The sequence below is a fragment of the Salvelinus namaycush genome, chromosome 41 (genome assembly GCF_016432855.1).
Source record: "Salvelinus namaycush isolate Seneca chromosome 41, SaNama_1.0, whole genome shotgun sequence".
Taxonomy (NCBI): Eukaryota; Metazoa; Chordata; class Actinopteri; order Salmoniformes; family Salmonidae; genus Salvelinus; species Salvelinus namaycush.
In genome coordinates, this window is record NC_052347.1 from 8,680,971 (window position 1) to 8,825,149 (window position 144,179).

Genomic DNA, 144,179 nt, shown 5'->3' on the forward strand with positions numbered 1-144,179 from the left:
GTATGCAACCAATAAACTTTGATTTGTTTTCAGTGAGAGGTTACTTTGACAGTATTAATATGTTCTGATTTATCACAACTTCCTGCGGGTCACTTCCTCTTGTTCCTCTTTGTTGTGCTGCAGAGAGCCAGCAGCTGCAACTTCATAAAAGTAATGAGAAAATGCCTCTTACTGACAAATGTATTGAAGTACCAATTTACTTGGCCAAGCCTGCTGTAGGTTATGTTTAAGATGCAAATGTGTGAGGGGGAGTTAGTGTTTACGACTAGGTCATTAACAAGGAGCACATTGAGCATTTGAATGTTGAGTGTCTCTGTTTATGGAGGCTGGATGACAAACTGAACATCTTCTTACAGTCAACGTCCTCCACCTCTGACAGAGAGCTCGATCTTCCCATGACAACATCAACATAATCTGGCTCAGACTGGTTTCAGGTAACAGCATTTAGTGACCTAGTATAGTCCTGTGGGCAGATAGAAACAGGTGGCAGTTATATATACACAAGCCTAAGATCAATGCCAAGCGTCAGCTGGAGTGGTGTTAAGCTCCCGCCATTGAACTCTGGAGCAGTGGAAACTCGTTCTCTGGAGTGATGAATCACACTTCCCCATCTGGGTTTGGCGGATGCCAAGAGAACGCTACCTGCCCAAATGCATAGTACCAACTGTCAAGTTTGGTGGAGGAGGAAATATGGTCTGGGGCTGTTTTCATTGTTCGGCCTATGCCCCTTAGTTCCAGTGAAGGGAAATGCACAAAATTTTTATCATGTAGTGTATATAATCCACATAATCAACAAACATAAAAGCAGTTGGTTTCAGTTGCCCTGTGACCTAACATAGGTTAACAACAAAAAATGTTGGTTGCAGATAGAATATACTAAATGCTAACAGCATAGGCTAACAATAGAGCAGTAAAACATCAAAAGTAAGGTTCAAACAGATCATCTGATAAATAAGTAGACTATGAAAGAAATCAAATACGCAGTGAACAAAATGTATATATATATGTATAAAATAAGCAAATAAGAACCCACTTTTGGTCAAAAACCAAGAAATGTCTTCAGGTGAATTGTTTGGTGTGTGCATGGTGTGTTGCCCATCTCGGATACCTTATGCCCGCCTGACCTGCCAGCTGATTTGGCGGCCATCTTGCATAGGCCCCCAGCCACTTTGATAGTTGAATTGATTTTATATTGGATAATTAACAACATTGAGTCCCAGATCTGTTTCTGCTGTCTTACCAGTTCCTATTCTCATTGTCACGATTTTAGCAAACAGTGATCTTATGATGGTGTGTTCTCTATCTCCTTTGGTGTATTCATAGTACTGAACCACATTTAGAAACACACAAAGTGCAGAATTCAATAACCGAACAGCTCCAGGTAATGGGAAATGGAATCACTTTATTCGGGGTTCCTGTGCCTCCAAAGATTTAACAATCTAGCCCAGGGGTTTTAGACATCCGGGGTCCAATCCAGCCCGTGGGTGGTTTGAGTAAAAATATAAATATTTGGGGATTTTTTTGTTGTTGTTGAGTGGTGGGACAAACTACTAATATACCAAATGGAAACAGTGTAGTAATGATAATGGACCTACATTCATACAGTTTCTTGACTGTTTCCAGCTCGCTAATAATCACCTAAATGAAAGCTAGACAGTCGGGGAGCATCGGAAATTCTAAAAATATGGATAGAGGAATTTTTGGGCAGATTTTGACAGCGAGGAAATATAACCAATTTTCAGTGCGGACATTCAAACCTCGTTGAAGACTGAATACGGCCCCTGGGGCATGAGTTTGACACCGCTACTCTAACCAGTGTGTAATTCTGCTGCTCATATTTAGGGGGAATTCTCCAATTACAGTAGTCATGGGGGAATGGGAAAGACAGAAGTAAAAATATGATTTAGTAACACCTTTATTCGTTTGACACGTAATAATAAAGCAACCGAGACAAGGAATTACAAATACATTAGCTCATTCTCCTAAGCCCTGAGAAATATTAGCACAGTCAGAGAATATTCATTTATAAATAAATAATGGTGGAGGAGTTTATGAGGAGGGCATCTGGCTTCATATTTGTATTAGCTGCTGCACTCCTACAACAATGTATCATGATAAAAAGGATTCATGGAGGCAATACGGCACAGCAGTTATTCTAAAATATGGTTTTCCATTCCTCTGGAACAACAATGGAGAAGGAGGGTAGAGGTATGAGCCTTGAGACCACGACCAGAGAACTTAGAAATGACATCATTCATTAGGCAATGGTTGATCAAATCAATGGCTGCTTCTTTCTATTCATTTTTCATTAGCCTCAATCCATATTTGCAGTGCAGTGATAGTGGTTGTCAAGGTACATACTGTAGATAAGGATTGTTCTCTTGCTCTACCCTTGCCTTGCATACTAACCTTTCAGTGAAACACTACTATTTTGGTATGTGCTAAATGTTGATTTGTTTACAAGGCAATATTAATGCATCAAGACAGTGCATTTGTTGTGAATCTCAAAGACAGACTTGTCTGCAAATTCACAAAGAAAAAACATCCTCATACAGGTAATATAATGGGCAAAAAAAGCCTCAAACGATGTGACAGAGTGGGAAAGTTGCCAAGCCAACAGCCACATTGGGTGTGCTGTTACGTTATTGTCAGAACATAAACTCTGTTGTCATAAACAAATCTCACACGGAGGCGCTGACCTCGCCTCGTCTGATTGGCAGATCCAGGTAATTATTATCGCCGTGAGTGAGAGCATCTCACACGGCTGTCAAAGCCGTTGAAACCTGATGTCTGAGCAATTGAAAACCTACTGAGCATCCCATCTGTGGAGATCTGCATCCGCTGAGCTGTGTTATTGAGGGTTATCATACCTGGTTGATCACTCAGCAGCACAGGCAGCATGCTCACTACCAACACAGCAGGAAGAGAAACATGGAACATCAATCCCACGTTGTGTGTACCCAGCAGCAGAATCAATACAATATACTCACTGTGTATGACTGTCTAAGTTGGTGGTGGTAGTGAACACCAGAAAGAACATCTGAAGTGCTATCTACCGCACCACTTGGTTGCTCCACTAGACTGGGGAGGCCTGGTAGGTATCCGGACAGATCTCCCTGATTGATCACCATACAGCAGACCTGTGTGCAGGAGAGTAGGTGAGGTGAGCCTTAGTAATACACTGACAAAATACAAACCTGGTCTCAAAACATTTTGTGTTATTCTGTACGTAAATCCAAGACCCTCCATATAGTTTGATATGTTACATTTCGTATAGTATCTATTCATTTGTGGATGTCCATCATCCATTTCGTATGATATGTTACACATTTGCAAAATGTACAATATGTTGTGAATTTGCAAAACACCATAGCAGCACCCACCTGTAGCACGCGCTCCAGCAGGTATATCTCTCTGGTCACCCCCAAAACCAATTCTTCCTTTGGCCGCCTCTCCTTCCAGTTCTCTGCTGCCAATGACTGGAACGAACTACAAAAATCTATGAAACTGGAAACACTTATCTCCCTCACTAGCTTTAAGCACCAGCTGTCAGAGCAGCTCACAGATTACTGCACCTGTACATAGCCCATCTATAATTTAGCCCAAACAACTACCTCTCCCCCTACTGTATTTATTTATTTTGCTCCTTTGCACCCCATTTCTATCTCTACTTTGCACATTCTTCCACTGCAAATCTACCATTTCAGTGTTTTACTTGCTATATTGTATTCACTTCGCCACCGTGGCCTTTTTTTTGCCTTTACCTCCCTTATCTCACCTCATTTGCTCACATTGTATATAGACTTATTTTTCTACTGTATTATTGACTGTATGTTTGTTTTACTCCATGTGTAACTCTGTGTTGTTGTATGTGTCGAACTGCTTTGCTTTATCTTGGCCAGGTCGCAATTGTAAATGAGAACTTGTTCTCAACTTGCCTACCTGGTTAAATAAATACAAAATTAAAAACGTATGATATGTTACGAATTCTAATTTGTTGTGGCTAACATTAGCTAGCTGGCTAACATTAGCTAGGCTAGGGGTTAGAGTTAAGGTTAGGTGTTAGGTTAAAGGGTAAACTTTTATACAGGAATATCTATCCTGATTGTCTAGTCACTTTTACCCCTACCCACATGTACATATTACCTAAACTATCTTGTACCCTTGCACATTGACTCGGTACCGGTACCCCTTGTTATTTATTGAGTTACTATTTTTTATTTGTATTTGTTAATTTTCTTACTTTTTAACTTGGCATTGTTGGGAAAGGGCTCATAAGTAAGCATTTCCTGGTAGACTAGTCTACATCTGTTGTATTCGACGCATGTGACAAATAACATTTGAATAGATTTTTTACACATAATTAATGCATACACACGGTTCATTACATTTGAATATATAAGATATGTACTGGCTGAAATGTAACCGTACTCTTTGAGAAATGTAAATTGAAGTGACATTTGGGATTATTGCAAATTACTCCAAAGATCATTCTATAATTATGGGGAACCGATTGTGTGTGAACAGATTATTTTCTTTGGCGAGCGTGTTATCTCAAAGAAAACAAACCTCTTGAAAGTAGAACACCGTGGCATTGCTATTTGGCCTGTTCATGTGCCAGAAAATCTATATTAAAATCAGTCCCTGGTTTGGATGGTAAAGATAGCAATCAGTAACAAACAGTCTGTCTATGTCTCTACGCTGGGTTAATCTTTGTGTATTTGTTTCTTCAGATAACACCAGAAAGACTTGTGAAGGAAATTGTACCAGGGCATTATCAAAATGATAATGTTACATGTTGTTTTTGCTAGTGTGGTAGCTATTTTTCAGGTGGTATACAGCTTCTGAGACTAGACGTAGACGTAACATGGTAAACGAGAATCACACTAGACACTCAAATTAGTATGATATGTTACGTTTGTTATAGTTACATAAGACAGAAGGTTACTTATGGCAAAAACAAAAGGAGGGTGGTTGGGTGGGCGTATAACGCGAACGTCTAGCAACCCAAAGGTTGCATGTTCAAATTGCAACATGGACAACTTGAGCTAATTTGAAACTTTGCAATTAGTTACTACTTTTTAGATACTTTGCAGGTACTTAGCATGTTAGCTAACCCTTCTCCTAACCAAAACCGTAACACTTTAACCTAATCATAACCTTAACCCTAAATGTAATCCCTAGCCTAGCTAATGTTAGCCAACTGGCTAAAGTTGGCATTAGTCACCTAGCTAATGTTAGCCACAAAAAATTGGAATTCGTAACGTACAATAATTGCATTTCGTAACATATAATAATTGTAATTCGCAACATATCATATTAATTGTAATTTGTGACATATCATACGAAATAGATGATGGACATCTACAAATGAATTCATACCATAAGTAACATATCATCCTAATTTGAGAATCCCGGATTTTCGTTTACTCTGTTACGTCTACCCGAGTCCAGGTTGGAGGTTTAGATGAGGGCCTCACCATGCTGAGTGCCATTCAGTGGTCATGATTAGGGATATCATATGGCCTTCAGCCAGGGGTTCCAGACCACCACCTGGAATAGTTTCCCACCACACACACACACACTCACACACAAGCAAGGAGTATGTCAGCCATCAATCTGGGAGCTGTCAGCTGTAACCCGTCACAGAGAAACAGTCCCTCTCTCCATGGTGACGTTTTCAATGGCCAGTGTCTATAGCTATCTTGCTCTGAAAGTCAGCCTGTGAAGGGCTGATTGACTAGTGTTGGGGAAGAGAGGCTAACAAACAAGTAGTGTGAGAAAGTACGAGAGGAGACAGAGAGAATATCCTGACATTGATGTGACAGATTGATGTGGACTAACTCGCAATGACAAGCACTGTTATGGATAGTGGATGAAGGCGGAAACAAAAAGACTCCTTAGAGAGAAATTACCAGTGTTCAAGACCGAAGAAAAAATGGATTGTACCCAGGGTGGCACATGCTTCCTAAAATCATACATTTTTATTCAAAACTACATTCCCTACAATAGATCATCTCTATAGATAATCTGCTTTTACAATGTTTTACTGTACTTCAGACCAGCTATGAGCAAGACACTTGGGAATCCAATAAAATTGTGACATGATTGCTACTATTTCTCAGAGTTGTGTGCTGCCCCCCCCCTCGACCACCCTACATCACAGAAGATGAGCCAGTAGTGTAGGAGAAAATGTTTATTTTTTATTTCTAACTTGGCTTACCTCTGGGCCCTTAGTAACTGTGCGCCCAGTGCGGTGGCCGTCTTTAATAATCTGTAGCTACAGACAGGTTCATGTTGCTGACCTTTAGCTGAGCTGCCACATGCATATTAAGCCCAGGTTCCTGCACTCCTTCACTACTGCCTCTCTGTCTACGTCTTCCCAGAGCTCTTACCGTGAATTCCAACCTGCTACTCCAGCCCTCAAGAATCAATTACTATCGATTTTCTTACAAAGTTCCCCGCACTCTCTAGGGCAGAGTCAAAATACGGGACAAAGGAGATAAAACCGCATGTGAATTACTAAAGTAACTCACCCTTTACTGTGGGAGACTGATATTATTGAGTGCGAAGAGGAGTACGTCGGTTCTACTCTGCTTCAAAGAGAGAATGTGAGTAAATGGCATCCTCTGCTAAGTGTGGGGACATTTTAAATGGCTTGTCTTCTGGAGCTCTGCCAAGCCAGAAATCCCTTTTTATGGCATGATATGACATGGCGTACAGAAATGCAGGGAGATACGCCTGTGCAAAGACAACCAGGAAGGGCTCTTCTTATCCTCATCTCGCTTCACTCTGGCATGGTTTTGGCAACCCACACGTTGTTTATTTCAAAATGCTAATGAAACTAGTGTGCCATTTCTCTTCCAGCAATCTCAGCTAGAGGGCAACAAGCACCCTGGGGAGGGCCTCCATTGATCAATATTCAACTCATTTTTCTGAGTTTCAACGTTCGTCCGCCCTTGGATAAAAAACCCAGCACGACAGATTTTTTTTTCTTCAACACAGTGATTCGATTACTGGGCTTTTATTTCGATGGGTCTGGCACTGGTGGGAGTGGGACTCATTCACAGCACATATTGTTCAAACAACATTTCCATTCACACTTCTATTTTTCTCCCCTGGCGTCACCGTTAAAGAACATCCATCCTGATTCTCTCTCATGCCTACAGCTGGAATCTCAGACACTGACATCAGTTTAAATGCATCCTCACAACCTGGACTGGCTGACAATGGAAGTGCTGGTGGATGTGTTGTGGGGGGAAATTGTGTAATATCTCTACAGGTACTCCCAGTACATGAAAGGGACGTGGTTTTGTGTTCCAGGGGCATGTAGAGCTGCCAGACAGAGGAAAGGAACACCGCGGGGTGGTGGGAGGAGGTTGACAGATCATCTGGCCTGCTAGGCTCAGCCCTAATGGTCTGCAGATTACTTCAACAGAAGCTCTGGCCATGGACTGACATCATTAACTACAGGTTTATACTGGCTGAAAGGTAGAGAGGGCTGGCATCTGACTGCCCTGTAGGGAGAAGTCTCAGTGAGCAGAGCTGGTAAGAAAAGAAGAAGGGGGCCAGCCTACATAACTCCAAAGTTTGAGTTAGCGAGGTAACTTTGGTCAACTCTGATAACCTGTCATATGAAAGTGGCTCACCTTTTAGCCAGACATTTCTATGGCAACGCATGCTTCAGAACTAACCTTCTCCAGGGCAGGCTAACTCACTTACCCTGAATGAGATGACTGAGCCGCATGTTGTGCACCAATAAAACCAGATTCCCTCACTCACCATCTCATTCATTTGAGAAAGATGACCGGTTAAATATTATTATTAATTAAAAGTGTTTTGTAAAAATAAAAATAAATCATTAAAATACCTATCACATTACACATTGAGTGTACATTTTAAAGATCATGCACAGTAAAACTTTTCTAGGACAAAAATTATTGGTCACACTTTATTTGGATAGTTCAGATTTTCCATCTGTACGTGCTCTACAGATGACCATAATATCAACAAATTATCTGTTGATAAGCAACTGCTTGCTAAGGTTACAGTTAGGGTTATAAGGATTTGTGTAAGGGTTAAGGTTAGGGTAATAGTTAAGGTTAGGGTTAGTAGATACTTCGTTGAAATGTTACTGGACTATCCAAATAGGAGCGGGAATTTTTTTTATCGTGTGCATTGATTAGCACGCCAAAGCACATCAAAGACAGCATTAACAATACGTAAATAAAATAAACTTCTAGCCTATTTCACATCATAGCCTGCTGAATTTGCAAGATACTGTAACTTATCTTTCATGTTGATTTCGACAAAAATGGTTTGATGGTTTCAGTGTTGTCTCAATAAACAGTTTGGTCTTTGACCAGCCACTTGAGACATGCACGCGCAGTTACACGCCTGCTAGAGTTAGCCGCAGGCAGACGAGCAATATTCACCGTCATAGTACGAATGAAGCCCGAGCTGGAATGTGAAGCTAACTGAAGCTGACTAGCTTTATAAAAGCCTGAGTAGATCTAGTTTCATTCGTAGTATACCCCTCGGGCGTTTAAATTTGTTGGATGACGTGAAAATAGGTCTTTAGCCACGCCAACGATATGGGTTTTGCATCTAAAGAAAGATGCATATGCAGAAAAGAACCCCATAACTACTGTAAAATATGGTGGTGGATCTTTGATGTTATGAGGCTATTTTGTTTCCACTGGTCCTGGGGGTCTTGTTAAGGTCAACGGCATCATGAACTTCACCCAGTACCAAGACATTTTAGCCAAAAACCTGGTTGCCTCTGCCATGAGGCTGAGACTTGGCCGCAAGTGGATCTTCCAGCAAGACAATAACCCCAAGCACATATCAAAATCCACAAATTAATGGTTAATTATTAACCACAAAATCAACATTTTGCAATGGCCATCTCTCCGGACTTGAACCCCATTGAAAACCTGTGGTTTGAATTGAAGAGCGCGAACGAAGGATATGGAAAGATTCTGTATGGAGGAACGGTCTACGATCCCTCCCAATGTGTTTCCAATCTCAAAACATGTTTCAAAAAGGCTCAGTGCCATTATCCTTGGAAGGTGAGGTATTGAAAGGTATGGAAAATAGGGGTGCTAATAATTTTGACCATCTTTTTGAGAAAAAAATATATAATTTGTTAACCTGTAACTGTAATAACTGTTATTGACTGTATGTTTGTTTATTCCATGTGTAACTCTGTGTTGTTGTATGTGTCGAATTGCTATGCTTTATCTTGGCCAGGTCGCAGTTGCAAATGAGAACTTGTTCTCAACTAGCCTACCTGGTTAACTAAAGGTGAAATAATTTTTTTTTTTTTTTATCATAATCACTTTCTCTGAACAATTGTATTAATATATAAGTCAATTTCAAAACATTTTGAGCATATAATATAGTTCAGTATGTATTATTTTATAGTATTTTTTGCTCATCTTAATCAAGGGTGCCAATAATTTAGGACCTGACTGGAGATTAACACACACACACACACACACACACACACACACAGTGTAACAATGAACAGAAGAGATGAAGTCATCAAATTATGAACTTCTGAAATCTATTTCAGTAAAAAAGGTGTTTAACTAAGATGCCAAACATTCTCTGAGGAGAGAATATCTGTTAGAAAACATCCTCCCAAGACTCAATAAACATGTAATCGTTCTGCTAAAACACACGTGTTAATGTGTGATGAGATGAAAGCGGTACATTTTTCTGCAATGTGCAAATTGAGAAGACATGCAAAAAACACATTTACAAGCCCCTCAAGCCCTGACACTTCCCTATTCGCTGCTTGCGATAATAAACTTCAGAAATAGCTGCTCCAGACTTGGAACATAGCACCATCTTGTATCTGTAAGAGCATGAGGCATTGACTTGTGATCTCTCACACTCACCACATCCATACACCACCACCACCAACATAATCTTTAATGGAAGGGGGGAGGATGGGAGATATGTATAAAAAAAAAAACATCAAATGCTGTTCATGCTGGCAATGTTGACTGTTGGGTTCTGAGTAACAAAATGCATAGGCTCTGGATTGCTGCAGGAGTGTGGACAATCCTGCCGATCTGGTTGGAAATGTAACTCCTTGCCTGATGTTTGCAGTACTGTAAATTATAATATTTAGCAGTCAGCACCCTGCTAAAGGCTCAGGGTTTTCTGACTTAATGGAATCGCACTTTCAAATTAATTGCAGTACATGCATTTGATTTGTCCTAATGCAATGTAAGGCGGGGTCAGGGGTGGAGGAATGAACCAGTTATACCCTCACAATGAGAAAAAAAACAATTATGTAAATAATCCCACAATTAAGTAGTAGGCTAATTACATGACAGTCAGTAGAATTATATCAAATAAATTTGACTCGTTTTTGGATACTCAGTTGGACAACTGATGTCAAATCAACTGGCTTTACTGTGCAAAGCAAAAACATTCACAGGAGACAAGCTCCCTCTAGTGGGTCAGTGGACAACATTATTTCATAATACTGGCGATATGTAAAAGATTTGTATTAAAAGCGACCATGTACAATACAACATATTGCTTTACATATTTTTTTAATTACATTTTACATGTTGTTCTTGCATTGGTAAACCAACATAATGTCTCTCTTTCAAAGAAATGCATTCTTTATAAAATAAAAAACATGAGAAAAAAAATGCATATTAAAAGTGCATATACGTCATAAACAAAACATACAAATAAATTAACATAAAAGGTTTGATGCAGTCTCATGCACTTTCCCAAACTTATTTCATCATCAAATATTTCCCTGGACTCGTTTTGAACTACTTCCAGAAGACTCCTACTGTACAGATAACCACTAAGATAGCGTTATTGTAGTATTGTAGAAACGTGGGCTGCTGCCTGGTACTATTAGGTAGTCAGTATCTACAGTCCAGTGTGTCAATCAAGGAGAGAAGAATTAATCAAATTCCATATGACTGATTAATGACGTGGTCTTTATACTATCTAATTAGCTACCACTATGTCAGATGTCCTAGACCAGGGCTCTCCAACCCTGTTCCTGGAGAGCTACCATCTTGTAGGTTTTCCCTCCAACCCTCATCTAGCACACCTGATTCTAATAATTAGCTGGTTGATAAGCTGAATCGGGTTGCAACTGGGGTTGAAGCAGAAACCTACATGGAGGTTAGCTCTCCAGGAACAGGGTTGGAGAGCCCTGCCCTAGACACATATTTACTCTAGTAGTCTATGCCACAACAGGTGTCTTTATGGCAACTACAACAAGACCAAAAGTGTTCTTTAAAAAAATGGAAAACACTCCCATTGCTTAATAATGACATTCATCCATTAACTGACATGCCTTTCATACCTAAATCTAACAGTCAACCAGTTCATAGAAAAGTGAAATGAGAGCAGAGAGCACAGGCAACATGAGATGACTGAGCTAAAGATGGAGTCAGTCTGTAGTTTCTGTAGTGTTAATAATAAAGTCCTTGCTGGTGAACAAGAGGGCAAGGAGAAGACTGATAACCTGCTCTTTAAAAAGAGAGCACCCTTTGAACACGTACTCCAGCATAGTGAAAAACATATATTGACACAATGAACATGAATGTAAAAAAAAAAAAAGGTAGAGAAAACAATCTTAAAACAATCATAAGACTAAATCCATTTAGTGTAAACTTAAGTTAGAAAACAACAAGACAAATACAAAATGTTCAGCATCTTAAAGATTTTGGGTTACATCCGTTTCGCAATGTGGTAACATTCTCGCATGTAAAAAAAATAAAAAATAAAAAAATTTTTTTTTTAAAAAGTGTAATGAAACCCTAAAACATACATGTGCAATTAAAGCAATGGAAGTCACTAACCATGCTCTCCATTGCTGGCATTTGGAAGATAGGATATATTGTACATTTACTCTCTGGTTCACATAGCAACAATCTATTGCATAGTTAAGGACATGCATGCATTAGAGTTATCATGCAATACTGCTTTCCACAGTGTTGAAATGGTTGTTTCCATCGATTGACAACACAGTGGCACAACCATATACTTAAAAGCCAAAAAGGATAATATTGTTGCAGGCAGCTGATTTCTCTGTGAAAGCTGATTTCACTAATAAAATATATATTCAAAGATGAGGATGGGCCATAAAATAAAGCTTTTCATCACCTAAACGTTGAGAATATTTTTTATGGCCATTTTGTGAAAGATGTGAGAGATGTGGTTAAATGTATTCGTAACATGGCAACAGGGGAATGTAACCAAACAGGTTTGGAACCCGGGTCATCAGTGAGACTCAAGATAATGATAAACTAGAGATTAGGCCAAGACATTAAATCTGGAAGTCAACACAAGCCTTCAGAAGGGTAAACTACAACGCAGGATCATGGAGTTAGCCAGCTAACTTGCAGAAATATTCCGATATCTTTCTACAAAATAAAAAGTTACGTTTGAAATGGGTACGCTCTAGTTGATTTAATTAACCATAAAATCAATAGTTATTTCTGGTTGCTTATCAAAGTTAGCTGGCTAACTCATTGATTCTGCTTTGTAGTATACCCATCAGGTCAAGGCAAAGTAATTCAGTGAACTAGCGCTGCTATTCGTTCAAAAGCCCACCATTTCAACAGTGTTTGTAGCAGCAGCTCACTTAATGACAGCGTAGCCATGGGCAACAATAACAAGTAACAGGTTGTCAACTGTTGCTGAACCCTTACAGAATCATTAATATGTTAATAGTTCATATGTAACAGTGGGGGTTTCACTTTCAGACAGACTGTAGCTATAGGCAGCAAAATGTCTGCAGTGGGGTTTAATATTAAACTTGGTGCAGTAGATTAGCAATATCAAATCTCAAGACCCTGGAGAAACTGGGTCTCTTACATTGTCAGCAAGCGAAATATGAAATATGACAAAATATGTTAAATGCCATTTCAGTAGAAGGGTATCTGAAGATTTCAATATGTTACAACCAGACCAGCAAAAATGTTTACCCTGGTATTTTGAATCATAATTAAAGTTATCATATAAGGTAAGGCTGATGAACAGTCTTGAGAACGATTGCATGCACAGTTGAGAACTATTGCACTGAAAGGCTTGGGCATGGTAGATTACCAAATGGGTTACAGCAAGACACAGGGAGAGTTCAGTAACAGGTCAAAGCTACAGCTAGAAAAGCTTTGCAGATATGGGGCTGGCACCAGATCTGACTTAAATGACTCTTCAAACTATCATTCAACTAAGGAGAACATCCCTTGCAGGGCCTGACAGTTGTACAGTTATGTAGGTATGCTTCAAGTAAACAGCAAAGAATAGCAAAACGTTCAGTGCAGTGTGCGTTATTTAGATTGAATTGACTTAATCCGAAGAACGGACAAAGGCAAATATGCACAAATGTTCAACTTAAATGAGCGGTTATGGATTTTATCAGTACTATACAGCAGCCTCTGGCTGCTTTTCCATACATGGCAGAAATGTTAATCTCTCATGAGGTACCACAGGTTGAGAGGTGCTACCAGGACTGGTAACACATAGATCAGGGGTAGGCAACTAGATTCAGCCGGGGATGGTTGGGGGGGGGGGGGGGGGGGACATAATTAGAATAATTTGTACACTGCAAATTGACCACAACTAAGCCCAAAAAACAGATTGTATTTGAGAACAATCATTTCATATCTTGACTACATTGAGACACGATCAAGTCTCTTTTTATTTTTTTGTCAAGAAAATACTTCCTAAACTAAACACTTTTTTTTGACCAAAAACTTAATTCCCAAAATATATACATATATTTGTTTATACTAAAAACCTTGGGTAGTCCCACAACCCCCCCCAAAAAAAATCACTTCCTGTCCGGTTTCGCGCCACAGGACGCCTGTTGCCGACCCCTGACATAGATAGTTTTTTTATATTTCAGAACCTCAGCATTTTAAATATTTCAAACAGTGCCAGTATTGCCCTTTGAACAGCACCAGGTGTAGAAAATGAGTAATATTTTAGACTACTCCACAAACTATCTTAAGACTAGTGTACACTTACAGCCTTAAATGTCAAGTCCTAGACCCGCTACTTTAGTTTCACGTGACCGTTTTAAACCAAGTAAAAGTAATACATAAAAAATTGACAGTAATAGACTTTTTGTTTACTAAGTTACTGTATAGCGTTGTTCTGGAGAAAAATATTCCATACTGTATTTATAAAGTGCTATCTTAAAACATTCCTATTCAGTTTTGCGTACAGTAGTAGACCAATAACATACTTTGCCAAAGGCAATGATTTGGTTCCATGACAGGATAGAAAGGCGCTTTTGATCATTTACATCTTGCTTATGAAAAGAAAAATACAAGTACATATATATATTATATACTCTCTCAATCTATATATATTTATATCTTAGGCACATGGAAAAAAAATTGCTGCGTACATAAAACAATGAGACTGCTATCGATATATGATGTCATTGAGGCTTCTGTGTTGGGCGTGCAGAAGATTGCATGCTGGCAGAAAGCTTTCTGGAGGACGCCTGCTTCTCAAGAGGCTTTTTGCCATTGGGGGGAGAATTAAGACTGGATTCAGAAGTGGAAGACTTGGATTTGCCTATAACAGGTAACAGAGAGTGTCTGACTGGGGTGGAGGGCTTGGAGGACTCCTTTACCTCAGTGACAACCTCATTCACATGATGCTCTGAGGCATTGGCCGACCCATCCCCCTCCTGAACGCTCAGCCTGGCTGTCCTCTCAGAGGCCTTCTTGGCCAGGATACTGGTTTTACCCAGATCAGCCGACCGGCGGGACTCTCTCTGGCGCAGGGCGTTCTTGAAGAACGACAGGCCCTTGTCCTCTGACTTGCTGCTGTGCCTAGGGTCCCTGTAGGAAACGCTGGGGGAGCGCAGGCTGGTGACAGAGGAGCTGCTGATGGAACTCCGCAAAAACCTCCTCTCTGGACGGACCCCCTCCGCAGCAGTCTTGGTGGGGGTCCTGGCTGCAGCGTTGCTGCCCCAGCGTGGTCTATCAACCAGAGGGCTTACCAACCCCGAGTCCCGACTGCAGCTCCTCTCCAGCAGCTTCTTCCGACCAGAGATTGTCTTCTCAAGGCCAGAGGAACTCTTCTTTACAGTGGGGGAGGGGGAAGCGGAGGACTGCGGCGTGGAGATGCGCTGCTTGCGCTGGGGGGTTCCAGCTGCCGAGTCAGGACCCTTGGAAGACAAAGACTCTTTCTTTTTGGACGGGGTCCTGGTGGGCGTAGCGGTGCCGCTGCTGGTGGTCTTGTCTTTAGAGTTGGTCACCTTGGGGCCCTTCACCACAGGGCTGGAAGACATTTGGGATGTAGAGGATTTGGGGGTGGAGGACGAACACTGGCGCTTCTTGGAGTTTTTCTCTGGCTCAGACTTCATGGAACTCTTTTTGGACGCAGCGCTCTCTAACTTCGGGGCAGATCCGGCGGTGCTGCTCTTGCGTTTCTGCTCTTTCGACAGGGGGGCTTGTGCATTTTGGTCCAGGGCTGTTATCTGGTTGTTGTTGTCCGTCAGGTCACTCTTGGAGCTCTTCTTATCGGCCGGCGTGGGGGCCCTGCAGTAGACTTCGTCTAGGATCCTCCTGCCATGGTCCTGGTCGGTGCTGTTCCCCTCCATCATGGCCAAGGGGGCCCTGCCACCAGGGTAGCGCTCGTGCCGGCTGTAGCTACCGAAGCAAGACGTGGATACCTTGTCATCACAGGCCTCTCCCCTCTCTCCTATCCTCTCCAAAGGGGGAGAGGAACGTGAGTCCAGGGAGAAGCGTGAGGGGGAGTTAGACCTCATATGGAGCTTGGCAGACAGGGACCAGGAGGGCTTCATGCTGTTATCACTGAAGGCCAGAGGACTGGCAATGGATGACCTGGAAGACAAGCTCTGACGCTGGATGCTCCGAACAAAGGGACGGGTCGAAAATCCACCTAAATAGATACAAATAAACGAGTTTACACTAATGCACTAGACTCAATGAAAGGATCATTTAATGCCCCTTTTTCTCAACTGGGCATAGTAACAGATCCTGTAAGGTTAGAAATAATTAGCTTAAGGAGGGAGAGAGGAGGGCAAAAGAGCTGAAGATGGAGAAAGAAGACAGAGAAACTCAGTGTATCTCACCGTCATCTTCGCTGCGGTCCCCTGTGGTGAACTCCACCGACTCGCCCAGGGAGGCCAGAGAGGTGCGTCTGGAGGAGGCCCCGGAAGCCAGGCTGGCCGGCCTGCTGCCTTGGAGACGGTTCACCCAGTGGTCACACAGAGATGAGCTGGTGGAGCCTGGCACAGATAGACACGACAATCTACCCCTCAGGTCTCTCAAAGATAACCAAGATGTTGATGCTACTGTCCAACTAAGAGTGTTAAGTGACAGTTTTAATGTCACTTAATGGCATTTCTCCTGTAGAACCACGTAATACACCATCTTAACGAAACATTAGTGTCAGGAAAATCCCACACTCCAAGTCACCACTGACCTGCTACGGAGCTATTGGCGGACCAGGAGGGGATCGTGTTCCTCCTCTGGTAGAACAAGATGTAGGCCGTCTGCTGACACACATCATCATCAGCGACGGGCTGGACCTCACTGTCGTCAAAGCAGTACCACTGGCCGTCAACAGAGTTCTTACAGTAAGCTGGGAGGTTCGAAGAACAAGAGATTTAGGGTGATGATGAAGAAACTGTTAGAATGTAGTGTTATTTTCCTATCCATCTACCTCCAGTCGGTGACTACTACCTCCTTACTGCTAAACCACCGGTCTTACCTGTGTAGTGGCCTCCATGCATGTTTCCGTGGTGATTGCAGACGGCGTACAGGTCGTACAGGTAGTCGTCAGGGTTACGCCCCAGGCCGTAGGGTCGTCTCCATGGTGACCAGTGAGAGGGCAGGCTCCAGCTGCTCTGGGACCTCTTCACCATGTGAGGAGCCATGTCCATGCCAAGCAGAGGGAACCGCACCATGTTCTGCATCTTCACCCTCCTGTCAGCCTCCTACAGGACACAGCAGTAAACACAGTATCCAGTCAACTGAACTGGCGCTACACCCGCCTCTTAGACAGTGACTGAACATGGACAAGACAGAACAAGCAACACTGACTGAAGGCAAACCAAGAATAGGAACCAGTCGGGCCGCCCAAAGAATGAGAAACTACCGTTACTAAAACAAGACAGGAATTATTGGACACAATTCTCAGTGGGGGAATTGGAGGGGGTGCTGAATGCTATGTTGCTGCTGCAGTACCTGTCTGAACCTCTTGAGGTGCAGAATGAGCACATCAGGCAGGGTCCAAAGGCTGAGCTTGATGTGGCCTTGCTGCAGCTGCTTGCAGTGGGGGCAGCGCCAGGCATCATCCGGGGCCAGCTGGAACAGAGACAGCCCACCCATGCGCGCACACACACACACACACACACACACACACACACACACACACACACACACATCAAGGAAAAGCTCCCCACCTCAGTGCTTTTAAATCAGTCTAACTCACAGAGGGAGTTCCGGACTACTCTACTCCATGTTTTCACAGCACCCTCATTTCTGTGACCAGTGCCAGTTCTTAAACTGACCACCTCCAGCCTCTGCTAACCACAGTCTATATTCAGAATCTATCTGGTGTCCTTCCAGACAGAGAGAAGCCATTATAAAAATGCTGTATTTCAAAGCTAGCATTAGGGGCAGAATATCCAGCACCCTCAGCATTTCAACCAAATGAAAGGCTATTGGATATTCAGCTGTGGAATAATAAACAAACCCTCTGGTAAGAAGAGAATGTTCCTTTTTCCAAGTCACTTTTCTTGTTTAAATACATACAACAGCATACAAATGCATCGACAGACATTGTGTGTGGCCTTGTGATACCAACACAATGTGTGTGCATGTGGCCTTGTGGTTTCAGCACAATGTGTGTGTGTGTGTGTGGTCTTGTGGTACCAGCACAATGTGTGTGTGTGTGTGTGTGTGTGTGTGTGTGTGTGTGTGTGTGTGTGTGTGTGTACGTGTGGTCTTATGGTACCAGCACAATGTGTGTGTGTGTGTGTGTGTGTGTGTGTGTGTGTACGTGTGTGGTCTTGTGATACCAACACAATGTGTGTGTGTGTGGTCTTGTGATACCAACACAATGCGTGTGTGGCCTTGTGGTACCAACAATGTGTGTGCGCTCCAGTGTTACCTGCTCCTCTTTGGTGTAGAGCTGGAGGCACTGAGCGAGGGTGCAGGCCTGGGGCTGATGGTGTTGCTCTCTGTGCAGATATACACTCTCAGCATCAGGGATGTACTCTTCCTCAGTGAGCCCAAACAGACTGCATGGAAGGGGAATCACAGTCAGCCAATCAATCACTCAACACACTGCCTCCTATCCTAACAAGCAATACTAAATCTGACACTTCCCAATAAGTGGGTATTGCTTAGGTAGTTTAATACTTAAGGATTTCATTCCTTTATGTTATCCTGTCTCCAAATGTCTAAAGGCACCCGCATGCTTCCCAGCCGACACAGTTCCTAAGAGTTTGTGCATATATTATGATGGCATTATGTGACGTTTCTGTTCGTTTTGGAGTTCGGTAAGGGTTTTTTCGGCTGTTCGGGCACATTAGCCGAACTGAGCCGAAGTCGGTAGGCGAAGTCTACATCCCTTCGCCGGTGATTGGTCAGCAGTAGGGATTCTTCAATAGAGCCTTTGTCATTCAACGAGAGACGGCTTGTTTTCATGCACATTTTTTTATTCAGAAATAAATACTGCACCAGACATCTTAGTTAAATGTAAAATTGCGCGACTATGAACTCCTCTGCAAAAAGGTCAAAATTAATGACAGATTTCTTGAGTTATCTTCGATTCATTCTGACTATTTTGTGGAAGTTTATACTAGCTACGGCGTCTCAAAATGGACAAACAGTACTATTGCCGTTTTTTCATATTTATCAAGCCAAGTTATTTTAAGAGAGTATGCAAGCACACTCGTTCGGTTTGCCAAGCTGAGTTCGGGAAGGCGCCCGCCGAACTGAGCATGCAGACTTTTGCATTAAAAAAGCAAAAACAAACATCAAAGTGCCTCGTCTGCTATACTCTCTCGCCCCTGTCTTTAAACAAACAATCTATTTTATTGAATATTTGGTAGCTTTAAGTGATGGGCATTTGAAATTATTTCCCTATTCGAAAATCCGGATAGTCAAAATGCATACATTTTAAAGAAAAACGTAACATGCAACAATTTCAAAGATTTTACAACATTATAGTTCATATAAGGAAATCAGTCCATTTAAATAAATTCATTAGGCCCTAATCTATAATTTCACATGACTGGGCAGGGGCACAGCCAAGGGTGGACCTAGGAGGGCATAGACCCACCCACTTGGGAGCCAGGCCCAGCCAATCAGAATGAGTTTGTCCCCGACAAAAGGGCTTTACTAAAGACAAATATTCCTTAGTTTCATCAGCTGTCCAGGTGGCTGGTCTCAGATGATCCAGCAGGTGAAAAAGCCGTATGTGGAGGTCCCGGGCTGGCATGGTTACACGTGGTCTATTGTTGTGAGGCCAGTTGGTCATACTGCCAAATTCTCTAAAACAACGATGGATGCGGCTTATAGCGGAGAAATTAACATTAAACTCTCTGGTAACAGCTCTGGGGGACATTCCTGCAGTCAGTATGCCAATTGCACACTCCCTCAAAACTTGAGACATCTGTGGCGTTGTCTTGTGTGACAAAACTGCAAAGTTTAGAGTGGTCTTTTATTTTCCCCGGCACAAGGTGCACCTGTGTAATGATCACACTGTGCACAACATTTGAGAGAAATAAGCTTTTTGTGCATATAGAACATTTCTGGGATCTTTCATTTGAGCTCATTAAACATGGGACCAACAATTTACATATATTTTTCCCCCAAAAGTTATGAGGTCCAAAATGTACCGCTTTGTAGGAATGACCCAGCTAATTTAGTTAGCCAGCTAGCGAGACTAATTATGCCAGCAGTGCCCCCCAAGTCCTTGTCTACAACAACTCCATTCAAATTAAACAACAGCCTACCTGTTGGTTGATCATTGTAGCCTACTTACAATTAGCTAACTTAATTTCCTTAAATTGTAATTCCATTTTGCATTGATTAGAAATCTCCAACTTCACTTGGTACACATGGAGCCTTTGATGGTAGTGCGGCTTTGATTGACCGACAATAACAAGCTACACTCGTGAAAAGTTTGTAGGCACCGGTACGCCTTTTTTTAAATGGAGCGCACTCATAAAAACTCATTAAAAACTGTTGTTTTATTAAAATGTCTAATGTCATGGTCTATGCTTGTATGTAGCAATGTCACAGATAGATAGGCTATGCCTATTTTAATGAAAAGGCTGTCTGAAATGTAATTATCTATCTATGTATGTATATATTAAAAAAAAAAAATTAAATGAATACCCTCGCAAGTAATCGAATACTAACATCCGTTTGGATATTCTAATAACCGTCCCCATCCCTAGTGGCTTTATGGGGATAATTTATGGTCCTGTATTTCCCTGCAGGATAAATCTCACCACAAACGGACAGAAACATGGCGTTTATCAAAGAGATGCAGAGCACCAGCAATATTGTTATGCAGCGTTCACTCACTAATCCTTGGTCTCTTTGTCCCACTCCACCACTATCTTGACGTGCGGCGGTCCCCCTTGGCCACAGGACTTGTACGCTCTGCCAAGGAAAGATTATGTTGAGGAAAAACGAGAATAAGCCAGTTTCACAACTTAAAACACATATCAAACAACAAGCTGTATTCCTCTTATCTTCAAAACACTAGAAATCTAAGTGAATTGGATTTACATTACCAGTGTGGCTGTCTTTTTGCCTGCTGTACACATATCTATCCAGCTTTTTAGTGTGTGTACTGTGTGACAAACTCCCATTCTATTCAACAAACTTCCATTCTATTCAATTGAATCAGAGTGTGAAGCAGTGTGTGAAGAAACAGATACCAAAACATGTAAAGGCACGCCATTTAACTGTTCTGGTGACATCAGAGCATCTGATCTGGCATTCAAGTGTGATTAGAGGATTACAAGGAGGCAGTGAACTGTAAACAACATTGTGAATTGGTATGAGGAGGTGGTGTTTCAGTAGGAAGAAAACATTTTGAAAAAAGGGGAGATACTACCTGAACACAAATTATAATTTTCTGGTGAGAAACATTTTGCTATGTGCCCTACTGAACATGACCCTGGTTGAGCGCTACAGTTGAATGATAATATAAAATATGCCATTTAGCAGACACTTTTATCCAAATCGACTTAACGTCATGCGTGCACACATTTTTTTACATACAGATGTGCTTTCTCATTTTGATCACTCTGTTGTCGCAGAGAATTTTCATGCACAACAGGAAATGCAAACTTATTGCATTCGAGGTTTAATGAAAAATGTATCAATCCCTACAAAAATGTTCATTAATTAAAATCCACATAATATAGAAAGTGGTCAAATGAAGATATCACATCTGTATTGGTGGTCCCGGGAATCGAACACACTATCCTGGAGTTGCAAGCGCCATGCTCCACCAACTGAGCTACAGAGGACCAGGAATAACAAGGAGACTGACCTTTCCACTGTTGGGTGACAGAGAGGCTGCTCCTCTTGGGGTAGGAGGTACGTGATGCCAACCACACCAACCACTCGTAGGCTGAAGGGCCCCACCTGCAGATAATACCAGGACTTTAGTTACTCACTATCCCTATTCCCACCACCTGACTGCTACGTATAGACATGTTGCCACGGCTGTGCTTTTCAAACCAGACCAACAGCATTCTATCCAATGAGGCAACTTAAACGTTGAACATGCCATTAAATGGGAATCAACTGTTAATTTATTTAGAGTCTAAGACATTGAAGGATAGGGGGTGCTAAGCCAACATACTGACTCAACTCCAGCCACTTTAATAATGGGAATTGATGGAAATGTATGTAAAAATGTATCACTAGCCACTTTAAAACAATGCCACTTAATATAATGTTTACATACCCTACATTACTCATCTCATATGTATATACTGTACTCTATATCATCTACTGCATCTTGACATCTTTATGTAATACATGTATCACTAGCCACTTTAAACTATGCCACTTTATGTTTATATACCCTACATTACTCATCTCATATGTATATACTGTACTCTATACCATCTACTGCATCTTGCCTATGCCGTTCTGTACCATCACTCATTCATATATCTTTATGTACATATTCTTTATCCCTTTACACTTGTGTGTATAAGGTAGTAGTTGTGGAATTGTTAGGTTAGATTACTTGTTGGTTATTACTGCATTGTCGGAACTAGAAGCACAAGCATTTCGCTACACTCGCATTAACATCTGCTAACCATGTGTATGTGACAAATAAAATTTGATTTGATATGGAATTGTTTTAAGATGGTCATACTATGGATCATTTAGCTACTTGATTTTTAATTTTAGGATCCTTAGGTACAAAAAATATATTTGATAAAATATTGATTTTGGCCTTTACTACTAAAGCCATAGAAATACATTGAATAACACATTCAAGAATGGCAAAAAGGACAGTCAAAAAATAAATCAGAAGAAACAAGGTTTTGAAGTGTCTGTTCTAAATCTAGGACTTAAAAAAAAACAGGAAATATACACTACCGTTCAAAAGTTTGGGGTCACTTAGAAATGTCCTTGTTTTTGAAAGAAAACCACATTTTTGGTCCATTACAATAACATCAAATTGATCAGAAATACTGTGTAGACATTGTTAATGTTGTAAATGACTATTGTAGCTGGAAACGGCATATTTTTTTATGGAATATCTACATAGGCCCATTATCAGCAACCATCACTCCTGTGTTCCAATGGTACGTTGTGTTAGCTAAGATAGGAAAAAAGTGTTATGGACAGACAAATCTACGTTTGAGGTCTTCGGATCACAAAGAACATTCGTGACACGCAGAAAAGATGCTGGAGGAGTGCTTGACGCCATCTGTCAAGCATGGTGGAGGCAACGTGATGGTCTGGGGGTGATTTGGTGATGGTAAAGTGGGAGATTTGTACAGGGTAAAAGGGATCTTGAAGAAGGAAGGCTATCACTCCATTTAGCAACGCCATGCCATACCCTGTGGACGGCACTTAATTGGAGCCAATTTCCTCCTACAACAGGACAATGACCCAAAGCACAGCTCCAAACTATGCTAGAACTACGCACAATTGGCCTAGCGTCGTCTGGGTTAGGGAGGGTTTGGCCGGTAGGGATATCCTTGTCTCATCGCGCACTAGCGACTCCTGTGGCGGGCCGGGCGCAGTGAGACACTTGTGGGGGTCATAGAGCAAAACGGAGTTTGTGGGAGTCTTAACTTTGCATAGAGTGGTCATAATAGTTTCTAGGTCAAACTGTTCAGATGCTACTGACGTTTTCGTGAGAAGAACGATTTTTGCGATGTCTCATGGTCTGACAAACACCGCTCTGGCTCTGCCGCCTTTAACCACAGATGCGGAAGTGCGACACTGGAGGATGCAGTGGATTGAGAGGCATCCAATGCAAAAAAACATCTCTCGCTTAAACTGACGGATTTTTATGGATTGTTTTGTTATTTATCGACTCTAGGGGGTTAAATGCAGCAAACGACAGTGCCTACTAGTGAAAGCCTGCACAGGTTGTAATTCAGACTCTTTTGCCATATCATAATTTTTTTAGTTGACCTGCATTCTGTGGGGTTGTGTTTCCATTCACTATCCTCCACCCACCTGAATGTAAACTCCTGGCCTGAGCAGGTGATGCATCTTCTCCAGGATCTCCTTCTGCAGGATATCCCAGGTCACAGTGCGATCCATGTACAGTACAAATGGAAGACCAAACCTGGAATAGCGGGAATGATATTCTCCTGTTAACAGACTCCAAGTATACCTTAATATAACAAATATCACATGACCTGCATGGTGTAACGGTTTCAGAGGACAGTGGAAAACACTGGGCTGTAGTACCCATAGAAATGCAACATTGCAGTCATTATTATTAATATTACATCTCTATAGTACCTCCTCCCTTGGTGACCGGTGCAGGCTCGGTTACAGATCAGCAGGACCATCTTGTCGGCCCCTGTGTTCTTATTGGCCGACGGAGTGGCAGGATTCACAGCTCCTTGCATGAAAGACGAAGTCCTGCTCATCTCACTCCCAAACTTTAAGTTGTTCTGGTTCAGGTTGGCAAGGAGACTCCCTGGATTTCAAATCCCAATCGGTCATTGATACTCAGTCAATACTTCAATATACATTTTACAAAATGCATGACAAGTACACTACCAAAAAAACGTTACTTGAGAAATGCCCAAAACGTATTGAATAATGTGATATCAACAGTAGATGAATAGTGAAGAGGTACCTCTCTTGGTTCGAATGTTCTCTAGTCTGAAGGTCTCAGGCGTCTCAAAGGCAAAAATGGAATCACTCTCCTGAATGATATCGAGATCGTCGTCGTCATCACAGAAAGAGCGGTGGAAACCATCGTAGTACATCTCCGTCAAAACAAACTGAATCAGAGGCAAGCGGAGAAGGCCAAAACAAATCAATATGCTGCTGCCATTTAGTCAACACTGAAACCTTTTATTCAGATACGATGGTGAAACAGATTAGAGTTAGGCCATGCCCATTTCAGTGAATGAATTGCAGAACATAAATAAACGACATCAACATTCTCTACAGTGTATAGGCCTACCTCTTCTGCAAATACAGAACAATGGTAAATATGGAAGGCTACACACTATGACTGAAAACCCCCTCCCTTTCTCCTGGAGTTCTTCTCCTATCCCTCAATCTTGACAACTTTTCTTATTCAGACCAGGATTTCACACACAATAGTGTTCTGCTTAATGTAATCCAATGACAGCACTGTATGAACGTTTCAGCCACATCAAACCCAAGGCATCAGTTCTGTTGTTCTTGGATACAATGGGCTGTTCCAGTGATCCCTTCATCCTGATTAAAGAGGCTATGATGCACTAGCCTAATACTACTTACGACAACACTGTAAAGCAGCTATTAATACTGAAATGGGCACACCTGTTGGTACAATCAGTCTAGTACCCAGGGATGAATCATTAAAGGAAAAAGTAGGGTAGTCCTTTACTGTTCTTTTCAGATAACATTCCTTTGAAATCCTTAGTAGCTAGGTAGCACCAGAACATAAAGCAATCAAGTTAACTTCTGTGTGTATGTAACCTAGTAAGACAGAGCTGAGGCTGCTAGGGATAAGAGAGCAGGAAGGGAGCAGCACCTGGTCCAGGGGGATCTTGGTCTCACGTGACACAGCATCTCGGAGTCTGGACACGGTGCTGTTCAGGGGCACGGCCACTCCGATCCTCATACAGTGAGAGTACTTCCCCTGGTAGACCACTGTCACATACAGAGGCCTGGGAAGAGAGAGGAAACATGGGAATGACAGGGATCAAATATTGGCACCATATAAGGAATTACAAAACACCAGATAAAAACCACTGACAAAGGCCAGGAAATAACAGAACGGACAAACTCAACTTTCGGCAAATTAAACACAATTATGTCCAATAATCAACCTCCTAGGAGAGTACACGTTTCCACCTCCTCTAATGCTGCTGCTACAACACTGTCTGGAGACTGCTAATTTGTAATCTGTGAGAGCACTGAGCAGGATTCCTCTGGTGAATGTGTGGATCAGTGCTACTCTAAGCTGACACTAAGAACTCAGCCAGCAGGCACAGCAACGCAGCTCTTTCAGGAGTTCAGTTTGAGATGCCCCACATTCTGGAGAACACTCATTTTTAAGATGGTTGCCATTTCTGAGTTTCTCTGTCATTTGAACTTCAGTTATGCGGGATCTGTCTTCACATCAGCTCAACTATAGCCAGAAACAGTGGCATAACAGGCTTAGCAGAACATTTTTATTCAGAGAAATGAACTAGATGCTTCAGACTAGTGATAACTGATAACCCAAAGTTGAGTAACAGGATTGTGTTTCTGGGAGGAGATGGAAGAAGTAGTAGTGAAGGCAGAGCGGTGAGCCACTGAGCCTTGGGCTGGAGGACCATTATTCTGTCATCAATCAGATGACAGCTGGAGGACTAATGGGACATCATTTGCCACTGCGTATCTCCTAATTTCACCTCATTCTTCCCATCTTTAATAATGCATGGACAGCAATGAATTTAGTGGCTTAAAAAATAATCTGCATCGAACAGGCGCTCTCTCCTTGATGTGACAGTACAACGCCATTGTAAAAATAGCATCACTGTATCATGAGGACAAAAAAGGCCATGTATGTCCCAGGTACCTCCGTTTTGGAGCATTATGAATCCTCATCTGAGTGAGCATAAAGGTGGTTTTGACTGCTGGGCACAAATAATGAAACTCAAAATACTTAAAACTATGACAGAGAAGAATCCAACATATTTCTAAAAAGTCATAGGCCTAAATCTTCATGTCAGATTTAAAAGTAAGTCCATTTCCCTTTTTTACTTTAGCCATTTAGTGTTTTCTGGGCATGTAGCCCTTAAATTGACTTTAGAAATAGAATAGTCCCATAATTACTGGCTTGGTTTGGTCTGCAGATATATGCCATTTTGGAGATTTTGGCCCCAAACGACATTCCTTCTTATTTACTTTGCTTCCGCATCCCTGGGAAATTGAAATGAACCACAGTCTCAAGATGTACATTTCAACCCTTTTCAACAGTCTTGTTCCTCCCATCAGACCCAATGATGGAACACAGCAGAGGTGTGTACTCACCTTGTGTGAGGTAAGAGGATGGGCAGGGAGATGCAAAGGAAAGGATCAAAGGTGTTGCTCTGTTTTTGGCAATGCGGGCAGGTGAGCGACGACCTGTTGGTAAGAAAGGGAACTAACTGTCTCAGAAGTCGTCATGAGGAATAAACAGAATGGAGAACATAAAACTCCTCAGGGGTAAGCATCAAATAAGACCTACCTGTACTGGGCCTGAAATAGCTCTTGCACAAATGAACCGGTTGAGAGCGGAAGAGAAGGCCCCTCCAGGCCCCCATCATCCTCTTCCACTGGTGGCTAATAGGACAAAAGAGTGGATGAGCTCTTACTGCATATTAGACAATTTAGGATATTGAGGCTGTATTCTATTCACTAGGTAAATGAGCATCCAAAGCAGTCTGAAAGACATCGAAAGGATAAGAGACCAAAATACAAACAAAACTGCCTGTGACGCTGCAGTTCCTCTGACTTATCCTCAAGGAACTATGAGCGTTTGACAAGGCAGACTAATCAACAATGCTCTGTGGGGTCTATTCAGGTCACGTCTCTCACTCTGCATGTCTAAAGTCTTCTTCACGCTTTGGTTCAGCTGGCGCCTAAAGGCGATCCGAACGAATGTGCTCGCATACTCCCTTAAAAGACCTTTGCTTGAAAAACGAGAAAGTGACAATAGTACCGTTTGTCCATCTTAAGACACCATAGCAAGTATAAACTTCCTCAACATAGTCAGAATTCATCTAAGATCACTCAAGAAATCTGTCATTAATTTTTACGTTTTTGCAGAGGAGATCTAAGTCGCACAATTTTACTTTAAGTGAACAAAATTTGGATGAAGACGATTTGTGATGACAAACTCTACATTGAATAATCCCTACTGTTGACCAATCACCAACAAAGGAGCGTAGACTTCGGCTACACATTTTGGCTTTCCTCGAGATATGTCAGCACGAACAGCTGAAAAATCATTGCCTAAGAACAAAACAAAGAAAATATCACCATAATATATGCACGAACTGTTCCAAACTGTTTCAGATGGGAAGCAATCCAGGAAGGGGACACAGAACACCATCACTTCCTGTTCATTCTCCCACAGGAGATGAATCCGTCAGCACACCGTAAAGTAGGGAAGTGAGCTCTCTCTCCTAATTTGTTTGTTCCAGTGCTCTGGAAGATTGATGCCTGATAAGGGGCTCTGCGTTCAGAAATGGGTTAGGTCGGTAAATCTGCCCTGTAGGATGCCAGGCCCTTACCCTCGCTCAAATGTTATTCCGTTTGGAATGTCTGAATGAGTCTTCAAAGGACATCACAATTAGCCAGCCACCTCCTGTCACCTCATCCACTCAGACTGCTGACTCACCTCAGGTACAGCTCCATTCACTGCTAGCTCGAGGTCACATCACTAACTGTCTCGTTGTGCTAACCTAGCCACTACCACCGTTCCTGAAGTTGCATTAGTAGGCCCTAACTCTATGATGCGCAAACAAAAGTTTACCTTAATGGAAGGCCTGTTATTGGGATGGTTGTTGAGGTCTTCATGTACCCTGTCCAGAAGCCAGAGCAGAAACTCCTGGGCGTCATGCTGAGCATTGCCTTTATACTGCAAAGCGCTCTTTGAGACGGCATTCTGCAACAAACAGCACAAGCAATACTGCTTGAAAATTCTGGTGATAGCCTAGTCTCAGAAGTATGATGTAGCCTAAATGTATTTGACCATTTCAAAGATGTGTAGTATAGGCCGATTCAGCGGACCAAATGCAGTCCTGTGAGAGAAGCAGTCTTGCTTTATGATACATTGTACCAACTTACTTTGAACTCCCTGCTGTGCTGTGGGGTGTATTCAAATGTCCACAGGGCCCGGACCAGTCCAGACAGCTGCTCTGTCACCTCACCTCTGTCATGAGGGCCCTTCCTCCCCAAATGCACACCGTTTGTCTTCGGTTTCTCCTTCTCCTCATCCGTTTCCTCGACTCCCCGGTATTGTTCCAGTGCCAAATACTCAGCAAAGAGTTCAGTGTTACTCAGGCACTGGAGGATGGCATTCATGAAACAAGTGTTACCATGGTTTTTGAGACCAGACACTCCAGGGACCTTCTCTCCGAGGAAACGGTCACTATCATCCAAAGCTGGTGAATTTTTGCCTCCAGTTTTGAATAATGTGAAACCCCCATCGTCTTTGTCACCTTCAATAGCATGCCCATCTGATCCAAAATGGGACAAGGTTGACAGGGTCCTGAGGACTCTGCCCATAAAACTACCCACAGAGCGCACAGAGCCTCGTCTGAAGAGTTTCTTGCTGAAGCTACCAGATTTCTTCTCTTTAGTCATGGCTTTACTAGACATGATTGCCTGACTTGTTGGGCACCCCCTCATGCAATAAATGTCCAAATACAATATTTCCTGTGAGGAATGAGCTGAGCTAGCAAGCAAACTAACTTTCAGCTGTCTCGTGCTACATCTTAATTGGGAAGTCAAGTCACATCTCAACCCATCAACTAGCTAGTAAGCTACCGTTAGCTTGCTGGGATATATTTCCCATACTAGGGGTAACGTTATAGTATTGACTACCATTAAATACGAGTCAACACATTTTCAAAGACAAGTGTTATGTTGATCTAATTGGATAGCTAACCTTAGCGTGTCAGCTAACACAAGAACAGCAACTATCCATAGCTAGCTAGTTAGCTAAATTGGCTCGCTAGCTTGTAAACTATCCATTAATCAATTTTAAGTGATTCGATTTAGTAAAATACACAAATTACAATAAGCTGTCGGAATGTATTTGTATATGCTAAACAAGTCAGCTTATTCGCTGACGTTCATGCAAATCGTTTCTTGTAGCTAGCTGATTGTTTTTATAGTTAGCATTTGCACATTAGCTGCTAGCCACTGCATAAATGAGTCCCTTGCGCAGAAGTGTCCTTCCATCCCATCCGAAAATAAAAATGTAGTTACCAAGCAGAGACGTTTAATTCCGTGTCCTTGGTTAATTTGAGTGGGACTGTAAAATGTCCTATGCTTTCCAAGCTGAAGTGTTTTCCGAAATCCGATTTCCCATTGCAACAGAGTCAGTTTTTCACACTTTCAGCTACAAAAATACGGACACTGCAGGACAGCAGAGAAACAGCTGACGTAACAGAGTCAACGCCAAAATACAACTGGGGGAGAGAGATGGGTTCCACTGTGCCTTTTTTCCATAAATCAAACGTTTTGTATCAAAGTCTCAAAATGTGTACTATTGAATAATAAAGTAAATGTTTTTTTGTTTTTTTAATGTAGGCCTATCCATAATCATGCAGTTGACAATTAAGGAAATACTTCCTGATCTATGGACAGTCCAAAAAATATTGATTGTAAGACTGACATAAATAATTGCTTTTTGGGTGGGGGGGTTGCAAGTATGAGGGGGTTGGGTCTCCTATAGTACAGGGTGGGGCCCTATGATAATGGGGTTAATGAAATCTGAGAGGTGGTATGTTTCAGTTCCCACTGAGATCCAGTCTGACATCAAGTTGGTCTACTGGTATTTTATTGCACCACAACATACAAAATGCACAACAAATAGGATGGTGGAATCAATCTGTGACTGCCACGTCTTGGCTGAATGGCCTCACCATATAGCCTACATCATACAGTGATGGATTTAGCTTTATTGAATTTTATGTAACCTATCACATACACATATTAGCCTATCAAAATGCAACATTTAGCTCCATGATCTACTAAAATGCAAAACACAGAGACATAGTAAAACAATATATATTTTAGATTGATGTTAGAGGAAAGAGAATCAGTCTGATGAGGGAATCAGCAGTCAAGGTCACCAGCATAAAACCAATTGTAATTTGAGTCTTCATTGTGCCCGCCTCATACTCCTTACCCACCAATCAGCATGTCTTATGTCATACAACACAGAACGAAATTAGCCTAATGCAATTTGTCCTTTATATTCTCTTAAATCGAGATGGGAGGGAGAGTCACAGCGAGCTTTGTAATATATAGCCTACTTTCAGACATCAGACACAATGTCAAACATTAAATTATGTAGGCCTAATGGTTCATGCATTTCCCTTATTGTTTTACACTGAACGTAGTACGGGTTTGACACCTACAAATGATGCCGACCTAAAGATGCAAGGATGTGGTGAGTAAACGTGTGTTTTTAATTATAGTCCCATGAGTCACTTTCCTCATCAATATCTTTCTTGGACCTTTAGTTATTATTTTGCTGTAGCTATAGCTATTGGGTTGGTGGAACTTAGAAGTAAGGTAAAAGTAGGTAACCTAGATAAAGATCCTAGAGGTACAGATTAATCCATATGCTGCCTCCACATGCCCAGATCATTTAGTTCCCATATGCTCGGGTATGGCTTAATTTCCTGTTCTTTTAAGCTGACCTCAGCACACACAGTGACTAGATACTGTGCATCCCAGCAGCACCTCTCATCATTAGGATATCTATCCAATTACATCTCTCCCAAGTAGCTCAGACTAGAGTGCAAACCATAGACCTTACATAAAAGAAGGGTGTGTAGACCATGCATTTTACTGGGAAACATTGTATGATGATATCATTACATTGATTTCCTTCATTCTATCGTATCCTGGTGTTCAGTGCCTCTGTATTGTAGTACACAGTACATGTTAGAGCAAACTATTTAATGCAACATTTAATGCCAAGAAATAAGCTGCTATTTTCTACAAAATGATATAAGATTCAGCCTTGTGACTATTGCCCTCTGCTGTTTGGAGAAAGGAAGTCAGTCACCAAGTAAGATTTAGAAAATAATGAACTATTTCCACTGCAGTGTAGACTACATTTCTTGGAAATTAGCACCCCCACACCCACAGCACATAATGAGAAAAATCTCCATAGATTTGAGCGGCGAAGATTAATTTAGCTACAGACAAAACTAATATGACCTACAGTGTGGTTTAATAGAATGGTTTGATTCATTTGATCATTGACGGCAAAATGCATGCCTGTGCACACACTCGCACCAATAGGCTTACTTTTAGGCCTAGATCCATTGTTAAACATGTAGGCCCACACTGCTAAATACTCCCATTATTGCTAGCAAGTGCCCCAGTTATCTGTGATTGAAATGAAGTAAAATGCTCAAAATGTAAGACAAAACATCCACAGGAAAATAATCCACTGGGCACGGATGTCAATTCAAAGTCTATTCCACGTTGGTTCCATGTATTTCATTGAAATTATGTGGAAACAACATTGATTCCGTCAGTGTGTGCCCAGTGGGTATTGTTTACCAAACTTTTTAGAGCGCCAGTACTGAAGTTGAAATTTATATCACCTGGCACATGCGCAAAACCATGTAATATTTGAGTATAAATGCATCACATGCATGTACTTCTGTGTTGTGCAAGTGCCTTAGGTCATGAGCAAACACATCTTGATTTGGAAGATTGATTTCCATTTTATTTGGGATGGCAAGCCAGACAAAATTAAAGGGGCCTATTTATATAATGAATATGAATTCGGAGTTTTAAATATTAAAGCATTAGACCTCTCACTAAAGGCGTAAGTCATACAAAAGTTATACTTAAATCCAAACTGGTTCTCTAGCAAATTAGTAAGAATGTCTCACCCCATGTTCAAGAATGGCCTTTTTCCCTTTATTCAGATTACAACATCTCACTTTGTTTTTTGTTTTTTTTATGAAATCATTTCCAAAATATCGCTATTTTTAAAACAAGCCATAGAAAGTTGGTTGCAATTTCAGTTTAATCCACCAGAAAAGACAGAACAAATAATACAACAAATTCAACTCAACTATACTAATTGATAAAAAAACATTATAAAAAAAAGGTATAATCTTTGTAAATTATATCATAAGTAGGACTGGTGGAGTTAAAGTATGTCAAACATGCAGCTAGCAAAAATAAATGGACATTTGCGCTCCGTTAGTAAAAATAAAGAAAAACCCTTGAATTGTTCTAAAACTTTTGACCGGTAGTTGTGGCGGAGGAATCAGAATTAGTTGGGTAACATAGATAAATAAGATGTTTTATTTACATAATATGCTTATGTGAGATACTTGTCATTAGAATGTATCCCTTTGGACTATAGTGTTGGCAGTTGCACTTTTTTTCTTAGCTGGGGCTCAGTCATTTGGGGCCCAGAGAGGGGAGAGGTCAGGCTTGTCTTTTACATGTCTCTGGTGCTATGCAGAATATCAGAAAGGGAAGAGGACAGGATGGAACATTGTCTTCATATGTGAATGTATCTGTTAAACCATGTGGGATGGCGTGATTAAGGGGGAACCAATTACTTGTGTCCACAATGTCTGTGCGCAAGTCACTCCCCTCAGTGAGCTTGTCCAAGAGTGGGGAGTAGAGGGGGTTTACTTGAGATGAGAGTATATAGAGTTGACAATTGAGTTATGCCTTGGATGAGGTAATGTTTTGGTACTATGAAGTACCAGGAACGAGATTAGAACCTCGTTTTAGAGACCAAACTGAGCAATAATTTATAGCGAATGCAATCTGGCTAAGGGATACTCCTTTCTCAAGTAAAAGACCCTTTGTGAAGAGTTCCTAAGATCTGTGGTTCGTCATGTAAGTTGAGAGGGGTGTATCTTGGCTATAAAAAATCTTTGTATTCTACTGTAGGGACTCTCAGAATTCATTATAGACACTGAATTGATCTGAGAGTCAAAGGGCTATTGTAAAGCTCATATTATTAAATATGAAGTTTAAGTATAACTCTGACTGGTGTGTTGTTTGTAACTCTCCTCATTTGGTAATATAGGAAATTGCCACGACATAGTGCAGATTGCAAAATAGTTGGGAATAGATTTTCGATGTACCGATTCCATGGCACATGGTTTATAAACTGATATACAAAACAACGCCAGATTCAAAACTTCTTGGAACCAATAGAATGTTATATATAAGGGGGATACAACCTTCCCAGCTCTGCAGATTTTGCTGTGAAGAGACAGAGTCATTCGGTCACATATTTTGGTACTGTAGCTTGTTTTTTGTCACAGTTCCAGAAATGGCTGAAGAATTGCAACATTTACCTGGAGCTAACTCTGCAGATAGCACTACTGGGTGATTTGAAAAGTCACAGTCAATCAATCAATAATATAATAATACTTTTAGCAAAAATGTTTATCTTTAATTTACAATCTGTAGAAACTATGAGAATAGAAATGTTCAGAATTTTTGTGAAACATCACAGCACAGTTGAAAAATATATGGCAAATAGAAATCCAATATGGATGGGAGGTGTTGAACGGAGCTGAAGGGTGGGACTAATAACAAGATAACTAATATATACTGTGTACGTAAAATGTATATAGGTTCAGAACTTTTGTGAAACAGCTCAGTTAAAAATATATGGCAAATAGAAACTCAAACTAGATGGACATCCGAAATAGTTGGATAGATTGAGGGTAGAGGAAGGACAGGACTAAAAACAAACAGTACCTGCAAAACACCAGTCTCAATGTCAACAGTGAAGAGGCCACTCTGGGATGCTGAGTTCCTCTGTCCAGTGTCTGTGTTCTTTTGCCCATCTTAATCTTTTCTTTTTATTGGCCAGTCTGAGATATGGCTTTTTCCTTGCAACTCTGCCTATATATATAGTACCAGTCAAAAATTTGGACACACCTACTCATTCAAGGGTTTTTCTTTATTTTGACTATTTTCTACATTGCAGAATAATAGTGAAGACATCAAAACTATGAAATAACACATATGGAATCATGTAGTAACCAACAAATCAAAATATATTTTAGATTCCTCAAAGTAGCCACCTTTTGCCTTGACGACGGCTTTGCACACGCTTGGCATTCTCTCAACCAGCTTCACCTGGAATGCTTTTCCAAAAGTCTTGAAGGAGTTCCCACATACGCTGAGCACTTGTTGGCTGCTTTTCCTTCATTCTGCGGTACAACTCATCCCAAACCATCTCAATTGGGTTGAGGTTGGGTGATTGTGGAAGCCAGGTCATCTGATGCGGCACTCCATCACTATCCTTCTTGGCCAAATAGCCCTTACACAGCCTGGAGGTGTGTTGTGTAATTGTCTTCTTGAAAAACAAATGATAGTCCCACTAAGCGCAAACCAGATGGGATGGCGTATCACTGCAGAATGCTGTCTGATGAGTCCAACATTTGTGACAGACAAGGGATGTTTAGGGTTTTATCTATGTAAATGTGCATGGCGTTGCCTACACAATTGAAAGCACCGCCACGTTTTGTGACTAGTCTTGTTCCTGTTGCAGCTTCTTGGATCTCTGCTCGAGCACATCTGCACTACGAAGCGTGCCCACAGACTTGTCTGATAGTGGTGTGCAGGTCAGCTGTTTGTTTACCCGCCCCCGCCCACAATTGCTAATAACCCATCCCCAACCACCCGACTATATGTGATAAAGGGAAAATCTGAGGCATGCACCTGACCCTAACCCGCAAATATAGAAAATGCGCTGTAGACTACACTTGGTCTCTTTCAGACAATTTTTGTGAACTAAGTGCAGTTCTCTTAATTTATTGTGCAGTGTGAACACTCCAATGGAACTCAGACCCCTCAAAAGATCCCCAGAAGTGAACCGAACTGAGACCATCTCGAGAGGTGGTCTGTTCAGTTCGCTTATATTCCACAGTCTGGTTCCCTTTTTAAGGGCAATGTGAACACAAAGCTCCCAGGTTCACTTGTCATTATTCCCGGACCACACACCCCCCTCAAACTCAACTCAGGACCTCAAAACCAGTTCCACTGCATTTTTTCCATTGTTCCCCTCTAATCAGGGACTGATTTAGACACGGGACACCAGATGGGCGCAATTAATTATCATGTAGGACAGAAAAGCAGCAGGCTCTGGACCTCGTAGGGTAAGAGTTACCCCTGCAGTTACTACTGCAGCACTGTTTCCCCTGCCATAACCCCTCACATTGGTGCCACAAAAGAAAGACGATGATAATGTGCTGTTTTTGAATATTGATTAGTGATTGTGAAGGATGCACAGACGTTACAAAATATATGTGGAGTTTTGTACTGACGCAATGTTTAGATTGTTTGTTTGCAATATGTGATCTTTTGGCTAAGTGAGCTTCAAAAACATTTTATTCCATTGTGGGTTTGAATAGTGTGAAAAGACAACATATTTGATCACAACATAGGGTACAAAATCAACCCTAGCTCTTAAAGGGGCAGTAGCCTACATTGGGTGTGCAATTTTCAATTACAGCATTATTTACAGCATAATCTGAAGTTATTATGCTAATTATTCTGTTGTCAATAAATGTACATGTTAATATTATCTTCTGACTATAATTATTATGGTTCATCTTTTAAATAAATGCAATCTATTAGCTTCCAAAATGTTGGTAGGTATATCTAGCTGTCCGATAACACCTTCTAGCGGAGGAGGTAGCTGCATCTCAATATGGCGACCAGAGTATAGGCGAGTGAGTGTGTCAAAAGGAAAGTAGTGGGCGTGTGGAAAGGAGTGGGTGTGTCAAAAGCACTCTGCTTTATGTTAGAATAAAGACAGAAAAACTCTGTGGTTAGACGGTTTTAATTGAGCTGTGTTTTTTTTCTTATGTTTCTTACCACGCAACTACCATACACTGAGATACAGTACCGCGAGAGTTTGGACTTCTGTTTTGAAGCCAGAGGATGAGTCTGAGTTGTATTTCACAGATTTTTACAACAAATAATAGTTTTACAACAAATAATTGTACATTGTCAGTATTGATGATGGGTGTACAGTTGCTTCATGTGTTGTATGTGTGTGCTTACTGTGACTGTCACCATGATTTTGGCTACTAGGTAGCTATTTCCCACATATCAAGGTGACATCTAGATGGTTATCAATATTAGTTATTTATTGTGTAGGCTGCTATCCTACTTGAAATAAAATCATGTGAGAGAAAAAAAAATCCACGTTGCTCCCGCCGGCGACACAACCATGATAACCAGTAGGAAGCTCTTCAAGTCAGCAGGTAACAAAACCCAGAGCACTGGTCGCCGGCTAACTATCGATTTGTAGTGCAGCCCAATCAGCCATGCAAAACATTCTTAAGTGGCAACAAATCTGTCCAATTAGCTGATTGAACCATATCTGTCACGACTTCCGCCGAAGTCGGTCCCTCTCCTTGTTCGTTCGGCGGTCGACGTCACCGGCTTTCTAGCTACTGCCGATCCACTTTCATTTTCCATTTGTTTTGTCTTTGTTTCACACACCTGTTGTCAATCCCACAATCACTTGTTCATTATTTAACCCTCTGTTCCCCACATGGTTTTTGTGAGTGATTGTTTATTGTAAATTTCGGTCCGTCTGTGTGTGCTCAAGATGTTACTTTGTATATTTGTCTTTTTTGAGTAAAGCACGTTTATTTACTCGTATCTGCTGTTCTGTGCCTGACTCTCTCACCAGCTACACACAGGACTCATTACAATATCAAGCTGCAGATACCCATAATTGTTCTGATGGAATGGCTGGTCCTGCACTTTGTAAAAACCCAGAGTGCATTGAGTGAATGTTGGGAAAAGATCTTGGTTATTTTATAAACATAGCAATGAATACAAAGAGGACTCATTCCTCTTTCAAAGGCAAGGGCAGTGTGAATACAAAGAGAACAGAGTTATTTTGCTTTAAAGAGGACTGAGATCGGTTATTTTAAAGCGGACCATATGTGAAAACACCCTCACAGATGGCGGAACGATTTTTGGGTCGTGTGCACACAGGCGACTTCTGCTATCAGAATACGAAGATAGCATTGAAAAGAAGGGTCTAGACGCACAAAAGTCACTTTGTGGTCTGATTGTGTTCAGATCTGGCTGACCACTTCTGGAGGTGGTCAGGGATGCATTGTGTGTGGATTTCTCCTCAGTATGGACACAATCAGGCTACCGAAAGCGCATACAGTGGACGGTGTCATCAACACTCTTCCACAAGTCTCCAGAAAATGTGTGTTTTGGGACCGAGAGGAACTTTTTAATTATAATGTTGGAGGAAATATGTCCCTAGAGTGTGAGGAACGTGTTTGCAGTCCTCATAAATGCTAGCCAGCTAGCTAATATTTAGAAAAACAATTGTTTTGTTTGGCTAGAGCTAACCCGTCTGCAATCCCTTTAGAGTTGCTTGCTAGTTTGCTGGTGAGCTACAGAGGTTAAATGGCAAGGTAGCTACAGTAGTTAGCTACTGCCATCAGTTGTTATTATCATATTTTGCCTATTCAACCGTTTGTAGAACGCATACTGGCATTTGAATATAGTGTGGGAAAAGGGCATCCGGTCACACTGTGGACACGGTTGACACATTAAAATGTCGGTGTAGACACAAGACTTGTTCAGAATTCCATGATCCGAACTCTATCATCAGAATACTAAAGCTGCATGAATTGTAAGTCTAGACACCACCTTTGACAGGGGGTGATGGATTTTTTGGGGCCTTTTTTGGGGCCTAATTTAGATATGTTCTGTTAGTCACATTGTCTATAATTAGATTATATGTTGCCCTAGAAGACTAAATAAACCCTTGCTTCACCAGAAATGTAATAAATTATAGAATTAATTTTTATTTAACTATGCAAGTCAGTTAAGAACACATTCTTATTTCCAATGACGGTCTAGGAACAGTGGGTTAACGGCCTTGTTCAGGGGCAGAATGACAGATTTTTACCTTGTCAGCTCAGGGATTCCATCTAGCAACCTTTCGGTTACTGGCCCAAAGCTCTAACCACTAGGCGACCTGCTGATGAACGCTTCAATCTCATTGACATCTCTGATTATTTGGCGGAGCAAAGACATTTGGGGTCAGGGGAGAAAACGCAATAACAATTTTTAAAAGATTTTCTGCGCAAAATGTCCGAATGACATCAGTTTGACCAGTTGTAAGGAAACCGAAAGCTGTGAAAAGGACTCAACATGTTTCGAGAAATATTTCAGTGTGGCTTGGATGCATATTTTCTGTAGCCTAGTTGAAATACTATCAGCTTTTATAATGCTGATGAAGATAGCACCTCTACAGATGGTCCATAACTGTGCATTGCATTCTCTAAAGATGCTTAAATAAATAACTCATATTTCTCCACTCCTGTTCCAAAGTCGAAATGTAAATTTGATGTATAATTTTACTGTGGGAAATGCTTAATTCTGCAGGAGTTAATACTAATAAGACTATGTGAGAGGTTACAGACCTACAGTCAGTGTCCAGATTCCAGTTCCCATTTAACCCATCTGAACAGTAGGCTACAGTTCCCTTGAGGTGCCATAGGCCTATTTGAAGTCCCTGTCGTGACTGTCGAATTTATATAGCGCCTCACAATAATCACACATAACTTAGGTGCTGTACTGCTTTCATCCTCTTTTACCACTTCACCAAATCTTTCCCAAACATTTTCTGTCCCTCTATTCTATTTATTGTAAACTCTCCATTTTGCAGCTTTTCTCTTATTGAAATAAACTCAGGCATTCAGTCCTTTTTGCCTGAGTGGATCAACATTAACTTGTTATGCCCGCTCCCAAAAGCGTTTCGCGATTGTAGGCCTTGTAGACTATTTGTAGGCTATTTCGTGCATGTAGGCCTAAAGTTAGGCCCTAAAGCAACGGCATCAAACTCATTCAATGGAGGGCCGAGTGCCTGCATGTTTTCACTCTTCCCATGTACTTGATTGATTAAATAAGGTCACTAATTAGTAAGGAACTCCCACCTGGTTGTCTATAGGGCTTAATTGAAAGGAAAAATCTAAAATCTGCAATGCTTTAGGCTTACACACTAATGCCAGAGATCCAAACAATTATAAAATAAAAAACTCAATGTGGTCTATAGATATAAATTGCACAATAATTGTACATTTATGGATGTTTTTTATGTATTGTTTCAACAAGCCCTTCATCCACACAATATTTCATGACCCTAAATCTGCCAGCCCTGCGGGTTATGAGTCAACCACGCATCACTAGTGTACAAGAGTACTAGCCGATGCTCGAGAAGTGTGCACCCCTTTTCACTGCAGGTTCTGTCATTTTATTATTTTGTTTTATGAGATTGAAAATGTCTACCGGTTTGATTGAGAAAGGCCTGTGAATATTATGTGATGGTATGATAGTCTGCTTCAACGTTTATTTGAGCTTTCAGCTATTAAAATTTGTTTTAACCAGTTAATTGTTCACGTTCAGCCCTGCTTGTTGAAGTACTACTTACAGAGTACCAGCAAAATAAATAGCGGCAGTACGCCATACCGGTAAAGCTTGAGCGCATCACAATAATTTAATCAAATATGGCATGAAATCTGTAGGCTATTACACCACAATGTATCATTACCGCCTGTCAGTCGCAATAGAAATGAGGGAATGGATTTAAACGTGTGCTATAGGTATTATGCGGTGTGGTTCGAAGATAACACTGACATTTTGCCAAGGCAGAGATGACTGTCCAAGACACGCGTGGGCAACAAGACTCATCAATCAATTTGGGCTACAAAAGTAGACCTATTATGACAATCACTGAATTGTCATACACTTTTTGCTGTTTGTAATATACGTTTCTTTTCATTCTTCAAATGACGGGTGCACAATGAACTGTTTGGATGCTGGGATTATTTTAGTGGACGAATGTGCGCAGGTAGCCTACTTTTTTAAGTAATTTGTTTGACAAATCAGATGAAAACATCATGACTGGTTGTGTTCATGCCACATTAAAAGTCAGTACGTGTTTACAGTAGAAAATTACCTGTTTTTACTATTCACTAAGCATAGTGGATATGAACCTTTCATAAATTTAAATTTTGTAAATAATCAATTAAAAAGACAAATCTAAAAAGATAAGTGGTTACCCAAACCTTTCTGACTTTCTGGAATAGTTCCAAAACACTCCTCTAAACGGAAAATATTTAAATATAACCCTAGCAAACATCTGAATTGAGATGTTAACCCGTGGTATTTTCCATTGGGGGGAGAACTGCTCTGATGTAGTAGGCCTACATAATCTCAATTTCTACTGAGCATCTGCCCCAGCCTGGTCTCATAGACTAGACGTAACATAGTAAATTTAAATCTGCAATACCCAAATTAGAATGATATTTTACACTTGGTTTGGTTACATAAAACATATGGTTACTTAACGAAAAAACGAAAGTAGGGTGGTTGGTCGGGGTGGATGGATGGGCATGTAACGCGAGTTCAAATGTCATCACGGACAACTTTAGCATTTTAGCTAATGGACAACTTTTCAACGACTTACTACTTTTTATCTACTTTGCAACTACTTAGCATGTTAGCTAACCCTTCCTCTAACCCTAAGCTTAACCCTTTTAGCTAACCCTTCCCCTAACCCTTAACTTAACCCTTTAACCTATTGTATTTCATAACATATTATATGAAATGGGTGATGGACACCCACAAATGAATACACACCATACGAAACGTACCATATCTACTATATTGAACAAACATATCAACGCAATATGTGAAGTGTTGGTTTCATGAGCTGAAATAAAAGTTTTCCATATGCACAAAAAGCTTATTTCTTAAACATTTTGTACACACATTTGTTTACATCCCTGTTAGTGAGCATTTATCCTTTGCCAAGATAATCCATCCACCTGACAAGTGTGGCATATCAAGAAGCTGATTAAACAGTATGAACAGTACACAGGTGCACCTTGTGCTGGGGACAATAAAAGGCCACTCTAAAATGTGCAGTTTTGTCACGCAACACAAACCGGCTCCAATTTTGTTTTACAGAATTTGGCAGTACGTCCAACCGGCCTCACAACCGCAGACCACATATAACTACGCCAGCCCAGGACCTCCACATGCAGCTTCTTCACCTGTGGGTTCATCTGAGACCAGCCACCCGGACAGCTGATGAAATTGAGGAGTATTTCTGTCAGTAATAAAGCCCTTTTGTGGGCAAAAACTCATTCTGATTGGCTGGGCCTGGCTCCCAAGTGGGTGGGCCTATGCCCTCCCAGGCCCACCCATGGGGGTTCCCCTGCCAAGTCATGTGAAATCCATAGGTTAGGGCCTAATGAATTAGTTTCAATTGACGGCTTTCCTTATATGAACTGTAACGTAGGATAATCGTTGAAATTGTTGCATGTTGCATTTATATTTTTGTTCAGTATAAATGGAGAGTACAGAATATAATGAAATGCTCTGAGACCAGGTCGGTTGCCCAGGGGGTGCCTCAAGGTACATCAGTGGTGGTTGGTGCCGTTTAAGATTAGGGAGGATAATTTATTTATTAGCATGGCCTTACTTCTATTACAGCATATTGGATGACTGTCATTCATATTCCATTCACCAGCTCAATGTAACATCCATAGGTTTAGGCTATAACGTGAACAACTAGCAACCGAAAGGTTGTGAGTTCAAATCTCATCACGGACAACTTTAGCATTTAGCAACTTTTTAACTACTTACTACTTTTTATCTACTTTGCAACTACTTAGCATGTTAGCTAACCCTTCTCTAACCCTAACCTTAACCCTTCCCTTAACCCTAACCCTTTTAGCTAACACTTCCCCTAACCCTTTAACCTAACTCCTAAACTTAAACCTAACCTTAACCCTAAATCCTAACCCCTAGTATAGCTAACGTTAACACCTAGCTAAAATTCGTAACATATCATACGTTTTCCAAATTTGAGACATATAGTTCATTGAGCAAATTCGTAACATTGTACGTTTATCAAATTCGTAACATATAATACCAATTGTCATTCGTAACATATCATATGAAATTGGTGATGGACATCCACAAATTAATACATACCATACGAAACGAACTGTAACATATCATACTAAATGGAGTGTATCACCAGGTTGGTTGCCTCAAGGTACATCAGTGGTGGTCGGTGCCGTTTATGATTTTGAAGGACAATTTATTTATTTATTAGCATGGCCTTATTTCTATTACAGCATATTGGATGACTCATTCATATCAGACGGGCTCATACATAAAACATTCTCCAGCCTATAGTCTACATCTTTTTTTAAGTAGTGGGACTGCCACTCCTTTTGCATTTATTGAGCTTTTTAAAGGTATACAGTAGTAGCCTACTGTTTTGAAAAGACGGGAAAGATGGGAGGAGGTAGCTGATATAAAATTAAATGACATTTTAGCTTGTGATTACCATATCTCGCATTTCCGAGCATCTTTGGAGGAACACTTCATTTCTCAGTACTGCAGCCACAGTGCGAGCCAAACACAAACAAAGATTTACACACACACACACACACACACACACACACACACACACACACACACACACACACACACACACACACACACACACACACACACACACACACACAATGCCATTTCTAACTCGGTACAAAAAGTGGATTTAATGTCTTTCTGAATATGTCCTTGTTATCTGAGTTGCAAGTGGACAAATACGTTTATAAGATACAGGTCCCTTCCGAAATGAGAATGAAGAAAGTATCGCCAAGTAAAAGGTAAAGTCAAGTTCCACCATCATTGTAAAGCCGTAATTATTTTGTTGCTTTGACAAAGTCATTTCTGAAGACTATTTATTTAGTGATTCCATTTACGTTTGTCCCTCATTTTAAGGTCAACCCTATTATGTGAACTGAACTCTCGTTTTAATATTGTGAAACTATTCCTTTTAAAATATTTTTTTCAAAAGAAACATTGAACATCTAATAGTCAAATCATAGAGTTAAACCAGGTGAGCTGTTTCTACTCTTTTTGGCAATTTTCTAGTGTTTTGTGGTGGAAAAGTGAGTGGGTGGAGCATAACACGTCAACCCTGTAACCCATAGATGGACAGGCTAGCCATGAACCGCTCATTAAAAAAATAATCATTGTGAAGCTTGCATTCAATTGCCACTCCCTGTTTCACACAACAAGCTTCCTTTCCCCCTGTCACAAGTGGATTTATGGCTGATTTAAGAAGAAATCGTCAACCCTGTGACTTTATTTAGCACTTAATAGGCACTTATTTTTGTTTTTTTATTTAACCTCTTGAGATGGGACAACATGTTTATGAAGTTGAACATGTTAGAACTTTATGAAGTTGAGAAACGTTTTCTGACCAAGTTACACTTCTCAAAAGGCACCGAATTAGTGGAATGACCCATTAATTCATAAACTGACTTTCCAAACTTTGGCCTGCAGACCTTCTTCCTCTGTCAAAATAAAAGTCGCCCACAAGTTAGCGCTTGCTTGCGCACATATGGCGCATGTGCAGGACCTTTTGACATGAGGTGAAGCAGAGAGGAAGTGATATGTCAGGCACCTGCAGCAGACCCATGGTTGGAAAGGCCCAGTGCAGTCAAAAGGTTTTATAAATATTTCCACACTATGAGGTTGGAATTATACAACATAAAATTATTTCACAAATAATTGTGACGGATCCCAATGGTCACATATCCAGGGCTTGGACAGGAAAAGGAGAGGAGTGTGGGTACGAAGTTAAGTTCAGGGAGGAGGCGAGAGCCTGGTCGATAAAGTTCCCCGCGGCACCGGAATCCACTAGAGCTGTAGAGTCAACACTTGAGGGACAGCCAGCCAGTGAAGTGGAAATCAAAGGGTTTGGCGGAAGACGATGATAATGGAATAGTCAAGGACTAGTAGTCCTTGACTATTCAAGGGAGTCAAGGGAGGCGGAAGGACACGGGGCTGCCCTTCTTCTCTAGTGGACCCCGGGTTGTGACGTACCAGACACCACTGATGCTGGTGCCCCTCCTGGCCGCAATAGGGACAGAGCTCCAGCTGTCTCCGGCGACGCCACTCTGCCAAGGAGAGGTGTGTGGCCCCCACCTCCATGGGTTCAGGCTCTGCCTCAAGACAGACAAAGGAGGGAGGTGAGTGGCGAGGTTGACACCGGCGCTCCCGAAGAAGATTATCCAGACCGATGGCCATCCCGATGAGAGCGTCCAAGGTCGATGACCGCCCTGAAGAGAGCCATGAACCTCTCATAGGAACCCAGCTCCTCCTCTCCTCTCTCCCAGACGGCCGTAGCCCACTCCAATACCCATCCGGTCCGCAGGGAAATGACCGTGGCAACCTTGGACCTCTCGGTGGTGGGGGCTCCCGTCTGATAGGCGAAATAGAGGGAGCACTGGAGTAGGAAGCCACAGCATTGTGCTTCTCTGGAAGGGACAGTCGGCATCACTGACCTGGACGGACAACTCGATAGGCTGGGGGACCGGCTCACTGTGACGACCCGTGGTAGGAGGCCCTCCATCAGAGGTATGGAGAACCTCGCTGGTAGTGTCGAGGTGGCGGAGAATGCGGAGGACCTCCTTCATGGTCATACCCAGTAGAGCCAACTGGTCATGGTCTTGGTGGAGTAGATTACCCTGTTCCTCGACCGTCTGGAAGATGATGTAAGTTTCTACTGCTTCAGAAATTATGGAAGCAGTAGAAACTTACATCATTCTGTAACGTATACGCAGGGAGTCAGGAAGCAGGTGCAGAAGGTGAGTTTAATAATCATCATCAAGACAAGACAGGATAGGACAGGACAAGACAGGACAGGACAGGACAGGACAGGACAGGACAGGACAGGACAAGACTACTGAACGTAACCAAAACCAATACTGCCTGATGATTGAGGCTACTGAGGGCTATATGAAGGGAGAGTAATCAGGGTGGTGATGAAGTCCAGGTGTGCTTAACAATGGGGAGCAGGTGTGCGCAATGATGGTTGCCAGGTGTGCGCAATGTGGGTTGCCAGGACCGGTGATTAGTAGACCGACGACTTCGAGTCTGTACATTTCCACTATCTGTTTCTCTCGTGTAAGAAGAAGCCATTATTTTTCCTCTTGTTTCTGAGTAACTTGGTCACGCGGCCAAAGACAAAGAGCTTCCGAGAGTGACCACAGTTTTTGGTCCATCATGTTCTTTCGTATCTTTCAAGGGCACAGCTGTGTGAAGATATGAAGAGAACAGAGGCTAGCTTGAGCAGCAGCGACAATTCTATCAGCAGAAAGGAGTAACAAAACTGCCGTTGTCACTTGTTTGTACGCTATGTTCCCACCATGATCTCACACACCTGCTAAACTGCCACGTACACAGAGGTTGTATTTTCCTATAAAGGCTGAGACCCAACTCTTGTTTGTTGGGCTCTTAACGCTGCACTGTTGAGTGGATTGTTAACCAGCTCCAGATTTGCAAATCTTATAATAAAAAGTTGTTGTTTTGAAGAATCTGCAGTTTCTCTTCCTTTTGATTAGAATTTCCACGACACCTTCCATGGTGACATCACCATGTGGTAAATTATATACCAATACAAAAGAGAGCTCCAAACCTCTGCCAATAGCAGCTCATTTCTCAGACCACCCCCAGACAGTCCTAGCAAAATTCTTGCTTGAGAAATTGCCCTTTGCTAAGAAGCTATTTTTGTTACTATTTGACCATTTTAATTGAAAACAATCACTGTTAGGTACATGATTGTTACCCAGAAAGGATTTGAAAATGAGATAAAAACAGCATTGGACCTATAATATGTTCCTTTGGATATTCTGTCTCAAATTCCACCCTATATAATAACCAAAAATCTCAAATTTGGACTCATCAGACCAAAGGATAGATTTCCACCTGTCTAATGTCATTGTTTGTGTTTCTTGGCCCAAGCAAGTCTCTTCTTCTAATTGGTGTCCTTTAGTAATGGTTTCTTTGCAGCAATTCGACCATAAAGGCCTGATTCACCCACAACAGTTGACGTTGAGATGTGTCTGTTACTTGAACTCTGTGAAGCATTTATTTGGGTTGCAATTTCTGAGGCTGGTAACTCTAATGAACTTATCCTCTGCAGCAGATGTAACTCTGGGTCTTCCTTTCCTGTGGCGGTCCTCATGAGAGCCAGTTTCATCATAGCACTTGATGGTTTTTACGACTACACTTAAAGCCACTTTCAAAGTTCTTGAAATTTTCCATATTGAATGACCTTCATGTCTTTGAAGTAATGATGGACTGTTGTTTCTCTTTGCTTATTTGAGCTGTTCTTGCCATAATATGGACTTGGTCATTTACCAAATAGGGCTATCTTCTGTTTACCACCCCTACCTTGTCACAACACAACTGATTGGCTCAAAAGCATTAAGAAGGAAATAAATTCTACACACAAATTAACTTTTAACAAGGCACACCTGTTAATTGAAATGCATTCCAGGAGACTACCTCATGAAGTTGGTTGAGAGAATTCCAAGAGTGTGTAAAGCTGTCATCAAGGCAAAGGGTGGCTACTTTGAAGAATCTCAAATATAAAATATATTTTGATTTGTTTAACACCTTTTTGGTTACTACATGATTCCATGTGTTATTTCATAGTTTTAATGTCTTCACTATTATTCTACAATGTAGAAAATATTTAAAAAATAAAGAAAAACCCTTGAATGAGTAGGTCTTTCCAAACTTTTGACTGATACTGTAAATATGGACACTGTTTAGTGCCAAAAATAAATAGTTAAATACATGTACAATTTAATTACAAATGTTTCTTGATCTGTCTTATATCGCTCAGATATACTGTAGGACAGACACTTCAGAACAAACATCCTTTAGATTTTTTTGGGGGGGGAGTATCTGTCGTTTCATGTAGTGAATCTGTTATAATAATTTTTTGTATTTATTTTTAAATTGTTTAGGGAATCTGTTTCCATGTATCGGCTAATAGTAGTAAGGCCAAAAATAACGTTTCATCAAATATTTTTTTTTATATTTTCTTTTATACTTCATAGGTTGTTAAAATTCTAAATCACATAGCAAAATGATCCTTGTTATGACCTTTAAACAATTCCATATAGCTTATTTGAAATTTGACGAACTGAATTGTTGGAAAGGTGGCATCCTATGACGGTGCCACGTTTAAAGTCACTGAGCTCTTCAGTACGGGCCATTCTACTGCCAATATTTGTACATGGAGATTGCATGGATGTGTGCTCGATTTTTATACACCTGTCAGCAATGGGTGTGGCTGAAATAACCAAATCCACTCATTTGAAGGGGTGTCCACATACTTTTGCACATATAGTGTATGTCTCAAACTTTGTTCTCACAGATGGATTATGTTGCGAAACAGAAGCAGGGTTTGGAAGGGACCTCCTACAATGCTCACAGGGTAGCCACAAAACAACCACATCCTCAGTGACACTAGAGCAGATGACGACTTTCAATATGTCAGATATGTCATTGTGCACTGAACTTGATCACACAGTCTGTGACACAAATTAATGAATTCATTTGGCTTTAGAACTACTCGAACAATGATGCCATGTGGCATGGTTAGCAGAATCTATCAGAACCAATAAGGTAAGAATACTATTTGAATAGTATTTTTCTGAATAACATGAATAACATTGAAGTACAATATCTTTATTCTATTGTTAGCGTTGTCTACCATTGTTAGATTTCTTTGTGTGGGGTTTGGTGTTTGGTGTTTTTGTAAACGCATTTGTAGCTTACATTTCTGGACTTAACCTTTGCTTGACATGAAAGTGATAGTCTTGAATTAAACCGTTCTCCTTCTTCTCGACTCCAATACAATACTATATATTTGTTTCATACACTTCCAGTAATGGTTATTTTACTTCAAATAATGAACTCCAACACAAGGACATATGCGATTTGTTGTTTTTCAGGCTTTCAGGTGCCATTGATGATCTCAGTTCATGAGCAGAACAGACTACTGTCTATTGTTGCCCTCATGGCTGTGAAACAACAGCTAATCAGCTCACTGGTGTTGTGTTACCTGATTCAATATGGTACGTTTAACTTTTTCTCATCTATTATTTGTGCTATATAGTGTATGGATTTTCAAGTGATGTATTTTCTCAAACACATATCTAGATAGTTATCTCCTATGAGTAGTAATTGGTTAGATTAGCAGGAAATGTTTTATCACATCAGGGTACCAGCAGAGCCTTATATAGACTATGAGTCTGGGTACCATGGCACTGACATCACACTGACCACATCATCCTTTTCCCCTGCATTTACAGTTGCATGTTTCTGCAATGTCACCTGCACCACAGACTACAATACATCCCTGAACTGTTCCTGCTCAGGCACAGTGCCCTCATCTCCCATTCTCCTTGAGGCAGAGTGCAGGTACACACTGTTCTCTTTCACTGCTGTGTTTCTGGCCTAGCACCGATAGATTTAAGAGATCACATTTATATATATTTATGTACTGTAACATTTAAACATATCATTTTCAGATAAACATCTGAATGTTACATAAACCTTTTCATATTTGGTTTTGTTTTTCTTCACAAAAGCTGTGTTTGAATATTATAATCACTCTTCTCTCTTTTCAGAGATTTTGAAGACCAAGTGAATGATAGCTGTGAAATAACACCCTCACAAAGCTGGTGTATAATACAACCAGAAGATTTTTTCATGTTAACATTCACTGACACTACTTGTACTGCAAGAGTAAAGCACACAGGAAAAGAAGACAAAATTAAAACGGATGACTCAACTGACTGGAAATTGTATAAATTAGGTAAGTGGAGTAGACCTATGTCTTAGGATGGTTTGTACTTTCCCCTGAACATTGCCTCTGATTCAGTGACAAGATATGGCATGAATAAGAAGTGTTGATCATTAGCAGTAAGGTCATCTTATCAGCCAATTATCAGCCAATTACTGGATTGAGTATGGTGTCTTTAGACCTATTCTGCTGTGACACATTTTTATCAGCAGTTTTGAACTTTGCACAACTTTGAAACGACAGTGTTGAACAGTCTTTACAATGAGGATTATTGTGTGATGTGGACTGTGTGTCCTGGGTTCTTATGTATCACCCGCATTTGAAAGCTAATATGGTACAAATGATTGAGCTTTGTGCACTTGAATCCATGCCTTTTTCATATAATGGTTCCAACCCAAGCGTCTCTGCCTTTTCTTCAATAGTGAAGCCGCAGCATCCAGTCAATGTACAAGTGACAGAGAACATTGACAGCTACAACGTCACTTGGCAGATGGATGAAAACTTTTACCTTGATGGAAGCCTCATGTACAGGGTGCGGATTACAACAAATAATAACTATATAAAGGTAAACAAAATATATTTGCTATGTTACATGTTTCCAATAAAATATTACAGTATGTGAAAGACCAGGTCCCTCAAACTGTTAAATATAAGTTTTTATTTTGACCTACAGGATCCAGTCTATTACCCTGTAAGAGAGGACCAGAGGTACCTAGTGCTAAACACCCTTCAACTGCAACCAGGAACTGAGTATGTGGCAAATGTCCAGGCCTCAGTGAACCCTGCGAGTTACTACCAAGGTCCCTGGAGTGAATGGAGCTCCACCGTAGAATGGAGGACTACAGGTACATCAATGCAGCAAGTTTAGATTTGACTGATCTGCGTTACATGCTTTTCCTGGATATATTGGCTTGGGACTTTATTTTTCAGGTTATAGTAATGTATGAAATGGAGTAAAATGTCTCTCTCTACACTATGTGTATTTTTACAGAAGAGGATAATAGGTTATGGTGGCAGTGGCCCGTTTTACTGACCATTCTCCCCTGTTTGATCCTGTGCTGCCTGTGCTACCTCTTTAAAATGTGAGTATGCCTTATTTACGATCATTCAGGTAACAGTAAGTATTTGCTAAGCATTTTTGATCAGACACCAACTTGTTTCCTCAATTTCTTCAGGTCTGCCAATAAATGAAATGTTCTAGCCTGGTCACTATCATATGTGCTACATCCAACTTCTCTGACTTTCGTCAGATGCCTTGAACAAATGGATCAGCGACCAGGCTAGAAATGTTCAGCCTCTTGGTGTTTTTACAGAAAGCGTGAATACACTATACACTTTCCTGGCATAACCTCCCACATACACAGAAACCACAGCTGATGCTCTTTACTTGCTGATACACAATGTAGATACAGGGGTAAGAAGGCACAGGAAGTCAGAGCTGCTTCTACATTATTATTATACCAAACCTAACCAACGATAGCACGGTGGTTAGGTTTTCTTCTACATTATTATTAAACCACTTACCCTATAAAACATATTATGACACCTGCATAGAGAAAAATTCCATCTTTCCAGAAATGAAAAGTGAAAGAGTATTCGTGAAGACCTGAATAGTTCAGCTTATGTCACTTTCACATAGATTACATTCACATATAATTTCCTTTGTGAAAACAACCTGTTTGTCACTTTGCCTCTACATCTCTTCCCTGCAGATTGTGGCCGAAGAGGCTACACATGATGAACTATTCCCCAAGCCCAGAGGACTTTTTCAAGCCTCTCTACCACACATATGGAGGGGATTTTAAGGTAAAAATACAGGCAAAACAAAAATAACTCATTGTCTGTGGGACTTGTTCTAAACCTCTCCAGCAGGTGTTGCCTACAGGGGGAACTTCAGCATGGCCAACAATGGGACTTTCCCATAATCAAATCCCGCAATGACTACACATATGAGGGGGGCATTATAATGACTCAGTCTGCAGGGGCTTCAAGGGCTTGTTTTTCAACTCATATGTGGGTAGATGCTCAGTAGACGTTGAGTTTACGTACTACATCAGAGCAGTTCACCCCCCAATGGAAAATACCACAGGTAGAAATCTAAACTCAGATGTTTGCTAGGGTTATATTTAAATATTTTCCGCTTAGCGGAGTATTTTATAAATATTCCAGAAAGGTAACCACTTATCTTTTTAGATTAGCCTTTTCTATTTATATTATTTACAAAACAATTGACACTCTTATGAAGGGGTCATATCCACTATGCTTAGTGAATAGTAAAAACATGTCATTTTTAAATGTAAAATGTATTGCCTTTTAATTTGACATGAATACAACCAGTCATGATGTTTTCATCTGATTAACCAGGTTTGTATCCAACGTTTTTATGCGGGTAAAGTACGTCAGATAAAAATGTTATGACAGGCCTGATGGAAACGGTAAACTTTCCAAATGTCGAATAAACAAAATATGCTAGACAAGGTGAGATCTTTTTGTGTCGGTAAAATTAATTATGCGAGAAATTTCGGTGGAAACGCTTTTATAAGCAAATATTGATATAATAACCATAATTTTGAAGTAAACTTGGAGTCACGCGATGACATGTTGTGCGTTCCTCCCACTATGACTTGTCGGGAAAACATGCAGTTTTAGTTTATTAAACTACAGATTAAATACATATATATATACATATATATGATTAACTTCACATGGTGGTAAAAGTGCATTTTTTTAATAATCTCGCTCTTTTGTCCATATAATCTCATCATGTAGGCTATACGTGCGCTGTAGCCAACAGCGCGCGGATAGCGCGGTGAGTAGTTCCCAAACTGTGGGGGAACTCAGTCCGGCTTTCAATTTACTCTTGAAAGCTGTAATAGTAGAATGCACAAGGAATCATTTCGAAAATGGGTAGTGCATCATCAGTTTTCCTCTTGTCAAATCAGTCATTGCATACTTTAGGGAGCTATTTATAACGTGTTATAAATGTCCATATAAACTAGCCCATGTTTTTTTGCTAGGTTTTTTAGCCCATATATTTTGTAGCAATGTTCGAGTCACTCAAATATCACATGCATACACATTAGAAGTGGCAAAATGTATAGAATTGCAAGAAAAGTAGCTTTAAACTGCTAAATGCTCTCTGCAACACATGACAAAATGTGTAGAATTTCAGGAAATAAAGACGGGTATGAACAGCTTGTGTCATAAACAATGCTTGTGCCCAAAGAAATAGATGTGGGGGGCGCGGGATGTTCCCCAATGCAGGATGGGGTGGGGCACTGAGTGAAAACATTTGGGAACCCCTGGGCTAGAGCGCACGTGTCAATACCAGAGAGGGCACACAATATTTACATTTTTGTCATTTAGCAGACACTCTTATCCAGAGTTATTTACAAGAGTAATTATGGTTAAGTGCGTTACTCAAGGGTACATCGACCGATTTTTCAAGTAGTAGATTTGGCGATTCGAACCAGTAACTTTTCGGTTACTGGCCCAACGCTCTTAACCGCTAGGCACAAATTATCACACAAATTATTTTGTGAGAAAACCATGAGTTGAAAATATTTTTATGTGCACTACACCATCACGCACATCCTTTTATATGTAACAAGTCAATTTGATGGAAACACACCTCTAGCGGGAAAATGCGCATATTTGTTTTATGCATATTCTTTGATATTCGCATAAAGATCTGTTGCCAATTTCTTCAAAAAGTAGGCTACTTGTGCACGTTTGTCCACAAAAATTATCCCAGCATCCAAGCAGTGCACTGTGCACCCGCCATCTGAAAATGGAAAGAGACATCTGTTAGGCTACAAACACCAAAAAGTGCAATGACATTCAGGGATTGTCATATTAGGTCTACTCTTGTAGCCTGATGAGACTTGCTGCCCACGCGCGTTTCAGTCTCGTCCTCCGCCAGTCATCTCTGCCTTGGCAAAATGTCATTGTTCACATCGAACCACACAGCATTTTGGAGCGTATACCACACGTTTTTAAGTAAATTCGCTCATTTCTATTGCGACTGACAGGCGGCAACGATAAATTGTTGTGTAATAGCCTACAGTTTTCTTGCCATCTTCATTTAAATTATTGTGATGGGCTCATGTTTTACCGGTATGGCGTAATGCCACTATTTATTTTGCTGGTACTCTACCGGACCATGGCGGCTTACTTTCACCCATGACTATAATTATATCCTGATGAAGGAAACAAATGTGTCACCTAGGTGTAAAGTGTACACCCAGTACCGTTTATCATCAGGAGCCTCATTTATCAACTGTGTACATTTCGTACTAAATTATTGCAGACGTGGAGGTTCTAGAATTAGTGTATGCAACAAAATATATGCATGTTTTCATTGATAAATCAGAGCCATATTATATTTGTGAACTCGGGAAGGAGCGCTACAATCTGAAAAACGCCCTTCATTCACTTTTTATGGTAACAAAAATACCACAATTTGCTGTATGATTTGGAAATGTTGTAACTGGGCCATGTCCGTTTCTACAAGAAAGCGCAATAGCACATTTGATAACATTTCTGTGACGGTGTAGGCAGAATGTTTTCACTTCCTAGACATGCCACTATGCAAATCTTATGCCATTAGTAACCCTTAGTGCAATCCATATTGCTTTTTTATTATTATTGTATTGTGAAAAGTACAGTGCCTTCAGAAAATATTCACAGGCCTTGACTTTTTCCACATTTTGTTGTGTTACATTCGGGAATTTAAAATTGATTAAATTGAGAGATTTCTATTCACTGGCCTACACACAATAACCCATAATATCAAAGTGGAATTATGTTTCTCGATTTTCTTTTTACAAATTAATTCAAAATGAAAAGCTGAAATGTCTTGAGTCAAAAAGTATTCAACCTACTTGTTATGACAAGAATAAATAAGTTCGGGAGTAACGATGTGCTTAACAAGTCACATAATAAGTTGCATGGACTCAGTAGTGTTTAACATGATTTTCGATTGTCTCTGTACCCCAAACATATAATTATTATCTGTAAGGTCCCTCAGTGAGCAGTGAATTTCAAACACAGATATAATCACAAAGACCAGGGAGGTTTTCCTCGCAAAAGGCACCTTTTGTTGGATGGGTAAAAAAAAAGGCAAGCATTAAATATCCCTCTGAGCATGGTGAAGTTATTAATTACACTTTGGGTGGTGTATCAATACACCCAGTCACTACAAAGATACAGGCATCCTTCCTAACTCAGTTGCAGGAGAGGAAGGATACAGCTCAGGGATTTCACCATGAGGCCAATGGCAACTTTAAAACAATTACAGAGTTTAATGGCTGTGATGGGACAAAACTGCAGATGGATCAACAACATTGTATTCTCCACAATACTAGCCTAATTGACAAAGTGAAATGAAGGAAGCCTGTACAGAATAAAAATATTCCAAAACATGCATCCTGTTTGCAACAAGGCACTAAAGTAATATTGCAAAAAAATTGGCAAAGCAATTCACTTTTTGTCCTCATTACAAAAGTGTTATGTTTGGTGCAAATCCAATACAACACATTACTGAGTACCACTCTCCATATTTTCAAGCATAGTGGTGGCTGCATCATGTTATGGGTATGCTTGTAATCATTAAGGACAGGGGAGTTTTTCAGGATTAAAAAAACGGAATGGAGCTGAGCACAGGCAAAATCTTAGAGGAAAACCTGGTTCAGTCTGCTTTCCACCAGACACTGGGAGATGAATTCACCTTTCAGCAGGACAATAACCTAAAACACAAGGCCAAACCTACACTGGAGTTGCTTACCAAGAAGACACTGAATGTTCCTGAGCGGCCGAGTAAAATTGTTACTTAAATCTACTTGAAAATCTATGGCAAGACCTGAAAATGGTTGTCTAGCAATGACCAATAACCAATTTGACAGAGCTTAAAGAATTTTGAAAATAATAATGGGAAAATGTTGCACAATCCAGGTGTGGATAGACTCACAGCTGTAATCACACAGTTGATAAATGAGGCCCCTGATGATAGAAGCACCTTTGGCGGCAATTGCAGTATTGACTCAGGAGTGTAAATGAGATATTTATGTGTTTAATTTATACTTAAAAAATATATGTATTCTGAAAACGTGTTTTAACCTTTTCATTATTAGGCATTATGTGTAGATGGTTGAGTAAAACATATATTTTATCAATTTTGAATTCAGACTAACATCAAAATGTGGAATAAATCAAGGGATATGAATACTTTCTGTTTGTGAAAAAGTATGTTTTATTGGAAACATACAGTGCTATGCCTATAATAAAATTAAGACATTAACCCCTATTGCTCAGCCCCGATATCTATGTACCTCAACCCACTAACCCCACACACACCTACACCCAGTTACCCATACACCACGGCCCTGTTACCCCAATGCCCTTACCCTAAGACCCACATGCCAATATCCTAATATTGATACAATTAAGTCCCGATGCACCTGTATCCTTGCCCTATAAGCCCTATTTCTTACCCCTAGACCACAGTTCCTTTGCCAAAATACCTCATCCCTGTTACCTGCTTATCTCAGCCCTGTTCCCCACTTTGCCTAGGCCTGTATTCCCCAACTATTCCACTAATCATTTCATAGATCAACTCATAATACAGTGGTATAACACACGTGCCAAAACCCCACTCACTTTAATTCCTACCACAAACTTGCTGCCAAAAAAGATTTGAATAGGCAAATAGACATCCATCCAGACCCATTGCCTGTATGAGCCTTGTGTATCCCTACATCCCATTACTCATAAAAACGAAGTAAATCCATGGGCACACTCAACCCAGTGCCCAAGCCTCAACGTTCATACAAACCAGGTCTACTCTTTTGTTTTTTGTTTTTTGACCACTTTTCTTTTTGTTGTTGTCTTTTTTCTATAGCTGGGGTGGGGCTACAGGTACAATATTCAAATTCATATAATTTAGTATTCTGTTCATATCATGTTTCCCATTCATTATTTCACACATATATTTTCGTGTTGTACCTGTGGGCTGCCACTCTGGAAAAAAAGAAACATAATTTGTATCATATTACAGTTCAAGTAATAATAAATTCAGAATGTACAGGAAAAGAAAACAAAAAATAAGTGGGCCTCCAAAAACTACCCCCACCCTCCCATCCCATTCCCCTGACCCCACCCAGCTAACATGTCTCCATCCCACCTCCAAATACGATTATGATTCAAGCCCATATAAAAAAGGTCAAAGAAACATAGCATAGCAGCATGTAGACTATCTCCTTGCTGACGGCAAATGCATTTGTTTTATCATTAGGCTATGTTTTTATTAGCCAACCATTATTTCAATTCCCTTGTGGCGCACGCAAGAGTCTTTTTTGTGCATACGTACCTTTGATAAATGAGGCTCCTGCTGGTTTCTCAACTACAGTTACATCAATATCCAGTAGGGGGAAGTGATGTCCATGGGAAAATTAAAGCCATGCATAAAAAAAACTTTGAGATAGGCCAACATTGAAAGACTGTGTAGAGAGAGAGACATAGATTCTGTATCTGAAGTCAGTGAACAACCCATGGTGTCAAAACAAGTGCCTATTCAGAATGCCATTATCAATTTGTACTGGGCTGGGCTTTGGTGGGGCACAATGTGGACTTGTACTGAGATCAGTCCGAAAGATCCCTTTTCATATCATCCAGAGTATAACTATTGCGCGCGCACACACACACACAAAACAAATAGATGATGATAAATCGTTTATGGGTAGATGTAAATAATCTTTGCACATAAAATAGTGAAAATGCAAGTATTTGAAAAGAGCGCTGACATCTTTTACTTCCTCTGTGGCTGCAGAGAGTCTGGCAGAACGCCAGTAGCTAAACCACAATCTTGCAAGCTGTCCTTTGAAATTGTTAAGAAAAATCTCAGAAAAAGACTCAAAGATGTGTCCATGACCAGGGTCGTAACTAGGTTTGAGTTAAATTGGAGTCAGATAAAATAAAAAAACAAGTTGAAGCTTATTTACTGCATTTCTATGCAATTAAAAAACTTTCAAATGCTATTCGGAGAACAGCAAAAATAAGCAAAAATGACCCCAGCTATTATCACCTTGGGTGCTGTAGGTTCATTCACCTCAATCGATCTACAAACACATAGCCTATTAGCAATAGAGTTTTAATGTTATACCCCTGAAAGGGGGGAAATATGAGAAATTATTCTCACTGACACGTAGCATCAGCGATTGTTCAGTCATTTGTAATGATACAATCATTAAATCATCAACTCTTTACATACTGTAGATATCGCTTTCCTCAAATTACACACACTGAGTTTATAAAACATTAGGAACACCTTCCTAATATTGAGTTGCACCCCCTTATGCCCCCAGAACAGCCTCAATTTGTCGGGACTACAAGATGTCAAATGCGTTCCAATGCTTCACAGAGTTGTGTCAAATTGGCTGGATGTCCTTTGAGTGGTGGACCATTCTTGATACACACGGGAAACTGTTGACCGTGAAAAACCCAGCGGCATTGCAGTTCTTGACATACTCAAACCAGTGCGCTTGGCACCTACTACCACACCCCGTTCAAAGGCACTTAAATATTTTGTCTTGCCCATTCACCCTCTGAATGGCACACATACACAATCCAAGTCTCAATTGTCACGAGGCTTAAAAATCTTTCTTTAACATGTCTCCTCTCTTTCATCTACACTGATTGAAGTGGATTTAACAGGTGACATCAATAAGGGATCATAGCTTTCACCTGGTCAGTCTGTCATGGAAAGAGCAGTTGTTCCAAATGTTTTGTGCGCTCAGTGGATAGTGTTCACGTTTGTATTCCTAGGCATTACGAATCAAGCTCCGCACAAACAGACATCCAACTGGAGCACACAGACAGTGGTGTAAAGTACTGAAGTACAAATATTTTAAAGTACTACTTAAGTCGTTTTTGGGGGTATCTTTACTATTTATATTTTTGACAACTTTTATTTTTACTCCACTACATTCCGAAAGAAAATAATGTACTTTTTACTCCAGATATTTTCCCTGGCACTCAAAAGTACTCGTTACATTTTGTAAGCTTAGCAGGACATGAAAATGGTCCAATTCACGCACTTATCAAGAGAACATCCCTGGTCATCCCTACTGCCTCTGATCTGGTGGACTCACTAAGCACACATGCTTCATTTGTAAATTATGTCTGAGTGTTGGAGTGTGCCCCTGGCTATCCAAAAATCAATTAAAAAAAATAGAAAATTGTGCCGTCTGGTTTGTGTAAAATAAGGAATTTAAAACCAAATACTTTTAGACTTTTATTCAAGTAGTATTTTACTGGGTGACTTTTACTTTTACTTGAGTCATTTGCTGTTAAGGTATCTTACTTTTACTCAAGTATTGCAATTGGGTAATTTTTCCACCACTGCACACAGATATAATCATATCACATTCACATTAATTATTAGAATATTACTTATGAGTCTGTATTAATATCAGTGATGTAGTGGTAAAAAAAAGTGGGTAATGGATAAGATGAACATTCACCAATAAGCGAAAAAGTATGACGTTTGTTTAACGGTAATGTTTGCATTTTAATGTAGGCCATGTCGAGATGTTCATATTGAAACATATCTTCTTTTTAAGTTCCTACCTTGTTTGATAAGAGTAGTAAAAATATGGTGCCGAGACCCCAACTTTGGCAACCACTGTACTAACCTCTCTCTCTGCTAGCTTCCCCTCTCTCCTCTGCATTCAGCCTCGATCACCACACCAATGTCTCAGTAGCATACTCTCTGTAAAGCAAAGTTATTATGAGAATTTAGTAGCCTATATGTTGCTCCTGCTGAGGTAGGCTCCGTTTAACGTTAGCTTCTTACCTCATCCTTCAATCTGGCTAAATAATAATAGCCAGAGAACTTCAACGTTGGTTAGTGCTATCCTACCCTAACCTTAATCCTTACCGTAACTATTTTACATTTAAACTATAATGCGGCATCTCGCAAACACTGTCAGAAGCCGAGCAGCATCTCCAGTTTTGCCTACCTACTCAACTGAGCCGACTCCGAGTTTAGGTAGCTCGTTTCACGTCTCAGGCCCCGGCCTGTTCCACGAGAGGGTGGAGTTAACCGTTTGAGAGAGTGGTGAATGTGCTACTAAAAAGGCTAATCCGGGGGACGAAGGTGAACATAACGAACAATTATTTGGCAAAGAGGCGGGCGCGATTAGAACTCGGTCAGATCAAGAATATAATCGTTTTAATTTTTGTCATTTAGCAGACGCTCTTATCCAGAGCGACTTACAGTAGTGAGTGCATACATTTCAAACTTTTTCCCCCCTCCCCTGCGTACTGGTTCCCCGTGGGAATCGAACCCATAACCCTGATGTTGCAATCGCCATGCTCTATCAACTGAGCTTTGATCAACGCTGGGATGTTGACTTATAATTGAGTTTCTTTATTGTGTACAAACTATATTGTAGCGACCTTAACCCAAAAGGTTTGGACCTATTGGCATATTCTTTTTTTATTTAACTAGGCAAGTCAGTTAAAAACAAATTCTTATTTATAATGACAGCCTACCCCGGGCAAACCCTAACAACACTGGGCCAATTGTGCACTGCCCTATGGGAATCAAACTGGAGTCTGTAGTGATACCTCTAGCACTGAGATGCAGTGCCTTAGACCACTGCGCCACTCGGGAGCCCAAATGGTAATGGTTAAGGTGTTGGCTTGACAGTCGCTGGACCTATGTTTGAGTCCCCGTTGGGGCTACACCCCCAAATATAATACACTGGTGTCAGAAGTGGGATGGAGCAAGGGCGGCCATCAGAAAGCAGTGTACACTTGAGGAATTTTGATATTGAGATGCGTGGAGACACACTCTCCTGAAGGTAATTGGTAATGTAGTGACCTTAACCCAACACCTAGCGACCTCATCAAGAGGTTTGGACCTCTTGGTGTATTAGTTAAGGTGTTGGCTTGACAGTTGCTGGATCTGGGTTTGAGTCCCAGTTAGGGGCTACACCCTGAATTCGCTTCAGTGTCCTCATATGTAATTATGGCCATGTCCACGACAGTCACATAATTTCAAAAGATTTAGCAGGCAGGAAAAAGCTAATGAAAGATAAACCAGAGTTACTGGAACCTGTGAAAACATCCTCTTGCAGCAGCCCACAGATATAAGACACTGATCTTGCACGCACTACAAGAACTGTAGATTGGTATCTTCACTTCTCTGCCACACATGAGACACATTAGATCGTATTCCTGCTCAACCTAATGTAAACCTAAACGAATCAGTTTTTATAAAGGATGTACTTACTCTATGTTCCCCTTTCACTAAGCAGTATACATTTCTCTGAACTGCACAGATGTCCTGTGAGAAGTTCATAGTCATGAGGAAGTCCACAGGGTTTGGTTATAGTTGAGGAGCATGACATAGCTGTACTAACTATGCTAACTACAGTCAGGTATACTAACTACAGTCAGATAGATGTCTTATAGCATAAGCTCAATGTCAGTGATGAACACACATAAAGCAAGTCCCTGATTATATAGTATAGAAATGACCTCACAGCAAATTACATTTTGTCAATATATGATAAGCACAGTCAGGTAGATGTTTTTTAAATGCCCTCTTTCTTTAGCTCTGACAGCTGTTAGTGGTGCAGTATGGCCACTTACTGCTGTCTTTTCAGATAAAAAACAGTGATTGGATTCTGCAGAATTGCTCTTCACCCAGATAAGGTATTCTTATCTTATTGAAAAAGCTTGTCCATTCACATCTGTGGGTAACATCTTGCTCTAGAAGGGTTCAGAGTTGTACAAAATAACTGCCATCAGTTTCATAAACATTTCTAAATGTTAAAAAATAAAAAGGTAATTCTTTCTGTGATTGATCTTCATATTGATGACCGAGGTTACCATGACCTGCTACCAATAACAGTGATAAGCTCCCATTCAAGCTTTTGCATTCAAGTGTAGCTCAGTTGGTGGAGCATGACGCTTGCAATTCCAGACGACCAATACGTAAAAATGTAAGCATGCATGACTACGTCGCTTTGGATAAAAGCGTCTGCTAAATGGCATGCTGTATATACAGTATATATACATACTGTATGAGCCTACAGGGGCAAGGGTTTGTTTCTGGACCGGGCGGGCCTACCTTTCACCTCAAGCGTACCTATTGCTCCTTAATCATCCATTTTATCATTCTTTTTTGCAGAAATGGGTTGGACCTGTCTTCGTCTTCAGTGAGCTGGATCCCTTGGAGAAAAACCCATCTACACAGATGATGACTGAGAAGCAGCTAGACATCCTCGGGCTGTCCAGGCTGAGTGTGGAGGAAGACAGCAGCAGCAGCAGTGGGGACCAGGGCACCTGTCACTCCGCTGGACACATCTCCATCGATACTGTGATGGTGTCTGGGGAGGAAGGAGCTTTGTCAGGGAGTTCTTGGGTGACATACAAGTGCAGCCAAGGTGGGGAAAGCTTCTCCCAATATACTGGAGGCAGCAGAGGAGGTATGGACAGTGAGGCGGAGGGCCCTCTTGGTGCTGGGGCAGAAGAGGAAGGAGGGTTATCTGGGCAGAGTGGAAGACGGGCATCAATGGGCCTGCGTGCTATGAGGTGGCAGCTCCAGCTACAGGCCCGCAACTATCAACCAGAGCAGATTTCATTGGACTCAGAGGACGGCTACCCTCCCTTGGTGCTGGATCTGGACAGTGTGGACACCATTGACAGTGGAGTCTTTGTTGAGTCTGACTGTAGCAGCCCTTTGAACTCTAACTTTGAGTCTGAGAAGCAGATAGACTCTGCTTTACTGAGTGGGGTAGGCAGTTCCCCTTCTGAATATGTCAAACAGTGGGTGACGGGTAACACTATGCAAGAGGACTCAACCAATTCAGGACAGAGCAGGACGATGTGATGTCACCACCTCTGTCACTGACAGTGCTCCAGCATATTTGTGAAATTCCTTACTTTCCCTGGCAAAGGTATATTGTTCATATTGTCATCATGTTTTTTTTAAAAAGTGGAGTACGAATGATTTCTTCCAAACATAAAAATGGTTTATCGTAGTAATACAATAATATTGTTTGACAATAGTTGTCATGTTGCGTTATGTGAATAGATGTAGATAAGTCATTTTGGCCTTCCCAGGCCTAGATTTTGGCCTTCATGTAATTAATCATTTTTTACGGCTTCATTTCTCATGCAAATTCCCTGTAGAAAGGGTATTGTTTTTATATAATGTTTGTCATCTAATGTTTCTTACATTTGTGACAATGGATCCAATTGAGGAGTTTGCATTCATTTTCAATCGCTTGTTAATTCTTTAAAGGGACAATCCGCAGTTGCTACATCCATTTTTGACTTATGAATGAATTATATAAACTAATTTACTCTTGAAGAATATAACTTTTAAATGCCTCATGAGCTTAGTTCAACTGTCGTACCCAATCAGAACCCAAAATATAAGCTTGTTTTACTCCAATGTTTGTAAACATTGTAAGTGGAAACAAAAACTGTATAGCCTCAAAATATGCTTAAAATGTTGATATATTGGATGGTCATTCCTTGCATCAACAGCGCTGCCTATGAATTTATGAGTGGTTACATTTCTCCAGGCCCATCCCTCAGCTATTACCAAAACAGAGGCTGGTGGCTTTGTTATTGTTTCAACTAACGATTGCCCATTTAAAGTACAATTTTTTTTCTCATATGCATGAAGTCCCACAGTGGTCAAAACAATCTTTTTAAGTAATGGGAGCGTTCCAACATTCAGATATTAGTCTCCTTTTTCTGTACGATACAAAAATGCATCAGAACACAGATTTAGGTCTGCTTTAATGCAGTTCTGTCATTGTATGCAAATTAAATAGACCATTTCTCTTTACAATTTTCATTTGCTGATAAGAAATTATAGCTATGTGTGGTAGTAAACAAAAAGCTTGGCAGCGGTAGGCTACATCTGATAAATTGACTCGCCACTAGGTATCGAATTGCACTGTTATCACAATGAGTTGAACAACTGTCTAGTTTCCATAAACAATCTTTGAGAAGGGTGAAACAGATTGATTTGACTGCACTGAAGAGTATGATAAAACATATTTTTATATGAATTTCAGGAATATTATAATAAACTATAACTTAGTTCATTCTATTCATGATGCTTGAGTATGACTTATACACCAACACAAAACACCTTTTTTTTATTGCAAGAGTGCAATGTGAAATAGACAATATTAGACATATGTTCATAAAAAACATTATGATGGGTTAATTTGAGCAATTAGATAGTAATCAACTTTGTCACAGAGAGGCATGAAGAAGGCGTGGAGAAGCGAACAGCTTTCATATGATAACAGGATGTGACTTCCTCTCATCACGTTATTATAGTGTTATGATGCTTGACTTACTCATTCATTCTCTCTGAGAGATGCCTATCCACAAGAACCACATACAAGGTAGTATGGACCTTTCTCAGAAATGTTTTCCATTGTGTACTTTCCACATTACGTTAAAATGCATAATTTGCACATTATACATGACTTATGCATGTTTTTCCTGGTTTAGCCCTATAGACTCATGCTAAGATGAAGCTTCTACTGGCACTTTGTGCAGTTTGGAACATCATTCAACTATCAGAGAGCTGTTCTTCTGGAAGTACTGTACAATATTCCATTGTACTGTCCATTTAGTTAATGTTCAGATTCATGTCCAGGAGTATAAGATCATAATATACAGTGGGGAGAACAAGTATTTGATACACTGCCAATTTTGCAGGTTTTCCTACTTACAAAGCATGTAGAGGTCTGTAATTTTTATCATAGGTACACTTCAACTGTGAGAGACGGAATCTAAAACAAAAATCCAGAAAATCACATTGTATGATTTTTAAGTAATTCATTTGCATTTTGAGCTATATAAGTCCTCTGAATATAAAGGACAGTGGAGTCCGTGGAGTGCATTGGTGCAATTGAGGACTGATGCAAAGGAAGGTGAGCGAGATCTGCTTTGGAGAGTTAAATCATATACCACTCTTACCTATCTCCTCTTTGTTATTGTCCCAAAATATGCTTTGGAGAAACCATTTAGGCTACGTTTAGACAGACCAATTAGTGGAAAAAATATCAGAATTTGGCTGCTTCTATAAACACAGCCATTGATGCATATACTATGTTTCTCCTTCAGCAGAACCAACTATTTACTGAACAAGGGGTGTTATAGTCTTTATAATTGCCTAAATGACATAATGTTGTCTTACGATCATTTGCAGTTTCTTATTTGTAATTCTGATGTAGAATTGTGTATACTATACTGTAATGAAATGTGTTTTGTCTGTTTGAAATTATGTAGATTTTTTAATTACTATATCAATTGTGTGATAGCTTAAATAGCTATTTTGGACCAGTTAATTTCATAATTTGTCAGCACTGATGGCACCACTAGAGCCACTGATCCTTCAGTATGTGAGTTAACCACCAGAGGATGCTGCGACTCAACACTTGCTACTATCTATAGGGGAAATTGGCGAGGTGCAGTTTCTTGAATGACAATTTCAGCTATATGTAATATGTTTAAAGTAGTTTAATAATCCTGTAATTTCTATGTCCTTTAATTTGTCTTGTATTACATACTTGTTCGCTATTGTAAATAAAATAATACATTGGTATGGTTTATATGTATCGTTTTCTATTTCGCAAAACAGTGGACGACTAAACTATAGTTATCAGTAGAGGCAATTGCAACAATATATATGTATAGCCCACCAATGGTTTTAAACTTGCTTAATCTTTCATTCTTTGTGCAATTTCAAAACATACGCGCGTGCTACAAATGAACGAGAGTAAAATGTGTTGTGATATGACGTCACGTTTCGGAAATGAACTCAGTACGTAGCTAGCTTGCTTGAGGACTTCCATCCATGTCAGCAAGCAACCACTGGCCAGATAGTGAGTATCTGCCTGTGTTGCATTAACTGTCAGTTAGTTGTGGGAATGGTGAAAGTCAGGCAATGGTGACCTTATACTACTAACGTTACCTAGGCAGCTTAGCGTTGTGCGGGTAAGATTCACTTTCATGCTCGGTGTTTGGTCTAACACAGTCAGCAGCTAGCACTGGTACTAGCTAACGTTAGCTATATTGCTACCTTAGCACATCCGTGTGTGCAGATGTCTTCTTAAATTTGGCTTGCAAAGATGTCTAATTTATATTGATTGACAGACCAACACTTTTCAAACTGTGGCAGCCCTAGCCGACTAAACTCAACGATGATGGAGTTCAGCAGCGTCTAGTTGTGGGCGGACGGGAGTTCCGAGGTCATTTTTTTTTTTTTTTTTTTTAATAAATACTACGGATTTCAGCACCCAAATAATAGTCCGCATTTACAAATGATATTATCCTGTGTACATGCGGGCTATTCTTTGGGTGCTGAAATCCGTAGTTGTTTATAAAAACGTTATTTTATGTGACGTCGGAGCTGCAGTCTGCCCACGCTAACGTTAGTCGGGGCTCAAATAGATCATAAATCGTTGAGTTTAGTCGGCTAAATCTGGCTAGGCCTATGCTTCTGCAGCCATCTCTTTACATTACTGTAATGTTACATCTAGAAGGATTGTTAATTTAACATAGCAATAATGTTGGTTTTGGTTATCTGCTAGGGTATTACCACCGAACTGTGCCATACAGGTCAGACCTCTTGACAGAGGATGTTGGCCAGGGTTCCCCAACTCGCGGCCAGTTATTTGTCCCCCTCCCAGTTTTCTGAACAATGAAAAACTTTTTTTAAATGTTTTTTTTTTTTAATTGTTGGACATGAAAGACTGTTAAAACAAAAGCAAATCAGCTCCAAGTTATTTTAATTTAAGAAATCTGTTCCAAAGTTTTCCCACGCATAATAGCAAGATACACTGTATTTGATCGTATACAAATGTCAATGTTTGGGCTTCTTGCGGTCAATTTTTAGTCCACAAATTGTTTGTAATTATGTCTCGGCCCTCTGACCAACCGCACAAGAAAGAAAACAGCCCGCTACTGAATCTAGTTTCCTGATGGACACCAATTACCCACACACATACAGAAGGCCACAGTCCTCCTGAGAGCTGTAATATTATAGGGTCATAGAGTACCACAGTCATTATACCCATAAAACCTAGCGGTCAAACAGAGAAACGGTTCCAATTGTTTTTCCACCATTCATTCTTCCCATAGGTGATTTTAGAAACACTTAAAATAAGGGCTTTGTTGACGTTTTGCGTGACGTTTTGATAACCGTGTCGATCTCTCTAGGTCTAGGACAAGGTGACTTTTATCAATATATTCGCCTGGATTAACCCCCCAAAATTGAAACGCTAATTAGCTGCTAATGTGGCTATCATAAAGAACTACAAATGCCATGATGATCTGAGCGAGACTGTCGAATAAAGGCGAAGTTAAGAATCTCTGGAGTACCTATCTAATGTTAGTTAAATGTAGTAATGAATAAATTGGCTACATTTCTTTAAATTGACAATTCTGTGAACTGTCTTGTGCAAGTTTTAAATTGACCTGTTAACAAAGGTGTCAGCTAGAGATGACGTGTAGGACCTTTCAGGGATTTGTAGTTTTGCATGTCTACTTTGCTGCTAATTAGCATTTTTTAATATGAGAGTAAATAGAGCCAAAAATACACTACCGTTCAAAAGTTTGGGTTCACCTAGTAATGTCCTTGTTTTCCATGAAAACATACATGAAATGAGTTGCAAAATGAATAGGAACTATAGTCAAGACTTTGTTCCAAGATGGCATAGCAGTTCAGACGTCATTTTGCCCTCGTATTGTCGTGTCCTGTATATATATATATATTTACACCTTTCTTCGCATATCTTTTATATATTTTATTATCCAAGAACTCAACTACAAAAAGCTTTCCTGCAACCCGCCTCACCAATTACAGAAAAAAAAGTATTATTTACCTCAAATCTGAAAATTCACAATTTGAAGCTAGCCAGAAGCTAACCAGAAGCTAACCAGAAGCTAACCTGAAGCTAACCAGAAGCTAACCAGAAGCTAACCAGAAGCTAGCCAGAAGCTAACCAGAAGCTAACCTGAAGCTAGCCAGAAGCTAACCAGAAGCTAACCAGAAGCTAGCCAGAAGCTAACCAGAAGCTAACCAGAAGCTAGCCAGAAGCTAGCCAGAAGCTAACCAGAAGCTAACCAGAAACTAGCCAGAAGCTAACCTGAAACTACCCAGAAGTTAGCCGGTTTACTGGCTAACGTTAGAATTTCAGCTACCCACGTTTTGTGGTCATCAGCTATTCCTTTAGCTCGATAATCTATCGGCACTTTTGTACAACGCGACTCAGACCAGAACATACCGGACCTATTTTTCTCAATATCCCCGGATTTCAACCGCAAGCTCTGGACATTTACACCTTGATTTCGCTGCTAGCTAGCTGCAAACCGTGTGACTATTGGCTTACGTCGATCCCGGAGCAAACTTAAATTATTCCGGAGCTAGCCAGCTGAAGAGTTCCATCAGCCATTCCTGGGCTACAATCACCTATCCGGACCCGTTTTTTTTACTACAAATGCGGAGCCCCATTTTCACGACTGACTACCGACGTTATCTGCCCGAGGGAGTTATCCAACTGGCACCTCCGTCGCGACGTTACCTGAACGCTCATCTGGGGCCCGCTAATCGTTAGCTGTCTTATCGGCTGCTATCTGAATAAGTATATCGGACAATTTTTCTTGGGTCACTATATCTATTTTGCCAATTGGATTGATCCCCTCTACCACACGGAACCCCACTAATCTACCGACGGAAACGCACGAGGTGACTAAAAATAGACCTCCATCCTATGCTATCTTGCTACCGATAGCCAGCTACCCGGCCAGCTGTCTGGATCGCCGTGACCCCAACCAACCTCTACTCACTGGACCCTTATGATCACTCAATTTAGCATGCCTCTCCTTAATGTAAATATGCCTTGTCCATTGCTGTTCTGGTTAGTGTTTATTGGCTTATTTCACTGTAGAGCCTCTAGCCCTGCTCACTAAACCATATCCAACCTTTCAGTTCCACCACCCACATATGCGATGACTTCACCTGGTTTCAATGATGTTTCTAGAGACAATATCTCTCTCATCATCACTCAATACCTAGGTTTACCTCCACTGTATTCACATCCTACCATACCTTTGTCTGTACATTATTCCTTGAAGCTATTTTATCGCCCCCAGAAACGTCCTTTTACTCTCTGTTCTAGACGTTCTAGACTACCAATTCTCATAGCTTTTAGCCGTACCCTTATCCTACTCCTCCTCTGTTCCTCTGGTGATGTAGAGGTGAATCCAGGCCCTGCAGTACCTAGCTCCACTCCTATTCCCCAGGCGCTCTCTTTTGATGACTTCTGTAACCGTAATAGCCTTGGTTTCATGCATGTTAACATTAGAAGCCTCCTCCCTAAGTTTGTTTTGCTTTAGCACACTCTGCCAACCCAGATGTTTTAGCCGTGTCTGAATCCTGGCTTAGGAAGACCACCAAAAATTCTGACATTTTCATCCCTAACTACAAGATTTTCAGACAAGATAGAACGGCCAAAGGGGGCGGTGTTGCAATCTACTGCAAAGATTGCCTTCCAGAGTTCTGTTTTACTATCCAGGTCTGTAACCAAACAATTTGAACTTCTACTTTTAAAAATCCACCTCTCTAAAAACAAGTCTCTCACCGTTGCCGCCTGCTATAGACCACCCTCTGCCCCCAGCTGTGCTCTGGACACCATATGTGAACTGATTGCCCCCCATCTATCTTCAGAGCTCGTGCTGCTAGGCGACCTAAATTGGAACATGCTTAACACCCCAGCCATCCTACAATCTAAGCTTGATGCCCTCAATCTCACACAAATTATCAAGGAACCTACCAGGTACCACCCCAATTCCGTAAACACGGGTACCCTCATAGATATCATCCTAACCAACTTGCCCTCCAAATACACCTCTGCTGTTTTCAACCAAGATCTCAGCGATCACTGCCTCATTGCCTGCATCCGTAATGGGTCAGCGGTCAAACGACCTCCACTCATCACTGTCAAACGCTCCCTGAAACACTTCAGCGAGCAGGCCTTTCTAATCGACCTGGCCGAGGTATCCTGGAAGGATATTGATCTCATCCCGTCAGTAGAGGATGCCTGGATATTTTTTTTAAATGCCTTCCTCACCATCTTGAATAAGCATGCCCCATTCAAGAAATTTAGAACCAGGAACAGATATAGCCCTTGGTTCTCTCCTGACCTGACTGCCCTTAACCAACAGAAAAACATCCTATGGCGTTCTGCATTAGCATCGAACAGCCCCCGTGATATGCAACTTTTCAGGGAAGCTAGAAACCAATATACACAGGCAGTTAGAAAAGCCAAGGCTAGCTTTTTCAAGGAGAAATTTGCTTCCTGCAACACAAACTCAAAAAAGTTCTGGGACACTGTAAAGTCCATGGAGAATAAGAACACCTCCTCCCAGCTTCCAACTGCACTGAAGATAGGAAACACCGTCACCACCGACAAATCCACTATAATTGAGAATTTCTACGGCTGGCCATGCTTTCCACCTGGCTACCCCTACCCCGGTCAACAACGCTGCCCTCCCCTCTGCTACTCGCCCACGCCTTCCCCATTTCTCTTTCTCCCAAATACAGTCAGCTGATGTTCTGAAAGAGCTGCAAAATCTGGACCCTTACAAATCAGCCGGGCTAGATAATCTGGACCCTTTCTTTCTAAAACTATCTGCTGAAATTGTTGCCACCCCTATTACTAGCCTTTTCAACCTCTCTTTCGTGTCGTCTGAGATTCCCAAAGATTGGAAAGCAGCTGCGGTTATCCCCCTCTTCAAAGGGGGGGGACACTCTTGACCCAAACAGCTACAGACCTATATCTATCCTACCCTGCCTTTCTAAGGTCTTCGAAAGCCAAGTCAACAAACAGATTACCGACCATTTCGAATCCCACCATACCTTCTCCGCTATGCAATCTGGTTTCAGAGCTGGTCATGGGTGCACCTCAGCCACGCTCAAGGTCATAAACGATATCTTAACCGCCATCGATAGGAAACAATACTGTGCAGCCGTATTCATTGACCTGGCCAAGGCTTTTGACTCTGTCAATCACCACATCCTCATCGGCAGACTCGACAGCCTTGGTTTCTCTAATGATTGCCTCGCCTGGTTCACCAACTACTTCTCTGATCGAGTTCAGTGTGTCAAATCGGAGGGTCTGTTGTCCGGACCTCTGGCAGTCTCTATGGGGGTGCCACAGGGTTCAATTATTGGACCGGCTCTCTTCTCTGTATACATCAATGATGTCGCTCTTGCTGCTGGTGAGTCTCTGATCCACCTCTACGCAGACGACACTATTCTGTATACTTCTGGGCCTTCTTTTGACACTGTGTTAACAACCCTCCAGGCGAGCTTCAATGCCATACAACTCTCCTTCCGTGGCCTCCAATTGCTCTTAAATACAAGTAAAACTAAATGCATGCTCTTCAACCGATCGCTGCCTGCTCCTGCCCGCCTGTCCAACATCACTACTCTGGACGGCTCTGACTTAGAATATGTGGACAACTACAAATACCTAGGTGTCTGGTTAGACTGTAAACTCTCCTTCCAGACTCACATCAAACATCTCCAATCCAAAGTTAAATCTAGAATTGGCTTCCTATTCCGCAACAAAGCATCCTTCACTCATGCTGCCAAACATACCCTTGTAAAACTGACCATCCTACCAATCCTCGACTTCGGTGATGTCATTTACAAAATAGCCTCCAAAACCCTACTCAATAAATTGGATGCAGTCTATCACAGTGCCATCCGTTTTGTCACCAAAGCCCCATATACTACCCACCACTGCGACCTGTACACTCTCGTTGGCTGGCCCTCGCTTCATACTCGTCGCCAAACCCACTGGCTCCAGGTCATCTACAAAACCCTGCTAGGTAAAGTCCCCCCTTATCTCAGCTCGCTGGTCACCATAGCAGCACCTACCTGTAGCACGCGCTCCAGCAGGTATATCTCTCTGGTCACCCCCAAAACCAATTCTTCCTTTGGCCGCCTCTCCTTCCAGTTCTCTGCTGCCAATGACTGGAACGAACTACAAAAATCTCTGAAACTGGAAACACTTATCTCCCTCATTAGCTTTAAGCACCAGCTGTCAGAGCAGCTCATAGATTACTGCACCTGTACATAGCCCATCTATAATTTAGCCCAAACAACTACCTCTTTACCTACTGTATTTATTTATTTATTTTGCTCCTTTGCACCCCATTATTTCTATCTCTACTTTGCACTTTCTTCCACTGCAAACCAACCATTCCAGTGTGTTTTTTAACTTGCTATATTGTATTTACTTCGCCACCATGGCCTTTTTTATATTTTTATTTATTTATATATATATTTTGTTTGCCTTCACCTCCCTTATCTCACCTAACTTGCTCACATTGTATATAGACTTATTTTTCACTGTATTATTGACTGTATGTTTGTTTTACTCCATGTGTAACTATGTGTTGTTGTATGTGTCGAACTGCTTTGCTTTATCTTGGCCAGGTCGCAATTGTAAATGAGAACGTGTTCTCAATTTGCCTACCTGGTTAAATAAAGGTGAAATAAAATAAATAAATAAAGACGTTGACAAGGTTATAAATAATGATTTTTAATTGAAATGATAATTGTATCCTTCAAACTTTGCTTTCATCAAAGAATCCTCCATTTGCAGCAATTACAGCCTTGCAAAATTTGGCATTCTAGTTGTCAATTTGTTGAGGTAATCTGAAGAGATTTCACCCCATGCTTCCTGAAGCACCTTCCACAAGTTGGATTGGCCTGATGGGCACTTCTTACGTACCATACGGTCATGCTGCTCCCACAACAGCTCAATAGGGTTGGGATCTGGTGACTGTGCTGACCGCTCCATTATAGACACAATACCAGCTGACTGATTCCTCCCTAAATAGTTCTTGCATAGTTTGGAGCTGTGCTTTGGGTCATTGTCCTGCTGTAAGAGGAAATTGGCTACAATTAAGTGCCGTCCACAGGGTATGGCATGGCGTTGCTAAATGGAGTGATAGCCTTCCTTCTTCAAGATCCCTTTTACCTTGTACAAATCTCCCACTTTACCATCACCAAAGCACCCCCAGACCATCACATTGCATCCACCATGCTTGACAGATGGCGTCAAGCACTCCTCCAGCATCTTTTCATTTTTTCTGCGTCTCACAAATGTTCTTTGATCCGAACAACTAAAACTTAGATTAGTCTGTCCGTAACACTTTTTTCCAATCTTCCTCTGCCCAGTGTCTGTGTTCTTTTGCCCATCTTAATCTTTTCTTTTTATTGGCCAGTCTGAGATATGGCTTTTTCTTTGCAACTCTGCCTAGAAGGCCAGCATCCCGGAGTCGCCTCTTCACTGTTGATGTTGAGACTGGTGTTTTACGGATACTATTTAATGAAGCTGCCAGTTGAGGACTTGTGACGTGTCTGTTTCTCAAACTAGACACTCTAATGTACTTGTCCTCTTGCTTAGTTGTGCACCAGGGCCTCGCCTCCCACTCCTCTTTCTATTCTGGTTAGGGCCAGTTTGTGCTGTTCTGTGAAGGGAGTAGTACAAAGCGTTGTACGAGATCTTCAGTTTCTTGGCAATTTCTCGCATGGAATAGCCTTAATTTCTCAGAACAAGAATAGACTGACGAGTTTCAGAAGAAAGTTATTTGTTTCTGGCCATTTTGAGCCTGTAATCGAACCCACAAATGCTGATGCTCCAGATACTCAAGTAGTCTAAAGAAGGCCAGATTTATTGCTTCTTTAAAAGAACAACAGTTTTCAGCTGTGTTAACATAATTGCAAAAGGGTTTTCTAATGATCAATTAGCCTTTTTAAAATGATAAACTTGGATTAGCTAACACAATGTGCCATTGGAACACAGGAGTGATGGTTGCTGATAATAGGCCTCTGTACGCCTATGTAGATATTCCATAAAAAACCTGCCGTTTCCAGCGACAATAGTAATTTACATCATTAACAATGTCTAAATTGTATTTCTGATCGATTTGATGTTATTTTAATGGACAATTTTCAAAATTCAAAAGGCACTCGCACATCTGAGAAATCTAAATTGCAGGTGCATGGCAACAATTAAACAAGATGAAGGAAAAAGGAAACCGCACACTGCTCTTGATAGTATCACCGATATTAAATAAGCTTACGTATCGGCCTCACGGCCTTCAACAATTTTCAAAAACAAGGACATTTCTAAGTGACTTTTATGGGTATTATGACACCTCCACTGTGGGGCTCTATGGATAAGCTTGAACACAAACATTTAAGGAAGCTCTCTTTCTCACCTAGGCAAGACGTGTCACAACAGGAAACCACAATGATCTTAATCTTCATAAAATAATGTTGTTTAAAAATACAGATTCATGACCTTGTGTTTAAGTTTCCTAGAACACAGGTAATGTACTTTTATTGGCTAGTTTACTGCTTTGGAGGTTAGAGTAGGCTATGATTTCCTGTCTCTAGGACAGATGGCTTTGATTGTCCCAGTTAATTATTAACTTTTTTGTTTTTACAGTAAGAGCTGTTTTCTTCTAAATTGTACATTTCTATGTTCAAAGGGACATACCCTTCTGGTTTCTGTGGTTTATAGTTTTGTCATGGTGTTGTTGGAGCACTGCCTTCTGTGGCAGGTGTCTGGAGTGGAAAGTACCCTACACCAGGGATTATCAACTAGATTCAGTCACAGGCTGTGTTTTTGTTTTTTTCTTGAGTGGATGGTCAGGGGGCCGGAAAATAATAACAAATAATTTGTGCACTAGATTCTACTCTGCTGAAATAGTATGTGCATTACAGTATTTGCATTCTAAAGATATAATTCACAGGTAAGACCAATTTCACTATGTATTATTAAGTTTGACATGAATTTATTTAATATTTTTGTATCTTTGAATAACTTTTAATGGAAGTTTTATGTTCCTTGTTTAGAAATTGTGGGCTCTATTTTCGGCTGGCGCTAAGGAGTTGCAAGTGTCAAAGCATGTTAGTAAGTGTTCGTTTGCAATTTCGTCATGTAAAAACTGGCACACAATTGATTTATTTATCCAGTCAGTCAATAAATAATATAATAATACGTAGGAAAGGTTTTCATCTTTGGCTCACAATCGGTAGATACTATACGATTAGAAAGGTTCAAAATGTATGTAAAACATCACAGCACAAATGAAAAATATATGGCACATGGAAACCAAACGAGAGTGGTCTATGGTGATAGGTGGGATGGGCTGAGCATGGCAGAGGGGTGGGATTAAAGAGTTTATTTTCAGTAATGTATTATTGTTATGTGGTTATTTGTAGACTAAAAATGTACCGCAAGAAGCCCAAACATTGAAATTATTATGTTTTATTCAAATATACAGTACCAGTCAAAAGTTTGGTCACACCTACTCATTCAAGGTTTTGTCTTTATTTTTTACTATTTTCTACATTGTAGAATAATAGTGAAGACATCAAAACTATGAAATAATGCATAAGGGATCATGTAGTAACCAAAAAAGTGTTAAACAAATATAATAAATATAATATTTGAGATTCTTCAAAGTAGCCACCCTTTGCCTTGATGACAGCTTTGGAAACGCTTGGCGTTCTCTCAACCAGCTTCACCTGGAATACTTTTCCAACAATCTTGAAGGAGTCCCCACATATCCTGAGCACTTGTTGGCTGCTTTTCCTTCACTCTGTGGTCCAACTTGTCCCAAACCATCTCATTTTGGTTGAGGTCGGGTGATTGTGGAGGCCAGGTCATCTGATGCAACACTCCATCACTCTCCTTCTTGGTCAAATAGCCCTTACAAATCCTGGAGGTGTGTTGGGTCATTGTCCTGTTTAAAAACAAATGATAGTCCCACTAAGCGCAAACCAGATGGGATGGCATATCGCTGCAGAATGCTGTAGTAGCCATGCTGGTTAAGTGTGCCTTGAATTCTAAATAAATCAGTGAGGGACAGTGTCACCAGCAAAGCACCATCACACCTCCTCCTCCATGCTCCACAGTGGGAACCACACATGTGAAGATCATCCATTCACCTACTCTGCGTCTCACAAAGACACGGCAGTTGGAACCAAAAATCTCAAATTTGGACTCATCAGACCAAAGGACAGATTTCTACCGGTCTAATGTTCATTGCTTGTGTTTCTTGGCCCAAGCAAGTCTTCTTCTTATTGGTGTCCTTCAGTAGGGGTTTCTTTGTAGCAATTCGACCATGAAGGCCTAATTCACAATAAACATTTCATACTTGATGTCTTGACTATTATTCTACAATGTAGAAAATAGTATAAATAAAGAAACTCTTGAATGAGTAGGTGTGCCCAAACTTTTGACTGGTACTGTATATTTCAATAAAACGTTATCATTTCAAACATTGCTTACATTTTGTATATGATCAAATATACAGTATCTCTATTATGGGTGGGAATACTTTGGAACAGGTTTCCAAAATTAAAAATCACTTGGAGCTGATTTGCTGTTATTAGTCTTTTATGTCCAACAATTAAATATATATATTTTGGGGGGGGTTTTGCTCAGAAAACTTGGGGGGGGGAAATAAAATGAAATACAGGCCAAATTCGGCCCGTGGGCCTCCAGTTGGGGATCCCTGCCCTACACAAAAAAACTGGATAGGTGCTGCTAGGGCTGGGCGCCATGCTGCTTGTGTTTCTATTGTTTTGATGGTTGCTTCTCTCAATGGACTCATTCACCAGTGTCTCTAAACCTTGTGTTTTCTGTTGTAGCTTAAGTCGACGATCACTTAGTCTAATAAAAGTAATTAATGAAAGGTACTTGCTACCATCATTTCATGATTGTCCCAGGACAATGTTCTATAAGATAAACAACAGCTATTAATGTTTAAAAAATACATATATATTTAACCTTTATTTAACTAGGCAAGTCAGTTAAGAACAAATTCTTATTTAAAATGACAGCCTAGGAACAGTGCCTTGTTAAGGGGCAGAACAACAGATTTTTACCTTGTCAGCTCGGGGATTCGATCTAGCAACCTTTCGGTTACTGGCCCAATGCTCTAACCACTAGGCTGCCTGCCGCCCCATGCTATGTTGTTGTCTTAGGTCTCTCATTATATAGTGTTGTGTTGTCTCTTGTCGTGATGTGTATTTTGTCCTATATTTTTATTTAATATATTTTAAATCACAGCCCCCGTCCCCGCAGGAGGCCTTTTGCCTTCTGGTAGGCCGTCATTGTAAATAAGAATTTGTTCTTAACTGACTTGCCTGGTTAAATAAAAAAGCATGGCAGCAACACATGACAAGACAGCATGGTAGCAACACAACATGACAACAATGTGGTAGCAAAACAACATGGCAGCAGCACAATATGGTAGCAGCACAAAACAGGGTACAAACATTCTTGGGCACAGACAACAGCACAAAGGGGAAGATGGTAGAGACAAAAATAGATCACGCAAAGTAGCCACAACTGTCAGTAAGAGTGTCCATATTGAGTCTTTGAATGAAGAGATTGAGATAAAACTGTCCAGTTTGAGTGTTTGTTGCAGCTCGTTCCAGTTGCTAGCTGCAGCGAACTGAAAAGAGGAGCGACCCAGGGGTGTGTGTGCTTTGGGGATCTTTGACAGAATGTGGAGGATGAGGGCTGCAGTAGATATCTCAGATATTAAAGACCCTTTCTCTCTTGGAGTCTTACTTGAATAATGAAATGGTAATTATAAGGAATTGGAACAACACCTGTAGTCATGTGTGAAAAAAAACATAAACAAGAACCCTCCCTGTGCGGAAGCAGCACGCCTAGTTTATCAGCTGTGGGTTACTCACTGTATGGTGGTTTTCTTTGTGTGTGTGTGTGTGTGTGTGTGTGTGCGTGTGCGTGTGAGAGAGGGGAGGGAAAGTGTGGTGTAGCTTTGTTTTTTTGTTATGTGACTGTTGTTGTTCTGTCTCTGTACATCCTTTAAGGTATGATGCCGTTCCTATTCTGTCCAGCATCATCCTGTATTCCTCCCCTCCACCTTCTATGGTAAGAATCACCTGGACATCAGTTTGTTCCTCCACCTAAGAATGGAGGGCCCTCAAGCCTCCCCAAAGCTTGGAAAGCAGCCAGAAGACTTCAAATTTGGTCGAATTCTAGGAGAAGGCTCCTATTCAACAGTAAGTCCTCATACATTTTCTATGGTGTTGTATTTTGTGTGTGGGGCTTACAGATTACAGTTGCAGTCATATTAATTACTTTTTATTTTCTATTGTTGGTAAAGGGTTGATGGATTGTTAAAAAAAAATCTTTGTTGATTGCAAACTTGTTTCAGGTTGTGCTGGCGACAGAACAGGCCACGGGGAAGGAATATGCTAGTAAGACACTACAAATATGTTTTCTCTGTTGCATGATGCTGATGATTCTCAAGTGGAGTTCAAGTGACTGTCCTGGATTCTGCTATTAACTTAAATGCATTTGTGCTGAACAATAATGCTCTTTGAAGTGAGGAAACTGGAATTTGATTCAGTCATAAACACAGAGTGAAGCATGTCGGTTTGAATTGTGTTTCAGTGAAGATTCTGGAGAAGATGCACATCCGGAAGGAGAACAAGGCACATTGCGTGACGCGAGAGAGGGATATCATGTCAAGCTTAGACCATCCATTTATCGTCAAGCTCTACTTCACATTTCAAGATGTGAAAAGGTTGTGTATCCTTTGAAATAATCAGAACATGGGCTACTTCAAGACTTCTACATAATAATATCTGGTCTCATCTATTTTGTGATCTTAGTACCATTATCCTTAACTGCCTCCTGTTAGATTTTGGCATAAGCTATGCAAGAAATGGGGAATTACTGAAATACATTCGCAAAATAGGCTCATTCGATGAGACGTGCACTAGATTCTACTCTGCTGAAATAGTATGTGCATTACAGTATTTGCATTCTAAAGGCATAATTCACAGGTAAGACCAATTTCACTATGTATTATTAAGTTTGACATAAACATGAATTTATTTGATATTTTTGTATAATTTTTAATGGAAGTTTTATAATGTTCCTTGATTAGAAATTGTGGGTTCTATTTTCGACTGCCGCTAAGGAGGCGCTAGTGTCAAACGCACGTTAGTTTGCAATTTCGTCATGTAAAAACTGGCACACTGGCATTTTCCAGACCTAATGCCAGGTTCTGCAATTTACCTGTCTAACATCAGCTCGCTTGTGCTGAGTAAACATTTGAGGTTTTTGCCCTCTGCTTTTTCATTATTCACAATGCACATACTTGCATACTATATAAACATTTTTGAGAATGCCTAGCACATATGTAACGATACAATCGACAGGAGCCTAGTATTTTGTATAGACGTGCAAATGTTAGGGGTAAAGACACTTGAATTGAAAATATACTGCACATCCTAAAACATACACACATATGCCTACCTGGGTACTTAATTTCACTTGTTCAAGTATCGATCCCCAGCTCCAAAGAGCGCCTCTCATCTGGTTACCAAAGACGCACTCCTCCAAACATATTTAAATGATTCAGTCCTATAATGCAGTATCAACGGTAGGCCTAAGCTATATTTCGCTTATTGAGGACGTGCCTCACACATACAATTTACAGGAGCCTAGTATTTTTTTTATTAAGGAAAAGTTTGAAGCATAAAGACATATAAGCTAGGCTAGGCTCACTGTTGACTTCCAACAATGTTGACTTCCAACACTCCAAACATAGGCTACAGTAACGAGTCTGCTCAATAGCCTATGTTATTTAATAAACTTTAGTCTCAATCCAAAAGGGATCAGGACGAAAGAATATTCTGTGCCTCCAGCCAAATTGGAAATGATGACAATGCAAAGACTATCAATAACTAACAGAACTTGAGACAAACGCATGCAGTATTAAGCCATGGAACGCATTGATTGGCCAGTGAGTGGCCAAGCCCTCGTCACACCTACAACTTGTTCATTCATCAAAACCCAGCCCTTTTGCGCCACTGCCAGCTATTGTAGTTATAATTCCGGCTGTGAAAATGGCAAAAAAAAATCTGACACACCCCTGAACCTATAGTGCTATCGCCAGCGCTTAGATTTACCACTGCGTTAGGTTTGTTAAAATGTCATGATATGAATTTTATTTGAATTCTTTATTTGATTTAAATGGTGTGGCTTTTTCTTTACAGGGACCTCAAACCAGAGAATATTTTACTGAATGAGGACATGCACATTCAAATAACAGACTTTGGAACTGCAAAACAACTCTCATCAGATAGTACACAAAGTAATTTAACACATATTGCTTTGTCTTTGTGTAATTTTCCTCCAGTTTGTTGATAGACTAAGTACAGTACATTGGTTTGTTTACCCCTTATCGTATTGTGGTTAACTTATCTATCTATACCTCTCTAAAGGCTAACAGAAAAGTGTTTTTGTTATTTATAGGGACATGCACAATGGTCTCTGTGGACTTCATAGATATGGAAGCAAATTGCTAGTTATACAGTGCTCAGAATATCATTTTAATAGGTATGAGTCAATAGTGCCATTTTAAGCATAATTGACTCAAGACATCTTCAGTGAAGGTACCAAATGTGTCATGTGAATAATTTGTCCATACTTATAGTTCATATGATTGTTTTATTTTGCAGACAGAGCAAATTCCTTTGTTGGAACAGCTGAGTATGTTTCTCCAGAGCTACTGACTCAGAAATCTGCCTGCAAAAGGTAGTTTGACTCGAATTCATTCAGTACCCTGATTTGAATCCAATATTCAAGTTATCTGTGTAGTTCTCTGTTACTTTATCACTTCTAGCCTCGCTTGCCATGCTTTATGCAGCTGGGAACAAGACTTGGGTATTTCTGGCCATGTTTACATCACTATGATAAAAACCCAACACTGAAAGAAGTTAACTGAATCTGTCATGTTTTCTGATGTGTTTTAGCTCTGACCTTTGGGGTTTAGGCTGTATCATCTACCAGTTGGTAGCAGGATTACCGCCATTTAGAGCTGGGTAAGTTGCGTATCATACATTATTGTTTTCCTTTTATTCAGGTAAAATATTTGCGAAGCGTCATTGTCAGGGGCTTTGCAGAAGCGCACTTTGTGATTTGGTAAACGATTTAGTCTATTTGTTATCGCTGTCTAAAAACACTGTGTGAAATAACAGGAAGTTATGGCTGTGTTGTTTATGACTTGTTTGTGTATTGAGTGCCTGGAGGCTTGAAGAAACCCCAGTCACTCTGTCACATGGCAGCAGCTTCATGGTTCAACTATAAACCAACACATTTACCTCAAAGCACTTTCAAAGCCAAGTACAGTGACAGTTGTGTATACTGTATGCATCTGCCACTTCCAGGCAATCAAGCCCCAAAGAAGACATCAATATGACACAAGTTCTAAAATGTGCCTTGCACTCTCATATGATCTTCTGTCTGTCCATGTGGTTGATGATGTTATTTGCTCACCAGGAATGACTACCTGAAATTCCAGAAGATTATTAAACTGGAGTATGAATTTCCTGATAAGTTCTTTCCTAATGCGAAGGATCTAGTGGAACAGCTTCTAGTGAGTCTAATCATATGAATTATTAAAATACATTTGGATGTTGTTCCATACTAAGACCCAATGAGTGTCATTATTAACTAAGCATTGCTTTATTTTTGTGGTAGTGCTTGGATCCCTCCAACCGATTAGGTTGTGAGGAGATGGGTGGGTACAACCCTCTCAGAGCCCATTTTTTCTTTGAGGCTGTCACATGGGAGAACCTTCACCTACAGACACCCCCCAAACTCACCCCCTACCTGCCAGCCATGGCTGAGGATGATGAGGACTATTATGGAAACGTATGTTTTTCCCTATTGACATATTATGATTAAAGGTTGACAAAAATCCTCGTTGACATATTGTTTCCTCAATATGTCAAATTGGCGTGTCCTTGTTTTGTAATCTGTAAACACCCTGATCATGATGTGGTTCCATCCACAGTATGATGACCTCCTCAGCCAGTTCAGCAACATGCAGGTTGTCCAGTCCAGCCCCAGTCCCATCCCCAACTCCAACCCCGCACAAAGGCCCAACAGCAACATCGAGCAGTACATTCATGACCTGGACAACAACTCCTTTGAGCTGGACCTGCAGTTTTCCACTGAGGTGAAGCGGCTACTGCTTGAGAAGCAGACAAGCAGAAACCCCTGGTAGGCCTGCAGCGATGTCCTTGCGAGCAAAACATGTTTTTGTGGACAGAGTGTCAGAAGACTGATTAACTGTCAATATTATCTCACCATAATATTGACACATACTGTAGTTGATGATCTCTTGCTCATCTGTTGGGATTCCTATGTTTACTTACAATATTTACACAATTCTATGTTTGATATCTTGTAAACATGAAGCACTTTACCTAAAGACAATACAACGCCAACAATAACATGATATACTGTGAACTGTATCAAGAAAGATTTGGGGAATTAACTTTTTTATGTATTAAGGAATCAGTTCGTGGAGAATAATTTGATCCTCAAGATGGGACCAGTGGACAAAAGGAAGGTAAGGATTTATGTCATCCTAAATTACTGTACAGTAATGTTCTATTTTTCAGTTTGAAGGGGAGGAGTGAATGTCTTGATACTGTACTTTTCCAACACTAAAGCAACATACTGCCCTCCTCTGGCAGTTGTTTGCAATTGCTGCCAGGAATCAATTTGGGACATCTTGAACCATACTGACTTTACCTACAGGCAAGGGATTTATTTTTTATGTCTGAGAATCGCTCTCTGCTTTTACAGGGGCTGTTTGCACGTCGGCGCCAGCTATTGTTGACTGAGGGACCACACCTTTACTATGTGGACCCAGTTAACAAGGTTTTGAAAGGAGAGATCCCCTGGTCCCCCGCACTGCGCCCAGAGGCCAAGAACTTCAAGACCTTCTTTGTCCATACAGTAATGAATTAGTCTATTGCAATTAATAGCTCACCCTTAGCTAACAAAACTCACTTTATAAAACTATCAGTAACAGTGACCTATCCTCCTCTTTGCAGCCTAACAGAACATACTATCTGATGGATCCGTGCGGGAATGCTGACAAATGGTGCAACAAAATTCAAGAAGTGTGGCAAAAGATCTATAACACGCATTTTAACTCATGCATGTAGGTTGGGTACGCTATCTTTTGAAGACAGGTCTTACCCTGTAATGACAGGAGACAGAGAATGAAGGCGTTAATTCATAAATGATGGAAAACACCTAGCTGTAATGTAGCTTACAAGTTGGTTTCCCTATTACTCCACACATTTAATTTCTTGTAGGGCAGCAGGTTCAGGGCATGTTCCATTGTAATGCAGAATTTGATACATTCAGCTGGATCTAAAGCTATTCTGGTATAGAAAGGACCTATTATTCAAGGAAGTAGAATGGCTATTGCAACTATTCTAACTGATGATTTCTTAGGCTTGGATGGCCTCATGTCTGACATGGTGGCCTTGGTACTCTTAAGCTATTTGTCTTCTATAGCAGAGAATAAACTTTGGTCAAACCACATGGGCTGGTTCTGCTTTAAAAATTAGGAGTTGACTTGGATGTTGGTTGAACAGTTCATCAAACGTGCAAAGGAGGATGTTGTAGCCAGTTTTTGACTGTTCTCATATCTGGGAGAAGTTGATTGTAAATGTTAGACAGATATTTTGTTAGTCTATTCTACCGACCACTGCTGTGATGTACAAAATGGGATGCAAGTAAAGTGTAAGATGTATATTTTGTATTTGTTTTAGGCTTCTATCCTTTGCTCATTCATTCTCATGTTATCCAAACAGTTCAAATGTGGTAATAATTTGGATAATGTCCCAGCTCCATGTTTACATAATTTAAATGTAAATCAGTTGAATGTAAATAGTTGATAATGGTAAATTATGATATTTTGCTACCTTTCGTTGTAATCTATATTTTATTTATGGATGGTGACATGGTTATGTTTTACATAAATATATGTGGGCCTGGCCTATTTTGTTGTGTGCAAGTTTCAAATTGTTAATTGGAAGAATGCAGCATATATATATAAAGGTGGCTTGGTAATAAAAGCATGTGGGATTTTGGCAAACGTCCTGTGTTTATTTATACTTAGCTTGGGTGAAGGCTCAGTATGATTATTTGGGGACCAAACCTTTTTTGAAGTCATGGAGTTCCAACTGCAAAAATGATTATTATGAGAAGGATGCAGGGAGTGGGGGGATGGGTAGCACTAGCTTCAGTAGCCACAAAGTTATAAACCCCGCCCATTTCTACAATTTATTATCTTCAAATGTTATTTTAAAGTTAAGCTTAACTTTAACCACACTGCTAAACTTATGCCTGACCCTAACCTTAAATTAAGACCAAAAAATAAAACATTTGTAGCCAATTTTGACTGGAATCTGACGGATGTATAATAAAAAACTGTGGAAACCGGTGGGTGGGGGTTGTCAAACTTGGATTACTGTACTTCATGACTATGCCTGGCCCAGTTTCCCGGCCCGCTTCAACTCAGTTCCTGTAACTTTAGCTAGCGACGCATCCAGGTTAGAGGCGCTGGGATGGCGGAGAAGAGCCCTGACTTAAGCGGCTCAGTTTACCAGTGTCCCGCCCTGTCTCCGGAACAGAGAATGCAATCACCTGGGATCGGGGCATCCAAATGGGTCCGTCTGAATGTCGGTGGGACATACTTTCTCACTACGAGGCAAACGTTGTGCCGAGACTCAAAATCGTTCCTGTACCGTCTGTGCCAGGCCGACCCCGACCTCGACTCTGACAAGGTACGGATATCTGTCTAGCTAGCTAACGTTACTAGCTAGTTGGCTAATGTTAACTAGCTAACCTCTGTCTGTTTTACACATCATGTGAATGTTCTAACGTTAATTTACGTTACCTAGTTAGCATATCCAGACCGATTTACTAACTAGTTAGCTAGTTATTTTAGTTGTTTAGCCAGGAAGTAAGCCAAACGGATAGCTAATTTAGATGGTCAACGTTAGCTACTAATGTCGTTACTAGTACAGGCTAGCTAGTTCAGCTGACCAACGTTAACTCTCAAAGAACTTGACTAACTAGCTAAATAACGTTAACGTTAGTTTGTTTTCCTGTTTTTTAATCTGGATAATCCTCCTGACTACAGATCTACAGTAACGTTAGCTAACTAACAAATATTAATTTGGAAGACAGCACGTTTCTACTCGTACTAAGATAGATAACAGTCGTGTAAGTTTTATATAGTACAGTACTAGTATCTGTCAGCTCGCTAACAGGCAAGTTAGTTATCCAGCCAACCACAAACTGTTACTGTAGCTATCTAGCTGGTGAATATCAGAATAACGCCTACACGCAAATGAACCATAGAATACATTGTTGACAAAACCAACAAGTTGTGTGTATATATATATATTTGTGTAAATAATTGGGCTTACAATATACAATTGTGCAAATGAGCCCAATCTGGAGAAGGAGCGTTGCCCTTGTAAGAGAAAGTATGATAATCCACACGTTGAACGTGTTTACCATCCTGATTTCCAACCCTCAAAGGTCACCATGCATCATTTAACAGGAGGATGACATTTAAAAGCTGGCAAAAGACCTTACAAGACAAGTTTGCTCGGTCATACAGATGCAGTTGCAATGAGTCTTGGGCTCTGAAAGATTCACAGTATCCCAGCAGAATAGTTTCATCCCAAAGTTATCTAGGATATTTACGAAACTATGCTGATTAGCATTCCTCATTTGAATTTGAGGTGAAAGTCTCCAATATCTGTAATCTTCATGTGCCCAATGTAATGTGGTAAGGAGATGTATCTCTGCCCTCTGTATTGATTCTTGCTAATGATGGTGTGTGTGAAGGCTGGAGCAAGGCCGCTGTGGTGATTCTTCAGGGATAATGAGACCTGCTAAATGTCAGTTACCCCATGTTGGCGCTGCTCCAAGCTCTGGACACAGAGCTGTTGTATCCATGGATTGGCTATTTTCTTATTATGCGATTGCACAGTTCTGTTTCGATGTTTGTCACTGTACAAAAATCGTCAATGGTATCTCCCCTGATTTGTTATCGATTGTCTGCTTTTCTCATTGTTATCGACTTCTCTTTCTTCAGGATGAAACGGGTGCCTATTTGATAGACCGGGACCCAACGTACTTTGGTCCAGTGCTCAACTACCTGAGGCATGGGAAACTGGTGCTCAATAGAGGCCTTGCAGAGGAAGGTATGATGACAATGTCTTGGGGATATTCTGGGATATGCTGAGACATGTCTGAAGAGTTGTGCCATTCTGTCATCTTTGTTGCCGTTTCTTTTTCGCTCCAACACGTCACACGCTAACAATCACACTTATTACATTTAACACCACAGCAGTTCTCATTAGCATACATAGTTGTTTTCAATGATTGGGGTTTTAATAACTGGTTAAATACATTCTGCTCCCCTCAAGGTGTACTGGAAGAGGCTGAATTCTACAATATCCCTTCTTTGATCAGGCTAATTAAAGACAAAATCAGGGAGAGGGACTGCAAAACAGTTCAGGTGTGTGGGCTTGACTAAAATTGCCATTGCTATCTGGGTGATTTCCTTCTTACCTGAGACTGTCCTGTTGTAATCACTAATACAGAGCTCTAGATATTAAAGGGGGCAGTGGGGTGGCCTTGGGGCCTCTAAGGGCCTCTAACTACTGGCCAGAGGCACATCCTTGGCAAGCTCCCTCCCAAGGATCACCTCTGTTTACATGGTCTATTACTGCAATGACTCTGGGCACAAGCTCTGCTTAAGCTACTGGGATTTCCAGGTCTTGTTGATGTATTGGCATTAGTCCAGAGTCTCCTTACCCTTGCCAGGTAGATGAGGTCAGGAATTGGCACATACTGGCTATGCTTTGCTCTGGGGGGATGGGTGATTTGTATGTAGCCTATTGAGAGCACTTGCTGCTCTGTTGCATGTGAATTAACATAGCCTCTTTCTCTCCACAGCTCCCTATAAAACATGTCTACAGAGTATTGCAGTGCCAAGAAGAGGAGCTAACACAAATGGTTTCCACCATGTCAGATGGTTGGAAGTTTGAGCAGGTAATTATCTTGAAAGGAAGAGATTGGGGAGTGTTCTGCCTCCTATTTTCAGAAATGTTCCTTTCGGCTGCACTTTGACTTGTGTTGGTTGATTTACTGTCCACGGATGATGCTGAGTTCAGTGTATAACATAAATACTATAATTGTCTTCATTTGTAGTCCTTGTGAAATACAACCTTGCAGCATAATTTGGTTACATAGCTGTTATTGTGGTACTGTATTTATTTTTGTGAAAGTCTGAATTGTCTGACCATCTGCGAAAGGAGCTATGGTTGTCTGGTTCAAATAGACACTGGTTTCTGTCAGAGGCCAGGTTGCTAGAGTTAGATTTTGTCTGATGTTTATGGAACAGCAGATAAAGGGGATGTTTCTGTTCATTCAGGAGGACACCCTGTACTAGGTGCATTTCTGTTACTAGCCCCCTCTAGACTTGCAGGGTGTTAGGGTCTTCCCCTCAGAGAGAACTCATGAGTGGGCTCAGGCTGCTACTCTCGTTTCCTTTTTTGGGAGCCAGCAAAGTGACAGAATGTTAGGCATTCTGCTTGTGGCAGCTTTGTGAAAATGGGAACCTACTGTATAGTGTAGTCTGTTTATTTGAATTAGCTACCACCTTAACGACAGATTTCACCCTGTGGTCTAATCCAAGGGATACTAAACATTCATGAGCAATGTAACAGCTCAAAGTGCTCAGGTGTCCTAGATAAAAGTCAATGTTTGTTACTTTGACATTAAAAAAAAAGATCCTTAAGTAGAATAGAAATTGTCTACTGTAATCGGTTACATTGTTTTGACTGTGCCTGGCAAGCTGTTGGAAATATTAGATTTCCCATGTGTGCATGCTTCCTGTAGTCCCTTAGAAACATTTCCCTTCTCATTGGTTCCCCCCCTTTTTTCTCCCTCAGTTGGTCAGTATTGGCTCCTCATATAACTATGGAAACGAAGACCAGGCAGAGTTCCTGTGTGTTGTCTCTAAGGAGCTACATAACCAGTCATACGGCACAAGCAGTGAACCAAGTGAAAAGGCCAAGGTGAGTATCCCAGCACTGCAACAAAAATGTTTTTCATCAACGTCCTCACCATTGTTACAACCATGTATTGTGAGTTACACCAAGTTTGGTATACATGTTGTCTCACATGGCTTTGTCTAACATAAATGCACGCAAAAAAAATGTATTGGTCATGGATGCTGCAATTCCTTTCTCTGCATGCTGCATTTCCTGCAGAGGACAAGTACAAAGATTGAAAGAAACATTTTGCCAATGAATGTATCTACCTTTGAATGTAAGGGGACAATGGGTGAGATTTTGCTTAGACCCCTGCCATTGTGGCCTTAAACCTTTCTCCAAGAGCCCCTTCATCCCTATGAGCCCATTACCTAGAGAGCATCCCGCTAATCATTATCTAGACAAGAGTAATGCCTCGATAATGATTTAAACTACTTTAATATTTAATGAACTCCTGTCACTAGCTTCTGCAGTTCATGGAATTCTCCATTGCCTTAGTCTCCCCGCTTTCCAGTCTCCTGGTATAAAAAAAATCCGTTCCTCAAAAAAAACGAACGTTTTAGGCTTCTTCCTGCCTGTTAAATGCTAACTCATAGTACTTTTTGTCAAGGGTATTTGGAACATATGTTTAGTATGAAATAGGCCTAAACATCTTATTTTGCTCTGACCATTTTCTTTTGCAGATTCTTCAAGAACAAGGCTCTCGAATGTGAAGAGACTGTTCAGTTCTTAGGATTGCGTCCTGCTATGATGTCCAGATATAAAGACACAAACTACATCACATTCTGAGGAGCGTTATGGCACGCTGAAGAAGCTGGCTAACTGCAGTCTACACATTGTACACACCATTTTTCTTTCAGACATCAAATCAAAATGTGCAATCGATAGCATTTCTTGGTTTTGGGGCCTACATAGTAAAACTGGCCTACATAGTAAAACTGGACTGTAGATTTTCACACAGAGAGAAGGGCCTTATCACTTATCATATTGTCCACAGCATTTAAACTTGGTCCATCATTTACTCAGGGTCTCTAATAGTGTTTTGGAAGATGCATTAGGTGTGCACTGTGTGGTGGGACATTATTTCAAACATCTGTGCGTACTACATTATGCCAGTCCTTCACATACAAAAATCAAACCTCAGAAATTAATTGGAAAGCATGTTTTAAAAGTTAAATATTTAAGACTATTTATATGGAGTTGTATAGATTCATACTGTCTTGTTAGAGGCGAAGACTGTATTGACAGTTTATTTATTTTTTACATATCTTTAAACCAATTATTTATGTCCCTTTCCAAATATCCCTTCAACCTGCACATGATCAGTTTTCTGGAAGGAGGACATTCTTATTACTACTTCTACCAGGGTTCTTGTATGATAATGAGGTTGAAGTGATGTTAGGGAATGCCAGATGTTAAAGGACTAAAACTTGTCTTCCATCCCTGGACTCTGGCGTGTTTTAGTTGGGTTACCTGTTAGGCAGCCACTATGGAACTGGAACACATTGTTATATTTTAGAGGACATTATACCTAGAGCCATTTGATAGGCACATTTTTTTTCACATTGACATATGACATTGACTGTTATCGGCTGGTGTTGCGAAGGGCCTGTTTTCCATTTTACGTGAGAAAGAAAAGCATTTTTGTCTCTTGCATGAATTAGTGCATATCTGCTTGTTTGTGTGTGTATACACGATCCTTACGCTTCTGCGGTTTGACTATATTGAGCTTTGACAGGGCTGTATACCAAGCAAAATTACACCAAACTGGCAGTTTTCAATCATACAAGTTCTAAGATAAAATGCTTTGGTCATGTACTGATGAAAAGATTGGATATTATAATCGGTAGTCATTACCATGGTTCAATTTGTAGATGGTTGAGCTACTTATTGAATACATTAACATTGTCAGTATATGAAAACATTTATTTTGGAAAATGTTGCCTTTGTTCAATGACCAAATCAATGTCTGAATTTCAACTTTAATCTGAATTTCTTTTGTCAGGGATAAGGAAATTCGGTAGTCTACATGCATATCTATGAGGAGTTGTACGTAGAGAAAGTATAATAATATTCAGATGTGTTATCAGTGTATGCTATTTCTTCCTAACACACACAGGGCTTTAACTAGTGGAATACAAGCTATAATCTCTGTAAAGGTCAATTGGACCCCTCCTGTTGCCTGATCAAGGTAAAGTTTACATGTCTAGTGTTTTATAATCCGGATCTTACTTACTTTGCCATTTTGACACAATGCTCTAATTTGGCTGGTTTAAACATCTGTATATTACTATGTTTACATATCCCAGATACCCAGGTAGTTGCTGTCAGCCATTTATCTAGTACACAGACGGATAGTTTTCCAACATTTTCCGTGGGCAGTTTTTCTTGGTCACTGAGTTGTCTTGTGGTGATAAGTGCCTCTTTTGCCTCTGAGGCTTCACAGTGAAATCTGTTGTAGTGATGCCCATAACCACAAGGGCTCACTGTTTGTATCCACCCTGCAGTGACAGTGAAGACATTCTGAACAGTGTGGGCCATGTGTGTCTAGTGTGGTGTCCTTTGACTGCAGATTCTTAAACACAGAAGGGGGTGTCAGCCATTGCATGCTTGGCCTGATACACCTTCCACCATGCCCTCAGCTCTGTAGGACACCACTTCACTCCACTGTAACACTTCAGCTCCTGTTTGACTGTTATTTTCTAGAATGCTTATCAAGACACATGTGATCCCTCTGAGGCTGCTATGGGTTTCTAAAGGGACATTGTTCCAGTTTTCCGTTAAATGTATTTTAAAAATGAACAGAGGCAGACAATTGTTATTTGCTCCATTTGATCACTGCTGTTCCTATATATTAGTATCAAGTCTTTTATATTTTTTATGCTTACTGTGTATACATACTATATTATATACATGTAATAGCATGTTTTGACTGGGGATAATGGAAATTATGGTGATGCTAGACCTGGTGGATTTAATCAATAAATGGTAATGAATTCAACTCTTGTATTGTATTTCAACAAACTGTTGCAGAGCCATAGAGAAATACTAACCACATGGCTCTGTCATCAATATGTTAGATGTACTGTATAGAGCAAGGGTGCACTTGAAAGGAAATATGGTAATAACTAAACCTCTTTAGACACTGGTAGGCCATCATTGTAAATAAGATTTTTGTTCTTAACTGACTTACCTAGTTAGAGAAATATCAAATGACAGACTCAAGTTTGGTCCATCACAGAGTTAAATCATATTGAAATGCTGTTCAAACACAAAGCTCCATTCAGTAGTGCACAAACAGTACAGTATGAAGATGGGCAGAAACTGTTACTCATAGAGCCCCAAAGTGGAGGTGTCATAATACCTATAAAACCTAGCGGTTAAACAGATAAATGGTTCCAATCGTTTTTTCCAATATTAATTTTTCCTATAGGGAAATTTAGAAACAATTCAAATAAAGGCTGTGTTTTGAAAAGGCTTACCCTGGTGTGATGTTCTGATAACCATGTAAATCTCTCTCAGATAAGGTGACTTTTATCAGTATATTCAGCTTGATTTTCTCTCCGATCTGAAAAAAATGCTAATTAGCATTAAAGTAGACATCATGCAAGACTACAAATCCCAGCAAGCTTCTGCACGTCATCTCTAGCTAACAGGTATTGTGTCCATTTAAAACTTGCACAAGACCGTTCACAGAATTGTCCATTTAAAAAAATGTTGCCAATTTAATCATTACTACATTTAGCTAACATTAGATAGATAATCCAGAGATTCTTACCTTTGCTTCGATTCGGCAGTCTCGTCCAGATCGTCATGGCATTTGCAGTTCTTTATGACAGCCACATTAGTTAGCGTTTCATTTTTGGGGGGTAATATATTGATAAAAGTAACCTTGTCCTAGAGAGATTTACACTGTTATCAAAATGTCATGCCAGGGTAAGCCTACATGAAACACAGGCCTTAGTTTAAGTATTTCTAAAATCCCCTATGGGATAAATGAATCGTGGAAAAACAATTGTAACCATTTCTCTGTTTGACCACCTGGCTTTATGGGTATTACTCATACTTTATTTATTTAACCAGGCAAGTCAGTTAAGAACAAATTCTTATTTACAATGACGGCCTATCCCGGCCAAACCCTAACTCGGACGACGCTGGGCCAATTGTGCGCCGCCTTATGGGACTCCCAATCATGGCCGGTTATGTCCCTGGACCCGAACCAGGGTCTGTAGTGACACCTCTAGCACAGATGCAGTGCCTTAGACCACTGCGCCACTCGGGTGGTACTCTATAGAAATCCCCTATCACACTTGTAGGCAATGTCATCGGGTCTAATGGTCCAGACTGTGCATATACATGCTGTCAAAGGCACTCCTTCAATATCAAGTTGTTTTTTGTGTAAATTAACTTGTCAGTTTGTCACTTTCACGAGGTTGGAGTAAAAACATGTTCCACTACTTAAGACATTGGCTCGAATCTAGGTTGTACATTTTCTCGAAATCTGAAGGCACAACTAAGGAAGAATGTTTCACTTTTCTCATTGACTTCTCAAACCCCAAACCCTGGTCTGGTCTGATTGGTCTGTTTCGTAATCGTTCCCGGAAGTCTCGCGATGTTGCGCCTCTGGGTTTAGAAACTCTGTGGCACAACATTGTAGAACGTTCAGATAGAAAAACATCGAGGAACTCTGGTCAATCAATCTAACACTAAAGTTTCAGTAGCCTACGATGCACCAAAGATGTTCTAGTTCCGTTCTGGTTGCTGGTTGTACCCTCCTAAACACGATCCAGGTTTTGTGAACAAACCTTGTTTGTGAAGGGATCATCTGTATGTGTTAGAAACGAAGTAGTGTGATTATTGTCATCATAATGTTTAGCAGCTACTATAACGCTTATTAATGCATCATTATCTATTTCCACACAGAATGAAATATTTAAGTAGGAAAATACTCTCGATTCCCCAAAATATTGTCATAAACTAAGATTTTGCACACAGTCCTAGCCAGAAGATTCCAACCCTACTATTACACTTTTTTACAGTGAGCTGCACTGGGGATGGAAAGCTATCATGGTTAAATTAAGACAGCTGAGCCAGAGTAAGATATGGGTCAGAAAACGTACGTCAATGCAGGCATGGGGTATAGAGAGAAATATTAATGGTGTCTTTTTGTAGGCATTAACTCCGCCGTGGTCTGTTGGACAAAGCCTATTAGGAATATAAATGGCGTTTTTGTGGGGGTTTTGGATGAACGGCAAAAATAAGGTCTGTGGTAAACACAAGCTTAGGAGATCTTATATATTTTGTTCTATGAGATAATCTTCATAAGCTAACGTCACATTTTGTAAATGTTTAAGAATTTATGTTATAAAAAAAGCACAAAGGCTTCATAATTCATAAAAGTCATGTTAACGGACTGCTATTATCGTATAGAACAAAACGTATCAGATCTCCTAAGCCAGTGTTCACCTCAGACCTTATTTTCTGTGTTTATTCCAAGACCCTAAACTTTCCCTACTTATTTTTGAGTGGCGCAGTGGTCTAAGACACTGCATCTCAGTGCAAGAGGCATCACTGCAGTACCTGGTTCGAATCCAGGCTGCATCACATCCGGCCGTGATTGGGAGTCCAATAAGGCAGTGCACAATTGGCCCAGCGTCGTCCGGGTTTGGTCAGGATAGACCGTCATTGTAACTAATTTCCGTGTTTTAGGACTACAAGCTGGTGAGCTCTACTAGCACTGAACTCCAAATGTTACCTTTATCCAAACTGATACATCGAGAAGATGGAAATACTGTTATTTTTTGTTGAAAAACTGCCCTTTTTTGTCCTCATGCTAACTAGCAGTAGCTACTGCAGCCATTTTGAGATGACTGTGCAATCAATTATTTTGTTGTTCAAAATTCCATAATGGCTGCTGTAACTACTTCTAGTTAGCATGAGGTCGAAAAAGGGCAGCTTTTTTTTAAAGAAAACCAAGAGTATTTTAATCTTCTGGTTGTATCAGTTTGGATGAAGGTCAAATTTGGAATACAGTAACATATCCCATTTCTGTATTAAGGTATGTTTTCTGACCCATATCTCGCGCCAACTCTGCAGTGTTTTAAATTAACTATGACGGCGTTCCGACCCCAGTGCAGCTCAGTGTAAACAAGCATAATGGTAGGGTCGAAATCTTTTGGCTACACTCAGTCCCTAACTTTGGATGTACTGTCTCTTTAAATGCATAGCTGTCCAATGCTTTGCCTGAAAGTCATGATTAGAATCACTAAATTATCATATAATTTGTACCAACATACACCGTACCTTGCATTTTCTGCAAAATATAATACATTCATCGTATTAGTTGTGTCACCACATAGTTCACAGAATATTCAACGTTTCATGTTTTTGTCTTGTTTGTTCTTGTTAAATAGCTGACTCATAATAATTTGGGATGGTAGTAAATTTGATTACAACCACTCTTAATAAGCAACACCTTGTAGAGAACTAATTGTGATATTAAGTCATTGGCGCTAATTGTTTTCAGGCACTAGCAAGTAATCAGGTCCTATTTAGCCTAGGCTAAATTTCACTTTTTTTTTTTCAGGAGGGAAACTTCACTAGCCTAGCTAGATTTGTCTCGAGTTAGATTTAAAAAATTTGGGCTACCCCAGTGTTCTTTTATAAATATAGATAGTGATTTTTATCACACTGAAGGTAAGTCTTTGTCGCCTACTGAGAATGTTTTGTTTTTTATCCGTAGTCGGTGTAAGTTGTTTTTTTTGGGTTTGGGGTTTATGAAGCTAACGCCAGAAGGCTTGCTACTATTAGCTAGGCTAAAGTAGTTGGTTAGCTAACTACGCTATTCAGCTGGAAGACTGAAACACCTGCATTTACGTTAATCTTAAACGTCACGTGTTCTTTTATCTCGGCTGTATATGTATTTAAATGGGGGAAGGCATCCTAAACTCGATTTCTATGTAACTAACCTAGCCTCGAAATGTGACTGCTGCACACTGTTGCACACTTGTTTAGCGGCTTTTCGTGCCAACATTGCGCAGAGTTGCATATTCGCTTTGGACAACAGAAAGACTGCAATTGTAACTACTGCTGTACAAGTTATCCAATCAACACATACTTTGTGGCATGTGTGTGTCATCAAAAGCTGCTATAGCTAACATGCTAGTTTGTTACATTTGCTGTTCCTTTGTACCATTCCGTTGAGTGATAACCTAAACATCCAACAGATATCTCGGTTGTGAGAATGTTTAATTCCTATAACTAAAGGCCAAAGTTTCTCCTGTCGTTATATTTTAGGTCTCACTCTTGTCAGCATATTGATAGTGGCACATTCAAAAAATGAGTTGCGTTAGTCTGGTATGAAGCTTCAATACTATAGCCACAGATGGCACAAGGAGACAGATATTACTGGATTCTTAAATATGAAGCATCGCTTGGCGTTTAATCTCTCTACCAAATATGGTAGTGAGAGGAAGCCAACTGGCGCGCAGTGGGAGAAGATGGAACGAAATCGATTTTGGCCTATATTCTGCACGTTTTCTCATCGATGAAACATTTGATCTCAAGTCTTTTCCCAAAACTAGAATCTGTTTGAACAGAGTGGACTAAGATCGGTAGACTTTAGCCTTTGCCAAAGTTTATAAAATCGCACTGTTTAGGAGTGCAAAATCGAATTGAGTTATTGCACACACATTTGAGTAGGCGTTCCCTAACGGAACTATTCAGATATATGCTAGGACTGACCAATAGGATCTCGCTAGCTTGGCTCTGCCCACCATCTTGCTTGGTCTGCCCACTATGACTCATCTGTTCCCATTGGATTTGACAATGTGGTCCATCTTGGTTGAGTTAAAATATTTGCTATAGCTTTTCTACACCAGGGCCCCCAGCTACCTACAATAACCAGGCTTCCCAGATAATGTGAAGTAAAATATTTTCACCAGTATCTACCAGATTATTCCGTTTTTGTTTGGTCTTTAGATTGTTTAATGCAAGCAATGCTTACATTACACTGAGAGAAAAAAGGGCTCAAAAAGTGTTCTTCGGCTGTCCCCATAGGGGAACCCTTTGGGGTTCCACGTTCTTCCTGGATCCAAAATGGTTTCTGCAAAGGGATTTCCTATGGGGACATTTGAAGAACCAGATTGCGCCTTTCCTAAGAGTGTAGGAGAACTTAGAGCCTACCTGAATGGAAGTCAGTTGTACCTTTTACTACACACATGAGCAACAAGCTGCATTACAATGGTGTTGAAAACAATATGAAAGACTGAATTCATATTGAACACATTTAGGCTAGGTGTCTGGTTGTGCCCCTTGGAACCTGTGGATGTGACCTAGTTGAAGTGGTTGCAGCATTGTGAGCTTTCTGAGCACCACATTTGGCTGTGCTGTTATCCAGAGACTAGTAACATGAATTGATCAAGTGCCAGAGAAACGAAAACCAACTGATCTGTGGGCCGAACTTGTGCAATACATCTGCATTGTTTATTTCAATAGAACTGTACACCACTGTTGATCTCTTGTTTTTGATTTAGGGAGTCCTCACGTCATGTCTGGTATAGCCTTAAGTCGTCTTGCACAAGAAAGGAAGGCCTGGAGGAAAGACCATCCTTTTGTGAGTATCAAGGGACTTGGGTGGAAGCCATTTTCATGTCAACAGTGCCTTTTGTGTAGAAGCCTAGCTGGTTCTTTAAGGCATGTGTCATTTTGGAAGACCTGCTTGTGGAAATGTGTTTTCTGGATAGTCTATTCCACATGTTTTACACTATGCCAAGCATAGCTGTACTGCCCTGGCCTGGTTGAGTAAACTGTATTGATCCCAAGTGGGAAAATGGATTTGTCACCAGCATAACTCTTACAGGGGGACAATACAAACACAGGCATAGGCCTACATCTGAACACGTACTGCATAACTGAGGACTGATGGCTGTTGGAATGAATAAAATAGCCTACGTTACAGGTGACAGCCATTAACAGGGCAGCGCTGCCAACTAAACACATTGAGTTACGCATCCATAGAGGGTTGGGGGCTAAGGTTTGATTCTGGGCAGGGCTGTAGTTGGCAATTTCATGGAGCAAGACATTTAACGTGTTGAACTATCTCTTCCCTCTCCCTAGGGGTTTGTTGCTGTCCCAACAAAAAACCCAGATGGAACAATGAACTTGATGAATTGGGAGTGTGCCATCCCTGGAAAGAAGGGGGTAAGAGTCTCTGGAGTGAGAGCAGAACTTTCTCTGTATATGTATTGTAGGTACCACTATGTTCAGACTGGAGGAAGCAATCACTCCTGTGCAGCCTAATAAGTTGGCACTGTATGGTGTTTTTAAACTGGACAGCAGATTTGGTTTGAATACAACTAAGCAGGGTATTAATTGGTTGTAGGAAATATTAAATGCACTGAGGTGCCTGTACTAACATCTGTATAGCTGCTGGATGACCAACGAACCAATGTTAATTGATTACCACAGTTGTGCGACATTCTCATTGCTTCACTATGAATAACTACAGTTACTGAAGGAGTGTTGACCAATTTGCTATATTTCTCTCCACAGACCCCATGGGAGGGGGGCTTGTTTAAACTCCGAATGCTCTTCAAGGATGACTATCCTTCTTCACCTCCCAAGTGTATGTTTTCTCTTTTTAAAAGTCCAATGCAGCTGTTATCTGTATAATTTCTGGGTAACAGTTAAGTATGAATGATGCGTCTTGCCATAGAGATCCAGCATTTACAATATTACACTGATTAGCCAGATGGTGGCCCTATAACAAGAAAATGCAAACTTTCAAAGATCATACCCCTCACCCCGTTTGACATAAAGTCATGAAATTCGCCACATGGGTCCCTCACAAGGAACCAATTTGCCTCTGGGACCCATAAGGCCTGCCATCGAGAAATTTGTGATACACCTAAGGTGCTACTCTTATGGCACCGAATTACTTATCTCCATGAAACTTGATATGGCATCTATGGCCAAAGGTCTCAACACAATATTTTTCATACTAGTACCTAAAACATGGCCACTATTGATGGCTCCCGAGTGGCGCAACGGTCTAAGGCACTGCATCTCAGTGCAAGAGTCGTCACAAACAGTCCCTGGTTCGAATCCAGGCTGTATCACATCCGGCCGGGATTGGGGTCCCATAGGGCGCCGCATAATTGGCCCAGCGTTGGCTGGGGTAGGCCGTCATTGTAAATAAGATTTTTTTTCTTAACTGACTTGCCTAGTTAAATAAAATAAAAATTACGTGGATGTGGTCTGGCACATATGTCAGTCAAGTCAAGCATGTTCATAGTGTAACAAAATTTGGTAAGCATGTTGCAAACAGTCAATACTTAACATATGCAAGAGCATTCATATTGACCACATGGTGGCTCTAACGGGCACATGTTTTTATCGCTGTCTGACTCAGTGATGAAATTTGGCACACATGCTCAGGGAAATGAGTCTAGCTAACCCGCACTCTGACACCACGGGACCCATTTGACACAACTTGGTTGAGTGATGCGTCTTGATAAATGGATCTGTCACTTACAAAATTGGTGATTGCCCCAAGGGGGCGCTGCATTATAAGTGGGGGATGACATGTTTACTCTTGCCTTGTTGGCCATTTTAATTGGAAACAAATAAAAATAGCTTCTGTGAAGAGCAATTTCTCAAGAGAATTTTGCTAGGACTGGTGGTGTGAGTGGGTAGGGGGAAAACAGAAAACCAGCTGTTTGAACTCTCCTTATTGGTCTATTAACACATTTACCAGGCAGGCTGAAACTACATCCCACCAAAACAGGCTGAAATTTCAGTCTCTTTTCAAACCGCTCTTATACTAAAAGGGCGTTATCATAATGTTCAGTATTATTCCAACCTCAGTGTGGATAGAGGGAGATATCTATTGAAAATCACGGTGTTTAATGAACTGCGAATAAGTGCCATCTGGAATTTTCTCCATATTGTGCTTATAATGATATTTTCTCTGCTCTTGGCAGGCAAATTTGAGCCCCCTTTGTTCCATCCAAATGTATATCCCTCTGGTACAGTCTGTCTATCGATTTTAGAGGAGGACAAAGACTGGAGGCCAGCCATCACTATCAAACAAGTAAGAGCTTTCATCCAAGACCCCTTCTCTGGTTGTAGCTTTTTCTTTGCCTATAACCCTAGAATAGTAATATACACTCCCCTCTATGTATTTGGACAGTGAAGCTAATATATAAAATTAGCCTGTATACGCCAGCATTTTGGATTTGAGAAAATGTTTCATATGATGCGACGGTACAGAATGTCACATTTTATTTGAGTATTTTCATACAGATCTGTTTTAAACATTTAGAAATGAAAGCACTCTGTATCTAGTCCCCCTTTGCAAAAATAGAGAAAGATACAGAAATTATAGAAAAGTATTAATAAATGCACAATGAGTAACGTTAACTTGGCTATATACATTGGGTACCAGTAGAGCCGATGTGCAGGGGTACGAGGTAATTGCCGTAGATGGTGCATTCACCTGGACTTTGTCCATTTTGTTACGTTACAGCCTTAATCTAAAATGGATTTAAAAAATCAATTATCTAAACATAATACCACATAATGACGAAGCACAACAGGTTTTTAGTAATGTTTGCAAATTTGTACAAAAAAACTACCTTATTTACGTAAATATTCAGACCCTTTGCTATGATACTTGAAGTTGCGCTCCGATGCATCCTGTTTCCTTGAGCTGTTTCCACAACTTGGAGTCCACCTGTAATAAATTCAATTGATTGGACATGATTTGGAAACGCACACAACTGTCTCCAGTGCATGTCAGATCAAAAACCAATCCATGAGGTAGGAATTTACCGTAGAGCGCCGAGACAAGATTCTGGCACAAATCTAGGGAAGGGTAGCATTGAAGGTTCCCAAGAACAGTGGCCTCCATCATTCTTAAATGAAAGAGCTGTTTGGAACCACTAAGACGTTTCTTAGTTTGCCAAACTGCGCAATCGGGGGAGAAGGGTCTTTGTCAGGGAAGTGCCCAAAAACCTGATGGTCACTCTGTCAGAGTTCCTCTGTGTCCTTCTGGAAGGTTCTCCCATCTCTGCAGCACTCCACCAATCAGGCCTTTATGATATAGTGGCCAGACGGAAGCCACTCCTCAGTAAAAGGCACATGACAGCCCGCTTGGAGTTTGCCAAAAGCCATCTAAAGACTCAGACCATGAGAAACAAGATTATCTGGGCTGATAAAACCTGCCACCATCCCTACAGTGAAGCAGCATCATGCTGTGGGGATGTTTTTCAGCGACAGGGTCTGGGAGACTTATGATTGAGGCAAAGATTGAGGCAAAGTTCTGAGTGCTCAGAACCTCAGACAGGGGTGGAGGTTCACTTTCCAACAGGACAATGATCCTAAGCACGCAACCAAGACGAGGCATGAGTGGCTTCGGGACAAGTCTCTGAATGTCCTTGAGTGGCCCGGACTTGAACCCGATCGAACATCTCTGGAGAGACGTGAAAATGGCTGAGCAGCGACCCTCGCCATCCATCCTGACAGAGCTTGAGAGAATCTTCAGAGAAGAATGGGAGAAACAACCCAAATACAGGTGTGCCAAGCTTGCATGTCGTACCCAAGAAGACAAGAGGCTGTAATCACTGCCAAAGGTGCTTCAACAAAGTTTCATAGTTAAAAATAAATTTGCTACATTTCTAAACCTGTTTTTGCTTTGTCATTAAACGGTATTGTATGTACCTTGGGGGGGACTATTTGATACATTTTAGATTAAGGCTGTAAGATGACCAGGAACTTGACGCGCTCAACCTGCTCCACTACAGACCCGTCGACGTGAATGGGGGCGTGCTAGGCCCTCATTTCCTGGAGTCCACGATCAGCTCCTTTGTCTTGCTGACGTTAAGGGGGAGGTTGTTGTCCTGGCACTACACTGCCAGGTCTCTGAACTCCTATAGGCCTGGTCACAGACAACGGTTTGCCATTTGTCAGCAAACCTAAGGATGGATTAGAGTTGTGCGCTGAGGGGCCCCTGTTTTGACGTCAGCGTCACTGTTTTCTACCCTCACCACTTAGGGGCGGCCTGTAAGGGAGTCCAGGATCCAGTTGCAGAGGGAGGTATTCAGTCCCAGGGATATCGGTTTAGTGATGAGTTTGGAGGGCACTGTTGAATGCTGATCTGTAGTCAATGAACAGTGTTCTCACAAACTCAGCAAAAAAGAAACGTCATCACTGTCAAATGTTAAGTTTGCTGAAAATAAACAGGTCTAAATATTTGTATGAGCATAAGATTCAACAACTGACCTAAACTGAACAAGTTCCAGTCATGTGACTAACAGAAATGGAATAATGTTCCCCTGATCAAAGGGGGGGGGGGTCAAAATCAAAAGTAAATCAATATCTGGTGATATTGCTGCATTAAGTACTGCAGTGCATCTCCTCATGGACTGCACCAGATGTGCCAGTTCTTGCTGTGAGATGTTACCCCACTCTTCCACCAAGGCACCTGCAAGTTCCCGGACATTTCTGGGGGGAATGGCCCTAGCCCTCATCCTCCGATCCAACAGGTCCCCAGATGTGCTCAATGGAATTGAGATCCGGGCTCTTCGTTGGCCATGGCAGAACACTGACATTCCTGTCTTGCAGGATATCACACTTCGAACGAGCAGTATGGCTGGTGGCATTGTCATGCTGGAGGGTCATGTCAGGCTGAGCCTGCAGGAAGGTTACCACATGAGGGAGGAGGATGTCTTCCCTGTAACGCGCCTGCAATGATGACAAACTCAATCCGATGATGCTGTGACACACCGCCCAAGACCATGACGGACCCTCCACCTCCAAATCGATCCCGCGCCAGAGTACTGGCCTCGGTGTAATGCTCATTCCTTTGACGATAAACGCGAATCCGACCATCACCCCTGGTGAGACAAAACCGTGACTCGTCAGTGAAGAGCACTTTTTGCCAGTCCTGTCTGGTCCAGCAACGGTGTGTTTGTGCCCATAGGTGACGTTGCCGGTGATGTCTGGTGAGGACCTGCCTTACAACAGGCCTACAAGCCCTTAGGCTGAGAGAGGATGGACTATTGCAGACAGTCTGAGCACTGATTGAAGGATTGTGCATTCCTGGTGTAACTCGGGCAGTTGTTGCCATCCTGTAAATGTCCCGCAGGTGTGATGTACCAATTATGTGCAGATGTTACACGTGGTCTGCCACTGCGAGGACGATCAGCTGGCCGTCCTGTCGCCCTGCAACGCTGTCTTAGGCGTCTCACAGTACGGACATTGCAATTTATTGCCCTGGCCACATCTGCAGTCCTCATGCCTCCTTGCAGCATGCCTAAGGCACGTTCACGCAGATGAGCAGGGACCCTGGGCATCTTTCTTTTGGTGTTTTGTGTCAGTACAAAGGCATCTTTAGTGTTCTAAGTTTCCATAACTGTGACCTCAATTGCCCACCGTCTGTAAGCTGTTAGTGTCTTCACGACCGTTCCACAGGTGCATGTTCATTAATTGTTTATGGTTCATTGAACAAGCATGGGAAACGGTGTTTAAACCCTGTACAATGATCTGTGGAGTTAATTTGTAAAAATCCAAATATCTTTGAAAGACAGGGTCCTGAAAAAGGGAGGTTTTCTTTTTTTGCTGAGTGTTCCTCTTGTCCAGGTGGGAGAAGGCCGTGTGGAGCGCAATGGAGTGCCTCATCCGTGGATCTTTTGGGGTGGTATGAGTTGGTTTGGGTCCAGGCTGTCTGGATGATGGTGTTGTGAGCTATAACCAGCCTTTTAAAGCGTTTCATGGCTACAGAGGAGTGCTACGGGGTGATTGTCATTTAGAGTGGTTACATTTTTTGTTCTAGGTCACAGGGATCGGGTGGTCTGCTTGAAACATGTAGGTATTACAGACTGGGTCAGGGAGGTTGAAAATGTCCATTTAAACACTTGCCAGCTGTTCAGCGCATGCCCTGAGTATGCGTCCTGGTAATCCGTCTGGCCCTGCGGCTTTGTAAATGTTAATGTGTTTAAAGGGCTTCCTCACAATGGCTACGGAGAGCGTGATCAGCTGGTGCTCTCATCCATGTTTCAGTGTTGCTTGCCTCAAAGCGAGCATGGAATGCATTTATCTCATCTGGTAGGCTTGAGTCGCTGGGCAGCTTGCGGCTGGGTTTTCCTTTGTAATCTGATAGTTTGCAAGCCCTGCCTCAACCGACGAGGGTCAGAGCTAGTGTTATAGGATTTGGTCTTAGTCCTGTATTGACACTTTGACTGATGGTTCGTCGGAGGTGTTAAGCTTCTCACCTTTCCACAGAAGGGTCATATTAGTGTAGCACAAACTGTTTGTCTACTACAGACAGAAGTTGGCAGATCGGCTGTACCGACTTCAGAGGAGTCCCAAGACTTGGTGCAGAATGTAGAACGCCACCGTGTTTGTGAGAGGGTCACAGTTTTTAGGTCAAACCATTTGGATGCGACAGACTATTTTGTGAGAAGACCGATTTCTGGTATGTCTCATGGTCTGACAAACACTGCTCTAGCTCTCACCGCAAATGTGGAAGTGCGACATCAGCGGATGCGGTGGATTGAGACATCAATGCAAAATAAACAATCTCTAGCTTCATCTACAGATTTTATGGTGATTATTTTTTAAATAAATGTAATTAGTTTTCTGTGAGTGCACTGACATCGACTAGGGAGTTAAGGGTAGGAAGAATGACTTTTCTCATCCAAGTGTGGAAAGAGTAACTTAGTTGTAGTCTAGAGCTGGTTACCTATAACTGCAAACATAGCTTTTGCATTTAATTCCTGGATGTCTTTGAAACTACCACAAACGGCGTATGGAGGACAGCTGCTACCTAGTAATTTCCATCTGGGTAACGTTATCTACTACCCAATAGCTATAGGAGGACAGGCTCATTTGTAATGGCTGGAATGAAAAATTAAACTTAATCAAACGTGTGGTGTCCATATGTTTGATACCGTTCCATTAATTCCAGTCCCGTCATTACAATGAGCCTGTCCTCCTATAGCTCCTCCCACCAGCCTCTGGTTGATACCTACTGGCAGTGCTAATGTGTTAGCAGGCTATTAGTGCTAACAATAGCGGGCTAGTTGGCTTGCAAGCTAATTTGTAGCTTTACATTCATAAAGTGTTTGCTTGTAAGTTGGCAGAAAATGTCATTGAAACCAGTAGTCATGAGTGCAATCAATTGTGGCTTTGTAATGCATTTAGAATTCCGATCAGTTTTATGTAATAACTCAATACAGAAGTAAGGGAATTTTGATGCATATTCTAATACAAATCCATAGGTTACATGTGGTTACGTTTATGCTACCTACCCATTTAACCTGATCTGGGTTTCAACTCTATGAAAATGCCCTTTGTTACAAATTTAACTAGAACAATGCACATCCACTTCTGGTAGCAGGCAGTATAGAAAATTAGCGCAGGTCTCAAGCTGACCTGCTAGTGAGTAGCCAGCTGATCTTTATTTAAAGTCTAGCCAACTTGTAACTATTTGGTTGTTAACAAGGCAGAACAGTTGAATTTTATGTTTACACCTGTCTGTCTTAACTGTTTGAACAGCCTGTTTAGATGTTGAAATCAAGTGGCCTACCTGGATAAGATGCTTATTTCTCAGAATGAGAATGGGATGCCAATTCCTTATAGATGTCTTTGTAATGTTCATTGCACATTTATAAGACTAGACAGCTAGCACAAGTCTGGCTAAAATGCTGCTAGTGGTATGTGATGCTGCACGTGACAACCTGATTATTTAATTTTCCACAATCCTATTCGTTGACACTCCTGCTCTGTTCTACATTTTGGGAGTTAAGACATAAGGTTATCGTTACAAATGATAAGTTCCCTATTACAGTAAAATGGTTTCGATGTATTTTGGTGACCACATAATTTTTTCTTGTGTTTTTTGGGACAAAATGAAAATGGCGAGTTCAAACTGCTTGTCAGAGATGAAGAGGACCTTTCTGTCTTGTGATTGGCTGGGGAGGGGTTTGGTGTCTGCAAGTGGGAAGGCACACAGGAGACGAAGACCCTAAAGACAAACGCTCATAAATGTATTCTTGCAATAGACATTTGGAACATTGTGCTTAAACATAAATTTGATATGTTGCCCAGCCCTAATGTACATCCCGGTCACTGGGGACGATGTCATCGCTGTACTTATTAATGAAGCCGGTGACCGATGTGGTAAACTACTCGATGCCATCGGATGAATCCCAGCACTTTATCAGTCTGCGCTAGCAAAACAGTCTTGTAGCCTAGCATCCGCTTCATCGAACCACTTCTATATTGGGCATGTCACCGGTACTTCTTGAATATTTGCTTGTAAGCAGGAATCAGGAGGATGAAGTTGTGGTCAGATTTGCCAAATGGAGGTCGAGGGAGAGCATTGTATGCTTATCCATGTAGAGAGTAAAGTTGAGTTTTTGCCTTTAGTTGCTCAGGTGACATGCTGGTAGAAATTGTCATGGATTTCAGTTTCCCTGCATTAAAATCCCAAGGCACTAGGAGCGCTGCTTCTGGATGAGTGTTCTTGGTTGCTTATGACCCTATACAGATCGTTGAGCATCGGTTTGTGGAGGTAAATAGACAGCAAAGAAAAATATAAATGACCACCCTCTTGGTAAATAGTATGTAGTGCATCAAAGTAGTCAGGTTTAGTATTTGGGACTATATTCCTTGCACACACTGACTACATCAAGCTTGTGACTAACTCGTTTGATGCGTTTGCAGTTTGTTTTTGGGTTTTGTTTTGACAAAAAGGAACTGAATGGTGATTTGATGACTGGAGTAATTTTATCTAGGAGTGTAGAGGTTTTTGAACACTTGTAAATTAATCCCGAGTGCCATGATTTAAGAAGTCATGAATGATTCCAGTCAGGCTACAACAAAACATGCTACCATTACCAATAACAGGAGATTAGCATTTTTCAGAGGTATGATCTTTGTGCCTCTAACCTCACTAACCATAATTCACTAATACATTTTGAAACAGTAAAACGGATGTAGGAAAATATCCTTAAATAAAAGGTGACATTCTGTACTGTCACCTCATTGGGCTCCTGAGTGGCGCAGCGGTCTTAGGCACTGCATCTCAGTGCTAGAGATGTCACTACAGACACCCTGGTTCAAATCCAGGCTGTATCACAACCGGCTCTGATTGGGAGTCCCATAGGGTGGCTCTCAATTGTCCCAGCATCGTCTGGGTTTGGCCAGTGTAGGCAGTCATTGTAAATAAGAATTGTTCATAACGGTCTTGCCTACTTAAATAAATGTTTTTAACTGATCTCAAATCCAAAATGCTGGGCTATAGAGACTAACATGTTAGCTTTACTGTCCAAATGTGTATGGAGTGGCTACATTTAGATGAGATCTTTGCTTCAGTGTGGATGAGAACTGTACTCGTGTATACAGGTGACTTCTGACTGCACTGCACTGTAAACGGCTTTGCTGCAGAGGGCAGCATGGCTTCATAGTGGTTACTTATTAGGTGAAATTGATTTGAAGCCATGGAAGGTTGCTTACACAAATTGCCATTTATACTTTGTTTTCATCCACAGATATTGTTAGGAATCCAAGAGCTCCTAAATGAACCAAATATCCAGGATCCTGCACAAGCTGAGGCGTATACAATTTACTGGTGGGTCTGAGCCAGTAGATATTTTAATTAAGTGAAAGGTTTGTCAAATGTCAGTCGGAATAGGATATACACAGCTGCTGGCAAAATCTTCTCATTAGCTTGTGGCTATCCTGGCCAATAGTTTGTCTAGCTGTTTGCCAACATTGTTGAAAGGCTGTTAGTTGATACTTGATATTTCCAGGAAATATCCCATTCCTCATAACATGCCTCCATCTCTTTCATTTCAGCCAAAACAGAGTGGAATATGAAAAAAGGGTTCGAGCACAAGCCAAAAAGTTTTCTCCATAAAGCTTCAAGACTACGCAAGATTGAAATTGGTTTGCTGAGGATTTTGTCTCTGCCCCCTTTTTGTCTGCCTCCAACAATGTCCATTGCGCACCTATTTCCTGCTGGACTGTTTTAAAACTGAATGTGTGCCATTTCTGTCCTTCACCCACATACTGATGCACCCCTTTGCTTTTTTTGACTCGGAAGTCCTGGATTTGAAGGTGGACTATGCCGCCACCACAAAGGATTTTCCGTACTCCAACTGTGGTATTTCTTTTTCAAGAGCTCACGCTCGTCAGAAAAGACTATGAAATGGGAGTCACTTCTGTTGATTTTTATTAATGTATTCAATGTTAGAATTATTTTGCCTATGTTCTGATTAAGATATAGAAAAACAGGCTTCAATGAATCCATTCAAAGGTAGTTTAGTGTATCTGCATCAGACTCTGTTAAGTTGTTTTGGTCCAAATATTTAGATTTAAATAAAAATGTTTGTACCAAGTTAGTGTTAATACATGTAGATGGACTCAGTTCCATCTTTCCCAATGCATTGTGTTGCCAGTTGAATGCTTGTTACTCTTGAAGGTTGACTTTGGGTAAAAGTAACGGCTTTAGACGGTGTACCTGATCAAATCACAATCTTTCAAGGTCATTTAATGCTTAAAAACAAATGTTTGAATAAGCGCTTTGGCTATAGAAGTGTCATTTATCAATTGCTTCTGTAGAAAAACAAATTCTGTGAAATGACAATACATACTGGATGAGTTACTGGCTCGTTGAACCAGCTACAGTTGAAGTCGGCAGTTTACATAAACTGCGTGCCCCATCGTGCATTAATTTATTTTGTCCCCCAATACACCAAACGCGATCACGACATGCAGGTTAAAATATCAAAACAACCTCTGAACCAATTACGTTAATTTGGGAACAGGTCAAAAAGCATTAAACATTTATGGCAATTTAGTTAACTTGCACTTGCTAGTTAATTTGTCCTTGGATATAAACATTGAGTTATTTTACCTGAAATGCACAAGGTCCTCTACTCTGACAATTTATTCATATATAAAACGGTCAACCAAATCATTTCTAGTCATCTCTCCTCCTTCCAGGCTTTTTCATCTTTGTATTTATATGGTGATTGGCATCTAAACTTTAATAGTATTACTACACTGACCGGCAACACAGTTCGTCTTTCAATCACCCACGTGGGTATAACCAATGAGATGGGAGAGGCAGGACTTGCAGCGTGATCTGTGTCGGAAATAGAAAGGAGTTCTATTTTAGCCCTTGGAGACGCTCGTTGATACGCGCAATAATTGAATAACATAGATTTCTACATTTATTTTGCAACACGCATGCGCTGTGAATGGTGTGGTCAGCCTATTAGGTAGGAGTCATTAAAACTAGTTTTTCAACCACTCCACAAATTCCTTGTTAACTATAGTTTTGGCAAGTCGGTTAAGACATCTACTTTGTGCATGACACAAGTAATTTTTCCAACAATTGTTTACAGAGACTATTTCACTTATAATTCACTATCACAATTCCAGTGGGTCAGAAGTTTACATGCACTAAGTTGACTGCCTTTAAACAGCTTGGAAAATTCCAGAAAATTATGTCAAGGCTTTAGAAGCTTCTGATAGGCTAAGTGACATTTGAGTCAATTGGAGGTGTACCTGTGGATGTATTTCAAGGCCTACCTTCAAACTCAGTGCCTCTGCTTGACATCATGGGGAAATCAGCGAAGACCTCAGGAAAAAAATTGTAGCCCTCAAGTCTGATTCATTCTTGGGAGCAATTTCCAAACGCCTGAAGGTACCACGTTCATCTGTACAAACAATAGTACGCAAGTATAAACATCATGGGACCATGCAGCCATCATACCGCTCAGGAAGGAGATGCGTTCTGTCTCCTAGAGATGAACGTACTTTGGTGCGAAAAGTGCAAATCAATCCCAGAACAACAGCAAAGGACGCTGTGAAGATGCTGGAGGAAACGGTACAAAAGTATCTATATCCACAGTAAAACAAGTCCTATATCGACATAACCTGAAAACCCGCTCAGCAAGGAAGAAGTCACTGCTCCAAAACCGCCATAAAAAAGCCAGACTATGGTTTGCAACTGCATGTGGGGACAAAGATCATATTTTTTTGGAGAGATGCCCTCTGGTCCGATGAAACAAAAATAGAACTGTTTGGCCATAATGACTATCATTATGTTTGGAGGAAAAAGGGGGAGGCTTGCAAGCCGAAGAACACCATCCCAACCGTGAAGCACGGGGGTGGCAGCATCATGTTGTGGGGGTGCTTTGCTGCAGGAGGGACTGGTGCACTTCACAAAATAGATGGCATCATGAGGTAGGAAAATTATGTGGATATATTGAAGCAACATCTCAAGACATCAGTCAGGAATTTAAAGCTTGGTCACAAATGGGTCTTCCAAATGGACAATGACCCCAAGCATACTTCCAAAGTTGTGGCAAAATGGCTTAAGGACAACAAAGTCATGGTATTGGAGTGGCCATCACAAAGCCTTGACCTCAATCCTATAGAAAATATATGGACCGAACTGAAAAAACTTATTGTGGGAAACTTGTGGAAGGCTAGCCGAAACGTTTGACCCAAGTTAAACAATTTAAAGGCAATGATACCAAATACTAATTGAGTGTATGTAAACTTCTGACCCACTGGGAATGTGATGAAAGAAATAAAAGCTGAAATAAATCATTCTCTACTATTATTCTGACATTTCGCATCCTTAAAATAAAGTGGTGATCCTAACTGACCTAAGACAGGGAATTTTTACTAGGATCAAATGTCAGGAATTGTGAAAAACTGAGTTTAAATGTATTTGGCTAAGGTGTATGTAAACTTCCGACTTCAACTGTACATCGGTCTCTGCATGCATGACCAGAATGAACCACTAAAAGCACACCCCATTTCTGTTTGAAAATGGAGAAAGCGGAGGAGTTGGACTGTTTGTCGTGCCCAAAATCTACCTTTAAAGCTGTTTGTGCACAGTAAGGATACTGGATTATATTAGTAATAGGTTTTGGGTGACTGTCAGGACCGTTCAAACAAGACCGTACCTATGAGACAATCTAGTAACCCTACATAAGGGACCCTTTTAAGGGAGGATGTAACAGGTTTATAGATCCTGGCGGCCCATGATTTGTTGTTTTTGTTTTAGATACATTTTCTTATTTTTTTGCACATAAGATTTAAACACCAAAAATCAGTTCCAAGTGATTTTAATTTGAGATCTGTTCCAAAGTATTCCCACGCATAATAGAGATGTGATCGTTAGCAAGTTTTTAAATTGTTTTGTCTAATATCTTTTTGGGATTCTTGCGGTCTGCAAATATTTGTTATGTTCCGGCCCCCTGACCATCTGCTCAAGGAAAACTCGTCCCGCGCTGAATCTAGTTGCACTATCCCTTTAGCATAGGGATCGTTGAGATTTTGGCAACTAACACATGTTATCCATGAGTTCATCTGACTGGCCAGGTAGAAAAAGGCAAAATAGCCAAAATCTCGTTCTTATCCCTTTAATCAATATAACTAGGGAATAGTAATTGACTTCTGTGTGTGTGCATGTCACACCTTTTGAAAGAGGGAATCCTCTTCATTCTACGCTAACCCCATGGGCCCTTATGATTGCGTTTCACATTCTGGTTACAGCTAGCAATTAACACATCATGCAAATTTCAGGTTTTGTGATGCAAATTATATCATTAGTGCAGTCACCGTCATGCACACCAGCTATATATACATCCTGTTTTGTGCCAGATTTGCTCAGGAACACAAATCAGTGTTGATATTACATGGCCAACATGTTTATCAGGCTGTGTGTTTTGAAGTGACTCATTTCTGTCTGATTGTCATTGACAGACTGCCGAGTTTTTTGTTGTTGTTGTCCATTATTCCTTAGTTTCCTCTGATCCGCCTCAAATTGCTACTCTTACTGTGTACGTGAATAATAACCAAAATGAGTGTCGCTGTGTTGATGAACCAAGCCGATGCCATAAGGTGATCCTTGGGTTGAAGTGGCATAATTCTGTAAGTCAGATTTCTAATCAGCTCAGTTCATCCACTAAGGCAATCACTTTCAGAAAATCTCCTTGGTGTCATACTCGTTAAAAAGCATGATACAAACCTTGGTTACACCTCAGTGACAAGGTGGTGTGTTGTGGATAGCTATTGATTTAGTCAGTGTTAAGTCAATGTTTGCTACTTGTGCTGTTTTGACAACCCCACATTAATAAAACATGGGATGTGGATCAGCTCAAATAGCACTACTGAAAATAATTTCAGGGTGAGAACAAAAAACTGGGTGACATGGAAGAGCGTTAATGACTATCTGCATTGTGGCTTTATGGGACGTCATTAAACATGGATTTAAGCTAATCATTTTTTGCCCAAAGTTATTTTCCCCTCCTTATTCCCTAAACTAAGGGGCTTGTTATTTTAAAGATACTGTGCCACTGCCACCTCAAACAGTTCCAGCCAGCTGGGGCGGTGCACTAATGATGTGGCCGTGGAAATGGAGCGGCCAGAGGGTCACCCTGTGTCTTATCACTAAGCACAAAACAAGGACAATCCTTTATTCCCTTCTGCAGATTTAGAGTTAGGATAGCTGACATGATGGAAGACAAACCAGATAAAACATGAAATAAATTAATTGCATATTCATTCAAACATGCTTATTCGCTGTGGAGCAATCTTACTTTTCGAAACCTGGTAACTGGGATGTGGGACTAGGCAGGAGAGGGAGTCCTATACTAGGTTCATCAGCAAATGGAAGAGAGTCACAACCTGTCCTTGATGAGTAGCTGGAGGAGGGAGTACAGGTGCTCCATCTAGCTGCAACTTCAAAGGCCTAAGAGGACCCGTTGACTGGACTGTTGCATCCTCTTTCAATGCTGTGCTTTCATTTCTCATTTCTGACTCTGGGATCCCTGGAAGCCAAGTGCTGCGACAAGCCATTAAAATGTATTCCAATACAGGCACACTCTGAGAAAAACTGTTCTTAAAGGGTTATTCGGCTTTCCCCATTGGAGAACCCTTTTTCGTTCCAGGTAGAACCCTTTTTGGGTTCCATGTAGAACCCTCCGTGGAAAGGCACTGCCAAATTCTCTAAAATGATGTTGGAGGCAGCTTATGGTAGAGAAATGAACATTTAATTATCTGGCGACAGCTCTGGTGGACATTCCTGCAGTTAGCATGCCAGTTGCACGCTCCCTCAAAACTTGACCCATCTATGTCATTGTGTTGTGTGGCAAAACGGCACATTTTAGAGTGGCCTTTTATTGTCCCCAGCACAAGCTGCACCTGTGTAATGATCATGCTGTTTAATCTGTCACACCTGTGAGGTGGATGGATTATCTTGGCAAAGGAGAAATGCTCACTAACAGGTATGTAAACAAATTTGTTTACAGCTCATGAAACAAGGGACCAACACTTTACATGCTGCGTTGTCGTTCAGTATAATTCCGTCCACATAACTGAAGTCAATTAAAAGTGCCCTTGAATCGCCTTTCCTTCAGCAGATCAATGGATGTGAATAGCCAAATCACAAGATTCTGTTGCGCCTTGGCTTTTCCGCTGGCGCTAAGGGGTTCTATTTGGGAAGTGTCCATCCCTGTGCCATGAAATGGTGCCTGACTGGAGCTTTTTCTTCACTGGCTGTGTGTGGAATAATTGCTGCACGTGGAGAGGCACCTCACCCCAGCAGCCGCGTAATTAATATGTGTGCGCAAAAGAGAACGAGAGAGAGGGAGAGAGCGATGTGTCGTATCTGACAGGGAAGCTAAGGGTTGTTGGTGATGGTGCCTTACACTTCCTCCATGCTGGTTCATGGGAATTGGGAAGGAGACCCGCTCAAGTTGCCATCGTATTGTTGTTGTGTGTGAAAGAAAAACACATTTTCTTTGCTGACAATATTCTCATTTAGTTTTATCACTTCTCTAAAAGAGTAATTGTGGGCCTATTGCAAAAAGTCTGATTACAATATGAAATCTTGGTTTCCTGGCTGAGGGGAATAACATGTAATACATTTAACTCAGGCTGAAGATGATCTACAATCACACTGAATAATGCGGCATACTCACTCTCAAGGCACAGGAGAGACCTTACAGAGGCTTGGGGCCCCGTACACTAGTTAAAAGTCTGTAATAATCCAATTACAAAACCCCACAATGTGTGCATGGATGCCCAGACGGTTGCAGCACAGATGTCCTCAACAGATCACCTCTGAGCAGTGCCCAGGAGGTGGTAACACCCATGCTGTGACTCAGAACCCCTGCGGGGACTCTTGGACAGCATTTGAATAAGTAGGCGAAATAGCCTCCATAATCCAGAGGGAAAAAGCTTTTGATCTGAAAACCTGTCAAAAGCTAGGAAAGAGATAGCCAGTCCTTAGACGGGTGTAGCATGTATCAGCCTATTATGGGATTTGATATCCTGCAGCCTATTCACAACAGTACGTCATACAGCCCACCATCAAATAACGCGGAACCCTAAAAGTCATGCTGGCAGTATTGGTGGCCATCCTTCAAGTGCATTATAGGTTCACAAGGAGGAAGCCAGCTATGGTCTTTTCTGAGCCAAAGTCTGGTTTAGTAGCAGCCCTTCCCATATTAGGTTAGAGCCAAAATATCACTCAAAAACTATCTTTTGGTATTTCTTTCATTTATTGTAAAATTTCTTCCATATTAAGAGATAAAACAGAAAGATAAAATAAGAATAAAAAACAAACAGATGGAAATTGAACACTAAAGCTTGGTTTAAATAAAGGAATTAGCCCCAATATATGGAACGTACAGTATAATCATGAGACAAGTAAACAACCATTCTAAGAGAATCCTTGCAGCGTAATAGCTGATAAATCAGGTTATTGGTAATTCAGGTAAGGTTCCCACACTTTGTAGAACTGATCTGTTTTAGAATGTAATGTACATGTCAAATATTCCAATGGATCCCATTGAAATAGTATCTTATGCCAACCTTTAAAAGATGGGACCTTGTCAGCAATCCACTGTAAGAGGATGTGTTTCCTCTCTGCGAAGGTAAGGATGTTTTACAACCTTCTCTTACCCACAGAAGTAACATGCCTACTAGGGAGACCTAACAGCAAAGAAACCGGGACCAATTCTAGGTCGACCCCTAGAATTTGTTCAATTTCTTGAAAGACATTAAAACAGTACCTTTGTAATTTGGAAAAGGACCGTACATATCTCCAAATGTCCTCCCACATCTCTCGTCGAATAGTAACAGACAGTTCATTCTCCCACACTGGCTTGACCCCTTGTGTGTCAACAGTAGAAAAGGGCCTTAAAGCATCATAAAATGAACTTACAGACATTTCCTTTGTGTGAAAAAATGCGTTCTTTCAATGACAGACATATCAGGGTTGCCAACCAAGATGGTGCTCTTCAAAATATGTCTGACTTGTAGAAAGCGGAAAAAGTCCTGCTTTAGTAGCTGATATTTCTCAACCATCTGCTCAAATGACATTAGAATATTGTCAGCTAATAAATCATTTAGTCTGCCTATGCCCTTATTAAGCCAAAGGTTAAAGCCGACATCCAGCAATCCTGTTACAAAATCAGGGTTGTTAAGAATCGGGGTAAGAGCAGATGTTAGTTTGGACCTTCCCTCAAAACGTTGAACTGATCTCCATGCTTTGAGTGTATTATGTGTAATTGCAGCTATCTTTTATAGATTTGAAGCTTCTGAAAAATAAAAGATCCTGCAAGGGGTATTTTGAAAAAGAAGTCTCAATATCTAACCAAATAGAGGAGTCATTATTTGTTATCCAGTCAGTAATATGGCTTTAGTGGGCACACCACTTATAAAACCTCATATTGGGCAGATCTAAGAGCCCTATAGAACCTGGCAGCTGCAATATTGCCATCTTAAATCTTGGCTTGCGTTTACTCCATATAAAGGAACTTAACCAGCCATTTAAACATTTTATTACTTTTTGGGAAAATAAGACCGGGATGATTTGGATTGGGTTAAGTAGTCTAGGTAAAACATTCATTTTCAAGAGGGATATTCTACCTAACCATGAAATCGGAAGAGAATTCCAGCGCTCCAGGTTAGTCCATTGTTGATACAGTCCCAAAATGTTTTGCTTGTCAGCAATCGAGTTTTCAAGATATAGAACTTTCATCAGTGGTGTAAAGTACTTCAGTAAAAATTATTTAATGTACTACTTAAGTAGTTTTTGGGGTATCTGTACTTTACTATTTATATTTTTGACAACATTCCTAAACAAAATTTGTACTTACTCCCATACATTGTCCCTGACACCCAAAACTACATTTCAAATGCTCAGGCAGGACAGCATTATGGTCCAATTCATGCACCTATCAATATAACGCGTCGTCATCCTCTGATCTGGCAGATTCCCTAAACACAAATACTGCGTTTGTAAATGATCTATGACTGTTGGAGTGTGCCCCTGTCTGTCTGTAAATAAATTTAAAAAATGTGTGCGGTCTGGTTTGCTTAATATAAGGAATTTGATGTATAGCGTTTACTTTTACTTTTACTCAAGTATGACAATTGTGTACTTTTCCCATCACTGTACTTAAGTACATTTAAAACCAGATACTTTTAGTCTTTTATTCAATTATTATTTTACTGGGTGAATTTCACTTTTATGTGAGTAATTTTCTATTAAGGTATCTTTACTTTTACTCAAGTATGACAATTGAATACTTCTTCCACCACTGACTTTCAAAATACAGAAAGTGTCATAGTATGATGTGTTTTACATGGTATTTTCCTTTTATTAATTAGCCAAGTAGCTAACAGCGTGTGGCTATCGGCTATGCTAAACTGAGTTGGGGGGAAAAAACATCACCCAAGCAGGAAGCTTTTTCTACTGTGTGGGCCAATTAAGCATTAAGCATTGGGTATAGGAGATTCAAAGTTCACACCAATTCAGATTTCACACATTCTAGCTCATACAGATCAATGCCTGTCATTGGGTCCCGTGTGGCTCAGTCGTCTTCCTGCGGCGATGGTTGTGGGTTTGATTCCCACAGGGACCAGTATGAAAAATAAAAATGAAAATGTATGCTCTGGATAAATGTAAAATGTAATGGTGTGAGGAAGGTTTGAAGTTTGCTTCCTGTAGCACTAATTCCAAAACGTTTTGGGACACTGTAGAGTCCACGGAGAATAAGAGCACCTCCTCTCAGCTGCCCACTGCACTGAGGATAGGAAACATTGTCATCTACGATAATCAATCATTTCAATAAGAATTTTTCTACGGCTGGCCATGCTTTCCACCTGGCTACCCCTACCCCGGCCAACATCTCAGCACCCACTGCAGCAACTTGCCCAAGCCCCCCCCCCCCCCTCTACATTTGCACACCATGTACATAGATTTTTCTATTGTGTTATTGACTGTACGTTTGTTTATGTGTAACTCTGTGTTGTTGTTTTTGTCGCACTGCTTTGCTTTATCTTGGCCAGGTCGCAGTTGTAAATGAGAACTTGTTCTCAACTGGCCTACCTGGTGAAACAAAGGTGAAATAATATACACTGCTCAAAAAAATAAAGGGAACACTAAAATAACACATCCTAGATCTGAATGAATGAAATATTCTTATTAAATACTTTTTTCTTTACATAGTTGAATATGCTGACAACAAAATCACACAAAAATTATCAATGGAAATCAAATTTATCAAATTTATATTTACTTTAAATTAAAGTGGAAGATCACACTAGAGGCTGATCCAACTTTGATGTAATGTCCTTAAAACAAGTCAAAATGAGGCTCAGTAGTGTGTGTGGCCTCCACGTGCCTGTATGACCTCCCTACAACGCCTGGGCATGCTCCTGATGAGGTGGCGGATGGTCTCCTGAGGGATCTCCTCCCAAACCTGGACTAAAGCATCCGCCAACTCCTGGACAGTCTGTGGTGCAACGTGGCGTTGGTGGATGGAGCGAGACATGATGTCCCAGATGTGCTCAATTGGATTCAGGTCTGGGGAACGGGCGGGCCAGTCCATAGCATCAATGCCTTCCTCTTGCAGGAACTGCTGACACACTCCAGCCACATGAGGTCTAGCATTGTCTTGCATTAGGAGGAACCCAGGGCCAACCGCACCAGCATATGGTCTCACAAGGGGTCTGAGGATCTCATCTCGGTACCTAATGGCAGTCAGGCTACCTCTGGCGAGCACATGGAGGGCTGTGCGGCCCCCCAAAGAAATGCCACCCCACACCATGACTGACCCACCGCCAAACCGGTCATGCTGGAGGATGTTGCAGGCGGCAGAACGTTCTCCACTGCGTCTCCAGACTCTGTCACGTCTGTCACGTGCTCAGTGTGAACCTGCTTTCATCTGTGAAGAGCACAGGGCGCCAGTGGCGAATTTGCCAATCTTGGTGTTCTCTGGCAAATGCCAAATGTCCTGCACGGTGTTGGGCTGTAAGCACAACCCCCACCTGTGGACGTCGGGCCCTCATACCACCCTCATGGAGTCTGTTTCTGACCGTTTGAGCAGACACATGCACATTTGTGGCCTGCTGGAGGTCATTTTTCAGGGCTCTGGCAGTGCTCCTCCTGCTACTCCTTGCACAAAGGCGGAGGTAGCGGTCCTGCTGCTGGGTTGTTGCCCTCCTACGGCCTCCTCCACGTCTCCTGATGTACTGGCCTGTCTCCTGGTAGCGCCTCCATGCTCTGGACACTACGCTGACAGACACAGCAAACCTTCTTGCCACAGCTCGCATTGATGTGCCATCCTGGATGAGCTGCACTACCTGAGCCACTTGTGTGGGTTGTAGACTCCGTCTCATGCTACCACTAGAGTGAAAGCACCGCCAGCATTCAAAAGTGACCAAAACATCAGCCAGGAAGCATAGGAACTGAGAAGTGGTCTGTGGTCACCACCTGCAGAACCACTCCTTTATTGGGGGTGTCTTGCTAATTGCCTATAATTTCCACCTGTTGTCTATTCCATTTGCACAACAGCATGTGAAATTTATTGTCAATCAGTGTTGCTTCCTAAGTGGACAGTTTGATTTCACAGAAGTGTGATTGACTTGGAGTTACATTGTGTTGTTTAAGTGTTCCCTTTATTTTTTGAGCAGTGTATATATATATATATATATATTTGTGAGTACATTTCCATGTCACTCAATATTACATCCCATTGGGGGGTGGAACCTCTGATCCCCTGAGTGACAGCCATTCAGAGTGATTGTAGATCGTCTTCAGTCTGACCCTCATGACCGGCTTCATTCCCAGGGGTCTATGCTATGATGTGTAAATTTAACTATTGAACCAATCGATAGACAGTTTGAAACATGTTTTAGCGAGACCTAGGAGTTGTTTCAAACATGCTTCTGATTCTTGCCTCTCCTTTCGCACCACACAATTGTTGTCAATTAATCAATCATATTTATTTATAAAGCCCTTTTTACATCAGCAGATGTCACAAAGTGCTTATACAGAAACCCAGCCTAAAAGCCCAAACAAATGTCGATGTAGAAGCAGAGTGGCTAGGAAAAATTCCCTAGAAAGGCAGGAATCTAGGAAGAAACCTTGAGAGGAACCAGGCTCTGAGGGATGGCCAGTCCTCTTTTGGCTGTGCCGGTTGGAGATTATAACGTACATTGCCATTAAGGTCAGATTGTCTGGTGTACCTGAAAGATATATTTTTATTCCATAGATAGTGTGCACATCGCTGAGCCTACCTTGTGTCATGCTATTTGCGTGATACATTTCAAAACCCTTTTTTCCCTGCCTGACTCATTGTTCGGTTATGAGGGAACAAACTCACAGTCAATTATATTTCTCCCAATGCTTTTAATGAATGTCTTCAGTATAACTCTGTAGGATCTCACCTCTTCTCAGTAGTCTCAGTACAAGGAGCAAGCTTGAGAAATGTCAAGCCTGTAAGTTCACCATGTTACATCACCATGTTAGACCTTAATACTAATACCATAAATGTCTATTTATATCATGAGTTTTGTAAGCTTTTACCAGAATTTGTATATTTTGGATCTGGTTGGGAGGCAGACAGTTCCACCTCAATACCTGTTGTCATGTTATAGCCTATTATTTAGAATTTCCATCATTCACAGAAGGAATCATCAACTATATTAAGTCGTGGTTCAATTTGTTTCTTGATCGGATGGTCGGGGGGCCGGAACATAATTATAAATAATTTGTAGACCGCAAATTGACCCCAAGAAGTCCAAACAGATACAATATTTGACTAAAACAATCATTTCAAACCTTGCTTACATCTGTGTACAGTTACATGTTTCTCTGTATTATGCGTGGGAATACTTGGGAACAGATTTCCAAAATTGAAATCCCTTGGAGTTGGTTTCATGGTGTTTTACAGTCTTTTATGTCTAATAATAAAACTTGCAGGCCAAATCTGGCCCGTTTACAGGTTGCCAACTGACTTTTACTCCTGAGGTGCTGACTTGCTGCACCCTCGACAACTACTGTGATTATTATTATTTGACCATGCTGGTCATTTATGAACATTTGAACATCTTGGCCATGTTCTGTTATAATCTCCACCCGGCACAGCCAGAAGAGGACTGGCCACCCCTCATAGCCTGGTTCCTCTCTAGGTTTCTTCCTAGGTTTTGGCCTTTCTAGGGAGTTTTTCCTAGCCACCGTGCTTCTACACCTGCATTGCTTGCTGTTTGGGATTTCAGGCTGGGTTTCTGTACAGCACTTTGAGATATCAGCTGATGTAAGAAGGGCTATATAAATAAATTTGATTTGATTTGATAACGTTTGACTTTAGGTATCTATTCCATCAACTGTTCCCTGTACCAAATAAACAATAACCTGTTGTGTTAATGCTGGTGTAGTTGGCTGAACACAAATATCCTTTATTATTGTATCATTTTGAAGCTATAGCAGATGATTATGACAGAAGACACAGGTAGAGCTAGCTAAATATAACAGGTGGATCTACCCTCTTCTTCACAGAGATTATTTCTTACATCCCTCCGCAACAGCCCGAGGGGGGAAAGTGTGCCTTGACTTCCTGTGACTATATATGGAGACCACCGGTATAGCATGAGTGAAGAAGAAAACATCTCCGGGAAAAATGAGAGCGTTTGTCTGTGATCAAATAAAATAAATTAACGTTTATTGCGGCCGATGACTATCTCCTATCTTAAAGAGACAAACACGTATTTTCCGTCGATTTTGTTGTGCTAAAACAGGAACTCAGAGACGCAAGCAAAAACATACGCACATCGCAACTGTGAATGAGAAAGCTACAGGTGAGCATTATTTTTCTTTATCTACAGCATTTCAACTTTATTTAGTTGCGCGTATACCATCTCTATTCCATGTCTGTTTTAAAGATGAAAAGAGCACTTTGCATTATTGATTGTGTTCTGTTTCAATATGTGAACATTTTGGAGGGAACATTTCATTGCTTTCATACCTGTTGATTTTAATTGTAACCAACTTGCGTGCATAATCAACGAATATTTTAATAAATTGACAGATACATATTTTATGCCATGGTAAATATTATGTGTATGAATGTCGTTTTGTTGTCACTTAGCTGCTAGTCCCCCTTTAAGTTTATTATTCTATGAAAAAGTTGTTTATCCATCCCCTCAGAATCCAGTAATATTAATTTCGGTTTTAAAATTAAATCCTAGTTATTCATGATGCTTTTGGTTGATCTGTTGGTTGATTATTGACCAGAAAAAAAGTACGAACAGGTGATTTCATTTCCTCAACACGATGTTGGGTAATGGTACGCACAAATATATTATTCAGTCGTTTTGTTGTAGGCTATAATTAGTCGACTATCTTTCAGAGGATCTTGTGTTCTCTAACATGCACTCTGCATGTGATCTTTCAAAGGATTTCATCCTATTGTTCCATCTTAGTTGTTCATGTCAATGATACGTTTAGAAAAGCTGCAACCTGTTCCCTGCATTGGTCAAGGCAACCCAACCTTGCTGAACTGAAACTCTTATTTGGTATGTAGAAATAATTTAAGAAACAGACAGGCAGAGATGCACACACCTTTTTTTTTAAATACACAAGTATGTATATCAATTATTATTTTCACTTAAAGGCTAGATGTGTGAATTGATAATAACTGCATAGTTACACTTCTAGTGCTCTCAACAAATCTCCATTACTGTACAATCAGAATCCTTTGTAGAGCATACTTTTCCCCAATCATCCAGTCCTGCTAAATTGTCATGAAGCATAGTTTTCTGCATGAGGGATGTATTCGCCAAGAGAACCTTTCTTATGTATATATCATGCAGTTGTCTTGGAAACTGACTAACCTGATGTAGGGATGGTTGGTGTGTTTGTTATAGCAATCACTCCTGGTAACCTCCCTTTTAACTTTTAACAATACTTCTGAAAGTACCGATGGTCTCTCTCCAATAATTGTGCGATATTGGCCCTCATTTGTGAATTTCAATGAAGAGGGTTGATGCATAATCAGTCTGGTCTTTGTGGCAATACACTCTGCACTCAGACGATTTGCATTGGCCAGAGAGGTGAATGGCTGTTATGCAGATTGCAGGAATATGATTTCCTTTTTTAATGAAGCTCTTTAGAGGTAAACAAAAACAAGCGGGGTCCTAAGTGTTCACTTAGAAGGAGCTCGTTAAGTATCTTAAAGAGACAAATAACTCACACAGGTGTTGTTGTATTTCCACTGCACCTAGAAAGTAATCACTTAGAGTTTTAATAATGAATTACATTTCATCATCATGTACCCAGTGGATGCATTCCGTGAAGAAAATATTATTTCCTCCACTGAATTTTGCCTCTCCTACATGAGTAGCCTCATAGCCTGTAATTAATCCTGCATCATATTACACTAATCAAAATAATTTAACAAAATGTGCCTCTGGACACACATCGTAAAGTCCCAAAAGACAGAAAACGCTGAATCCGATTTTCTTTTACCATTTTGTTTCACATAATTCTTAGAAGTCCCCTTTGAGTTCTCTTGAGAAAATAGGTCTCTCAGTCTTATACAAAGAGAACAATTACAGAATAGTCATGTTATGTCTGCACACTGCATTTACAGTGCTGTATTGAGAGTAACATTAGCACACAGTTTGACAGTGCTGTTATTTTTGGGTTATGCCTAATGTATTGTGACATGTGATTGTTTGATTGCTTGGTTCTGTAACGGTCACTTCAGTTTGAGATGTGAAAAACACGGTTGATTAGAAATCGCTGTCGCGGAGACATCATTCTAAACACAACAGTCACTTGAATGGTTGTTCCCACATCTATGGCTATAAAAGAAAATTATATTCTCTAATTGATTGACAGTTTAAATCTGTCTGTGTGGTACAGTTTCTTCCCTCAGAGCTTTGAGAAAACCTCCTGTTGCAGGTTAGAGGCTACTTGATTCTAGAGTCTAGCCCTATGAGTCACTCTCTCAGCACTACTGGTGCTATAAAAACACTGGCTAACCCTGTCTATTCCCCGCACCCCTCTCTCTCTCTCCTTAAACATCCAAAGAGCAACTTGTGAAAAGGTTGAGTGAGAGGGTAACTTCATTTTGATGTGTCCGTATGTCAATTTGCCCCTTATAGTAGGCCTACTTATGACTATGATTCTAAGGATCCAGGCCATATTATGTTGGTTGAAGGGTTCCCTGGTCCTTTTTTCTAAAGAGAGACGAACACGCTGTGAATCATTCATTTGTCACTTCACACAGGATCATGGTTTTGTAAAGGATCGAGCTCATAAGCATTTACCCTCACCATCATGCAACCTTTCATATAGTATAGTATATCCTGTCATAGTCACCATGGTTGATATTGTGTTGTGTTTGAGGTTGTGTTTGTATTGAGAGTTGAGTTGAGTAGACTAGAGAGGAGACCTTCCTTATCTACATAACATAACCAGTCTGCATTGTTTTACATATCATGTAATGCATTGCATGTACCCAGTGTATTCAGAGAATAGTCCTAAAAGTGAATTCTCATTGAATAGAGAATTGTTGCTCCCTGCGGTATGCCCTTGTTCATGTGGCTCTCTAAGTAGTTTCTGCTGTGTTGCCAGGTTGTGGCTTTGTATAGCCTAACTAGCACAGAAAGACTTTACCCATGCTGTAAAACAGCTCCCGGACTCTTTCCCACCAACACTGACGAATATTCACTGCCTATCGATCTCAGATGCAAAGTGTCAGTCTTATGTCAATCCTGAATTGAGCGCCCGCTGATCACCCGAACAGATTGGCTCATTGGCTGTGCAGGGGCTGCTGAGAATAAACTGCTACCGTGGAACCTCTGATTGTCATCCGGTGGTTCTGTCAAAGCCTGGAGGGGATCAGAGCCCTTATCTATCTAGACATGCACACAGATCTCAATGATACTGTAGCTATGTCTCCCCATTCCGTGTGAGGAATTTTCTCTCCATGTTCAACAAGAGCCTTAAAGGCTTGATGTGGAGCTCCCAGCCCAACACGTTCTGTCTGCCATGTCACAATGCCCAGAACTCTAGTATGGTTGTTATGTTTGTGTTGGACATAAGTGAGCCCTTGTCAAATCAATAAGGTCCTTTTCCCCCCTGATTATCTGTAGATGAGCCGTTCACACAGGTTTCAGTCTGTAGGCCCGAGTGACCACTTGCTTGGCCCACACACAAAGGATTCATCAATCAAATAGATAGTTGTTAATTGGGTTTGTTCCATAATGATGTTGTTTTTGTGTGTCTTTGAATGTAATTACATTTTGACGAAGCGGAAGGTCAACATGTGGATATCTTTATTATTTAATTATCATTTTGCAGAATGTCCATTTGATTGCCAGTCGTTAATGGAAAGAATTCTTGACATTTCAGTGGTTTGTAGAGCATCCTGAACATACTTAACATAATAAATAATATAATGAATGACTTCCAGTCTATGCCCCAAAACCACAATAATATTGAGAAATGACAACTGTGGAAAACACAATTGGATTAGAGAAAAAAAAACACACGCACGCACGCACGCACGCACGCACGCACGCACGCACGCACGCACGCACGCACGCACGCACGCACGCACGCACGCACGCACGCACGCACACACACACACACACACACACACACACACACACACACACACACACACACACACACAGTAGGCCATATACAGTACAGTCCATGCACATAATCAAGTAGATCTCCCATAGGACCAACGAGATTATTTAAGCAATCTGTATTCTGAGGGACTGGCAGGACTGTCACCAAACATGGCTAAATAGATAACACTTGTGGACTTATTGATAACAACGGCATTCAAATTACATTTAATAAAAATGCCTGCCCTCTATTTTGAATAAGATATCATGGCAGAATCTGTTCACTCAATCCGGAAGAAATGAGATCAAGAAAGCTTGCTGTGAGACTCCAGGGTCCCACTGATGGATACACTTTACAGCAGCAGTCTAGGCTGGCTGATGTCATTTGATAGATACCAGTAGGTTAACCAATCTATAAGGATGATAATGACATCAGCGGCAGGATGAGTCCCCAGCGACTGAATGGGAGAATTTTTTATAGATATGAGTCATAAATCCATTTTTATCTCCATCACAATTGGCTTTGGAAAGAACTGTGTCATTCTGGCTCCCTGGGAGTCTGATGATGGGGCATTTGCAGTCCTTTAGCCTCCCTGAATACGGAGCTGAGGAGATGAGAATCCAGGTGGGATCGGGACCCACTTTTGCCTCATTGGTGCTGTGGTGTGTTAAGCTAGCCTGGCCAGGGGAAGACTGATTTAATAACATCAAGTGATTATTTATGCAGCCTGCCTCGGTAGAATTCTGTCTACCTGGATTTACTAACCCCTTTCTCTCCCTCCACCGTTACCATAGAGACCCCTCCATCCCCTAACAGCAGGAGCCTTTCGCTGCCGGGTTTCGCTGGCTTCTCACAGGAGAAATACAGTGTTGAGCAACGCCGTCAGTCCCTGTTAAGGTTCGGGCACCTGTGATGTGTGTGTGTGTGTGTGTGTGTGTGTGTGTGTGTGTGTGTGTGTGTGTGTGTGTGTGTGTGTGTGTGTGTGTGTGTGTGTGTGTGTGTGTGTGTGTGTGTGTGTGTGTGTGTGTGTGTGTGTGTGTGTGTGTGTGTGTAAGAGTAAGAGAGACAGATATTCACTTGGCTGTGAGTGTTTCCTTGGCACATTGACTCGTTTTTGTCACTGGGACTTGATGACTGAGACAGAGTGACATCCAGTTGGGAGGCCAGCCACGTCTAATTGAAATGAGCTGCTCACCTGGGAGAAGGCTTCTCCCTGACTGTGATGCTTTGCTCACTATCACCAGTCAGAGCTGCAAGTGTATACCTAACAGACAAGTATTGGATCTGAGACACAAGCAGGTATCTGGTGTTAGTAGTTTGCTCGGTTAACACAGCATCAGGTGTCTATGACCTTGGGGAAACATGAAACGTTGCACACAGATGACCAATATATAACAAATCTCTCTCACAAAAGCCTCCCCTGAGAAATGAAAACAGTCATTCTTATCATGTGGGTTTAACTATGCTGTCACTGTATAGGAAATAGTGGCATGAGATTTAAACCCACTTCATTCATAGGCAGTAACTCTTTTGACCCATATCCAAGGGGCACTGCAATCCAGAACCTTCCTCACTGGTGGCGTCATAGACATATGAATACCTACATCGATGATACTATTGACATTATCTCGACCAGTTACATTGAGTTAATTCCTATTACAAATATACTGTCTAGCTAGCTGTTATTTAATGTGTCACTTTCACTGTTTTAAGAGAAGGCAGAACACAGAGCTGCCAGTCTGTCTCTCTTCCTCGTCCCTCAGAGACGTGACAAAAAAAAATACATTTGCTGTCAGCTGATGAAAAGAATGTATATCTGTCCCCTGAAAAAACTTTGCCATCAATCAAACCCTCTCTCTTGTATCCATGTCATTTCTTGTCTTTCAGTGCCTTTTAGTTTTTCCTCTACCTCTGCATTGTACTGTTGCTACGTCTACTGGTGTCAGCCACCATACAAGCTGGCAGAGGCTGGAGAGTGACTCATACTCACTGAGGTGGAACCTAACGATGGACTTGTTCTTTAGAAGTCTCACATCGTATCACAGTTTAACTAGGACCCTAAAGAACAAAGTCAGGGATGAATTAGACGTCTGTGGTGATGATACTTCTATCTTAGCAGCACTTCTCTCTGCTACAGTAGATGGGGGTCGGTGGAGGAGGATTTGAGAGAGCTTTGCTTTAATGAGAGTTACAGGTAGGCTTGTCACAACAGTGGCCAACCAGCAAGTCTATGATGAAATCAACCAGCATACGATATCAGTCAGCCTTGGACAGAAATAGCACGTACCTTCTGCCATGGGTTGAGCATAATTGAGTTAAGAGGGTGTGATTACTGTGATTAGCCCTGTGTTTATGTAGCCAAAGGGAAGCTCCTCAAGTGGATATATCACATCTGTGGTAGATACTGTATATCCAACTATAGTTCAAATAAACACTGGGACAAACAATTACAAGGATTTTCAGACATTTTCTGAACATTGTTGTACAACCTGACACTTGTTTTAGGCTCATGTTCATGTGAATTATTCTCCTTGTGACCCCAGGTAGTGAATGAGCATGACGACGTTGCTGGACCTGAAGAGCAGTGTTCTGAGGCAGGTGCAGAGGAGCCAGTCTCTGAGGGGGAGGAGGGAGCCAGCAGCCAGCAGCATCCCCGTCACACACTGCCCTGACCAGTTACCTTACGGGTGAGTCTCACACACTGCCCTGACCAGCTACCTCACAGGTGAGTCTCACACACTGCCCTGACCAGTTACCTCACGGGTGAGTCTCACACACTGCCCTGACCAGTTACCTCACGGGTGAGTCTCATACACTGCCCTGACCAACTATCTCACGGGTGAGTCTCACACACTGCCCTGACCAGTTACCTCACAGGTGAGTCTCACACACTGCCCTGACCAACTACCTCACAGGTGAGGCTCACACACTGCCCTCACCTGCTACCTCACGGGTGAGTCTCACACACTGCCCTGACCAGTTACCTCACGGGTGAGTCTCATACACTGCCCTGACCAGTTACCTCACGGGTGAGTCTCATACACTGCCCTGACCAGCTACCTCACGGGTGAGGCTCAATGGCACACAGAATCAACAGCAGTTATAATCGCACACATGCATGGTAACACGGATATTCACACACTCACTCACTCACTCAGGTAATAATAATAATATAGCACTTTTCATTACAACATAGAATGTCAAAGTGCTTGCAAAGAAACTAATTATAAAAAAATGGAAAGCGAAAGCTGTCTCTAGTCAGCCTTATAGGCAGTTTGAAAAGGCAGTCAGTCTCTGGTGTGGTTTGAGTGGAGAGAGGGGTATTGATGGTTAGCCAGGGAGAAAGTCAGTCTGACAGATACAGCTACACACACAAGCATTCAGACTGGATGAAGGAAAGGTTCCTCTGTCTCTGAGAAGAAGGCCTAGTCTGGTGCTGGGGACTATAAATATTCTGGACAAACCCAATATGTTTAATGTGTCCCTCTCCTCTACTCCAGAGATGGGACCTGTTTCTAAAATACCTCGATCAGGCTGGTCTTCCCCAAGGAGACATCAAACATCCCAAAATACCAACAGCTACATGCACAGTCAGACACTCAGTGAACGGGGAACATTGCTTTTGGGGGGAACAACACTTAGAAATACTCAAATGGTCTATCATTTATCTTTTCAGAACTTTTATCGAGAAAGAACGAACCAAATTAATCCAATACGTGTCAACAGAATTTTCTTGTTATTGATTAACACATTTATTTGAAAGATTAACCCCAAACTGAGATGGTTGTGATGAGCTGTCATCCTAAGAATATTGACAGATGAATTGTCCACAGCAGAATTGACAGGCGCAGGTGAATAAATCAATTGTTTTTCCATTCATCCTTTGGAGCGAGTCTTCTGTTTTGATTCCTCTTCAGCTGAATGTCAAAGCCATAAGTAATGGGCATGTGAACCTTGAGGTTTCTATAGCAACCCAACAACGTCTGTTTGTTACAGCCTGCTCCTAAAATATGAACAGCTAGATTGTTAATGACGGCGCCAATTTTATTTGCGAGGGAGAAAAACACCTGTGATGCTCTGAGCAGAACCTTTTGTAATTATTACTTTGATCTGTTGAATTATTAAACACGGGCTCTTTAAAAGACTTGAGGAGCTACAGCGACCCAACACAATTGATACACAGGGGAGATTGGGGTGGGTTGTCTCAGGGGTGGGTTGTCTCAGGGGTGGGTTGATGGTTGTATCAGGGGTTGGTTGTCTCAGGAGTTGATTGAATCATGAGTTGGTTGTCACAGTGCTAATTACTCCCAATTTAAATGGCTAATTACTCCCAATCTAATATTTTTAAGGGTAAAGTGTGAATTTTATAAAATAACTCATCCACCCACCTGGTCAATTTATGTCAGCATAACGAAACATTGAGGTGAGGAGAATGTGTGTGTTTTTCCTAGGTAAAATCAAAACGTATATATATTGGTGCTTTCTTTGTAAATGTTTCTAGGTCAAGTCATGTGGTAACTAGCATCTTAACTCGTTTTTACATGTAAGAGTCTATCTGGGAACACCTTTTTATATACTGGCGCTGTTGAGTGGAACAAACTACCACAGAAACTCAAAGCCATGTCGACCATAACGTTGTTTAAAAAAAATGTCAAAAGCTGGCTAATGATCGACTAATAGAAAACATGATGTCTGTATGCAATGCTCTAGGCTATGACAATGTCATCCTGTCTTTTGTTTTGTTATGTGTTATATGTGTTATGTGTAGGACTACTATGTCTGTTTGTAAATGTTTGAACCATTTATTTAAGAAGACCACAATGGAGAAAAAAATTCTAACTTTTTTGTGTCATCCTTGAAGATAGATAGTAAATGCACTATCTATCTATCTATCTATCTATCTATCTATCTATCTATCTATCTATCTATCTATCTATCTATCTATCTATCTATCTATCTATCTATCTATCTATCTATCTATCTATCTAACGACCTACAGTGCATTCGGAAAGTATTCAGACCCCTTGACTTTTTTCACATTTTGTTACGTTATAGCATTATTCTAAAATAGATTAAATACAATTTGTTCCTCATCAATCTACACACAATACCCCATAATGACAAAGCAAAACCGGTTTTTAGACATTTTTGTTAATTTATTTAAAAAAAAGAAAAACAGAAATACCTTATTTACATAAGTATTCAGACCCTTTGCTATGAGACTCGAAATTGAGCTCAGGTGCATCCTGTTTCCATTGATCATCCTTGAGATGTTTCTGCAACTTGATTGGAGTCCACCTGTAGTAAATTCAATTGATTGGGCATGATTTGGAAAGGCACACACCTGTCTATATAAGGTCCCACAGTTGACAGTGCATGTCAGAGCATAAATCAAGCCATGAGGTTGAAGGAATTGTCCGTAGAGGTCCGAGACAGGATTATGTCGAGGCACAGATCTGGGGAAAGGTACCAAAAAATGGCTGCAGGATTGAAGGTCCCCAAGAACAAAGTGGCCTCCATCATTATTAAATGGAAGAAGTTTGGAACCATCGAGACTCTTCCTAGAGCTTGCCAAACTGAGCAATCGGGGGAGAAGGGCCTTGGTCAGGGAGGTGACCAAGAACCCAATGGTCATTCTGACAGAGCTCTAGAGTTCCTCTGTGGAGATGTGAGAACCTTCCAGAAGGATAACCATCTCTGCAGCACTCCACCAATCAGGCCTTTATGGTAGAGTGGTCAGACTGAAGCCACTCCTCAGTAAAAGGCACATGACAGCCCGCTTGGAGTTTGCCAAAAGGCACCTAAAGACTCTCAGACCATGAGAAACAAGATTCTCTGATCTGATGAAACCAAGATTGAACTCTTTGACCTGAATGCCAAGCATCATGTCTGGAAGAAACCTGGCACAATCCCTACGGTGAAGCATGGTGGTGGCAGCATCATGCTGTGGGGATGTTTTTCAGCGGCAGGGACTGGGAGGCTAGTCAGGATCGAGGGGAAAGATAAACGGTGCAAAGTACAGACATCCTTGATGAAAACCTGCTCCAGAGCGCTCAGGACCTCAGACTGGGGCGAAGGTTCACCTTCCAACAGGACAACAACCCTGAGCACACAGCCAAGACAATGCAGGAGTGGCTTTGGGACAAGTCTCTGAATGTCCTTGAGTGGCCCAGCCAGAGCCCATGTAAATATGATCTTTCAGTTTTTTTTATTTTTTAATAAATTAGCAACTATTTCTAAATTTCTGTTTTTGCTTTGTCATTATTGGGTATTGTGTATAGATTGTTTTTCCCCCGCATCAATGTAATCAATTATAGAATATAGTTGTTACGTAACAAAATGTGAAAAAAGTCTGTGATTTTCATGGGGGTGGGGGGCTGGTTGTCACTATCAACTCCATTATAATACATCCCAAGCTCTTGTGCTTTTTGTTGTGCTTTTAGCTTCCTTCATTGCCTCTCTTTCACAAATATATTTTCTGTGTCACACCCACATATGCACACATGCATGTGCAAACACACGCATACACACACACACACACATTTACTTAATGTCATATGGTATTCTCACGGCATATAAATCTTAATTTTGTTCTGAATATTGTTAATTCAAAGACAGACTTTGCTATTTATAAGACTCGACTCTGTGTCCTATATAGCTTAATTTCCTGTTACTAAAGGAATGAGCTAGTAGCGAACAACCGAACTCGTACTGTTACACCCAACCCCGTGTTGGGGCTGAGTGTGTTTGATGGCTTAACTCCATATTGGAATAAGATTTTTAAAAAGGCTCCCCATTTCAACCCAAGACATTGTTCTTTCTCCTAATATTGAAACAAGTCTTGTAAAGGCATCTACATGCTTCACATCCGAAACAGTTGGGAACAGTTTGTTTATATATTATGACAACATTTTGTGATGTTTGTTCATTTGGTAATCTGCACGGGTTTTTTTGGGCTGTTCGTGCACACAAAAATGTCTCTCGAGGCAAGCCGAAGTCGGTAGCCTAAGTCTACGTCCCTTTGTCAGCGATTGGTCAACAGTAGGGATTCTTCAATGAAGTGTTTGTCATTCAACGAGAGACGACTCGTTTTCATGCTAATTGTTTCACTTGAGAAATACTGTACCAAACATCTTAGATCTAAAATCTCAACAAAAATGTATGACACATTTCATGTGTGAGTTTGAGGAAGTGTATACTGGCTATGGCATCTCAAGATGAACAAACAGTACTATTGCCACTTTTTTTCAAGCAAAGGTCTTTTAAGGGAGTATGCAAGCACACTCGTTCGGTTCGACCGAGCCATGCTGACACCTTAACAGTACTGGTGCTGAGAAATACACAAGAGTAAAAAATAAGTGTGACAATCAACCCCGGTCTCCCCTTTATCAACCCAGCTATGAGAGATGAATTGGATCAGTATCACATCAATCTGACCCATTGATTTGCACTGAAAATGTGACATTCTCCATCCATCCATCATTTTGTACCTACCTGGACTGCAACGAGAGAGATTATAATTAGACCTGGCCCCTGTGTCACCATGATGGCTCTAAACGATCACTCACTCTATCACCACTTGGAGAGAAGGAGGAGGGAGATGGAGGAAGGAGATAGAGAGACTTGTCTTCCTCTGCCAGGCAGGCAGCAACCATGGTCATCGTCTCCCACTGAAGACTGCTAGAGAGAACCCTGAGTGAAGTCTGACTGAGCCGCTGGCCGCTCATCATTAGGTTGCATGAAAGCCTGTTTGTGTCCATTAGCCATAGAGAGGGATAGAGAGAGCCGACACCTATGATCCACACTGGCGCTCATTAATACCAAGGATGCAAATGAGGCATGGCTAAAGCACCGGTGCCCAGCCCAGTGTAGATGACCCAGGGTGTAAATTACCCAGATGGGTGTCTGACGTAACGTCCGTTCCAGGTCAGAGACAAACACACATGGGGGGAAAGATTATAAGCGGTTGTTTCTTCATTCAGAATTAAATCATCACAATGTAGGTTCTCATCCATGGTTGGAAGGAAGTCATTATATGTTAATCGTGCGTAAAGAGACATCACATGTAGGAAGTACTGTAGATCCCCAGTGAGGAAATGTATCCCGAAGAGGAGATTATTAACCAATAGACAGACATTTCCTGAGGGTGATTGTATTTTCTAATGACTATGACTTGCTCTTTTCAAAGTCCTGTCCTCACCTTAAACACGGGCCATCATTATTCAGGCATTACCGGATTATTCCCAGCTCATTGATTTGTAACACCATTAGAGAGATTTGAATGTCTTAATTCATTATCATTAATATTAAAGAATGCAGAAAAGACCGGAACACTAACACCTAGCAAACATTCTCTATGTGGTGTTTTGGGAAATACTTTCTGAAGCTGCATCCTCATAACCCTCATGATGTCTATTCATATGGGGACACAGGCTATGTAAGATAAATATAAGAGAAAACATTTATTTGTAAAATTGTTATTTTTTTTCTGTCATGTTTCAGCATATACCCAAACACATGAAGTATTCCTCTGTATTCATCTGTATATGTTCGTCTGAGTCTGCATGTCTAGTTGCCTGTTTCATCTCATAATTCACCTTTTAGACAGCAAAACATGAGCAAAGCTTTTGAATAAATATTCAAAATAAAAAGGAATATTAATAAAACTGTATTGGAAGAAGCTGTTTCCTAGCAACATAAAATTGTGTGTGTCCGTGCGTGCTTGTGTGTGTGTGTGAGAGAGATAAATACAGAGAGAGAGATAGAGAGAGCGGTGAGACAGAGGGAGAGGGAGAGAGAGAGGAGGGAGACAGAGAGGGAGAGAGAAAGAGATTGACTGACTACACAGACCCCTATAATTTGTGATTGTGGGTTTTTCTTAATCACAAATCTGCAAAGAGAACCCAAACGTCAGAAAATACAATTACAAAGGTTAAAAGCGAAAGGTGCCGGTGGTACACTGAACATTGAGCCAAAGTCTTGTTTTGGATACATAGTGTTAAATGTTGATAGACTCAAATAACCTATTTAATCACCACATGACTCATGATGTAACCAACCTGGTAACAAAGCAGACAAGCTTGGCATGCCTTCATGTTGCTTCACAAAAACGTCAGGCTAGCTGTCAGATATGAAAGTACCTATTTAATGGGGCTGACACGTTACAAGACTACCATTTTCCAACATAAATAAAATATCTGTACTTTGAATTCTGTCACTGTTTTGAAGGAATGTTTTTCATGCTCATTAATTAGATGTCTACAGAAATGAGGTATTTTAGCTCTTTGGGGATTCTGTCCAGCTTCCATTGTAAAGACAGACAGACATCCTCATTCCTCTGTCATCCTCGTCCCGCACTAAACGTACCTTGGCCACAAATAATCAGGGGTGTTACCACCCATTACCTCCTGCTCCCTGGAGACACTGTCTCAGACAGGGGCGTGGAATGCAATGCATGGGGAGATCAGTGGGCGCTGTGTCGGCTGCCAGCAGACTGCCACGCACCCGCTGTGATGTGACAGGCAGCGTTAATAAAGGCGCGTGACTGAGAGGGGGCCATGTGGACAGCTCCTCTGTCCTCTCTCTGCATAATGAGACAGGGGGTCTGGGCTAGGAGACAGGTGGGGGGTGGGGTGGAGGTGTCAGGCCTGTATTGTTGCTCCTGGTGCTCTGCCATACAACTCATTCCAGAACACTCCTCTAGTCAGGGGAGGGAGGAAAAGAGGGGAGGGGGTATTCCCAAGGTGTTCAGCTGTGCCAGTGAATCCCTCCAACCACGAATGTGCCTCATCACCATGGCGACTGGGGCTATGAAATTAGCAAATGGCAGGAGTCCAGGAGTTCACCAGCTCAGAGAGAGAAAAAAATCGAATGTATTTTGTATCTTCCCTGGATTAGAATAACGTTCTATGGCAGACATGGTAGGGTGGCTTTGAATCTTTGTTGAGCTTCATATTAAGTGTAGTGCAGTGAGATGATTCTTATTGAATGATTCACCACATAGATGAGCTGCTGTCTCACCTTCTATCCACTGTCTGTTTAAACTGGTCTTAGGCTACCATAAGTTCCCAGACACACACGTTATTTAAGTGATAATGCCAGAGAAGACGTTATTTGGAGGATGTATTGGCACGGGTGTTGTTAGGCCCGAGACGAAGTCGGGGGCTGGCAAACTGTAGCAATATATCCTCCAACCACCGGCTTCGAGGGCAATATCACGTTCATACAACGGGTTCTCAACATATTCAAATAATGCTTGACATATTTAAATTCAAATGAATTTACTCATACTATTTCATCCTTCCACAAGATATAGTCCCGAAACAAATCTACGGTTGCTACCCAAGCCGGCTGGTCGTTCGTTCTATTGGTTCGGTTGCCAGAGACGCGACCCAGTCATTCAGTCTTTTTGTTCTGTATATATGGACGCGACCCAGTCGTTCGTTCTAAATGTTCCATTGCCATACTGGCTGGCAACGTTCTTATCCCTTGCTTGCTAGCTAGCCAACTACGACTAACTTACAGTCACGTCAAACAGTGCAGACAGAATAACAATAGCAATTTGTTTATACTGTTTTCTAGTGACATTTAACAATGCGCTAATGAGGCACGATTTCGCTGGCATAGAAAATGTGCTCTCTCGTTAGGACACTGTTGTTTAGAGGAGCTAGCCAACAACACAGCTAACACAATAACTTGAAACTGAAGCTGGAAAGACCGCAAACCAGCTGCACTTAATTTCGTTTGACCTTTTTTCAATTGACATTTCTTTGTAAATATCCATAAAAAATGATGCCAGTTGATTCATGATTTAGACTGGCTGAGAAACGCTGCCTGCCTCTCGTCCCGACCTCTACACGTTCATTACTATGGGACAGTTGGAAACAATGTTGCAAATCTCCCCGTTGAAAACGAAATGTTTGTGTAAAAGAAATGTGAGATAATGTCTAGATGCTTTTTATAGTGGAGATCAAGTGTATAACTTTCCTGCCTGGGCTGATGAGACGGTGGATTGCACAGTCAGATGGAACAGAGTAAATAGCCATTTTAATGTCATAGATTTAGCCGGTGGTAATTTGTGGAATAGACACCGTCTGGAATGCGCTTTTAACCAATCAGCATTCAGGATTAGACCCACCCGTTGTATAATGACAGACAATTCCCCTCAGACTTGTTTCTGCAGGAAGGAATGTCTGTCTAGTCTAGTGAAAGACCAGGGGTACTGAATCATGTATAATGTAGCAGTTTGTTCATGATACACTACTGTATGTGCTGCTGGTTGTGATTGACAGCTCAGCATTAGGTCTCCTTTAGTCTTTTGCTAAATGGAAACCAGGCATAATAAAGCTCATCCACATTTACTAAGGACGATAGAAGCATCTGTGTGTAACAGTGTTTACTGAGGGGTTAAGAAAGCATTTCTCTATATAGACCCTTTAGGACAGTTTTGTTTCTATAATCTTAACAGAAAATTCCTAAATCATATTTAACAGAACGTGTCAAATGAGAATTTAATTGACAGTGTTATCCCTCTGTATGTTTTACAGGCTGTCTGAGGGGAATGGAGAGTTCTTTGTGCGTATGAATGGCATCCTCCAGAAACAAGAGAATCTGCTGCGTGCTGCCCAGGCTGAGGTAAACCTTAAACCTTATGTTTATTTAAAGGGGCAGTGCAGTCAAAAATTCGATTTTCTTGTAAAAAAGAAGAAGATATTTCCATGCTATGAGGTTGAAATAACAGTCTGAAATTGTGAAAAGTAGGATAATGCCCTTTTAGTTTTGGAGCTTTAAAAAACGAACAACAAAAAACGACTGGAATTTCAGCCTGTTCAGGTGGGATGGAGTTTTTGGCCCACAGCATGACATCCCAATCTGATCTGAATATTCTGACCAATGACCAGTCATCTTTTATTTGCATATGTATCCTCTTACTTTGAAGGGGTAGGCTCTAGAGTCTAGACGATCCTATCTGCCAGTCAGGGCTGTGCATATAAAGATATTTACATTTGTGTCAACACGCCCACACAATCAGATTGAGCAATGATAAAAAGTATATTTTGAGTTATTTTCATGAAGTAACCACACACAGGGATTTTTTAGACAGTGATGATTTAAAAATAAAATAAAAAAGACTGCATGGGGGCTTTAAGCAGTTCCTTGAAATGTTTTTTTTTTTCTTTTTAAGGAGACTATAGAGGAAAGGTCTTGGGTAGTATACACATACTTTGCTCTCGCCGGTCTTCTCTGCTATGTCTATGTAATGGGGGTTAATGTGCTGCTAACAGCTTAACTTCCTCCACTGTCCGACTGCCCCACACTGGGCTCGAACCAACGATCCTCTGCTTCGCAACACACGTGACTGCCCTCCTTAACAACGTTCCAATGGGTTGAACCACCCAAAAGGTACCGACTGGATCCCTCGGTCTGGTACATTTCAAGCTATTTGTGGAGCTAGCTTACGGTACGTTCGTAACTCTGTGTTGCAACGTGGGCTGTGGGGACAGACGGACAAGGTTGAGAAGGCCGCTCAAAAGGCTGGAGGCTCAGCTGTCACAAGAAGCTGCTCTCCATGGCTCTCTACCCCCTCACTTCCCACACAAGAGGAAAGAGACTGGTACTGAATGGGGCGCTATTAAGATGTTTATCTGAGACCACTTGTTTTCCACCTTATTCAGCTATTAAAGTGGTGAAAGGGGAACAAAAAGAAAATCAATGATGCAGTCATTGCCTCTGTCTGATTGTGTGCCGCGTTTGAAAGTGAAAGTGTTTGGTTGGCGATAACAGCTCATTGTGACTTAACCTCACAACCCTTTCCAAGCCTTATTGAAGCAGTCATGGCGATGGAGCCTGCTTAAGGGAGATTGTGTGGCTCTGAGGTTTAAAGTTATCTCTCTGTGTGTCTCCGCAGTGCGAAGGGGAAGGTAACACAGCCGCACCACCAGCAGAGCACGTGGACCAGGCCTTTGTTCCAGAGAGGTCCAGCAGGAGAGAGGTGAGTAGCCTGGGCACCCTAGGGTAGAACATTAAGCTCTAGCGATGGAGGGGTATTTTACTTATTATTAGCCTTTTCTCATATCTAGCTCCCCAACTAGAATCTAGTGTCCTGACCCAGTTTGCCTCTATCCTCACACGGCTGTAGCTAGCTACACTGTTGCGTAAACCTCACACATTGTTAGCTACAGTAAGGTCACATCATTCTATTGACAGAGACATGTTTCCCAGCTCTTATTTAGCAGTGACCCTGCTTTAAGAAAGAAAAATGATGGTTAAGGCATTCACTGAGGTTGTTTTCTTCCAGCTGGACCTCCTGTATGAAGAGGCTGTTTACACGGTAGTCAACAGGGTGGGCGTGCCCTCGCCAGAGTACGTCACCAATGAAGGCGACATCTTCAGTTATCTGCTGAAGGTACACACACTCCTTTGATCGGCTAAACAGCCCACCTGGCCAAACTCTCACACATACACGGCAGAGACCAACAAACACTTACTCTCATACAGATAAGCACACACACACTTATGAACGCACCCTAGTGTGCTGTAATTTACACTTCAAATACTGACTAATAAAATAGACAAGACCAGAAAGAGCCAAGTAAGCTGAAATAATTACTGTCCTAGAAAACCAACAGCAGAAATCAGATTGTCTTGTCATGTGACTCCTGTTGTAAACCCCTCCTCTAATCTCTGTCCTCACCAACTGATCCTAGAGGTTCAGTCTGGCGGTAGAGAGCCATGTTTGCTTTGAGACGTCTGTAGGAGACTGAGCAGATGTGCTTTGGCTTAGAGCTGATTAAATATCAAAGCCCAGACCCACTGAGTTTTGATGTTCAGCTGTAATATTACATCCATTCAGACTCTGTCACTCCAAAGCTGCGTCCTTGCTTCCTCTGTCGCTCTCTGCTTGAGGTGGTGGACCAGGGCACATGTCCCCATGCTTTGAAGTAACCCCTGGTTCTCTTTGGCCTTTTGAAGATAGTGAGATTGAACCTGTACAGCCATCTTGGATCGGGCTTATGAGAACGCAAATCATTGGCAAGGGATGTAATGCTTATCATCATTGTATTATTGTTTCAAATAGTTTTAAAGTTATGCTGTGATTTATAAAGCATACAGGTCAAAATGCAGGCAGGAGTATAGTTGGATGTGTATTGCAAATATGCTCACAGACCTATGAGGCTCTCTTGCTAAGAGCACCCTTTTCCACTGTCGTCCCTCTCCTAGGTATTTGATATGGGTCAGGAGGAACATGACATCATTCTGCAGAGAGTCCAAGAATCCAAGGTGAGATGCTTTGTTCCACTCCCATCTTGTCAATTTCCATCTCCTGTCTCCTCTCCTGTCACTTCCTGTATCTCCCATCCGCAGACACACGCCATGTAAGATGTGTGAACAAGATAGCACCACTGAGTTGTCACTGTGAGGATCTTCAAGTCTGGACCATATAATGTGCCTTTCTTTTGTGTTTAGCTATACACTGAGTTTACAAAACTGCTCTTTCCATGACATAGACTGACCAGGTGAATCCAGGTGAAAGCTATGATCCATATTGATGTCACTTGTTAAATTCAATTCAATCAGTGTAGATGAATGGGAGGAGACAGGTTAAAGAAGGATTTTGAAGCCTTGAGACAATTGAGAACTGAATTCTGTGTGCCATTCAGAGGGTGAATGGGCAAGACAAAATATTTAAGTGCCTTTGAACGGGGCATGGTAGTCGGTGCCAGGTGCACCGGTTTGTGTCAAGAACTGAAACGCTGCTGGGTTTTTCACACTCAACAGTTTGTCATGTGTATCAAGACATCCAGCCAACAAATCATTGGAGTCAACATGGGCCAGCATCCCTGTGAAACGCTTTCGACACCTTGTAGAGTTCATGCCCCGATGAATTGAGGCTGTTCTGAGGGCAAGGGGGGGGGGGGGGGGGGGGGGGGGGGGGGGGTGGAACTCAATATTAGGAAGGTGTTCCTAATGTTTTCTATACTCAGTGTATAGCATGTTGCATTCACAAGGTTAAAGTGAAATGCATGGAAAGCACTAACTAGCACTATGTACCCGGAGAGACTGAGCTGATGGAGTGTATTGATAGCCATAGTGAGGCTCACTGTGCACCAGGAGACATAATGATCTCTGAAAGCCCACTTTGTATGATGCCCTTGACTACCAGCAACCTTTCAAATGTCAGTTTGAAAGAGATGCTGGGCTCTTCTGCAAGACTCCTTGAAAGGTTGTGTGCAGAGAAGAACATATTGTGCCATTTAACTGTTCCATCCTACAATGATCTCTGTTTCTCGCCGGCACAGCAGTGTCTTTCCACCTTAGTGACACACAAAGCCCTGGCATTATACACCAGACAAAGAAAACACACATTGATTATTCTCTCTTGACAGACTCACACTGCAGTGATTGCTGGTATTTTGTTCACCACTGATGAAAGTGTATTTGTCGAGTTAAAGAATCCGAATAAAAATAAAGTTCACCGACTAGCTGTTGTTTTCAAAGTGGACTATTTGCCATGTTCAAGGCCCGGTTTTGGAATGCAGCCTGCTTATGGATCGTTTCAGCGAGATCTCTCACTAATGCATGACTCTTAGCCTGTGTACTGCTGTTACTTTGTGCACTTTGTTTTGCAGAGAGCCAGTTTCACCCTGAGAGTGTCTGTCATGAAAGGGAAAAATCTAATGGCAAAGGATGCAAATGGTGAGGGGTGTTTGTGTTCATTTACTGCTATTGATGGGAAGCAGCATTTGTTTTCTGTGCGTGGATATGAAATGTCATCGTGTCCATTTGCCAACTCCAACTCCCCATTGACAATGAATGCAATTGTTTATTATTGAAATAAGATTAGAACATTTTCAGATCAACTATATTGAGTGAGACACATTGTTCTTTCTGTCTGGAAGAAAAATAAAAACCTCTCATGATACAGTGGTTCAACCAAGACACTAGAACCATCATCACATCCCTGTCCACTTTAGACAACACTGGACCACTTTGTCTAAAAGGACACAGGCTGCTATTACTAGCAGACCAATTGCTTTTGATTCCTGAACCTCAATAAGGTACATCACCGTCATTCTAACAGTATAATCTCAGTGTGTCTCTATATTAGTTTAACCCTTACTGTGCCTGGGTAGGGTACAGCGACCCCTATTGCATGCTGGGAATCCTCCTGGGCCAGAGCCCCCGGGAGACAGAGGAGAAGAAGGAGAGGAAGTTCAGCTTCAGGAAGAGGAAGGAGAAGCTGGAGAAGAGGTCCAGTACCAAGGAGGTTCTAGCAGCCACGTGCATCCAGGTGACTGAGGTCAAGCCAGAGACGCTCAACCCAGTCTGGAATGAGCACTTTGTTTTGTAAGTACAGTACTGACGGTACGCCGATTCTGGAAGTTGTTGGCAGAATGCTTGACATTTGTATGTGTCTCAGAGCCTAACGGTAACAGCGTTTGTTTACACAATGTTAAATTATTATATTTCTTTCTTCCAATAGTGACATTGATGATGTCCACGGTGATCTACTGCATATGGACATATGGTAAGATTAAAATCAGTGTGGGCCTTTCCACTTTCAGTCCAAATTCCAGATTCCTGAAAACGTCCTACCAACCAACAGTCCTACTAACCTATGCTCTTCTTCTCAGGGACCATGACGATGACGTCTCTGTCGCAGAGGCCTGCAAAAAACTGAATGAAGTCAGTGGACTTAGAGGAATGGGCAGGTAGAACAGGCTTCTATTTGCTAATTATAAAGTCTGTGAAATAGGCCCTTTAATATAGTGAATGGAGGTTTTGACTGCCAGGTCATTGAGACGCAGTGCTGGTTGATTGCTCTGTGTTATATTTCATGTGTTCATCAGTGCCTTATCCCACCAGGTATTTTAAGCAGATTGCCAAATCGGTGCGGTCCAATGGGACGTCGTCATCAGGATCATCTGAGGACAATGCTGATGACTTCCTGGGCTGCATCAACATTCCACTGAATGTAATTCTTTAAAGTTACAGCTTTCACTTCCAAACTGCTGTTTACTGGTAATGTTTCTTCTTTTACACAGTAGTAATACATTTTACTTGATGCAGTTTATTCTAATATTTGTATCTATTAGCTATTATAAGTGTTAACTAACATTTTATTAATTATACTCCAGCAAACTTGGTTCCTGGCTCACTGTCTATCAGAGAGGTGCAAACACCCGTTATTAATTTATTGTAAATCCATCATAAAAGAGTGTGAAGTTTCGGTCTACACCTTCATCAGACCGGAACGTCACTCGGTTTGAATGGATTTAGAATAAATTATAGTTTTATGATGGAGAGAGCGTCGCGCCTCTAAAGAAATCCACTATTATTTAAGGCAGAACCTCTGTTCCAGTTGTTTGAGCACAAAACCCTTTTTTCCTGACTTAGTGTCTAGCCCATGGGCAGGCCCTCGGATCAATATAAAAAAAATCTATATATATATATTTAGGAACTCAGTCGGGGTCTCAACTTACTGTTGAGAGTTAGAATAGTAGAATAGAAAAAGTGCAATTTCGAACTTTGGCAGTTTTTCTCTTGTTATGTCAGTCACTGATAGTCAGTCAATTAGCCCATTTCAGCTAAAAAAAAAATAGATTGCTAAGTTAGCTTAGCAGCCAGCTATCTAAACTTTTTATCAGTCTCGCTCAGATATCGTATTAAAAACTGCTAACATTTCTCTCCACCCCATGGAAGAATGTGTAGAATTGCAGGAAATTAGCTGTGAAACAGGATGTGGGTACGCAGACCAGCGAGCAACCGCGGCCCCTCATGATGAGTTCAGACTTTTTGTGGTCCCCACCCTCATCAAAGTTGCCCATCCCTGGTCTAGCCTGTTTGTTGTTCGCCTGTAGGAGATTCCTGTGATGGGATATGACAAGTGGTTTAAGCTGGAGCCCCGGTCCAGTGCCTCCAAGGTCCAGGGAGAATGTCACCTGATTCTGAGGCTCTTCACTACCCAGGTAGCTACTACTGTCTCTCTGCTCCACAGTACCTGTGTAGTCTACCCAAGTCACTTGATCATTTCATTTTGTTCCCCAGAGAGACACTACACTGAGTAAGAGGGAATCCAAAGAAGTCATTCATAAGAAGATGCTGAGTCAGATTCTGGAGTACGAGCATGCTCATATTCAGGTGAAACTCTACTATACAGTGCATTCTATTATCAAGTGAAATGACAGAAATGGCTATGGATGGTTTCCTTATGATATCCATGTAAATCATCTTGTTTTTCTCTCCAGAAAGAGCCTTATAACTGGAATGGGCAGGTGAGTCCTCCAGCATGGACTGTGCTGTCCCATCATGCTGTGCAAACTGACCTCTCGCCCCTGCAACAGGCCATCATGTAAGTAGCTACAATAGTAACACTTCAATGTAGATCATATGCCAAAGGTATTGCGGTGGTCCAAATGAGAAAATCTAAATTATGCCAAGCTGGTGGAGCCTGTGCCAATAAAGTACCACATTTTTAATTATGAGTTGCATCTTTTCCTTCCTAGTCCTTTTAGGTCTGAAACCATTCATCTCAGCTGAGAGGTGAAGGTCATGTTATGTACAGTAGATGTATAGTAGTATGTATTGCTCTGGTCTTCAGTCGCTGGCAGTGCTACAGCAGCCACCACCGGTCCCAGAGGATGTGCTACACTCTGCTGCTGAGGCTCCTGAGGACCATCGATGCAGAGTGGGATCCCCAAGCTGTGCAGGGAGACCTGGTAGGCCTACTGTCTCCTCACAGCTCCCCTCTGGCTCACAATCGCCTTTCATCTGGCATTAGGACACCTCATTAACTCACCACTCAACATCCATCATCCTATGACCTAGGGGTCTGTTATTCAATCAAAACCTGGTTGTTTCGGTGCGGTACTTTTTCTGGAAACTAGACTGAAGCCCAGAAGTCTCTGAATGTGCTGTTATTGGCTACATCGATCATTGTGAGGTTGAGTGATGTGATGATGATGTACTTCCTGTGTTCAGGAGCGGCAGCTGTCGGACAGCTTCAGGCTGTACACGGACCACTGTCTGTGTCTGATGAAGAGCATGCGCCAGGTGTTCCCCTGCGCCAGTCCAGCCGCCGTCACACGCTGCGAGCTCATGCTGAGGTAAACTCATACCACAGGAGGCTGGTGAGGGGAGGAAGGCTCATATTAATGGCTGGAATGAAATGAATGGAATCACATTAAACCATATGGAAAACGTGTTTCATGTGTTTGATACCATTCCGTTCCAGCCATTACTATGAGCACGTGCTCCCCAGTTAAGGTGCCACCAGCCACCTGTGACTCAGGGTGACAAAGTCATAAGCCTATTGGGAGGGTTTTCTACTTGAATGGTGGTGACCGTGCCAATAAAAGCAGGCTCATGTTGAGGCTCATGTTGCTATGCTCTTTCTCTGTGAGCAGCCCCACGGGGCACTGTACTTCTGTGTCGCACAGACCAGATGAATGGAGATCCTGCAGGGCCTTTTCCAATGAGATTTCAAAGTCTGCCCAGTGATTGACACTCCTGCAGAGATCTCTGTGTATTGTGGACACAGACAACACACAAAAAAAGATGTACTCAAACACATACTAATCGTTCTTGCTGTCAGTCACCTTAACGTAAAAAGGCTGACAGAAATGACAGGTTAGGCCAGTCAGGATTGTCTGTTCCAGCAATCATTTGGAACATTTGTGTCCAACAATCGTTTTGATTACCTACAAATCACCTTGCATTGTGCCTTTTGTCTTTTACTCAGTAATGAGTTGTTGGGCTACAATAACAGGCCCATGTTTCTCTCCCTTTGTGTTTGTGACTCAGGGGTGTAGGACACATGCAGACCATGCCGGCCTTCAAGACTGCGTGCCCCCTTCGAAATGAACTGCATTTGGAAATTGCCACCGTTGTCAAGGTACAACATAAATATAAGGAAGACCTGTTAGTGATAGCACTGTTGCCTGACTAATTCGAATGACTGCAATCTTTGATTTCAACAGAAAGGTACAGTGGAGTGGTACGAGAGCACAATTTCACAATTCAAACCAGAGGAGGGGGTAAGTTGACACCATAAGAATTGATAACACACAAAGTCATACAAATAAAGAGAGTCGCGCATTCTATATATAAACTCCCAGTCATTTATTGGGTAACACATGGATGGGCCTGTCGGGGTTGTGTGTGAGCTGTAGTGTGTCGATTCTATAGGCTCTGGAGGAGCAGCTGAGGAGACTGGTCCAGGTGGTAGATGCAGTGTGTGCAGATGTACAGAGGGGACAGAATGTCTACAACAAGCTCTTCTACAGGTACACAAACAGTCCCTGCAGTTTATTGTGTTAATCAAGGAGGGTGACAGGGCGAACTTGACTTTTAAGTAGGATCCTGTTGATTATGTCAAATAGCAAGTGAATCCTGTTCTTTGTTTTGTCTTTTTAAACGCCCCAGTGCGGTGAAAGTGGATTTCTTCAGCATCGCTTATAGACAGTTGGAGAAACTGGTGAGAATTCCTTTGAAACCAAAAGGGATAGAACCTGCCAACATCTTTATCCATACATTACATTTATCCATACATGATGATATACAGTATACTGATGCATATAGTGTTCCTGTATGTTCAGCATGCATGTATCCTCACCATTGACCCTTGACCTCTGAGATGGGGTGACTGACCCCTGTGCTCCCCCAGGTCGCGGACGACGTGAGCGTTGCCATGGAGAAGGTGTGTGGCACTCTGGAGCAGGAGAGCTCCAGGCTAACTCAGACCATGGGAGAGACTCTGTTAGAGCTCTACATGTCTCTGAAAATACTCAAACGCTTCAGAGAGTTCCTCCCTCTCAGGTGAGTTTGTGAACACCCGGTCAGACTGGTGGATGGTGGATGTTCAGCTTGGTTGCATTGAACTTTTAAAAAACAGAAAGATTGATTAGATGTTGTTATTGCTTGGTGATTTGATCTTGCCTTGAACTTCTCCATATGCTTGAACATACAGTAGAT

The 144,179-nt window shown here is 41.3% G+C and overlaps 6 protein-coding genes and 1 long non-coding RNA gene across 9 annotated transcripts; 6 read left to right on the forward strand and 1 right to left on the reverse strand.

The window, feature by feature from the left end:
• Window positions 1-10,493: 10,493 nt before the first annotated feature.
• LOC120034561 (ubiquitin carboxyl-terminal hydrolase 31-like) lies at window positions 10,494-29,185 on the reverse strand. Its single transcript, XM_038981160.1, has 16 exons — window positions 28,536-29,185; window positions 28,222-28,353; window positions 26,932-27,026; window positions 26,736-26,828; window positions 25,249-25,384; window positions 24,358-24,505; window positions 24,015-24,195; window positions 23,724-23,835; window positions 21,562-21,656; window positions 20,583-20,660; window positions 18,154-18,283; window positions 17,226-17,345; window positions 16,750-16,975; window positions 16,462-16,620; window positions 16,109-16,264; window positions 10,494-15,915 (listed from the first exon to the last, which is right to left on the reverse strand). Exons 1-16 carry the CDS (start codon window positions 29,097-29,099, stop codon window positions 14,441-14,443), a joined length of 3,900 nt encoding a protein of 1,299 aa, XP_038837088.1. The 5' UTR covers window positions 29,100-29,185; the 3' UTR covers window positions 10,494-14,440.
• Window positions 29,186-48,381: 19,196 nt separating this feature from the next.
• Window positions 48,382-62,293, forward strand: LOC120033918 (interleukin-21 receptor-like). Its single transcript, XM_038980311.1, has 8 exons — window positions 48,382-48,439; window positions 48,677-48,785; window positions 48,995-49,182; window positions 49,593-49,735; window positions 49,844-50,015; window positions 50,162-50,252; window positions 50,883-50,976; window positions 61,367-62,293. The coding sequence occupies exons 1-8, from the start codon at window positions 48,382-48,384 to the stop codon at window positions 62,066-62,068; spliced, it is 1,557 nt and encodes a 518-aa protein (XP_038836239.1). The 3' UTR covers window positions 62,069-62,293.
• A 2,739-nt stretch (window positions 62,294-65,032) lies between these two features.
• LOC120034442 (3-phosphoinositide-dependent protein kinase 1-like) lies at window positions 65,033-83,240 on the forward strand. 3 transcript variants are annotated; one of them, XM_038981006.1, is made up of 14 exons: window positions 65,033-65,096; window positions 77,150-77,341; window positions 77,497-77,539; window positions 77,736-77,873; window positions 77,986-78,130; window positions 79,349-79,446; window positions 79,814-79,889; window positions 80,108-80,176; window positions 80,634-80,730; window positions 80,835-81,008; window positions 81,151-81,359; window positions 81,654-81,711; window positions 81,951-82,103; window positions 82,202-83,240. In XM_038981006.1, the coding sequence occupies exons 2-14, from the start codon at window positions 77,252-77,254 to the stop codon at window positions 82,313-82,315; spliced, it is 1,464 nt and encodes a 487-aa protein (XP_038836934.1). In that variant the 5' UTR covers window positions 65,033-65,096; window positions 77,150-77,251; the 3' UTR covers window positions 82,316-83,240. The 3 variants fall into 3 exon arrangements, with proteins under 3 accessions (XP_038836934.1, XP_038836935.1, XP_038836936.1); XM_038981007.1 differs by having other exon boundaries at window positions 65,061-65,208; XM_038981008.1 differs by lacking the exon at window positions 65,033-65,096 and adding an exon at window positions 74,152-74,210.
• Window positions 83,241-83,602: 362 nt separating this feature from the next.
• On the forward strand, window positions 83,603-90,239 carry LOC120034357 (BTB/POZ domain-containing protein KCTD5-like). Its single transcript, XM_038980878.1, has 6 exons — window positions 83,603-83,947; window positions 85,273-85,381; window positions 85,607-85,698; window positions 86,139-86,234; window positions 87,137-87,262; window positions 87,922-90,239. Exons 1-6 carry the CDS (start codon window positions 83,729-83,731, stop codon window positions 87,949-87,951), a joined length of 672 nt encoding a protein of 223 aa, XP_038836806.1. The 5' UTR covers window positions 83,603-83,728; the 3' UTR covers window positions 87,952-90,239.
• Window positions 90,240-93,689: 3,450 nt separating this feature from the next.
• On the forward strand, window positions 93,690-106,687 carry LOC120034437 (SUMO-conjugating enzyme UBC9-B). Its single transcript, XM_038981000.1, has 7 exons — window positions 93,690-93,934; window positions 95,773-95,852; window positions 96,356-96,439; window positions 96,791-96,863; window positions 98,221-98,330; window positions 105,793-105,872; window positions 106,100-106,687. The coding sequence occupies exons 2-7, from the start codon at window positions 95,787-95,789 to the stop codon at window positions 106,158-106,160; spliced, it is 474 nt and encodes a 157-aa protein (XP_038836928.1). The 5' UTR covers window positions 93,690-93,934; window positions 95,773-95,786; the 3' UTR covers window positions 106,161-106,687.
• A 29,826-nt stretch (window positions 106,688-136,513) lies between these two features.
• LOC120034315 lies at window positions 136,514-139,000 on the forward strand. The gene is made up of 3 exons (XR_005474025.1): window positions 136,514-136,611; window positions 137,427-137,486; window positions 138,836-139,000. It is a non-coding gene; the product is annotated as an uncharacterized LOC120034315 (long non-coding RNA).
• Window positions 139,001-139,359: 359 nt separating this feature from the next.
• LOC120033984 (BAI1-associated protein 3-like) lies at window positions 139,360-144,027 on the forward strand. Its single transcript, XM_038980385.1, has 13 exons — window positions 139,360-139,553; window positions 139,690-139,734; window positions 139,841-139,918; window positions 140,073-140,181; window positions 141,068-141,175; window positions 141,255-141,347; window positions 141,455-141,558; window positions 141,808-141,925; window positions 142,188-142,312; window positions 143,010-143,100; window positions 143,394-143,491; window positions 143,631-143,682; window positions 143,872-144,027. Exons 1-13 carry the CDS (start codon window positions 139,360-139,362, stop codon window positions 144,025-144,027), a joined length of 1,371 nt encoding a protein of 456 aa, XP_038836313.1.
• The last annotated feature ends 152 nt before the right edge of the window (window positions 144,028-144,179 follow it).

Bases quoted from the DNA above. Each gene is read 5' to 3' on its own strand.
- LOC120033984 (XM_038980385.1), top strand. From the start codon at position 139,360: ATGCTGGGAATCCTCCTGGGCCAGAGCCCCCGGGAGACAGAGGAGAAG. The intron at 141,559-141,807 runs GTAAGTAGCTAC...TCTGGTCTTCAG, and splicing joins CCCCTGCAACAGGCCATCAT to TCGCTGGCAGTGCTACAGCA. The intron at 143,101-143,393 runs GTACAACATAAA...TCGATTCTATAG, and splicing joins AAATTGCCACCGTTGTCAAG to GCTCTGGAGGAGCAGCTGAG.
- LOC120033918 (XM_038980311.1), top strand. From the start codon at position 48,382: ATGGCTGTGAAACAACAGCTAATCAGCTCACTGGTGTTGTGTTACCTG. The intron at 48,786-48,994 runs GTACACACTGTT...CTCTCTTTTCAG, and splicing joins CTCCTTGAGGCAGAGTGCAG to AGATTTTGAAGACCAAGTGA. The intron at 50,016-50,161 runs GTACATCAATGC...GTATTTTTACAG, and splicing joins CGTAGAATGGAGGACTACAG to AAGAGGATAATAGGTTATGG.
- LOC120034442 (XM_038981006.1), top strand. From the start codon at position 77,252: ATGGAGGGCCCTCAAGCCTCCCCAAAGCTTGGAAAGCAGCCAGAAGAC. The intron at 77,342-77,496 runs GTAAGTCCTCAT...AACTTGTTTCAG, and splicing joins GAGAAGGCTCCTATTCAACA to GTTGTGCTGGCGACAGAACA. The intron at 79,890-80,107 runs GTAGTTTGACTC...GATGTGTTTTAG, and splicing joins CAGAAATCTGCCTGCAAAAG to CTCTGACCTTTGGGGTTTAG.
- LOC120034357 (XM_038980878.1), top strand. From the start codon at position 83,729: ATGGCGGAGAAGAGCCCTGACTTAAGCGGCTCAGTTTACCAGTGTCCC. The intron at 83,948-85,272 runs GTACGGATATCT...CTCTTTCTTCAG, and splicing joins CCGACCTCGACTCTGACAAG to GATGAAACGGGTGCCTATTT. The intron at 86,235-87,136 runs GTAATTATCTTG...TTTCTCCCTCAG, and splicing joins ATGGTTGGAAGTTTGAGCAG to TTGGTCAGTATTGGCTCCTC.
- LOC120034437 (XM_038981000.1), top strand. From the start codon at position 95,787: ATGTCTGGTATAGCCTTAAGTCGTCTTGCACAAGAAAGGAAGGCCTGG. The intron at 96,440-96,790 runs GTAAGAGTCTCT...TTCTCTCCACAG, and splicing joins CCATCCCTGGAAAGAAGGGG to ACCCCATGGGAGGGGGGCTT. The intron at 98,331-105,792 runs GTAAGAGCTTTC...TTTCATCCACAG, and splicing joins CAGCCATCACTATCAAACAA to ATATTGTTAGGAATCCAAGA.
- LOC120034561 (XM_038981160.1), bottom strand. From the start codon at position 29,099: ATGAGGGGGTGCCCAACAAGTCAGGCAATCATGTCTAGTAAAGCCATG. The intron at 24,506-25,248 runs GTGCTGCTCCCT...CCTCTGATTCAG, and splicing joins CCAAGATCCCCCTGGACCAG to TTTGTTTTGACGGAGATGTA. The intron at 17,346-18,153 runs GTAACACTGGAG...TCTCTGTTCCAG, and splicing joins TCTACACCAAAGAGGAGCAG to CTGGCCCCGGATGATGCCTG.